At 42.1% G+C, this 144,179-nt stretch overlaps 1 protein-coding gene and 1 non-coding gene across 2 annotated transcripts; one reads left to right on the top strand and one right to left on the bottom strand.

Annotated features, from left to right (window-relative positions):
- Window positions 1-25,341: 25,341 nt before the first annotated feature.
- MAOB (monoamine oxidase B) lies at window positions 25,342-143,505 on the top strand. Its single transcript, NM_001002970.2, is given in 15 exon segments — window positions 25,342-25,436; window positions 66,432-66,526; window positions 67,883-68,020; window positions 107,542-107,646; window positions 108,375-108,466; window positions 114,582-114,723; window positions 120,498-120,647; window positions 121,743-121,902; window positions 128,199-128,295; window positions 129,232-129,285; window positions 130,618-130,675; window positions 133,759-133,856; window positions 140,281-140,392; window positions 140,958-141,020; window positions 142,514-143,505. Coding segments are annotated over 15 exon segments (1,563 nt in total). The 5' UTR covers window positions 25,342-25,390; the 3' UTR covers window positions 142,667-143,505.
- LOC119868614 lies at window positions 58,366-58,472 on the bottom strand. Its single transcript, XR_005386603.1, has one exon. It is a non-coding gene; the product is annotated as a U6 spliceosomal RNA (small nuclear RNA).
- Window positions 143,506-144,179: the final 674 nt, after the last annotated feature.

Here is a 144,179-nt window from a genome sequence, read left to right as displayed (position 1 = left end):
TGATTTGTGAATATTGAATCACCCTTGCAATCCAGGAATAAATCCCACTTGATCATGGTGAATGATTTTTTTAAATGTATTATTGGATTTGGTTTGCTAGTATTCTATTGAAACTTTGTGCATCTGTGTTCACCAGAGATATTGGCATGTAGTTCTCTTTTTTAGTGGTGTCTTTATCTGCTTTTGGGTAATACTGGCCTCACAGAATGAATTGACAAGTTTTCTTTCCATTTCTATGTTTTGGAATTGTTTGAGAAGAATAGGTATTAACTCCTCTTTAAAGGTTTGTTAGAATTTGCCTCTGAAGCCATCTGGATCTGGACTTTTGTTTGTTGACAGTCTTTTGATTATTGACTTAATTTCTTTGCTGGTTATGTCTGTTCAGGTTTTCTATCTCTTCCTGTTTCAGTTTTGGTAATTTACATGTTTCTAGGAATTTAGCCCTTTCTTCTATGTTGTCCAATTTGTTGCCGTATAGTTTTTCATAATATTCTTTTATAATTGTTTGTATTTCTGTGGTGTTGGTTGTGATCTCCTCTCTCATTTGTGATTTTATTTATTTGAATCCTTCCTCTTTTCTTTTTGATAAGTCTGGCTAGAGGTTTATCGATTTTATTAATTTTTTCAAAAACCAGCTCCCAGTTTCATTGAGGTTTTTTTGTTTGTTTGTTTCTATATCATTTATTTCTGCTCTACTTTTTATTATGTCCTTCCTTCTATGGGCTTTAGGCTTCATTTGTTGTCCTTTTTATAGCTCCTTTGGGTGTAAAGTAAGGGGATTTTGGAGACTTTTCTTGCTTCTTGAGGTAGGCCTGTATTGGTATATACACTTCCCTCTTAGAACACCTTTTGTTGCATCTCAAAGGTCTTAGTCTGTTATGTTTTTATTTTCATTTGTTTCCATGCATTTTTAAATTTCTTCTTCGATTTCCTGGTTGACCCATTCGTTGTTTGATAGCATGTTGTTTAACCTCTATGTATTTGTGGTCTTTCCAGATGTTTTTCTTGTGGTTAACTTCTAGTTTCATAGTGTGGTGGTCTGAGAAGGTGCATAGTATGACTTCAATCTTTTTTATTTGTTGAGGCCTGATTTGTGACTTAATATGTGATCTATTCTGGAGAATGTCCCATGTGCACTTGTAAAGAATGTGTATTCTGCTGTCTTAGGATGGAATGTTTTGAATATGTTAAGTCTATCTGGTCCAGTGTGTCATTCAAAACCATTGTTTCCTTGTTGATTTTCTGTTTTGATGATCTGTCCATTGATATAAGTGGGGTGTTAAAGTTCTTGACTATTGTACTATTATCGATTAGTTCCTTTGTGTTTGTTATTGTTTTATATATTTGGGTGTTCCCATGTTGGGTGCATAATATTTACAATTGCTACACCTTCTTGTTGGATTGTCCCCTTCATTATGATATAGTACCCTTCTTTGTCTCTTGTTACAGTCTTTGTTTTAAAGTCTAGCTTGTGTAAGTTTTGCTACTCCAGCTTTCTTTTGACATCCATTTGCATGATGAATGTTTCTCTATCCCCTCACTTTCAATCTGCAACAGTCTTTAGGTCTGAAATGACTCTCTCGTATAGGCAGCATATAGATGGGTCTTGTTTTTTTTTTTTTATTCATTCTGACACCCTATGTCTTTTGACTGGAGCATTTAGTCCATTTACATTCAAAGCAACTATCAATAGATGTGTACATATTGTCATTTTATTACTTGTTTTGTGGTTGTTTCTGGAGATTTTCTCTGGTCCTTTCTTCTCTTTCTCTCTTTCATGTTTTGCTGATTTTCTTTAGTGATATATTTGGATTTCTTTCTCTTTATCCTTTGTATGTTTATTAGTGGTTTTTGATATATGGCTACCATTAGGTTTGTATGTAATCTCTTCTGCAAATAGGAGTCTATATTAAGTTGATGATCATTCAGTTTTGAACCCATTCTTCTCTCCTGTCCTTCCCCATATTTTAGGTATATGTTATTATATTTTATATCCTTTGTGTGTGTGTGAGCTCTCTGACTGATTTTTACAGAAATATTCTTTTTTTATTGCTTTTGTGTTTCCTGTCTTTATACTATCACTTTGAGTCTATCCTTTCCACCCAGAGTGTCCCCTTTAATATTTCTTGCAGGACTGGTTTAGTGGTCATGAACTCCTTTAGTTTTTGTTTGTTTAGGAAACTCTTTATCTATTGTGTTCTGAATGATTGCCTTGCTAGATAGAGTATGCTTGGCTGCAGATTCTCCCAATCAGGATGTTGAATATATCATGCCACTTCCTTCTGGCTTGCCAAATCTGTTGAGAAATTTCTAGCTAACCTTATGGGCCTTTCCTTGTATGTTAAGGACTTCTTTGTCTTGCTGCCTTTAAGATTTTTTTCTTTATTACTCTATTTTGCAAATTTATTTACAATATATCTCAATGTTGGCCTGCTTTTGTTGATTTTTATGGGAGTTCTCTGTGTCTTCTGGATCTGGATGTCTCCTTCCTTCCTCAGGTTTGGGGTGTTTTAAGCTCTTATTTCTGCAAATAAATTTCTACCCCCTTTTCTCTCTCTTTTTCTGGGACTCCTGTAATAATTATTATGTTTGATGGGGCACTGAGTTCCCTAAATCTATTCTCACGTTGCATAATTCTTCTTTTTCTTTTTGTTCAGCTTCATTATTTTCCATTATTTTGTCTTCTAGGTCAGTAAATTATTCCTCTGCTTCTTCCATCCTGTTGTTCATTTCATTAAGCCTGTTTCCAATCTCATTTATTGCACTCTTTTCTTTTTTTAAAGATTTTATTTATTTATTAATGAGAGACACAGAGAGGCATAGGCAGAGGGAGAAGCAGACTCCCTGCAGGGAGCCTGATGTGGGACTCTATCCTGGGAACATGGGCTCACGACCTGAGCCAAAGGCTGAGCCACTCATGTGCCCTCATTTATTGCACTCTTAATCTCTGATTCTTTTAAATCTCTTTTATCTCTGTGATAAGGGTCTTATTGATGTCTTCTGCTCTTTTCTAAAGCCCAGTGAGTATCCTTATAATCATTGCTTTGAATTCTCCATCAGGCATGTTACTTTTATTTGTTTCACTTAGATTTCTAGCTGTGGCCTTATCTTGTTCTTTCATTTGGGATAAATTTCTCAGTCTTCAGATTTGATTAAGTCTGCCTTCTTCTCTGTGTTAGAGAAGCCAGTTATGTCTCCTACTCCTGAAAGTAATGGCCTTATGAAGAAGAAGTCATATAGAACCCAGGGCCTGGAGCTTCAGGGGGTCTCCAGTGTATGCTGCGTGTGCTCTACTCTTGTGTTTTTGCTGCTCTCTCCTTCAGGCCAGTCATCTGTAAAGGCTTTCCTTGCCTGCTGTGGACACTGTTTGGTCTGTGGCCTGCGTGTAGTGAGTTTTAACCAGATATGCTCTGGTCCTCTTGTGAAATGAGACCTGTCACCACCTCCACTGGATCTGAGACCCTGCAAAAAAGAAAAAAAAAAAACTGGTTGGAAGATGTGGTGTGAGCAGGGGTTTGTGCTGGTCCTCTTGGGGGGAGAGGTTGCCACACTGGGACTAAGGCAAGTTTGACTGAAAAGGGCAGTTCCACCAGGTGGTAAGACTTGGTGTAAGCAACTTAGACATCTAGTGCCCGCGCTGCACTGTTTCCCATGGATGGCTTAGTGTTTTGCTGAGATGAAGAGAGGGAAACAGTGTTGGTCAGCTCCTTTGCTCCTAGAGAGATGTCTCCATGAATGCTGCCTTTCAGAGATAAGCTCTGAAAAGAGTAAATAATCCCCCTACTGTGTGCCCCCAGGTGCTCTTCTGGTGACTGTTTCCATGCCATCTGCCCCTGGTTTATTTGCCTGCTTTCTCTCCAGGAGCAGGGCAGTGCTCTCTGGGCTCCATCCCACCCAAGCCTGATGACGTTTAAAACTCTAGGCTCAAAAAACAAACAAACAAACAAAAAAACCTCTAGGCTTTAAGCTCCGCTGGTTGCAAAAACTCATGAAAATCAGCCCCTCTCATTTTCTAGGCCAATGGCTCTGGGTGAACATTGTCCTTGTACATTCCCCTGTGTATTCCTCTCATTTACTAGCCCTTCCCTATGACCATGGCTCCTTCCCCTCCACAGCAGCTGAGATCTGTTTCTCCCCTAAACTATATGTCTGTATTTCCTATCTTATTTATTATGTCCTCTTCTTTCCCTTTAGCTGTTGAGTTTGTTCTGTCAGTCTTCCCGTCAATTTCTGGGGTATTTAGGATGATTTGATAGATACCTATCAAAATGTGTTTGTGGGATGAGGTGAGCCTAACGTCCTATTCTATAGCCATCTTCCAAAGTTTCTCTTGGATATCCAGTCTCTTCACAATCTAGGGGATCTCAGATTTCTTTAGGTTGCTTAAGTCATCATGATCAGTCTGAAATACAAATTCATTTTCCAGCTTAAAATTATTCGGTGACTTCTCTCAATTTTTAGGATACGTTTCAAATTCCTTATTCTTAATATGCAAAGTACATGATCATGCTCCATCTCTCTCTCCACCTTATCCTCTATCACACCCTCAGGTTCTTTTCCTTTTGAGAACATTGAGACATCCTGGATGTTGTGCTGCATTCACTGAGCTATTATACCTTCCAAGAATACTGAGTTTCCCAAAAACACTCCTTATTCATCTCATAAACTTCTATTTATACAAAATAAATTTTTGTCTGTAACGTCCTCCAGAAAACTTTCCTAGCTGGGACCTAATTTTCAAGTAATTTTCAAGATATGGCTTAGAGCTTGGTTAAGGGGGGGCAGTTTATGAGGGTCCAGAAAGGGACTTCAAATAGGAACTAAGAGGCGATTAACACCTCTAGGAGTCCTAGCATCTTCTCATCTTTCATTTTTACTCTTTCCATTTTTTTTTAGTCACCAGGAAACATGAAATATAATCTCTAAGACTCAGTTTCTCAGCTGTAAAATGGGAGATAATAGTTAACTCAAAGCAATGCTGCAAAACTTTAAGGAAATGATGTTTGTAAAGGGCTTTGTTCATTCATTGTCATGCAATAAATAGTTATTCTCTTACCAGACAAATGGTTTATTAGAATACTAAGGGCCTGGATACATTCCAATCAATTCCAAAGACATTGGAAGAACTCAGTACTGAATTAAGTAATCCACGAAAGTAAAATGAGCAATGTATTTTATCATATGCTCTGGGAACAAAATATAAAGGTAAATGAACCTATTTTGAAGCCAGAGTGATGTTTCCATTTTCTAAATGGGAAGACAAGTGGGTTCTGGAACCTGTGGAAGATTGTGCTTAATGAAACTGCTGAGCAAAATTCTCAAACAGATATGAGAGAGATGGTTTGGGGCACACACGTGGAAGTCAGGGCCATAAGGCTGGAATGAATCCCCCAACAAACCAGCCAAATTTTGTTTCTTTGTTAATAGTGTTAATGAAACTGTTAGGTAAGTCACTGTGTAGGCCTAGTGAATCTTAAATTCAACAAGGTATTTGACAAGGCATTTCATTATGTATTTGCAGACAAAATTATTGGATTAGTAGCTATTTGAACAGTTTTACCCAAAGGATGATGAATTGCTATCAACCAGGTGTGTCCAGGAGAGAGCACAAGAGCTCTGTACTTAGCCTAGCTTTATTCGTTTAACCCTCACAACAACCCTGTAAAGTAGATAGTATTTTTAAAATGAGGAATAGAAGCAGAGCAAGGCAAGAACCTCACGCAAAGCCTCACAGCTAGTAAATCAGAAGACCTTCCTGGATAGATCCAGCTCTATCAGACAATACTCTGAAATCTTGGATAAATTACTTGACTGCTATGAAAATCAATTTCGTCATTGGTGAAATGGGGATAATAATGCTTACTACAGGTTTGTTAGGACGATGAGGTTGCTTTTATTCATTCATTTAACAAATACCAAGCATTGTACAAGATGTTGGGGATACACTATGGGGGGGGATGGAGAAAGACATCCAAGGGAGACGTATAATTGCATGTAAACAAATAAATATCAATTGCAAACTGTTATCAGTACAATGAGGCAAAAGTACTGGTATTGTGCCAAAGAAAAGTAGGTGGAAATGAATGATTTAAATTATAAAAGTTTGGGAACCATGTTTTAGTCAGCGAGTCCTCATAGGAGAGAGATTTTAAGCTAAACTTTTAAGAACACGGAAGATTTGTATGCTTAGAGGAGAAGCAGGTATTCTTAGGCAAGTGAGGAAGGTTCAGACAAAAGTATCAGAAGAAAAACTTCTTATGCCAGACTATAAACAAGATAGGCTTAATATTTATTCTGTTCCCCAATATTACAGCTTCTGAGTAGATATTCATGCTTACCCTCGTTAAGTATAGGCATCATGTACCTTTAAATATTATTAGGTAAACTTACAAGGAAATGTCTCTAAGAAGATAAGCTTGTGTTATTACAGAGTAATTAGAGATTTTATAGATTAAAAATAAGGACAATACATAGGACGGAGCTGAGAAAGAGATTAAGTAAAATGGATATTGAAAATTTAGTGGGAATTGGCTAAGAAGGAACTCTAGACTTATCTTCCTTGAAATTTAATACACTTTGCCCTGGATAAGATTTATGGCCTGCTTGCTTGTGATTTTGTATTCTTAATAAAAAATACATCTAAGGCAGAGCATAATGATAGCAAGGAGAATGCGTTTAAGCAAAGTTTTTGACAAGGAAGCCCTTTAAGCTGTAAGGCACATGAGATATTAACGCTTAGTTACAGGGCAGAGGTCTTGGGATCGCAGCAAGCTTTCTAGTGGTAGCAGTAAAACCATGTCATGATTTGAAGTGGATGGCATTATCATGAGTCAGTAATTAAAAGTCATTTTCTGGGGCAACCTGGGTGGCTCAGCGGTTCAGCACTGCCTTCAGCCCAGAACGTGATCCTGGAGACCCGGGATCGAGTCCCATGTCAGGTTCCCTGCATGGACCCTGCTTCTCCCTCTGCCTCTCTCATGAATAAATAAGTTTTTAAAAATCTTTTAAAAAATAAATAAATGTCATTTTCTGCACCCTTTTTTCCTCTGAAAGGAATGCAATCATCAAATGTATAGGGTTGCATGAAAATGCACAGAAAGAAAATGTTTTTTGTTTATTCTCAAATTGGGCATGTCCATACTAAAACATCATATCCATTCTCTGCTCTCCCGTGGAGGATCTGAAGACCTATAATAATAGGTCAAAGGAGGGTCACTTTGCCCAGGAGAACAAATTCCAGTAGAAAACTTCTTATTTTTATATGGGAATGAGACAAGTGAAGGGTCAACTGAATAGTGTTTTAAATATACAAAGCCAATAAAAAGGGGCAAAAAAATTTTAAAAATAAATATACAAAGCATAGGTTGATGAGCATAAGGCTTATTTTTTTCCTTTTCATTGAAAGAAGAACCAAAGGGAAGACTTCAACACGATGAAGAAGTTAGATAAGATGGAAGGAAAGAAGGAATTTTTCATTATCAAGATCTAATGCACACTTGAATGGATTACTCGATGGTCTTGGAGATCTTCTATTACAAGAGTGCTGGACTGGGGGTCAGAAGACCTTTAAGCTTGGTTACTAATTAGTTCCATGGCCTTGGGCTAGTTACTTAGTCTCTCTGGGTCCTAATTTCTTTATCTGTAAAATGACAGCTTTGGACTGATAGAAGACACTTTGGATTCTTAGCTAGATTTTCATCTTGCTGGGATGATTCCCATATCAAGCCAAGGAAATGGGCTAGATTTCCCTGCAAAGCTATTTTGTGGTTTACAGTAACGCTTTTCTCTTAAAGCACCAATTCCTTCACATTTTCTCAGCACTCCAGCAGTACTCTGAGATAGAAAAATGCAAAATATCTGTTTTCTAACCTTTCTTATCAAACATGTATTTGCACTGAAAGGTCAAACTTCTACGTTGTTTGGACTTTGCTGCTTTGCAAAGAGTACTATATGCTTTCTTGGAGCTTTTACAACTGCCCTTTACATTCACTCAGTGCCAGGGATGAGATGTGGGCTCAGCTATCAAAGTCTTGCATTTCTTTTATTACCCAAGAAACAGAGCGGGTAATGACAATCTTTTCTTTTTAGCCTCTTTGGGCTGGTATGTTTGGGGTGTTTATTTGCAAGGCTACGGATCTACTCCTATAGATCTTAATTAATGACAACCAACATCTCTTGCACAGGCTTCATGCTGCAAATACAAAGTTCCATCACGACCTGGGAAAACTTAGAAGCTAGTGAAAGACCACACCGCCTTTAAAGATAATTGCAAAAATGTGCGATATTCTGTGATGAAGGCACACACGTGGGCCCACGAGGGTTTCAGAGGTTTTCAGGCCAACCCAGCATTTCAGGGAAGGTTTCCTGGAGGACAGGACACTTGAGATGTGTCCCAGAGAATGAGTAGGAAAGCATTCCAGTTAGGATACCAGATACAATACGGGACACACAGTTCGATTTGAATTTCACATAATAGCTTGTTTTTAGCATAGTTTTTAGTATAAATAAGTCCCAAATAATGTATGGGACACAATTACACTTAAAAAAAGTATTCGGGGGATCCCTGGGTGGCTCAGTGATTGAGCATCTGCTGTTGGCCCAGGGCGTGATACTGGAGTCCCAGGATCGAGTCCCACATCGGGCTCCCTGCATGGAGCCTGCGTCTCCCTCTGCCTGTCTCTGCCCGCCCCTCTCTCTCTCTCTGTGTCTCTCATGAATAAATAAATAAAATCTTTTTTTAAAAAAAGTATTTGTTGTTCTTTTTTAAAATACTTTATTTATTTATTCATGAGAGACACATAGAGAGAAGCAGAGACACAGGCAGAGGGAGACGCAGGCTCCCCACGGGGAGCCTGAAGCGAGACCTGATCCCAGGACCCCAGGATCACAACCTGAGACAAAGGCAGACAGATGCTCAACCACTGAGCCACCCATGCGCCCACCAAAAAGTATTTGTTGTTCATCTGAGGTTCAAATGTAACTGGGCATCTTGCATTTTGATTTGTTAAATCTGGCAGCTCTAGTTCCAGACTCAGCTCTATCTGCTTTTTTATGCTCCTGACATACGACAGTAGTCATCTCTCCCCAGGGCAGATACTGGGCTGCCTCACCTCTCCCTTCTATAGCTTCTTCCCAGAATGGGCATTGCTGACTAGCGTGCCCGACCCACATTAAAGTTACTCTCTCCTTCATGCCAACACCATCCCTTAACATCAATTTCTGCATAAAGATGAATCATACTGCACTGCAATTATTTATGTCGTGTCTAACTTACTATCTGGAAGATTATGTCTTGAGCACCTGCGTGGCTCAGTTGGTTAAGCATCTGCCTTCAGCTCAGGTCATGATCCCGGGGTCCTGGGATTGAGTCATACATGGGGCTCCCTGCTCAGCAGAATGGGGAGTTGCTTCTCCCTTTCTCTCTGCCCCCCCTCTGGCTTGTGCTCTCTCTCGCTCACTCTCTCAAATAAATAAATAGGGGATCCCGGGGTGGCTCAGCGGTTTAGCGCCTGCCTTTGGCCCAGGGCATGATCCTGGAGACCCGAGATCGAGTCCCGCATCGGGCTTCCAGCATGGAGCCTGTTTCTCCCTCTGCCTTGTGTCTCTGCCTGTGCCTCTTCCTGTCTCTCTTTCATAAATGAATAAATAAAAAAAATCTTTAAAAGAAAAAGAATAAATAAAATAAATAAAATCTTTATTAAAAAAAGATCATGCCTTATTCATCTTGGTTTGTTCAGAGTACCTGGAAGCAGATAGATCTCTGTGAACATTTGTTGCATAGATGAATATATGGATACAGATATGCATGAATGGTACATGTATCATGAATCATGATTTCCACACTAATCAGAGGACAAATAAGAATGATACTTTGAACAGGACTGTTGATATATTTTTTCTATTTTCCTTTGCAAGTTGAGTGCATTGGACATTTATCAGGTAGTGAACATTTGTCTCCCTTTTGACTACCCAGGATCTAAACTCCCTTCTTGCACTGGGGGAATCCGCCATTGAATCCACACAATGACATGGTGAGAGACCACACAGTGGCATCTACGGCACGGTCATGTGACCCAAATGCAGTTAATTCATGTGGACTTTGAATTCAAGATGCCTTTAGGCCTTGAAACCAGAATGGATGATCAGGGCAGTTTACTCTTTATTTTGGCAGTACTAGTGGTGGCCAACAGTACCCAAAGGTGACACTCTAACTCTTTGGGGTACGTGGTGCAATTTCATAATTGTATAAATTATGAGTGCAGCCATATGACCTGTTCCAGCTGACAAACAGGGCTGGAAGTAGTGAGTGTTAGCTCAGGGCTGAGAATTTAATTGGTCGAGTGAGATCCTCCAGGGTTCTCTTTCCCTTCTGGCATGGCCACTGGTCAGGTCTGAGATGGTGGCTTGGCTTTATCAGCTTGGGATCCCAAGCGACTATGTTGAGCAAAGACACTCAGTCAACCCAAGATGGATCTGTGGATTGAGAAAGAAATAAGCCTTTATTGGTTTAAGTCGCTTATACAACCCAGCCAATTTTGTAAATTTGGCTTTTGTTTGTTTATTAATCTCACTCTTTTGTAATCCCACTGATTGGGAACCAACCTGCTCTTCAACAAGTTCTTTCTTTCTTAAAATAAGTGGACTTGATACAGTTCTTTATCACCAAGAATATCAAGTGGCCCATTAGGGATACACTGACAACTATGCCAGAAGCTGCTCCTTGCAACGTCCCAGCTTTCATTTGTAAGAAGACAGTCACTTGGGTCAAAGAGCTGTTTTCAAGTTATTGTGGACAAGAGGTAGAATATCCAGGAGGAAAGAACATTGCTAGAAGTACATTCTATGCTACCTCTGGAAGGTAGCTGCCATTCTGCCATTTGAAACCTCTCCTTTTTGAGATTGGTATGAAGGCCAAATAAGAAACGTCGTGTGAAAATGTCATGTAACTTTATTTAGCAGGGCTGTGCAAACGTGGCAGTTCATCTCTGACCCAGGCTGGGACTGAGCCAGTCTAAGTCAGGGAGAATTTAAGGAGTCCCATCACTGTAACACTTGACACTGAATTAGTAAGTAATTATATAAAAAGCATATCACTGCAGCCCCTGTGTAAATGTGAGAGGGGATTAGGACCCTGGGAAGGGACGGACCCTAACACATCAGCTGTGGTTTCAGCTGGGCTTAGGTGCATAGCGTATTAGGACACCTGCCTTCCCACTCAAGCTGTCCCTGGAATGAACCCAGAATGCCTCTAGGTTAGTGGGAAGGGCATCCCATCCAACTAGAGCTTCACCTGAAAATTTGTTTCTTATGATGAGGCAACTGCTTCCAGATTCTTCTTCTACTTGACAAAAGCATTGCATCAGACTCTTCTGGTGCATGACCTCACACCCTCCCGGCACATCTTTTGCTTCAGTCTTTGAAGTGCAACCAGTTCTGCCCAAGTATAAGCTCACAGCACCTCAACTCAACTATAACTTGTACTTCTCCCTTACTGTCCTGGGGTTAGTGCGATATCACTGTAGGAGATACCCGCAGAAGTCTTGTTGGCGCTGGTATAGGCATAGACTGCAAGTGTGGGAGAACTAGCCCATGAGCAGCTCTTGACCAGAGCACAATGTGAGTCAGCGGCTAAATGCCCCCACTCTCCTGTACCACTGGCAGATGATTGTGAGACTCATTCTTTTTTTTTTAAATATTCTATTTATTTATTCATGAGAGACACACACAGAGAGGCAGAGACATAGGCAGAGGGAGAAACAGGCTTCTTGCGGGGAACCTGACGCAGGACTCCATCCCAGGATCCCGGGATCACGATCTGAGCTGAAGGCAGACACTCAACTGCTGAGCCACCCAGGCGCCCTGTGAGTCTCATTCTATGCAGTTCCCCAGCAGGTCCCAGTGAGATTGAACCCAGGGGCCCACATTGTGTCCTCTCCTTACTTGTTTCCCTCTTCCCAATCCACAGTACCATTCTTTGGAGACAATCCCCCCAAATAGGCTATCTGCATGAACTCCCTTGTCCCAAGCTCTGCTTTCCAGAGCTTATCTTTTTTTTTTAAGATTTTATTTATTTATTCATGAGAGACAGAGAGACAAAGAGGCAGAGACACAGGGAGAGGGAGAAGCAGGCTCCATGCAGGGACCCCAATGTGGGACTCGATCCCGGGACCCCAGGATCACACCCTGAGCTGAAGGCAGACGCCCAACCCCTGAGCCACCCAGGTGTCCCTCCAGAGCTTTTCCAGGCTAAGGAAAGCACCGTATTTATGCAGAGCCGAGACAAGATCTTAATGCTCTCCAGGCTCAAGTGTCCTAGTCTCTCCCCTCCTCATTCCCAGAATTCCTCTCTAAAACTCACATGTTCCACACTGGCCTTCTGTGTTTCTCTCTTTTTCTTGTCCTGTGTCTTTGTCTTTCTTTTTCCCGGCACATTCACACATACACACTGCAGCTGCTGGCACACTATTAAGATCTGCCATTTAAGGGGGTGCCTGGGTGGTTCAGTGGTTGAGCCTTTGTCTTCAGCTCAGGTCATGATCCCAGGGTCCTGGGATCGAGTCCCACATCAGGTTCTCCGTGGGGAGCCTGCTTTTCCCTCAGCCTATGTCTCTGCCTCTCTCTGTGTCTCTCATGAATAAATAAATAAAATCTTTAAAAAAAATCTGTCATTTTTTTTTGTCTCACAAATGCAAGATAATCAGACTTGGCCATTTCAGGGACCAATACAAGTGACCTAATTACAATAGCAATAATAAATCGGTTGGCTGGTGTAAGGTTGTTACATTTTAATTGTGCCAAGTAAAGGTATTCTAGGAGCTATCTACTTCTGTCATCATTTTATAAAAGAAAGGACACGATAACACCAAAAAAAAAAAAAAAAAAAAAAAGCAGGTAGGGTATAATCTCCCATTAGCTCATGGTCTCCACATTAGCAAAATCTTAGCTTTCTGAATAATTTACCACAGCGTTCTTGGCTTTCCCATTTGGGGGAGGGTAGATAATAAGAGGTGAGCACGGACATCATCTGTTCCCTCTGGGCCCCCACGTGCACTCTGCTGCTCCCCTCTCAAACCCTTTGGTCCCTGTGTCTCCTTTTGCTTTGGTCTTTATGTCCCCGCCTCAGATCCTGATACCCCCCGGTCCTGTCACCCAGCTCTGTTTCCTGCACTATGTGCAGAAGGATTTGTATCTGTCTTATTCAATCCTTCCCTCTAACAAGACAATATTTCTGAGATTCCAAAGCCAAGACAAGAAGTCCAGAACAAAAACAAAACAACAGCAAAGACGTTTTGTGCTTACTTGCATCACTGCTTTTTGTTTTCCTTCAGTTTTTTGGGCTGTTTTATTTTATTCTTTTAAGATGAGAATTTGGGAAGATGACAAAAATCTGTGTTCTTGGTTAGAAGACCTGATGTGAAGTAACAGCTCTGTCACTCATCAGTTGTGCAATGTGAGGAAACCCTTCCTCCCTGGTAATCACAGCGTCCTTACACTGTCACATGTCCTGACATGTGTGTTTCTACTAGAGGGGTAACTGGAGTTTCAAGTGATCTTGTAAATAACCAAAGGGTAGGTCCAGAACCTCTGGAATTTGGACTTTGCCACTCTTGCTTCTGCCATAGATAGCCTCTGCCCAGGCCTCACCCTGGGGTACGGCCACTCCTGTTAGAAATTGTTACCAACTCTCTTTTGAGTCCCGTGGCTGTTCTTTTGTCCCCACGCTGGTCAGCTACACATTGACTTCACTTGAAAATTCATAGTTTGGCATTTCTGTGTTGGTTTTGTACGTTCTTCCTCTGTTTAGCCTGCTTTGCATTACTCTCCTATGAATTATTACTCTTTCTTCTTTTCTATTCTTGGGTTTTCTAGGATTTGTGCTTTGAAACACTCTCCCCTTTGATGATCTCTAAATTTTGTATGACCTATTATTTTTTAAATCACCTTCAGACGTTTTCATTCTTTTCTGTTTTACATCCAATGCACTAACAAACTCTTTTGATTTCAACTCCTTACCTTTTTACCCTGCAGTTGAATTTAACTTAAGAGTCTAATATGATAAATGTCCCTTTTCAATTTCAAGTCTTTAGCTAATGCCTTTCCCTGTCACTTCTTCCATTCATTGTAACCTGCTGCTATAGTGGGTTAGGAAGAAACTGCTATTGTATTTTATTTTTTCTTCACAGCAGATCCTAAGCTGAGCTTTTTTCTTCTTTCTTTCAAGGAGGTGGCTTGTGTCCAGTGAGCCTTTTTACTGACTCATTCCTTTTACTGTTTGGGCTTCATTCGGGGTTCTCAGCTCTGACATTGCAAGCAGCATGAGCCGAAAGCACCGCCTCCTGTCCTGTGCTGCCCTTAAAGTTCAATTCCTTGGGCTAAAAAAAGAAATCATCAAAAGCCCCAGGATAGCTGTAGTTTCAGATGATCACTTGTATTTCCATCTGCCTCCTAAATTTTGGTTCCTCATGATTTCTATCACTTTCTTCTTAACTTGGAGGTACATTGAAAACAATGTTCGGTATGCCTCCCTACATTGTTTATTGAGATGACATTCACATAACATGATATTAACCATTTTGAAGTGTACAATTCAGGGGCGCCTGTGCAGCTCAGTCGGTTAAGCCACCAACTTTTGATTTCAGCTCGGGTCATGATCTTCAGGGTCAGGAGATCGGGCTCCACACTAGGATGTGGAGCCTGCCTAAGAGTCTCTCGCTCCCTCTCCTTCTGCCCCTCCTCCTGCACACGAGTGCACTCTCTCTCTCTCAAAAAAAAAAAAATGAAGTGTACAATTCAGTGACATTTATCATATTCACAGTGTTGTGCAACCACCACCTCTAGTTACCTCCAAAACATTTTCATCACCCCAAAGGGAAACCCTGTACCCACTGGGCAGTTAACTCCCTCCCCCACCCCATCCCCAGGCCCTGGCAACCACCATTCTGCTTTATGTCTTTTAAAAATATTTTATTTATTTATTTATTTGAGAGAGAGAGTGAGAGAGAGCGAGAGAGCGAGAGAGACAGCACGAGTAGGGGTGAGGAGAGAGAGAAGCACACTCCCGGCTCAGCAGGGAGTCGGATGTGGGCCTGGATCCCAGAACCCAGGATCATGACCTGAGCTGAAGGCAGACACTCAACAGACTGAGCCACCCAAGCACCCCTGCTTTATGTCTTTATGAATTTACCTATTCTGGATATTTCATATAAAGAGTATCATACAATACGCAAGCTTTTGTGTCTGGTTTCTTTTATTTAACATATTGTGATATTTATTATATTTTATCTAATTTTTTTAGCGGTTTTATATTGGGGGAATTTTTAGGACATCTAGTATATATGTCATGTTGCTGGAAATAAAACTCCTATATCTGATTATTACTTAATGTTACCATGAGTAGGAAATTAAGAGACCTTATTGAAAAATCCCCTTTGATATTTATCTTTCAACGTGTCAAAACTTTCACTCAATGCTTTACATTAGAAAAAGGTAAGAGAATTTTCTCTAATATTTGGTCAATGATTCCCTACAACAGTGGAGATTCAAAATATAAATTCATTTTAGCTTCATTTTGAATCCCATACTAAATTTTACTTAATAAATTACCAGAAAGATGATTTTTTTTCTAACTTCACCACAGGTAAAAATTATTTTTTAAATCAGGGAAAATGCATTGTAAATATATCTGGCAGCTTTTCTTTCCCATAGGGATCAACTCTTTTTTTTTCTTTTCCATAAGGATCAATTATTAATGAGCTTCTGAATGGTAGTTGGAAGTAGTAATTGTTTCTCAAAGTGATGAAATAATGTCTCCAGGATAGGATAGCCAGAGGCAAACAATATGGGATCTACCTGCTTTGGTAGGGTGATTTTGTTTTGTTTTGTTTTTTAAAGATTTTATTTATTTATTTATTCATGAGAGACGCAGAGAGAGGCAGAGACATAGGCAGAGGCTCCCTGTAGGAGTCCCATGTGGCACTCCATCTAGGGACTCCCGGATCACCACCTGAGCCAAAGGCAGATGCTCAACCACTGAGCCTCCCAGGCGTCTCTGGTAGGATGCTTTTGAATGCACAAATTTCCCAAGTGTTTTTGAACTGAGAGAACACAGTCTTTATCAACTAAGAATAGTTGCTTCCTGGGAGGGACTCCAGATTTTCAACGGTCTTTTTTCTTTTATCACGGGCAATTTTTCTTCTGCCCGAAAATGTAGAAGTAGAAACATTTATTAAAGGTAATCATCTCTGCGATTAGCCGGCAATGATTTGTCTTTCATTGTCAGATGCACTTATTTCAACCAGCAAACCTGACTGAGGTTGACCCAGGACCACTGAAGTCAGGATCTTTGAAGTGAACATGTGTGATCTCAATGGATGTAGTTCATCATTTGCCTTTTCATCATCTAGTACTACTGTCTGGCAGCACTTTTATTCATCTTAGAGACAAATTTCTCAAATGCATAGGCTTTATTTGCTCAAATTATCCCTTATTTGTCTCAGTTGGATAGGGGGAAATTACATTAGAGACTTCTTAAACATCCAATTCACCTAGTATGGCATGCTTTCATCTAAGACTAATGGTTCTCAACAAAGGGGCAATTTTTCTCTCCCAGGAGACATGTGACAATGTTTGCAGACATTTTTTGTTTGTCACAAATAAATGGTGGAGGGAGGAGGGGAAGGGCAGTGGTGATGCTACTGGTATCCAATGTGCAGAAGGCTGGTGTATTACTTAGGGTTCTACAAGAGAAACAACCAGTACAATGGAGAGACAGAGATAGAGGCAGAGACAAAGACAGAGATAGAATAGAGAGATATATAATGAAGGATTGGCTTACATACCTGTGGAGGCTGAGAAGTTCCATAATCTGCCATCTGCAAACTGGAGACCCAGGAAAGCCAGTGGTGTAATTCCATCCAAATCCAAAAGCCTGAGAACCAGGGGAGCCAATGGTTTAAAGTCTAGTCCAAGGGTCAGAGAAGATGAGACAAGATGTCCCAAGTCAAGCAGGCGGGCAGGAAGAGAGAGGGGCAAAATCTTCCTTTCCGCATTTTTGTTCTATTTCATCAATCTATTTCATCCAACCCATGGATTGGATGATGCCAACCATGTTGGGGAGAGCAATCTGCTTTCATAAATCCTGATTTGAATGCTAATCTCATTAGGAAACACTCTCATAGATACACTCAGAGATGTTTAACCTGGGCACTCTGTGGCCAGTCAAGTTGGCACACAAAATTGACCATCACACCAGGCATGGTGGTAAGCATCCTCAAGTGCACAGGACGGCCACCATAACAAAGAATTCTTCTGTCCAAAAAAGTCAACTGTGCAGAACTTGAGAAACTCTGATCTAGCCTGAAGAAATTCTAGAGTTTAAATCATTCCTTCTTGGTCTCTGATGACTTCAAATGACTTTTATTTATTTATTTTTTAATTTTTATTTATTTATGATAGTCACAGAGAGAGAGAGAGAGAGAGAGAGAGAGAGAGGCAGAGACATAGGCAGAGGGAGAAACAGGCTCCATGCACCGAGAGCCCAATGTGGGATTCGATCCCGGGTCTCCAGGATCGCACCCTGGGCCAAAGGCAGGCGCTAAACCACTGCGCCACCCAGGGATCCCTCAAATGACTTTTAAAGGCGCATTTGAAGTCGGCCAGGCCAGAGGATGTACTCTTGATATGAACATTTTCGCATCAAAATGTTAAAAATCTAAGATTTAGTCTCTTACTTTTCATTTTTTCAGTACAAGAAACTTCACACCTATATTCTAGTTGAACAATTCTCAAAATACAGTCCTTGAGGCACTAATAGGTGACAAGAATTCCCTTGGATAATTGTAGAAAGACCTCCAAATGTGTTTCTAAAAGCATCACATGCAATTCTGTAGACTTTAACTTTGTTTCCCTAGTTCTTTTTCTGCTGGAAAGTGCAAAGAGTAGGATGAGCCTCTGTGGAATATTTGGCCCTGCCTAAATCATTCTCAGTCACTCTTCTTTGTAACAGCTCCCTCTGCCCAGCCTCCCGTCAAGATGGATATGTTCCATTCCTTCTCATAGCTACTCTGTATCTACGGATCTTGGTCTTCCTTCAAGACCCCCTTTAAGTTCCCCTCACACTGGTTAATGTATTCATTTATTTGTTTATTCATTACCCACATTGGGAATTTACTAAACATCACTACCACAAGGCTAAGGGCTGAGGAAATAGGAAACGCCCCAAAGATGGAGTTCCTTAAGTAGCACAATGTTGGAGGAATCTGACCTCTGTTAACTCTGCTCTTTCCCTGTACCCCACAATTTAATACTTGCTTATAACCTACTATTTATTACTCTCAAATTGACTTCATGTTGATGTCTCCTCCTGAACCAGAAACATAGTATCCTTTCTGGCTAGGGTTGTCAGATAAAGTATGGGACACACAGTTAAATTTGAATTTCAGATAAACAATGAATCATTTTTTTTTTTTAGTATGAGTATGTTGTAAATGCTGCATGGGACACATTTATGTGAAAAAAAGATTATTCGTTGAAATTCAAATGTCAATTGGGCATCCTATATTTTTATTTGTGAAATTTGGCAACCTTGTTTAGGGCAAGGATTCTCTAATATTTTCCCTACATCTCCAAGGACACATGAGAGAGGCCTGGATGTACAGTCAGTCCTCAAATAAGCACTCATCTGAGCAGCTGTCTCATTACTTTGAAGTAGACAGAAAGTTAAAATATTAATCCTCCAAAGGTAGGGACAATGAGTGATTTCTTCTAGCTCATATTCCCAGCATAGTTAAATCGGTTGTGATCTAAAGCAGGAGCAGGCTTCCAGGAAATGGTGGAGTTTAGGACAGAACTAAAATACCAAATCAGGACAGGAGATAATCTAGGCCGCAGGGGATATTTTCCCTCAGGAGGATTGGGTGGGTGAATTTGTCTTTTAGTCCTGAACATTCCAAAACTGAATTTCATATGGGGCATTGGTGCATTGATAATGCCAGGAAATAACTTGTTTCCGTCTCAGTTATTTGGATAATTAACCATGGAAATTTAACCCTCAACAGTATTACTTTTTCATCTAGCATTTTGTTATCAATGAACATTTCGCTGTTGTTGCAGTTTGCAGGGTTCTTGTCTCAGAGTCCAAGAATGAATCCCATGAATGATAGGGTGAAGTAAAGTGAAAGTTTATTAAGAGAAGATGAAAACAGAAAGGAAATCTTTCTAGAGTGAGAGAGAGGCCCTGAATGGGTTGCCATTGAGGGCTTTTACGGTCAGCCTTTTAGAGCAAACTGATCAGGGAACTTGGTAAATATCTTGTCTATAACATTCATGATAAACAAGGCGGATTTGTAAATATTATGAGAACATCTCACCTATATTTTGAACAAACAAGGTAGATTTGTTATGCTTCCTTCTCTCTGGCTGATTATCTTCTTGTCTATAACATTTCTCCATGTCTGGTGGGATTTCTTTCTTTCTTTCTTTCTTTCTTTCTTTCTTTCTTTCTTTCTTTCTTTCTTTCTGGCTTTTAAAAATTTTCATTTATTCATGAAAGACACAGAGACATAGGCAGAGGGAGAAGCAGGTGGGACTTGATCCCAGGACCCTGGGATCACAACCTGAGCCAAAGGCAGATGCTCAACCACTGAGCCACCCAGGTGCTCACACATCTGAGATTTCTGTGAGCCTGGTTATGTAGCCCCCTACCTGTCTCTCCCTACCTAGCCTCCCTTGTCCCTTACTATTTTTATAGTAAACATTGTGAGGGAATATACCTGGAGCTGCTGCCAACCAGCACTAATGAGGTGCCCGGACTTAAATGCCCAGAAAGCATACATAGCCGTTGCCAGATAGCATCCATTCTGTTCCCAGTGGGTCAGAGTTTCTATTTAAACACGAACTCTAAGTATTGCTTTTAAGAGCCTGAAAATGCCCTGTTTTATGGAATTCATCAGTTACACGCACAGTAGAATATTCTGTGAACAAGAACTACAGTCACACAGAATGCCATGGCAACTTCAAAACATTTGAGCTTTTTCATACTTGTTTTTCATAACCAGAAGTCCTGTGTTCTAACTTCGGCTATAAAAAAAAGTGGGTGCTGTTGGTTGCAGAAGGAAGGGGTTTCCTATGCATGTGTAATATATATTTGAATTATTATATTCAATATTTTTTTCAGAGATCTGCTCCGGTTTTCGTTTGTGCAGTACATTGGTCACTTTTTACTTCACTTATTTTTTAACAGTATTTATTTATTCATTTCTCTACACCCAACGTGGGGCTCAAACTCATGACCCTGAGATCAAGTGTCTCACACTCCTCTTACTGAGCCAGCCAAGTGCCCCTACTTTACTTACTTTTATAGTTGTCCATAGTTGAAACCCTTCAAAAGTCGCAACATCCATCGTGAAGAATACATTTTTTTCTTAAACATCTTCATTTCAATCATGTCTATAAACTGGATTTCTGTTACTCAGAAGAACTTCAAGTCATTTCAAGCTTAGTTGTTAGCATCATTTTGTAATGTGTAACCATCCTCACTGGGAAAGTGTCTTGTGTGGCAGCCATTTGTAAGGGGATCCCTCTTCTCATCTGATTCCCAGAGTCACCACACTCTCTATTGTGATCATCATCTCTAATCTATGTGACACAAATATCTCTTTACAAGAAAACATGGAGGGGTGATTTCACTCAGGACTACGTAAAGATAACCAAGGGATCGATTCTGCATCAGTGACCTCACACTATGAAATTAGAATTATATATGCAAGAGTAGTTAATTGAAAATAGTGCCGTTCAACAATCCATAATTAGTATCCAGTGAGGCTCTAATAGTAATTTCTAATTCCCTCTTCTCCAAAGAATTCGTGAAAACCTTCACCCCAGTGTTCTTGGGAAATGTCTGGTCTGATTGTCTCATCTTCCTGAGCTGAATATTTTGCTGTTTTCCCTTCCTCTGTATGTCCCATACAGTCCTCCCCACATTATCTGTTCTGATATGTCAACCCTGATATAATAAAGGGTTTAGGAGCCCTTATTATGATTTGTAGAGATATTCTTAGTCTCAGCATCAATCATTGTAAAAATGACTTTGAGGGATGCCTGGGTGGCTCAGTCGGTTAAGTGTCTGTGTTCGGCTCAGGTCATGATCCTGCAGTCCCGGGATTGAGCTCCATGTTGGACTCCCTGCTCAGCAGGGAGTCTGTGTCTCCCTCTCCCTCTGCCTCTGCTCTTTCTCTCTTTCTCTCAAATAAATAAAATCTTTAAAAAATCATTTTGGGGTGCAGTTGGCTTAGCACTTATGTTGCAAATAAGGTTTGGTCTTTTTCAACATGCTATACAACACGTATAGAGGTATGACCTCTATCTTCCTGAAGTCTTGGAGCTTGGTGTCTCTGCCAAGATGTCTTTGTCCCTACCCTGCCTGTGCTACAAAAATTAGGTCACAGGAGAAAGAGCTCTACTCTGGTTCTTTGGGCAGGAAGATTCATTTCTCTTCCATCTCAATCTTGTCTCTGCAAGCCAGCTCAGCACATCCTCATAGCTGTTGGCCTGTTAAGGCAAGTCATGAGCACCCACCTAGCTCCCGACTTGTTCCCTTCCAACTCTACTCAAGCCAGTTCCTGACCGGTCCCCTGGCCCTGGGACAGGTTTTCCCTTTGGCATCTTAAACTAGCCTCTATACCTTGAGTTGGACCTTTAGCTTCTAGGCAAACGTCCAGTGAAGGGCTTTGACTTTGATTGAAGCTGGGTACTCCCTAACTATCAGGCTGCTTGGGAATGCCATTCTCCTCCAAACAAATCCTTGAGGCTGAAAGCAAGGTCTTGGCCTGTCAAAAGGCTGCCTCTTGCCTTCTTGTCTCCAAGGAAGGGATTGGGACACTCTCAGGTTAGGATCCAGGCTGATGATGGCTACCTCACTGGGCAGAACTGGAGGCCCTAACATGAATTGTTAAAATTGCAATTTAGCATTGCCAAAGAACTGTCCTGGCAGCCATCATTTGATCCCTCGGTGAATGTTTGTAAAAGGAGTGATAAAGAACTTGAGGGGAAAAAAACCAGTAAGCTCTAGATCTCATTTTAAAACATATTTTCTAACCCCTGTCAAACTTCCAGCATTCAAAACCAGTGAAATGTACAACTTAGATAATATCTGCTGAACTCTGTTCTTCACAGCCTGCTTCTTTATTGAAACCTCCTGTGGCATCACAAGAGACTCACCGAAATATCCGCTAATGAAAGGCTGGACAGCAAGAAAGAAGTAATAAGGACATGTTATCTCTTTGGCGGTCTTCTAATAAAAAAAAATGAAAGGAAAGTAAGTTCCTTTTAATTGATGAGACATAGATATCATCAAGTTGGAAAGGCAAATAAACACTGCTTGGGGCAAGCAGCATTCCTGTGGGCTTCTTGGGTAGAGGTGTTGAACACGACTCCGTTGCAATATGAATTGGGTTCATTAAATTTGTCCATTTTCATGTTTGTCTTTTCGAGGATTAGCATCATTTGTTATGTATAAGGGCGTACTTCTGGTGATGAAACCAGCACAACACAGCGTTGATGATCAGTAAATCATTCTGGGGTGGATGAATAAAGGAGAATGCAAAATCACCCTTTCTGCAGGAATTTATTACCTACTTGGGAAGAGAAGACACAAAGACTCACAAAATTAGATGATGCTTCCTAACATTGTATTCATTATTAATTGTTCACTGTTCCTTTCTCATTATTCATGATTAGTTCTGTGGTATGTGTAATAAGTCCTAAAGGTGGTCAAAGATGTTCTTCATACACTGAGCTGTGTCCAGTCCTCCAATGCTCTGGCCTCGACTCTACCTAGTGTGCGTGTTCTCAACAGTTGTTTAATCCCTGTTCATCCTTCAAGTCTCAGCAGAGAAGTCGTTTCCCCCTGGAAGTCCTTCTTGATTGCCTGGGTTAGGTTATCTAGCCCTGTTACGTGTTCCAGAGCCACGTTCAGAATTATACTTGTGATTCCTCTCCCTGGATGTCTTCACTGAAGGAGTGTGAACCCGAACAGGGCAGAGGGCAGGGGCAGTTCTGGCCTTTGTTCATCTCTTCCCCAGGCCTCAGCATTGCAGGGATTCCATAAATGTTTGTCTAATGACCAGACACCCTCTCATTTGGAACCCCTTGAGATAGGTCAGGGACTCTGGAGCATGGAGCCGGTTCTGGAACCACTGGAAAGTAGAGGCCTGGAGTGGAGGAGAATGTGTCCAAGGCTTGTGGTCTGTGGCCCAGAAGCCCTGACTTTCATTACCTGTGGTTTTTTAGAAATGCAGCTTTTCAGGTCCCACCCTAGAGCTGAGTGATTTGTACCCACATTCAAGTTTGAGAAGCACTGCTTTTAGAGGTTTCATCTGGCCTTACGATGCAGAGAGAGGAGATGAACCCTGGGAGTTCGCATACGGAGGAGACCAAGGGCCCCGAGCAGGCCTGACGACTGCCTGGATATAGGATATAAGGTGGCCTCCGAGAGCCTCTGAAGGCTCCTGAGTTCTCATCAACCCATTTTGCACCTCATGGGGCACAAGGTAAACTGATCACCTTTGCTTGTGGAAAATGCTGTTTGCCAGTCAGTTTTCTCCACAGACACCACGGAACAACACTTCCTCTCGTGGCGTCCTCACCAGCTGGGACATCCAGAAAGGATAGGGGGTCCCTGGGAGGCTCAGGCAGTTAAATGTCTGCCTTTGGTTCGGGTCACGATCTCAGGGTCCTGGAAACGAGTCCCGCATCAGGCTCCCTGTTCAGTGGGGAGCCTGCTTCTCCCTCTTCCCCTGCTCTCTCGCGCTCTGTCAAATAAATAAATACAAATACAATCTTTAAAAAGAAGAAAAGAAAGGAAGGAAGAGAGAGAGAGAGAGAGAGAGAGAGAGAGAGAGAGATGGAAAAGATAGCCTGCATTGAACTCAAAGCTGCAGATGCCCTGGAGCCTGGCTGACTTTGTCTTTTTGGAGCCATGCCAAAGAGATCCCAAGCAGACCCTATAAGTATCCTCTTCAGCCATCTCACCTCACCCCCACTGCACAGGAGGTTCACAGGCAGGCTAGTGAGGGAACTGAGTGTTCACAGCTAAAAATTCAGAAGCTTCAGGGCCCAGTGGATGGAGGTGGACAGGTAGGGCTTGGCAAGAGAAGGCCAGCGTAGGCTGTGTTCAGGGTGGGGCAGTGGGGATCCAGGTTCAGCCCAGCGGCTGTTTTATACCAAAGCAGGAGAGACGAAAGTTTCTAGAAACCGGATCAGAGCAGTATCAAGACTTCTGCCACAGGTCACTTCTCAGTCACAGACGTGCCCAAACCGTCTTCTAGTGTGAGGGCAGCAGAAGCTCAGGATGCTTTAGTAGCAAGTGGATACACAGACGGGGGTGGGATGAGGTGGAGATTCGCTTCAAACAATTCTCCAGCCCTGGAGCCAACCCGCCCCTTCCCCAGTCCCACAGCTCCCTTACCCTAAACGGAAGCACTTCGCACAATTATGTCTTGAAAAGCCACCCTACATGGCTTCTTTTCACTTTCGGAAAGGTGGCTTTCCATGTCCCCTGAAGAAGTACCCCTCTGTTTTACTTGGGCCACCTCAGCTTAAACACCTGTAATATTGTTGAATCGCCCCTATGTTGGGCAAAGCCAGGGTCCCCAGACCCACATACCGGGGCCACAAATAACTCTGCTCGCTCCTTCAGTCTTCCCGAGTTGGCTGTGGACATAGGGCGGAGCGGGGGGGGGGGGGGGGGGGTATCTGGAAGGAGGATGAGAGGGGCTGGGAATCCCTCCCCAGTATATCCCAAGGTAGCGGCAATACTGCGCGGTGGATCAAAGTGGCTCTCAGAACCTTCCTGCTTTCTTTTTGTTTAAATCTTGCCTTCGCAAGATCTCGCTTTCCTCATCCGCAAAATGGGTCGGAAGGCTTCACCGGAATCTGGCACGCAGAGCGCTTCCTGCGGTGCCCGGGATGGGGAAAGCGCTCCCTGAACGCTCGCTGTTACTGGGATTGCTCCATTCTGGGGAGTAATGGGGGGCTGCAGGAAGCCGTCCCAACACGCCACCCGCCCAGCACCCCCCACCGCCCGCACCAGGGAGGCTGATGGGGAAATAAAGACCGTGCAGGAGGCAGGCCCGGGGCTGCCGGCCTCTTCCTCGCCCCCCGCCCCGCGGCCCGTGCAGGCCCCAGGTGCTCTCCCCGCCCCGGCGCCCGCCCTCCCTCCCCAGGTCGGGGCGGCGGGGCTGCGGGCGGGGGCGGGGCCCGGCGGCGGGCCCGGGGCGGGCGATATAGCGGCGGGGCGGCGGCGCCAGCGCGCGGGGGCAGCGCGGCGGGCGGGGGCCGAGACCCAGACGGCCGAGCGGCGGGCACCGGGGCGGCCCGCAGCCAGGCGAGCGCCATGAGCGGCAAGTGCGACGTGGTCGTGGTGGGGGGCGGCATCTCAGGTCAGTGGCGGCTGCGGCCCGCCGTCCTCCTCCCAGCGCCCCGACAGGTGGTCGCCCCGGGGGAGGCGCGCGGGCGCTCGAGGGCCGGGGGCGGGGGCCCCGGGACCCCGGGCGCGCGGGCGGGGATCCGGCGGGTCCCGAGCGCCGCGCGCCGAGCCTCCCTCGCGGGCAGGATTGGGGCGGTCCTGGACGGAAGCGGGGGGCAGAACGTCTGTGCCGGGGCCGGGGCCGGGGCCGGGGCCAGGCCTTGAACTTCTCCCTCCGAAGGCTGCCAGGCCTGCGCTGGGGCGTTTTCGAGGCGGCGAGGAGCGAGGGGGCCGGGGGCGAGAGATCTCTCGCGGGGGTGACGCACTGGTCCGTCACTTGCTCCAGCCTGACCTGGACGCTCCGTGCCCCCGCGTGAAGCAGGCGGCACCCCAGCGTGCTGTGACCCTCGCTCGGAGCAGGGAAACGACCTTGAACAGCTCCCGGTTCCGAAAGCGGGGCTTGGACCTTGGGACAATGGATTGCCGGAGACCGCCCTGACCCTATGTTTCTGTGATTGTCACGGATCTCCTTGGGTCAGCAGGGACTTTGGGGGCAAAGAGCTCTTCTTCCCCCCCCCCCCCCTTAGAGCAGGATGAACAAGCTGCGTGTACAAGTGCAACAGGGCTGCAATGGAGAAGCTTGTCTCTCTGGCCTAGCCTATATGGGCAGGGTTGCGGGCAGAGACCACCCTCTGCCCACCACAGCGATGCTGTGTGCATGCCCACCGAGGCACAGAGACAGAAGCCAGAGGGAGGCATGGGGTCGGTGGGGAAACTACCCTCTGAGGACGGCAGGTCAGTGGGATGGGGTTAGTGGGACTAAACAATGCTCCCAGAACAGCTAAACAGACCCCTGGAGATGCTTTGATCAAAGTCCCAGGGCCTCCGGGTGCCTGAGAAGTAGATAGGACACCTCTCCAAACCATTGCATGTGTTGGCCAACACTTGCCCTAACCAGGTCTCAAGAGCAGGGTTAGTCCCTGCTCCCGGTGAGTGGACAGGACAGAGGTACCCGATTCTTGCTGGACCTGGTGAGTAAACCAAGGCCTTGGATATTGGGTGCTGATCCCGGTCCTGTGCTGCCCCCTCCACACCTTTGGCTCAGATCTCAGGCTACCACTTTTTTTTTTTTAAGATTTTACTTATTTATTCATGACAGACACACATAGAGAGAGGCAGAAACACAGGCAGAGGGAGAAGCAGGCTCCATGCAGGGACCCAGATGCGGGACTCGATCCCAGGACTCCAGGACCACACCCTGGGCCGAAGGCAGATGCTCAACTGCTGAGCCACCCAGGCGTCCCTCAGGCTACCATTTCTGTCTGCGGGACCCTCCGGAGCTCACTCTGCCAAGCTGTGTTGGGTGCTGCAGAGACACAGATACATAAGCACAATGGTGTGTTAAGGTGGGCCAAGGCTCAATCAATCCCCTTTTCCTGCACTATTTTTGACATTTTTTTCTTCCACAGGAACTTGGACTTAAAAGCATTTCTACCTAGGTGCTTTAGAAAATATTACTGAGTGCTTCTTGACACTGACTCACATAGCCTCCCATCTCACAGAAGCTGGAGGTTCTCTTGCCCGGCTCCCAAAGTCTGTTTTTGCCCAAAGTCTAATGGGTTCAGATTTTTCTCTTCCCTCCTCCCTTCTACTGGTCTTTCTGATTCATACTCCAAGCTTTCAGGGTCACTCCAGTTATTCATGTCAGGCTTGTTGGGGAAGAGTAGACAAGAGTTTTGGCTCTTCTTTTACAAGCAGCGGTGAACCTCTACACTCACCCCCAGACTCTCAAAACATGGGACAGGTGAACAGATCTGCCTTTTCGCAAGAACATTACCTGGAATAGGCATTGTTCTCAAAACCAAGAAAGTAAGGTTCCAAGGCCCTACCTCAGTGGTTTTATCTGCTGCATGAAGGTAAGGCCGGTGAGTCAGAGCTAGATGACAGGGTCATCGTGAAGGGCAAGTGAAACAATGTGTGTGACAGTAGCTTTGTGAAGTCTGACGTACGACACAAGGTCCTATAAGAAGTTTACTCATTTATTCAAACAATAGGCACTGGAGTAAGCTGCGATAGGGGGTGCAGGAACAGATCACATTGCTTTTTGCCCTGGAAGATTTGTCCACCCAGAAAGGGAGAGGAGATACCCGAGCAAAGACAATACAAGGTCGAGAGTGGGTACCTGCCACAAGAGGAGTCCGTTCATTAATTTTTTATTCATTTATGCGATGACCATTTGCTTCCTGTTCCACATCCTATCCCAAAGGGAATAAAAGATGAATTATACAGGGATGTTGCCCTGGGGGCATTCACAAGCTAAGGTGGAAGACAGTCCTGAACCATTAATACTCATGACCCCTGATAGATGCTTTAGCGGTGCATGCACAAAGTTCCAGAGAAGGCGATTGGAGGGAATGTCAAACTCTGCCTGAGAAAATCTGGGCAGACTTCACAGAGGAGGTGACATTTGAAGCAGGTCTTAAGGGATGGATAGGAGTTCATCAGGAGACTAGACGAAGAAGAAAGCATTTTGAGCTAAGAAACAGATGATGCCAAATCACAAACATGTGAAAGAATGCAGGAGCACGCTTAGGAAGCCTCAAGGACTTTAGTGTAGAGAGTTGTGTGTGTGCGTGTGTGTGTGGGGGGGTTCTGGTGGGATGAATTGTGGGGAGGCTTGTACATCATCCCCAACAGGTTTAGTTATTTGTGTGGTCAAAGAACGACCACAGAGGATTTTCATTCACAGAGTGACATGTGTCAAGTCATAAGAATATGGTGATGGTATTAGCAAAAAGAGGGACATCAAGTGGAGAAACAGGTGTGGAAGACGGATGGGACACAGAGAGTCGGAGGTGCTGGGAGGATGCCCGGGGACAGATGTCTAGCAGGTGGAAATGCAGAAGAGAAGTTAGGCTCACAGGTGCCTGCGATGGAGAAGTTTTAGCCAAAACCACTGAAGCAAATAAAATGAATGAAACCAAGAGAGAAGAGAGGAAGCCCAGGAGAGGCTGGAAGAGGGGGTAGAAAGGAGCAAGGTATCTTCCATCATCCTCTGTAGTTTGAGGCGGAAACAGATGCTGAAAGACACTTGGTTAACCTCACACCCTGGCTGAGATACCATTTCCCAGGACTGCCCTTAACCCCCCCACCCCCGGATTGGATGAGATGCCTCTGTTTTACTCTCCCCTGCCACCTGGTTCTTTTCTGCGAGTTGGTAAATTGTTCACTTTCCCCTCCACTGGGCTGAGCCTCCAGAGCCTGGGGAGGTGGACTTTAACTTTACACTGACACAGTAGCAATCGATTGGATCTGAAACTCATACCCACCTACTTACTACCAACCCTTTTGTGTTTTGTGCCAAATCACACGGAGGGTGGGAGAAGCGGTCCAATCGGAACTCTAGAATGAGGAGGTGACCCACACAATGATTTCCATTTAGAAGTGTCGGAATTTGACTCTGGTTTTTAAATGTTGTTAATTATTAAACTTGGGAAATTCTGCTAGTTCTCTGATAGTCTTTCAAGCCATCAGCAAATTTTAATCACCCCTTTTAGGATAAACACAGATGTACGGGAGGTACAGCTGGTTAATATACAACTTTCTTTTTTGAGATTTGAAAAATTCTAGGGTACTTGGCGAAAAGTCTTTTAAGAAACTGGTGCAGCATATAAATGCATACCTACTGAAATGTCTTCCACCCAAGGGCAGGTCACCTCTGGAGTTTGGACAAAGTAACAGCGTTTCCCACATGGAGCTGGAGAGAGGCATATTCTTTCTTGTCTTGTGTCTCGGTTTCAGTGTTTGGGTTGGTGAAGCCATGGAAACTATCTTTTGCAATTCTGGAATGGCTCTTGCTCAATCCTCAAAATAAAAGCTAAAAAAAATAGGGAAATTTGAAGCAGAAAGGAAGACATTTTTTGCCAGGCTTGAGAGAGTACATCCAGCCCGCTGAGGTTGGTTGAGATCCTGCAACAGTTGGAGCCAGCCTTCCAAATCATAACCCACACGTGGCAGGTGCCCCGTGCGGGCCAGGAAGGTGAGCCTGCTCCAGACCAGTGGGCCCGGCCTGGGCAGGGGCTGTCACGGGTGGCCCACGAGGGGTCATGAGTTGAAGGATGCGGTAGGCAGATGTGGCCTGCGTGTTTATGGCAAAACTTCATCTTCACGTTTGATGAGGAAAGATGGAGGACATCGCTGGGCTCCTAGAACCCACCTGAATGTTTGGAAAAATAATAATTATATAGAAGTGCTTGGAAATCTGGAGATCCCCTGTCAAAGAGAGGCTACAGAGAGGCAGTATGGCAGTGTTTAAAAAAAAATAGGTGCTCTGGTGTCAAACAGACTCATTATGGATCCCATTTCCTACATGTACCTACTGTGTCACCATAAAAGTTCCCTCACCTCCCTATTCTTCAGCGGCCTCACCTTCTAACGGAGACACCTGACGCCTTTATCGGCAAGAGGGGGTTGTTGCTAGGATTAGAAAGAATGTACATGCTGGTCATTACGGCTTCAGCTTAAACCTTTTGGAAAATACATCCTTGTTTAGCTGCTAGGATTTTTCGGCCTGTGGGAGGAGGAGCAGGCATTTCTGTGTAATCATTTCCTCCTCCTCAGCAACTAATAATTTTTCTTGCTGTGAGGCATTTTTAAGGTGGCACTAGTGCAGGCATCAGTAAGGACCTGGCCCGTCCCCGCCTCCTCCTGCCTCCTCCATCCCTTTGCTCCTTCCAGCGAGGGGCCTCCGGAGCTCAGGCTCACCTCCAGCTCCGGGACTCGCCACCGTGTTCGTTGTCAAGAGAAACGTTGGCAGCCCCAGATCTGGATGTCAGCAGCACCCTGGCCTGACTGCTTTCAGGTTCTGACCGGGGCTTCATTCCAGCCACCTGCCTCCTGTCTTCATTATAATGACAAATGTATTAATAATACATGCACATATTACTTATTCATTGGACAGGATTAATTGCTTATTAATAATAAATAATAACAAGAGTGAGCATTTCGAGTGCCGTCCACATGCCGGGCAAGGTGTTCGGAGCTTGACTTTTCCCAGGAGCTCTATGAGGGTTAAGGATGACAGAGCCTCATACCCTCTGGTTGATTCTAACACCTGGGGCACATCGGTGGGAGGGACCTGCCCGGTGGTCCATGCAGGCAGAGCCAGGCGCCACCAGAGTCATGATTTCTAAATCCTTCTATAGCCTCCAGGCTCCAGGCTCAGCTTGGCCATTATCCATGGCAGCATTTTTCGTTTCTGGCTGGAGATGTTGAGGGGTCCGGGCAACGATGGGGCCCTGTTGACAGCGTGGCATCTACCCTGGTTCCACCACTAACTAGCTGCGCCACCGTAAGAGAGATTGGTAACCTTCCCGTGTCTTGGTTTTCTTATCCAGAAGATAGGGATAATCACGGTATCCACTTTGAAAAGTGATGGAGAAAATTAAAAGAGAAAATGTGCGTGAAGGGCTTGGCATCTGGCAAGCACACAGTAGACACTGGCTATTATTGTTCAACAGGCTGACAAATGGCCACCAACCACAGATGGCTCCGAAGTGGCACTGGGCCAGCTGACTCCACTGTCAAACTTCAGGTCGAGGAAATGGTTAGTGGTGTGCATACAGTAACACACACACACACACACACACACACACATTCATAGACCATTATTCTGTAGAGGGATGCTGTCTCCCAGCCCTACTTTCTTGGCTTGTATATGATTTACTAACACAGATGATCTAAAAGCCCGCAGAGGGACACCCGGTGGCTTAGTGGTTGGGCGTCTGCCTTCAGCTCGGGGCGTGATCCTGGGATCCGGGATCGAGTCCCACGTCAGGCTCTCTGCAGAGAGACTGCTTCTCCCTCTGCTTGTGTCTCAATGTCTCTGTCTCTCAGTGTTTTTCAGGAATGAATGAATGAATGAATGAATGAATAAATAAATAAATAAATAAATAAATGCCAGCAGCAAAGTTTAAAGAAAAAGCTTAAACTCTAATTATATTGAAAATATATTTGAGAGAAATGCGTGAGAAATTCTGCCTGCCGAACACATTTCTGTTAATGAACACTTCTAATCCATTCGGTGCTGGGCGGACATTAATATTAGGATCACCCCACTGTTACTCAATTTGGCATTTGTTTCCTTGTTTGATTTCTTCTGCTCCCAGTGAAAATCTCATGGCAGGTTGTTCCAGTCTGTTAACCTTTGCCAATTATTGGAGCTGGCCACTTCCCCTGTAACACAAATGTGGAATGTGTTTTGACATCATTTGTTCACACTCCCATGGCTACAAAGACACACACATCAAGAGGATTTTAGTAATGTGGCCGATAATGTATGTCATCAAAATTTGTTTTAAAACACCACAGCTTGTAACTGAAAATCAGCTGCTTTAGTGATTCCTGCATTTTTGACAACAAATTACACAGGTGCCCCCTCTGGCCAGATTTAGCCTATGATCGGGAAGAGATCATTTAGTTTTAACTTACCTCTCTAACACGTTGGACCTGAGTAGCACTTCCATGTTCCTTTGACACAGTGAAGTCCATAAAATGTTTTGGTGCCAAGTATTACAGCTAGTATGTTACCATCAAATTCGAATATGCGTACATTTCTTTATTCCTGTGAAGATTCGCACTATATACACACATGCGCTTGACTGATGAATATTGTATTAGAACTTCTACAGTTTGAATGACATTTAAAATTAGTGATTATTGAGGTGCCTGGGTACCTCAGTGGATTAAGCGTCCAACTCTTGATTTCGGCTCAGGTCATGATATCAGGGTTGTGAGATCGAGGTCCCAAACTGGGCTCTGTGCTTGGCATGGAGCCTGCTTGAGATTCTCTCTCTCTCTCTCCCTCTGCCCAACCCCCTCCCCATCCTCACCACTACCCTCTCCGCTTGTGCTCTCTCTCTTTCTAAAAATAAAAAAGATTAATGACTATTAAATTATTACAGGTGAAGAGACCTGTAATATAGTATAGTATAATGGTGAATGTCAGTCAGCACCTGGGACAAATGAAATATGTACAGTCGCAGGTGACTCTGTATCAGAACTACCACTAACCGTTTTCATCTTTGGACTTGATGGCTATTTTACTTACAGTCTTAACCAATTTTAATTTAACTGACCCATTTAAGCATCTATGAACCCTTGTCTGACCTTAGGCTGCTCACAGTCTGGGCCTTCTTGTGGTTTATCCCCCCGTCTCTGGTGTTGAGCAAGGAACCCAGCCCACTCTAGCTCCCAGAAATAGAATTACTGTCAGTCGAATCTCTTGGTCACGATCATCCTGGGTCCTCCCAGGCTTTTGGACCCAGAGAAGGTACGCTCCACTGCTAGAAACCTATAGAAAACATGGAGCAAACCTTTCACCTTCTCGAGGAAGCAGGATAACAGAGCAGTGAAACACAAGGAAGGACTCTGTGGGCCTAGGGCTTAGGTTCAAGTCCTCCCTCTGTCCCTGACTGTGGCTTGGGTTATTTACCTACTTCCCCAGCCTCCAGATCCTTGTTTATAAAATGGAGGGAGGGCCCCAGAACTACCTCCTGGAATGTCAGTCAGTGTTAATTGTGCCATTTTTACAAGTCAACGGGCAGTATTTTTTTTTTTTTTTGAGAGAGAGAGTACAAGCAGGGGAGGAGCAGAGGGAGAGGGAGGGGCAAACAAGTCTCTGGCAGACTCTAGACTTGATGCTGAGCGCAGAGCCTGACATAGGGCTTGATCCCAGGACCCTGAGATTATGACCTGAGTTGAAACCAAGAGTCTGGATGCTCAACTGACTGGGCTACCCAGGTGCCCTGCCAATGGGTGGTATTAACTGAGGGGGATCCTGGAAATGTACAAGATCAAATACTCTCCTGAGTCCCAAACTGAGCCAAACTGAGAGGTTATGTTCAGAATGAGATTTGCTCAGGTTAAATGTGCAGCATTGCCAATCTGGAAGGGCCTCAAGTTTGTGAGGGTGAGCTTTTTCATAATGTCCCCGCATAAAAGTAATTATTTCCCTTAAGAGAGGGGTGTATTAATGGCATAAAATTCCTTCCTGATTAGGAACATCCAAGTCATATAAATTTCTCACCAGCTAAAAAATTGCTGGCTTTAACAGGATCATTGGTGACTGAAGATGCAAGCATTTTGGTAAAGTTTCACCTCCTAGGGAGAGCACCTCGTTTTCGGTCTCAGGAAAAGCAAACCAAGAGACGCCAAAGGGCCGATCCCAGGCCTTACAGCCCCTTCCTTTGAATAAAATTACAGTCCTGAGGAATAGAACTCCTCTCTTTATGAGCAAGTCCCATCTGTAGTTGGAAATAGGGAGCCATTGAAAATCTTTGCTGTAAAGATAAGGTGGGCGGTTACTTGCCTGACAGGTGGAAGAGGGCAACCCGTGGAGCCAGGGAAGCCAAAAAATGGATAGAAATTCTGGAACAGGTTGAGAGGTGACCAGAAAGGAAGTATCACAAAGATAATAATTCATGCTCTCCCTCTGAAGTTTTACAACTGAAATTGAAGGACGTGACTTTATTTAAAATTTCCTTTTTTTTTTTTTAAATAAAACCAAAGAGATTTTTCTGCCCGAGGGCTGTGACACAGCTTACTAAATGACAGACTCACATCTTGGGCAGTCTCCAACACAAAGTGAACAGCCCATCCTATTTGTTATGTCAAAGTTGTCACTGAAACCTACTGTTTCATGAGAGAGAAGGCACAATCAGGAAGCACTTCCAGGTAGGGATGACCTTTCAAATGTTAGTAATACCATAGTCCCTGTTCAGCGCTATCTTATGTGGCAGGTTCTAGTTAATTTCCGCTTTGTGTCGAAAGCTTAAACCCTTGATCTGATGTTCGTCATCTCTTCCGTAGGACATTTTTACTCTGGCCACATCCTCCTCCTCCACATTTATCAGCATTGCACAATGAGGAAGGTGTCCTGCTAGGTCCTTAGCTTTGTTTGCTCTCCTTCCAGCCTGAACAACCACTCCCCTTTTGGTTTACCTCTCAAACATTTCCAGTGATTCTTTCATATTGAATTTGGGATCCTGACCTCGTGTTTTGGAGTTGGAGCAACTTTTTATTCCCATGATTCCAGCTGTGTTTCTGTCTTTAATCATGTCTTCATAATGATGTCTTTAATTCCATCTTGCTTCTTTGGGTTATTTTCCAGTTTCCTACATTAAAGCAACGAGCTCTTTGGAAAGGCTTTGTTATTCGACAAGGCCCCCTTTTCAGATGATTTGGGATAAAGTAAAGAATTAATAGGCAAATTATTTGATAACCAACATTCCCTCTAAATTTTTTTAAGAAGAAAGGCTACTGACATAAATGAAAGATGAAACCACAGGGGAACCTGGGTGGTTCAGTTGGTTAAGCGTCCAACTCTTGATTTTGACTCACGTCATGAGATTGAGCCCCACTCAGCAGGGAGTCTGCTTGTCTCCCTCTCCTTTTGACTCTCCTCCTGCTCATGTGCATGCTCTCTCTCTCTCTCAAATTAATAAATCTTTTTTAAAAAAAGAAGATTCTATCTCTCCCCCTTCCTCTGCCCCTCTCCGCATTCAAGCACACATACACACTCCCTATCTATCCCTAAAAAAAAAAAAAAAGGAAATCATAAAAAAGGGTGTATGAAATTGCATTTTTCCCTGATGATTTATAGTTTAAGGAAATTTTTTGGAGACATGGGAACATTTTTTTAATAACACGAATTGTAGAAATAATACATATTTATTATGAAAATCTGTAAATTGCAGAAAAGGACAAAAAGAGAATGAAAATCATCTATAATTGATCCCCACCAAAAGGAAAAACAATGTTACTAATGTCACTTATATTTTTTTCTTGCACATCACCTTTGGATCTATTTGGTGTTTTTTTTTAAATAAATAATAACACATCATGTCTTAAATGCACTTGTCCCATAAGATCTCCATAACTATATTTCTTCATAGGATTGTATTTATTTAAGCAATGTCTATTGCTGAAGATTTGTATTTCCAACCTCTGCTATTTTAAACAAAGCTATTATGAACATCCTTATGCCTAAACCATTGGGCATAATTCTGATGATTTCTTTAGGAATTTTCTAGAAATAAGTGTTGGGAATCCTTTGAAGGCATTTAATAATTAATGCAAAATTGTCATTCCCAAGATAATTTTGCCAGTCTCCTTTAGGGTAGATTTGCAATAATGGGCTTCTTAGTTACTTCAACAGGCAACCAATGTTCCCCCCCCCACACTCTGGCACGATACAGAGAAAGTTATGCTCCTTCATCCAGTTTGTAGTTGTCACTTAATGAAGTTGCAGCAACTAGAAATTACGAATGTCTTCAGCTTTGTAAAATTTCTGTAGTGGCAAGTAAATTTTGCTCTCTGCAACTGGTTTTGGCAATGAGTGCTTTATGTCCACTGTTATAATTTTTTATCATACTTCTAAATTTTTTGGACACCATTTATCCTGTGCATCTAGAATTTGACATAATTAGAAAATTCTGTTGTGAACTTTGACATAATTAGATAATTCTGTTGTGTTTCAGTGCAGAAAAGAAAATAGCTCTGTAACAAATAATTTTCTGTGATTATTTTTACCCATCTAGATAAGAAATGGACATAGCCTTTGTCCACAGTCTTTTGTAACAGAGGATCAAACAGCTGTTTCATGTTTTGCATTTTAATTTCCTCTCTAGTTTGCATTCCAATCTGTGCTAGATTTTAGTTTATTTGGGAGTCCTGTAAGATAACAGTTGACAGTTTCTGAATAGCCCTTTCATGCTATGCCGGTTGGTCAAAATCAAACAGCCCTTGATAAGCCCAGACCAAGGTTTACACTCAGATGAGCTCCTCATTTCATCAAGTGTGTTTTCTCATCCTGTTGTTTCCACAGGGGAGAAAAAGAAGTCAAGTTTGCTCATTTCTTGATGGATTTGTTCATTCAATAAATGCTTATCAGATGCCCTGTTTACCAAGCATTGGGCTGGTGTGGGAAGAGACAGATGGGTGATACATGTTTTTCCATCTTTGAGGGATACGTCAGGCCGAGGGAGACACATACAGCTCCGCACAGGTGAATGTGCAACATGAAACAAGTGAATGCTGGGTGGCAGATGCTGAGAAAGGTATGTTCATCTGCTTCAGACGCCACAGAGGAGAGGAAGATGAGAGTGTCACCTTGGGGCCTCAAAGAACATTTAGCAATAGGATTTATCAGAGACCTAATTGGCCAATTCAACTATATTTCCTTCAAACATCGCTCTAAATGGTTGAAATTTGAATCTACGCTCTAAAAAAAAAAATCTGCGCTCTAATATACACAGGCCATTGAGATTTCAGCTTCTCTCTTCTTATCATTGGCCCTAAAATGGCAGCGTGGTTGGCTGTCAGAGCCCCCCCTTCAGGGCACTTCTTCCCCCACCTGCTGAGAGTTTTGACGATCTGCTTGTTCTTTGCGGAGTCCCTCTCTGGAAATTGCCTTTGACTAAGGGGATCTGACTCACCCAAGAGCACGCCCCTTGCTTTGCGGGCACCCTGCAACAGCCTGCAGCAGTTGGAGGAGTATAGAGGCCTGGCCCCCTTGCCTCACTTCAACACAACTCTGACGTGCACTCTCAGCTCTGGGGCTCCCTGTGGGATTGACTGAGGCTTCTGTTGTGTATCTCAGTTCAACTCCTCTCTCTGACCAGTCCTGCTTCCTTACTTCCCTACACCTGTTGAACCCTGATGAAGCACCTACATGCAAATCTGTCTCAGAGGCTGCTGGCCCTGGACCCTCATCTTGATAGACAGTAGTTGAACGGTATTTTTGCCCTGTACATCACAAGAGGTTCTAACCATGAGGTTTTCTTCTGTTGGAGGTAGAGGCCTGGGAAGAGTGCTGAACTTCATCAGTTCTGGATCTTTTAGGTGGCCCGAGCACCCAGAACAGGGCGGAGGGTGGAGGCTGACCTCTATAGTGGCCCAAACAAGCTGCAGGAAATCTAATTCTCTTACCACTCTGTGGGCTGATTTAGAGCTGAGATCCATAGCCTCTTATCTGGAATTCCTACAAATGTAGATTTCTTCCTTTATTGGAAACATTTGTGGCAATGTAGCCAAGGGATAAATTCTGAAACAAAGGACTATAATCTGTGAAGACTAGACACAGAAGGTCACAGACTGGCCATCTATCCCAGGCTATCATTTTGGGTCCACCTCAGATTCTGGGTTCTTGGCAAAATAGTACTGTTGGTGCAAACCTCTCTTCTTCCCATAATCCTGCTACTATTTTATGCAGCTTCCTGTAGGATTTCTCCAAGGGAATTGAAGATACTAAAAGTGATTGTAAAAATAGGCAACAGGGAGAAAGTGAGGGAGGGGGTTGGCAGTGTTTGAGTGGAGAGGGCAGCAGGTTGGCGGTCTTTGGTCAAAGGACATTCATATAGAGGGATTTGACAAATGAACGAGGAAGATAGATCATGAATGTAAAGGAGTGTGTTGTAGAGTTTTGACAGGTAACTTTTGGCTGTACTTTTGGAAACGATCATTGATAGCATTTAAATGAATTACAACATTCTGAATTGGCATGTCCAGAGATACGATCCTCTGCAGTCAACAAATGATTTAAGAAGAGAGAGAGAGAGAGAGAGAGAGAGATCCTGTTCTTCCCAAGCCCCACCAAGCCAAACCTTACAGAGCCAGACTATTAGTAACGCAATGACATTAACACTTTGAGGATTCTGTTCTCTGCTTGAAAAAGACAAAGCTCGTTACTTACAAAAATATCTGTAAAAGGCAATTGTTGGCTAGTTTCTAATCCGGTGGATTCCGCCCCTTGTGTTTACCATCTACCCCAACTCTTGGCTGGCAGCCCGAGTTGCCATCACCCTGCTGATGATAGTCTCTCATTTAGAAAACATGAAGTGCGCGCCTTCTACATGCTGGATGCCAGGAATGAGTATCAAGAAACAGTTCAAGCTTAACACACACACACAAGCAGGAAATGAAGTGAGGTTATATTTCCTGTGCCCATTAATTGTTGGCTTGTGCATACAAAAATAAATGTACTTGTTAAATAAAGGAAGCCTCTGTATACCTTTACAGAGCTCACCTTTGGGCCAAGTCAGAATGGATGTGGCGATGACTCTGGTTTTGATTGTCAGGTGTTGTGTCATCTGCTAGTTTTTTCACTCATAGGTGGTATGATCTTTCAGGCCTTCGGAGGGGTGAAATACCATACATACCTTTTATGTCATTGGAAATCGGGCTGCACGCAGGAGTGGTCAGAGTCTGAAAGGAAATCACATGGTCCTCGTTGATAAAAGGCAGACCATCCAAAACACACTGCCTGTGATCTGCTTTTCTCCCCTAGTTCCTTTCTCTCTGATATCGTGGAGAATGTGTCCAAGGGGAAAATGAGTTTTCTGTAGATAAATCAGTCTGCTGGTCCACAGTATTGAGCTTCCAGCAGACTGGTCTGAGAAATGGAAAAAAGCATAAAGAGATTAAAATGACTCTAAGGCGGTGGGTGGGGGTGGGGGGGAGAAGGAAGCAAAAACATTTTGTGTGCAGAAGAAAAATCATTTGGGACTTCGGCTTGCTTTATTCTTGGGTGTTTGTTGGCGAGCAAAAACTATGAAAAGCAGGTGAAACTGACAAAATATTTTTTTTCTCCTCCTGTGTTCTTTTAAAGGTACATTTCAGGAAAGCTGTCTTTTATTTTTATTTTTTTAATATTTTATTTATTTATTAATAAGAGACAGAGAGAGAGAGAGAGGCAGAGGCAGAGGCAGAGGGAGAAGCAGGCTCCATGCAGGGAGCCCGATGTGGGACTCGATCCCGGGTCTCCAGGATCACGCCCTGGGCTGAAGGCAGGCGCTCAACCCCTGAGCCACCCAGGCGTCCTGAAACCAATCTTTAAATTTAAAAGCATTAGTGAATTTTACGTTTCCGATGAAGATCTATACGTGTGTGCTGTTTGAATCCCTTTTCTTTGAAAACAGGGATTGAAAAAAAATGGGAGGACTTAGAATTTAAACCCATCTTCAGACCATGCGTTCTACATACAAACTCTTGGCATCCGTTTTCAAACGTTGTCAAATACAGTGAAGACTTCAGTGATGAAGAGGGACATCTGCAAATGATTTGCAAAGTGAGAGCTTATTCAATCTCACTGCTAACATAATTGCAGCAAGGGGTGAGGAAGAAACACAAAATACATATGCAAAATGTAGCACTAACACCTGCCGGGCATTTCTCAAGGACCTTGGTTCCTGTAATTCTTGCACACCTGAGAAAGGCAATGTCAGGTTTTTCGTTCTCAACAAATCCATCCTTCCTATAAGGTGGCACGTGCAGTATATTGATCTGCATAATTTTACATTAAGTGGAAGGTCAGAATGAGATGAGGAACGGAAACACAGGTTGAGAGCTGCTCTGGTGCTCACATTATTTGTCTGCTTGAATATTGTTTGCTCCATCTTTGGCATCTGAGCTTTGTGGCACAGAGTGGGACAGGGTAGGCGGCCCCTGTAAGCTCTTATTCAACTAAAGTGTTTTCCAGAGTAGTTCCCGCCATCTAAGGGAGGATTTTGCAGCTTCTTGTGCTGTGTATTCACCGGGCGTTTGAAGACATCACTTCTTTTTATCCCCTCCACTCCGGTGTCCTGCTTCCCTGCCACCTGTCTGGCTTCTCCTTCGGTCTCCTTGGCCCACTGCTCCCTGCTTTGCTTCCAGTGTTCCCTGCTTGGGGGAAACAGAACCACCTTCAGACCAGTTTTCAAGCCAAGACCCTTGACTTTTGTGGCAGACACTGTAGTGATCCCACCACCGCCCCTCAGCACCCCTTCCCATATACAGGGACCTGTGGCTTCTGACTGCTGCGAATCTTTGCCTGAGGCCTTTCTCTAGCTACTGGAGAGCCCCCCCCCCCAACCCCCACTGGCTCCCACTCAGAGCAGGCCAGCAGTGTGCTGGGGTTAGTGACCTAAAATGCACCATTTGAACATCCACACTGTCGTACAACCATCACCACCGTCCATCTCCAGGATTTTGCCATCATCCTAAACTGACACTCTGTCCCCACTAAACCTGATTTCCCCATTCCCTGCTCTCCTCAGCCCCAGGCACCCCCCATCCTGCTTTCTGCCCCCACGGATTTGACTACCTGGGGACCTTCATATGAATGGAATCAGACAGTATTTGTCCTTTTATGTCTGGATTATTCCACTTAGCATAATGGCTTATCTACCCACTCCATTCCTACACAAAAGGAAGAATAATTCGGTTTTAATGAGGAAAAAATTTTCAACTTCCGATATCTTTAAGCCACAAAAAAAAAAAAAAGAAATGTTTGTTGCCAGAAGTGAACCCAATGAAGTCAGTCAAAGATGAAGTTAATTATCTGCTGGCCTTCACCCTATCCTTTTTTTTTGTGTATTTTTTTATTGGAGTTCGATTTGCCAACATATATCACTCAATGCTCATCCTGTCTCGTGTCCCCCTCAGTGCCCATCACCCAGTCACCCCATCCCCCCACCCACCTCCCCTTCCACTGCCCCTTGTTCGTCTCCCAGAGTTAGGAGTCTCTCATGTTCTCTCACCCTCTCTGATATTTCCCACTCATTTTCTCTCCTTTCCCCTATGATCCCTTTCACTATTTTTTATATTCCCCAGATGAATGAGACCATATAATGTTTGTCCTTCTCTGATTGACTTATTTCACGCAGCATAATACCCTCCAGTTCCATCCACGTTGAAGCAAGTGGTGAGTATTCGTCGTGTCTAATGGCTGAGTAATATTCCATTGTATACATAAACCACATCTTCTTTATCCATTCATCTTTCGACGGACACCGAGGCTCCTTCCACAGTTTGGCTATTGTGGACATTGCTGCTAGAAACATCGGGGTGCAGGTGTCCGGGTGTTTCACTGCATCTGTATCTTTGGGGTAAATACCGAGCAGTGCAATTGCGGGGTCATAGGGCAGGTCTATTTTTAACTCTTTGAGGAACCTCCACACAGTTGTCCAGAGTGGCTGCACCAGTTCACATTCCCACCAACAGTACAAGAGGGTCCCCCTTTCTCCGCATCCTCTCCAACATTTGTGGTTTCCTGCCTTGTTAATTTTCCCCATTCTCGCTGGTGTGAGGTGGTATCTCATTGTGGTTTTGATTTGTATTTCCCTGATGGCAAGTGATGCGGAGCATTTTCTCATGTGCTTGTTGGCCATGTCGATGTCTTCCACTGGCCTTCACCCTATCCTAACCTTCCCGAAGTGACCCCTATTAATAGCCTGGCATGCATCCTTCCAGACAGTTCTCCTGGCAGGGCAATCTTCCTAAAACATAAGTCTCATGAGGTGACTCCTCTGCTCCAGACCCTTCAGTAACTTCCATTAACCCCAGGGTTGAGTCCAGGATGTTGACTGTGGCCCAGACACACTGGAGGCCTGACCCCTGCCTACTTCAGAAACGCCATCGGCCAGCAGTCTCGGCTCTGCAGTCACACTGGCCTACGGTCAAGTCCTTGAATAATCTACCCCAGGCTCTGGCCTTTATACTTGCTCTTCTCCATGTGGAATCTCTTTGCAGTTCTTCTTCCTCTGCCCCCCAACACCTGCCACTTTGGTGACTCCTGACCATCTTTCAGAACTTACTTTAAAACTCATTTTTTGGGGGTGCCGGTGGCTCAATTGGTTAGGCATCTGTCTTCAGCTCAGGTCATGATCTCATGGTCCTGAGCTTGAGCCCCGCGTGGGGCTCCCTGCTCAGTGGGGAGTCTGCTTCTCCATCTTCCCCCACCCCCGCCATTCTTGTGCACACACTCTCTCTCAAATAAATAAATAAAATATTAAAAAATAAATAAGTCTTTTTTTTCAATCTCCATATCTGACAGCCCTGTGCAAACTACATTTCTCTCCCAGTTCTACTTTCCCGTGGCACCTGGTTTTGCACCTTTTCTGTACTCCCTACTGTAAGCCCCTGGGCCCTCTGTCTTCTTCACCACCTGTGCCTGTACCTCACAGATTCACAGTCAATATTAATCGGTTTATCGAATCCTTCTTTAAGAACTACATTAACAACTTTGGTTTTAAACTGCATTTGTACCTTTCTGCATTGTCCCCCAGCTTCTGAGTTACTCTAATACTCAGGATGGGATTAGGATGGGTTTCTACCAAACCCACCATCAAATTATTAAACCATCTAGTTGTAGGAAATTTTATCTTCCATGAAAGGAGTGTCCTCACTTGCCCTGAGTTTTCCTGTCCCATTTTCGACACCAGGGTCCTCAGCACTTATCTGATGGCAGCTGTCTCTAATCCACTGTGCTTCAGACCACAGTTCATTATCTGCGCTGCCCAAATGCCCACCCAGAACTCTGAAAATTGAAACTGTTTTCTAGAACTTTCAGCAAAACCTGATCAGAACTGATGTGTGGGGGTTGCTGTTAGTCATGTGTTTTACTGCAGTCATAATAATGCCAGTGATTTCAAGGCGGCTGTCCCAGCTGTCACTAGAGCTGTCTCATAATATGTGCCTCTGTACTCTAAAATCTGAAAAGAATTGAAGTTCTGAAATGCATTTGCCTCCAAGGGTTTCACATCAGGGAAGCCCTTTAAAATAGAACGTAGAAGTGTGGCATACAGTGAAAAATATAATACCGAAAATGAGACGATGTAGGAAAATAGCTCAGTTTCGTCTTTTGCATGCAGCTTTCCAGTTTTCCCAACACCATTTGTTCATTTGTTGAAGAGACTGTCTTCTCCCCATTGTATATTCTTCCTTCTTTTGTGGAAGATTAATTGACCGTATAATTGTGGGTTTGCTTCTGGGCTCTCTATTCTGCTCCACTGATCTATGTGTCTATTTTTGTGCCAGTACCATGCTGTTTGATGACTACAGCTTTGTAATATAACTTAAAATCTGGAATTGTGACACCTCCAGCATTGTTTTCCTTTTTCAAGAGTGTTTGGCTATTTGGGGTCTTTTGTGGTTCCATACACATTTCAGGATTATTTGTTCTAGTTCTGTGAACAATGCTTTGGGTTTTTCGATAGGGATTACATTAAATGGGTAAATTGCTTTGTGTAGTATGGACTTTTTAACAATATTTGTCCTTCCAATACACGAGCATGGGATATCCTTCCATGTGTTTGCATCATCTTCAATTTCTTTCATCAGTGTTTTATTGTTTTCAAATTTTAGGTCCTTCACTTCTTTGGTTATGTTTATTCTTAGATATTTCATTATTTTTGGTGCAATTGTAAATGAAATTGCTTTCTTAATTTCTCTTTCTGTTGCTTCATTATTTGTGTATCACCTTAAATTTTTTTAGTAATGGCTTTATTTAGATGAACGTATACATGTATACACACACACACAAACACACACACACATATATAAGTCACATACCATATGATTCATTCATTTAAATTATACAGTTTAATGATTTTTAACATATTCACAGGATTGTGTTATCACAACCCCAATGCAACCTTTAAACATTCTCATGTCTCCAAAATAAAACCCCATACTCATTAGCAGTTATTCACTATTTCCCAACACCATACCACCACCACTAAAACCCCACTGCCCCAAACCCTGACAGTTACTAATATACTTTCTGTCTCTAGATATTTGCTTGTTCTGGACATTTCATATAAATTGAATCATACCATACATGAGCTTTTGTGTCTGGCTTCTTTTCAATCAGCATAATGTTTTCTTTCTTTTTATAATATCTTATTTTATTTAAATTCAAAATTAGTTTCAGATGTAGAGTTCAGTTATTCATCAGTTGCATATAACACCCAGTGCTCATCACAACACGTGCCCTTCTTCATGCCCATCACCCAATTGCCCCATCCCCCCACCCTCTCCCCTCCAGCGACCCTCAGTTTGTTTCCTAAGCTAAGAGTCTCTTATGGTTTGTCTCCCTCTCTGATTTTGTCTTGTTTTATTTTTCCCTCCTTTCCCCATGATCCTGTTTTGTTTCTTAAATTCCACACGTGAGTGAAACTGTACAATAACTGGTTTTCTCTGAGTGACTTATTTTGTTTAGCATAATACCCTCTAGTTTCATCCACATTGTTGCAAATGGTAAGATTTCATCCTTTTTGATGGCTGAGTAATAATCCATTTTGTGTGTGTGTGTGTGTGTCACATCTTTATCATTCATCTCAATTAGCATAATGTTTTCAAGGTTCATTCTTGTCGTAGCAGGTATCAGTATTTCGTTCTTTTTATCACAAAATAATTTTCCATTGTATGGATAGAGCACATTTTGTTTATCTGTTCATTAGTTGATGGGCATTTGGGTTGTTTCTACCTTCTGGCTTTTGTGAATTAGGCTACTGTGAACATTCATGTGCAAGTTTTCATGTGGACGTATGTTTTCATTTCTCTTGAGTATATGCCTAGGAGTGGAACTGCTTGGGTCATATGGTAACTCTATGTTTAACCTTTTGAGAATCATCTTAAAATTTTAAAATGTGATCTGTAGTGATTTTTTTCTGGATACTACATAGTGTGGGCACTCCTAAAAAGTAGTTATTTTGTATTGATCAAGGAGACTGGAAGGAGACAGGAGGGGCCTCTAGTTGTAGTAAAGGGATGTGTGTGGAGGTGCCTGACCAGCTGAGCTGCCTGTTTCTCACACAGGCTTTTCCCAGATGGTTGGGACTGGAACAGATCCTTTGGGCAAAATGCCCCCATATCGACACGAAAACCTCTACCAAAGAAAATACATATGTGTATATTTAAGTATATACTTCTATATATATAAAATGTATGTATTTACATGAATATGTGTGTGTGTGTGCATTTAGGTATTACATTTAATATATACTAAGTATTTTCCTTTCTGCAGCTTTCCTATGAATTTTAGGGCATTTTACATGGCCCATGAGCCTGAAGTTATAGATCATGATGCCAAATTCAATCCCTTAATTGGTGAACAATAATTACATTATATTCATCAGTTTAGAAAGCATAATATAAACAATATTATTAAATTCCAAATTTCACAAGATAATCTAATAAAGATACATTGGTGGTGTTGAAAGAAAAAGCAATTAAGGGAAACAGCGCCTAAGCTTTGAAATAATAATGTACATCCTTCTCTCCCTTCCCCGATCTGGTCATTGGGTTGTAAAGTAAGTAAATTTCATAAAATATCACATAGTTGATTTTATTTTTATTTGGTTTGATATACAGTTGAACATTGGGAAAGCACTTCTGTCAATGTGCTCACATAGAATTTTTTTTCTGAAATCCGGAGGGTCAGTAGGAATATGAAAAAAGATACACTGTTATTTATAGAGTTTATGGAATTATGTGACTCTGCTTTATTTTTGTTCTCTAAAGATTATAAATTTATAACAAAGTCAATAATTTATATTTCTAGCAAATCCTGGAAACAGTCTAGTAAATAAAACTACTTGCATGATATCATGACTAAATAAGTTATTTTTACACTAATGAATTATCTTTATAATTTCATATTTAAGTCCTACCACCCAAAACAACCACTCTTGGGGCACCTGGGTGGCTCAGTCAGTTGAGTGTCTGACTCTTGATTTCAGCTCAGGTCTTGATCTCAGAGTTGTGAATTCAAACCCTTTGTTGGGCTCCCTACTGGGCTTGGAGTCTACTGAAATTAAGACCAAACAAAACTGGGTGACGGGCACTGAGGAGGGCACTTGACGGGATGAGCCCTGGATGTTATGCTATATGTTAGCAAATCGAACTCCAATAAAAAAATATACAACAAAACAAAACAAAACAAAACAACCACTCTTAGTATTTGAGTATATTTTCTTCCAGCCTTTTTGTGCATTTGTTTTCTCTGACTGTGTGTGTGTGTGTGCATGCACATCTGTGCCACACGTTTATGTTTACAGCCATATTCCAGACCCAATTTTGTATCTTTGACCTGATATTAAAACATAAACATTTTTCATAATATTGCAATCTTTCTGAACATAATTTAATTAATATCAAATAGAAGTGCCATAGCTTACTTAACTAATACCAGATTATTGGACATTATGTATTCTGTGTGTGCTATTGTAAATGATGCTGCACTCAAGATCTTGAAGAATACTAATTATTCTATATGTGGTATTATCTCTTAGAATTGAATCATAGAGTAATCGTTTTGGATTTAAAGAAATGGGCAGTTTCAAAAATATGCCAGATTATCACCAAATTGTTTTTCTTTCCTTTTTATTTTTAATTCATGAGAGACACAGAACGAGAGGCAGAGACACAGGCAGAGGGAGGAGAAGCAGGCTCCATGCAGGAGCCCGATGTGGGACTCGATCCCGGGACTCCGGGATCACACCCTGGGCCGAAGGCAGACGCTCAACCGCTGAGCCACCCAGGCGTCCCCAAGTTGTTTTTCTCAACTGTTTTAACCAATGACAATTTCAGCCAGAATTGTTTCATCACATTGTTGGCAGTATTTTATATCATCTCTTTTTTTTTTCGGTCTTTCTCAAATCGAGAGCAAAAATGGTATTTCTCAGTTTCTCAAACTGAGAGGTGAAAATGGTTTTCATTTTTAATTACTAGCCAAGTTGATCATTCTTCTTTGGTCTATTATTTAATTATATTTGCTGGGAGGGCTATTTTTAGTTCAATTTTTTCTTGACTTGTAGTTAGAATACGGGGTAGAATCCATTCTTTTTGAATGAGCTGGTGTTCATGTTTCTGAACTAATAGGCAACTATTACTAGAAACATTTTATCCAAGATGTTGAAATGCTCTGTCAGGAGGACTGTGATGCCCTTCTAATGCACATAGTCCTCTGTGAGCCTCTCAACCACTTTTCGTGCATGGATTTCACACCCAGGTGTATGGCCAGTAGCCACAGGACGATTCTGATACTATAATTAAAATAGCCTAATCCAATAAGGAAACTTCCTTGAACATGTTTTCCTCGTGGTATTATTCTATGTGAGGTTTGTATTGGGATTCTACTACTTTCACAAAACTCTAGGGGAGTTCAGTGGTTTCAAAACTCACCTGTGCTAAGATGACATCCAAATCTCTGAACCTGCATGGTTTTGGCCAAGTCAACATATGGGAAAATAAATAAATATTGGCTTTGTGTTTGGGTTGGTTAGGAGAGGCAAAAGGAATTGGGGGGCTATGGTACAGATGGACATAGTAAGATGCAGAGCTAAGAATGAGCATGGAGACCATCACAAAGATACAGAGAGAAAAAAAGAGCCCCAGAAGTAAAGACTCACTGAATCAAACAGAAATCCAGAAGGACAAAGGGGTACAGAAGAACATGATGTGACAGCATAATTTTCCAGATTTAAAATGCTGCTACTAAAGGCTTTCATTTTTTTTTTTTAAGATTTTATTTGTGTATTCATGAGGGACACACAGAGAGAAGCAAAGACCTAGGCAGAGGGAGAACCAGGCTCCATGCAGGAGCCACATGTAGGACTCGATCCCAGGACCCTGGGATCACGACCTGAGCCAAAGGCAGACACTCAACCACTGAGCCACCCAGGTGCCTCCTACTAAAGGCTTTTAAAGATATATATATTTTTTGCTACCATGAGTGTAAGTGGTGACTCTGGCTTTTTCAATTCTACTGGCTCCTTTGTTTAAGAGGAATTTGTCTAGGATTGCAGTATTTCTGGGTCCGGATTACACCTGCTTTCCACAAGACAGCATTGGCCTCTTCCATTAGAGGTGGTTTCACCTTTCAAGTTGGAATGCTGACTGATATTACAATTTTAGTCTATGCCCAAAGCTAGAGTACAGAGAGTTTGTTTAACGTTCAGAAGCACACGCACATGTACATGCGTGCACACACAAATATTTCAGCTACAGTATAATATCAAAACTTATTTAATATATAAGAAATTTCTGTAAGTAACTAGTACAATATAGACCAGGTATCTTTCTCTTCCACTATATAATGGTGCAGGCATGGGATGTAAATGCTCCAGAGGATTATAATTAACATTAATAATTAACAAAAGCCTTAAATATATCTCTTTAAAATATCAGATGCTCAATTGATCTTCGGCAGAGGAAACAGTTGGATTTTCCAACCAATGCCCAGATGGCGTTATTGATTAAAGGAAACTCTATAGACTTTAAATGTGGGACAGACAGGTTGTGGGGTGGACACTGTATTGTCATTTGGGGACCTGTTTGAATCCTTGTCCAAGTAGAAGATTCCATTTCCATATTGGCATTTTTCCCCTTGCAAAAATTTTGTATTAGATATGTAATTCAAAAGCTATTTGGAACAGAAATTTTGGGGTTGAAAATTTAATTTTATTTTTTTTTAATTTTTATTTATTTATGATAGTCACACAGAGAGAGAGGGGGGGGGGGGCAGAGACACAGGCAAAGGGAGAAGCAGGCTCCATGCACCGGGAGCCCGATGTGGGATTCGATCCTGGGTCTCCAGGATCGCGCCCTGGGCCAAAGGCAGGCGCCAAACCGCTGCGCCACCCAGGGATCCCGGGGTTGAAAATTTTAATGTAGGACACTAAGGATCAAATGGTCACATTGGCGTTAAAATAAGATTTGCGGGCAGCCTGGGTGGTTCAGCGGTTTAGTGCCGCCTTTGGCCCAGTGCGTGATCCTGGAGACTCAGGATCGAGTCCTACGTCGGGCTCCCTGCGTGGAGCCTGCTTCTCCCTCTGCCTCTCTCTCATTCATATTCTCTCTCTCTCTCTCTCTCTCTGTTTCTCATGAATAAATAAATAAAATCTTTTTAAAAAATAAAAATAAATTAAGTTTTGCAATACATAGTGGTTTTTTTAAAAGATGAGAGAGAGAGAGAGAGAGAGAGAGAGAGAGAGAGAGAACAAGCCAGGGGTGGGGGGAGAGGCAGAGGGAGAAGCAGACTCCCCGTGGAGCAGGGAGCCGGACGCAGGGACTCGATACCAGGACCCAGAGTTCATGACCTGAGCTGAAGGTAGATGCTTAACCAACTGAGACACCCAGGTGGTGCCCCTGTGATTACATCAGTTTTTGTGTAGAAATGCATTCAGATGAAGCCACCAGGGTAAGCTCTTTGCAGAATGAGCTGCTCTTCATCCTCCGCAGATGAACTAATCTACTTGTCTGCATTCTTTCCGGCTAGCAACAATGATTCATTGAGGATACTTACATGCCAGGTCTTCTCTCAGGTGCTGGGGATAAAACAGGAAACAAAAGAAGTAAGATCCCTGCCCTCACATAGCTCATAATCTAGTGAAGATGATTACACAATAAATAACCAATGAATTAAGCAAATACCTACCTACCTACCTACATACATACATACAAAATACTGCCAGTGGTGAGTTGTCCATGGAAAATAAAATAGAGGGAGGTGATGGAGAAGAGTCAAGGAATGCCTCTTCCTTAGAGATGAGGTATCAGCTGAGACACGAGATATTGAACATGTAAATATTAGGGAGAAAAGTATTATAGGAGATGGGAACAGGTGATGCCAAGCCTCTATGTTAGGAACGAGTTTGGGGATCCCTGTGTGGCTCAGCAATTTAGCACCTGCCTTTGGCCTGGGGTGTGATCCTGGAGTCCCGGGATCAAGTCCCACATCGGGCTCCCTGCATGGAGCCTGCTTCTCCCTCTGCCTCTGTCTCTGCCTCTCTCTCTCTCTCTCTCTCTCTCTGTCTCTCATGAATAAATAAATAAAATCTTTTTTTTAAAAAAAGGAACGAGTTTGACATGTTCAAAAAACAGAAAGTCAATATGGCTGGAGTGAAATGAGCAAGGGCTAGTAAGACAAGATAGGTAGGCGAGGATGAGGTCCTATGGGGCCTTGTAAGTGAAACAATGGTGGGATCACCTCTCTGCAGTGTAACTCACTGGGGGATTTGAAACAGGCAGGTGCCATGAATTTGATTTTGTTTTAAAAGCTATTCTGTGCTTTGTAAATTGGAAAATCAAAGAAGCAAGAGTGGAAGCAGTTGCAAGGCTATCGCAATAGTCCAAATGAGAAATGGTGTCATCTTACACCAAGGTGGTGGTAGGAGAGGTGCTAACAATTGTATTCAGGTAGAATTGACCCACCAATGTAGTGATCAGAGGATGAGGTGGTCGGGGAAAAAAGAGAATCGAGCATGATTCTTGAATTTTGTCCTGAACAACTGGGTGCATTGTGGTGCCAGTGATGAAATGGAAAAGACTGGAAATGAACAGATTTGGGGGAGGAGACTCAAGAGATCTGTTTGAGATATGTTAAGTTTGAGATGATTATTAAATAGCTAGAGGCACTGTTTTTTTAATAATAAATTTATTTTTTATTGGTGTTCAATTTACCAACATACAGAACAACACCCAGTGCTCATCCCGTCAAGTGCCCCCCTCAGTGCCCGTCACCCATTCTCCCCCACCCCCAGCCCTTCTCCCCTTCCATCACCCCTAGTTCGTTTCCCAGAGTTAGGAGTCTTTATGTTCTGTCTCCCTTTCTGATATTTCCTACCCATTTCTTCTCCCTTCCCTTCTATTCCCTTTCACTATTATTTATATTCCCCAAATGAATGAGAACATATAATGTTTGTCCTTCTCCGATTGACTTATTTCACTCAGCATAATACCCTCCAGTTCCATCCACGTTGAAGCAAATGGTGGGTATTTGTCATTTCTAATGGCTGAGGAATATTCCATTGTATACATAGACCACATCTTCTTTATCCATTCATCTTTCGATGGACACCGAGGCTCCTTCCACAGTTTGGCTATTGTGGACATTGCTGCTATAAACATCGGGGTGCAGGTGACCCCGCGTTTCACTGCATCTGTATCTTTGGGGTAAATCCCCAACAGTGCAATTGCTGGGTCGTAGGGCAGGTCTATTTTTAACTCTTCGAGGAACCTCCACACAGTTTTCCAGAGTGGCTGCACCAGTTCACATTCCCACCAACAGTGTAAGAGGGTTCCCTTTTCTCCGCATCCTCTCCAACATTTGTGGTTTCCTGCCTTGTTAATTTTCCCCATTCTCACTGGTGTGAGGTGGTATCTCATTGTGGTTTTGATTTGTATTTCCCTGATGGCAAGTGATGCGGAGCATTTTCTCATGTGCATGTTGGCCATGTCTATGTCTTCCTCTGTGAGATTTCTCTTCATGTCTTTTGCCCATTTCATGATTGGATTGTTTGTTTCTTTGGTGTTCAGTTTAAGAAGTTCTTTATAGATCTTGGAAACTAGCCCTTTATCTGATACGTCATTTGCAACAATCTTCTTTCTCCCATTCTGTAGTGGAGGCACTGTTAAGTAGGCAATTTATATATCAAGCTTGAAGTTTCAAGGCTATGGGATTAAGTGAGATCGCCTGGGAATGCTTTAAAAAAATTAAACAAAAAGGGGTGCCTCGGTGGCTCAGTCAGTTAAGTGTCTGCCTTTGGCTCGGGTCATGATCTCAGGGTCCTGGGATCGAGCCCCGCATCAGGCTCTCTGCTCAGTGGAGCGTCTGCTTCTCCCTCCCCCTCTGCCTGCAGCTCCCCCTGCTTGTGCTCTCTCTCTTTCTCTGTCAAATAAATAAATAAAATCCTTAACAAACAAATAAAGAAACAAAAAAGAGGTTCAAGAACTGAGTCCTGGGGCTCTCCAACATTTAGAGATTGGAAAGAAGAGAAGGATCCAGCAAAGCATCTGAGAAGGAGCAATGAGTCAGGGAGAGGAAGAAACCCGAGGAAGTTAGTTATGTGGCCCAGAAACAAAGTGAAGACAGTGAAGTCAGGGAAGACAAGACCAAAAGTTGCTAAGAGAACAAGTAATTTAAGGACAGAGACTTGACTGATTGGATTTGGCAACATGAAAATCACTGGTGATCTTGACAAGAGCAGTCTAGGAGGAATGGTAGGGATGAAGGCCTGACTGGAGTCAGGTGGGGAAATAGAGGCAAGGAATGTAGATAATTCTTTGAAGAAGTGCAATGAAGGGATGCAGAGGGGAGGAGTTAGAGGCAGAAGGAGATGTTGGGTCCCAGTGAAGGGTTTTTGAAGATGGGAGATGCCAAAGCGTGTTTGTGCACTGATGACCATGATCCAGGAGAGAGGGAGCAATTGACAATGTGGGAGAGAAGTACAGGTATCAGGGGACCAAACCTTGGAAGGAATGGGGTCCAAACAGAGTGGGGGAATGTTGGCTTCTTTAAAGAAGCTGCATCACTTAGGTCATAAGCAGTAAAGCAGTGTATATAGGCACAGGTGAAGGTGTCTGTGCATTTATTGGGAAAAGATGAATGAGTTCAATAAAAAATGAAGCAGAGTCATCAGCTGCAAAGGGCTGGGTGGGTGGTGTCATGTAAGGAAGTTTAAGAAAAAGTACGAAGTAGCCATTTTCGACAGTGAGAAAGTACATCCTAAAGTTCAAAAGCATCATTCATTTAATTGCATGAAGGTACCTGTCAAATACAATGGTCTTAATATTAGCAAGGAGATATTCAAATATTTCTGGTGATGAGTAATCAAAAGATACTGCTTAGATTGCACTAAGTCTGACAAAAATGCTATCAACAGAGGAAAAAAACTGCTTTACTTCTTCTCTGCTGTGGTCAGTGGGCATTCATCCAGGTCCTGATATAATTTATCCAATTACTTTGTCACAGGTTGAAAAGAAGATAGTTTAAGACTGGGCCATTTTTTGTGTGTGTGATGCACAATCTGAAAGAAATATTAAAACCTAGGAAGGTATGCTAATATTGTAAGACATGGCCTATAGATAAATCATCTATACTGAATCAAAAGTTGATGAGATGCTATGAAAAGCTTTTAGTTGTCAGTCAGTGTTTGTAAGGAGAGGAAGTGAAGGAGAAGTAGAGGCATAATTAAATTCCAAGCCCAGCCTGCCTATCACCAGATAGCAACAGCAGGCCCAGGATATGCAAATAATTTTGCACACATAATCTTTGCATTAACTCAGAAGTTCCTTGCCCAAGATTATACAGTACCTAAGAGACCAGGGGGTTGGGACTTAATTCTTCTAATTTCAAAGCCAAATACTTCCCAAAGATGTTGGACTCATGTATTCACCAAACAGATATTGTTGGGTATTTGCCATGCAACAGGTGATGCACCGAGTACCTTGCAACCCAGGACTTCTCAGTGAGATTTAGAGTATAATTTTCCCTAAAAAGAATTGAATCTAATAACCATGTAAGTAATTTCATCTAAATTCCATTTGAGGCCTTATCTTCATAAACACTGCCAGCTCACCAGCTTATTTTGGCTTTCCGTTAAGTCTTTTCTTAAGCCACAAGCTGGGTTTTGTCCAGAACTGGAGAGGTTTCAACCAATCTCTGATATATTTGTCTGAAATAACAGGAAAAACCTCTTGTAGGGCATTGATGGGATGAGGTACTAGGAAAACTCAAGGATGAATCCGCGGCTTTAGAGTTGACTCCTAGGTAGGTGACTGGACCCAAGTCATAAGGCAGAAAAAAAAAAAGAAAGACAGAAACCCTGGGGAAAATGGATAGGATTTGATCATTCATTAGTTTCAGGTTTGTCAATTAGCTTTACATTGTAACTCTGATGAAAACTAGGGATTAGTGGTTTGGTGAAGAGCCCTGCTATGGATCAGGGAAAGCCATTTGTGAAGCCATACTAAGAGCTGAGGTATCAGGGAGGATCCAGGAAAACTTTGCCATCTATTGAAGCCACATCCTTGTTAATGAGACGAAGCCCAGAAAGTAGCTTATAACAGAGGTTCTATACTGGTAGCTCTCAGGCCACGTCTATTATAATTTGGGAATGGCTCTCCAGTGTTTTGAAAGTTGATTTAAGTGCTTTTGTTCAAGGCACACAATACAGTCTTCATATCTCCACAGCCCTTGGCCCTGGCTGTTGTTTACATCTGCCCGCTTCACACATTACCTACTGCCCTGCTCCCCACTGTTTTTAGATTTTCAATCCCTGACTTAGAACGAAAAGTAAAGGCAAGATCTTGCCAGAACCTCAATATCTGTTACTAACTGAGAAATAAACCCAGGCAATGTAACTTCCAGGGGTAGAAGTAGTTTATCTTAGAGCACTTAGGAATGTGCAAGAAAAGAAGCTGTGGTCTATGTATACAATGGAATATTCCTCAGCCATTAGACATGATGAATACCCACCATTTGCTTCGACGTGGAGGGAACTGGAGGGTATTATGCTGAGTGAAATAAGTCAATCGGAGGAGGACAAACATTATATGGTCCCATTCATGGGGAATATAAAAAATAGTGAAAGGGATTAACGGGGAAAGGAGAGAAAATGAGTGGGAAATATCAGAGAGGGTGAGAGAACACGAGAGACTCCTAACTCTGGGAAACGAACAAGGGGTAGTGGAAGGGGAGGTGGCCGGGGGGTGGGGGTGACTGGGTGACGGGCACTGAGGGGGGCACTTGACGGGATGAGCACTGGGTGTTAAACTATATGTTGGCAAATCGAACTCCAATAAAAAATACACACACAAAAAAAGGAATGTGCAAGAAAATATTTGTAGCCACATCAGCAAGTACTTTTTCTTAGGAAGGCAGAGGCCATGGGACCCCTGGGTGGCTCAGTGTTTGAGCATCTTCCTTTGGTCCAGGGCCTGATCCTGGAGACCCGGGATCAAGTCCCACATCAGGCTTCCTGCGAGGAGCCTGCTTCTCCCTCTGCCTGTGTCTCTCGTGAATAAATAAAATCTTAAAAAAATATATCCTATAGGATCTTGTCTTTCTTTCTTCTTCTTTTTTTTTTTTTGAGGGCAAATTCCTGAACCCTAGAGATTACTGACTCTCCCTGGTGATGGAAGATGTATTATGTCTCTTCAGCTCTATGCTGGAGAAACCGACCTTGGGCTGGGATGATAAAGCAGGGAAAGTTAGCTCCAAGGCTAAGGTGTTAAAACGGCTTCTAAGAAAACATACCTTTGCCCTAATCCCCTCCCAGCAGCACAGGTCACCTCACACTCCCCACAGGACTCTGATCTTGATGGTGTGTGCCAGCAGAGCCATACCTTTCGCTTTTTTTTCTTTCCTTTTTTAAGATTTTTATTTATTTACTAGAGAGAGAGAGAGAGAGAAGTGGTGGGGAGGGGCAGAGGGAGAAAGAGAAGCAGACTCCTAACTAAGCAGAGATCCCGATATGGGGCTCAATCCCAGGACCTTGAGATCATGAGCCCAAGGCAGATGGTTAACCGACTGAACCACCCAGGGACCCTCCTTTTCTTTTTCTTTCTTTCTTTCTTTCTTTCTTTCTTTCTTTCTTTCTTTCTTTCTTTCTTTCTTCTTTTTCTTTTCTTTCTTTCTTTCTTTCTTTCTTTTTCTTTCTTCTTTTTAAAGATTTTATTTATTTATCCATAAGAGACAGAGAGAGAGAGAGGTAGAGACACAGGCAGAGGGAGAAGCAGGCTTGCTGCAAGGGGCCCGATGTGGAACTCTATCCCAGTACTCCGGGATCACGACCTGAGCTGAAGGCAGACGCTCAACCACTGAGCCACCCAGGTGCCCCCCCCTTTTCTTTATTACTCCTTACTTACCTATTTGGAATTCTGCACACAAGATCTGTTCCAGTTGAGCCAATAAAAAAAATATGCATGAGGATGGTAGCTGTATGTTGTCTCCCTATTTTGGCAAGAAGAGTGACACTCAATCCCCAGTGACCATTACAGGAGCAGTGTCAGCTTGCACACTGCTACCTCCATGTCACCCTCAAACCACAGATGATACTTCTGGTCATGTGTACTGTGCAGTTTAGCATGCATGTACACATCTGCACACTCCTATGTGGGTCTAGGTCTACACAATCTCGGGATGGGACTTATAGCCTTAACATGAGTCAGGTTGGATTTAAAACAAAACAACAACAAAAAAAAAACAGAATGGGAATCTGGGTGGCTCACTTGGGTCTACCTCCAGCTCAGGTCATGATCCTGGAGTCCTGGGATCTAGCCCTGCATCAGGCTGCCTGCTCAGTGAGGAGTCTGCTGTTCCCTCTCCCTCAGCCTGCAGGGCTGCAGCTATCCCTACTGTGCACTCTCTCTCTCTCTCTCTCTCTCTCAAATAAATAAATAAATAAATAAATAAATAAATACAAGCTTAAAAAAAAGAACAAAAACCCATACTTGGCCTGTAACATTGAGGTCAATGTTTTAATTCCAGAACTGCTTCCTCCATGCCTTTGACTTCTATTTGAAAGTGATTGTTAAGATCTAAATGGACACATTTTCCTACCACTCATTTCTGAGTGGCCCATTTCTGGTTGAGTTCACACTCTTGCCTTGCTACCATGTTTCCTTCCCTCCTGGCCTGAGTGCCCAGAGACCAGGAGCACCTGAGCTGGCAGGATGAAACTTCTCATATCTGGGTGTGCCATGGCTTTTTTTTAAAAAAGATTTTATTTATTTATTCATGAGAGACACAGACAGAGAGACAGAGACATAGGCAAAGGGAGAAGGAGAAGCAGGCTCCCTGTGGGGAGCCTGATGGGGGACTCAATTCCAGGACCCCAGGATCATGCCCTGAGCCAAAGGCAATAACTCAGCCACTGAGCCACCCAGGCATCCCTGTGCTGTGGCTTTTCCTTGGCACTGAGAGAGGCAATGAGATTCCAAAGGCAGAATTTTTCTCAGGAAGTTGAGTAGTTTCATAAATGGCGTTGACAGTCGTTTAAATTTGAGTAGAGTTCAATGAGAGATTTAATGTTAGACATTCTAAAAATAGTATGGAATTTATACAAAGCATGGAAATTGTCTAACATTGGCAAAGCTAACTTCTTAACTCATATCTCAGAAAGTTTCATTCATCACCTCGGTTCTAGGTGACTGATGCACCTTGATTATTATTTACTGCTCTGTGTTGAATGCAGCAAGGATTGCTCTCTATTATGCTTCTTACAGCTCAAAGGCTGAAACTTAGATCCTTAAGCTCTCTTATCATGACACTCACCCAACTGCTCACGTAACACCTGTTTGGACTAGTGCCCCATTTCTCAGGTCCCCAAATAGCACCGCTTCTCTCCTCTCCACTTTACCCCTGCCAACATGCCAGAGCTCCTTGGCACATAAATGCCAGACTGGCCTGGTCATCTAGGGCTTTTATCCCCATGTTATCCCAAAGTAAGTTCAATTAACAGTGATATTACCTTACCATGGAAGATAAAATTTCTTGTGTGTATTAGTTTGCTGGCGCTGCTGTAACAAAATACCACAGGCCAGGTAGTTTAAAACAACAGAAATATATTGCCTGTAAGTGAGAACTCCCAAATCAAGGTGTCCACAGGGTGGTTCCTTTTGAGAACTAGGAGGGAAAATGTGTCCCGTGCCTTTCTCTTAGCTTCTGGTTGGTCGTTGCAGTCTTTGTCATTTCCTTGGCCTTCGGAGGCTTCACCCTGACCTCTGCCTTCATTATCACATGGTCTTCTCTGCGTGTGCATGCCTATCACCAGATTTTCCCTTTTTATAAGGGATGCCAGTCATACTGGATTAGGTCTCAACCTAATGACCTCATTTTAACTCTATTACCTCCCTTATAACCCTATCTCCAAAATGATTGCCACAAGTCTAGTTAACATCCACCATATATAGTTACAAAAACTTTTTTCTTATGATGAGAATTTTTAAGATCTACTCTTAGCAAGTTCCAATATCAATATGATGTTATTAATTATGGTCACCATGTTGTATATTACATCCTCGTGACTTATTTATTTTAAAACTGGAGGTTTGTACCTTCTGACCACTTGGTTTAACTTTTTTTCCAGAATTTTCTTATTATGAAAATTTTCAGAGAACTATACAGTCAACACTCACGTACCAACCAACTAGATTCTATAGTTAACAGTTTTGCTGAATTTGATTTTTTCCATTGTAACCATCTATCCATCTCTCTCTTTATCAATCCCTCATTTTTTGATGCATTTCAGAGTAAGTCACAGACATCAGGACCTTTTGCCCAAAACTACCTGAGCACACCTATCCTTAACCAGCTTTGTTTACAAATTTGTGTCATCCTTGTGCAGGGGCCATGCTAATGTTCTCTGTATTGGTCCAATATTAGTATATCTGCTACCCAAGTGAGCACTAACCAGCTTTGTTTAAATCAGTGTTTCTTTGTTCCCCATAAGCACAAAAGACACGTTTTTGTTTGATTTTATTTATTTATTAGAGAGAGAGAGCATGAGCATCATGGCATCCTATGATTACCTTCTATACTTAAAAAACAGGTTTTTTTTTAAGTATTTAATTTCTATCCTAATGATTGGATATATCTCAGGAAAATTGTTCTTACCAGTCTAACATTGCTAGTAGTAATTATTGATTCCATAGCAGTAATCTTTTAAATTTTTGAAGATAAGTAAATATAAATCCTTGTTTTCTGTTACTATTTTCTGATATAAATTAGTATTAAAACATTTCTGGGGCACTTGGCTGGCTCAGTTGGCAGAGCACGTGATTCTTGATCTCAGAGTCATGAGTTCAAGCCCCATGTTGGGCTTAGAGATCACTTAAAATTTTTTTAAATTTAATCTGAGAATTATGCTTGATAATAATGATTGTTGAGATCCCAATTATAACTTATTAAAGATTCTATAATTATTCATCACTATTGATTAGTTGGTTGGTTGATTGACTGATTTGAGTTCCAGTATAATTAATGTATGGTATTCCGCTAGTTTCAGGAGTGTAATATAGTGATTCAATAATTCTGTGCATTTTTACACAGTGCTTGTCATAAGTGTACTCTTAATCCCCTTATTTATATGTATTCCATGGAATTTCCCAAAAGGATTTGAGGCAGGTGAATTAAAAGTTTAGTTTTCTATAATAAAGTTTGTGCATTATAATCTTCATTTAAAAAACTGAGAAAACAAACCTGTAATTTCTGGGTTTGCATTTATTTTTCATGGGCTTCCATGTTGAGGTAAAGTAAAAACAAAGTTTGTCCACCTCTGTTACAATATACAGAAGCTATCCCACTCCTTTTCAACAAAAAAGGGTAAAGACAAAGGCTTGATTATGAAATAAGATTTATGAAGATTGCTGACATTTTAAGAAAATGTAACCATTTACATATAAAGGCATGATGAAGAAACAATTTTTATGGCTTTAGACATATTCTGAAAGGCCTTGGAAGCAATGTTATTCTAGTGTCATCCGGAGAAAGGTTTCTATGGAAACTCACAAACGCTTGATGTTTTTTATTCTTTTCAATAGCATAAATCATCCCATGGCCTGAGGCTTTCGTAAAGGTCTCCTTTACTTTAGAAGCAATTGTCATTTGTTTTTTCTGTTATATGTTTTGTCTATCTTAGAGAAAACAAAGCAAAGAGCTTCCAAGAAGGCTTGGAATCTATCTTTTTCATATTTGTGAGCAAGATGTGAGTAGTCCAATTCTAGACTTTGCTTCTCAGTGATCCAAATGGCAGTACTCGTTGGTATGCTTGGTTTATGTCATGTTGCCTCTATTTTCCAAAAAGTTGTGATTGGTGTGTTCTCAGGAAAGAAAAGTCGGTCTGTACCTAAGGAGAAAGAACTGTTCGGCCAAAGCACTTAAGCAATAATTCAGGAGAGCTGACCTTGAGGGCACTGCATTTTTCCAGAAGCTTTCAGATCATCCTGTAACGATATGGTTTCAGGACTTTGGGCACTGACAGGCTGCAGGTGATTTTTATCCATGTATTCTTTCCAAGAGAAGGAATAAAGATATATTTTAATTTTAAAATTTGGTATGCTTGGAGAATTTTATTTAACATAGGCCATTGTATATTATAGGAAGTTATGTGACTGATGAAAAACACATAGCACATAGAAATAGAACTGGATTTTAGATCTAGCCCAGCCATAGCTGGTTGTATAATGCTGAGTGAGCCTTTGAATCTCTCTCAGCCTCCAGTTTTTAATCTAAAAAACAGGAATAATAATGCCAGCCTCAGAGGTCATGTTAAGGACTGAATGTTTGTGAATATAGGAAACTACAGTGCTGTACAAATGTAAAATGATTAATATTATCAGTTGGCTCTTTCTTTCCAGTTCTTTCTCTTTGAAAACGCCAAAGTATCCTTTACCTTTTTTTTTTTTTTGAGATTTATCTGTTTATTTGAGAGAGAGAGAGTGCAAGCAGGGAGGGAGAGAGAGAGACAGAGAGCAGACTCCATGCTGAGCATGAAGTCCGACGCGGGGCATGATCTCCTGACCCTGCGTCATCACCTGAGCCAAAACCAAGAGTCAGATGTTCAACCGACTAAGCCACCCAGATGCACCTCTTTATCATTTCTGGTATGACCAGAGGAAATCAGTTTCAGTGTGTGCAAATATTTTAGTTTCTTATACTATATTAAATATACTATGTTTACATAGACACCATTGCAGCCATTTATTTATTTATTGACTAATTAAGTGTCATCTTTGTTGAGGGTGTTAAATGAATCCATTCCATAATCGCACAAGTGCCAACTGTGTCCTAGCTTTGAGGAGACAAAGAACAGATAATTAAATTCTTATCATTCAGGAAAGAAGTTTTCTGAGTTTCAAGGCCACAGCATAATCTGTTCAGGCAATGCCCTGCACGATGTTGCTGGCCTGATGCAGGGACAGAGAGTGCGATCCAGCCCACTTTCTGCCAACCAAGCCATTTGCACCGAGGTGCCCTGGCTTCACCTAAAGGAAAGATGCCATTTTGAAACTTACCTGCAGGGTGTGTGCCTCTTCCTGTAATTTACACAAAGGCCCTGATGCTTGTACGGTCGGTGATGTTTAATGCAAGGCTCTCAGTGTTTCACCCTTTAGTACGAGGATGGCTGCTGGGATGTTCGTTATCTGGAGTCAGAGTGCCTGGATTTGAATACTGCTCTGCCACTTGTTAGCTGTGTGACCTTGGGCACATTACTTGGCCTCTCTGCACTTCATGTTCTATATCTACCCACTTCGTAGAGTTGTTGAAAGGATAAATTCTTTTTTTTAAAGATTTTATTTATTTATTCATGAGAGACACACAGAGAGAGGCAGAGACACAGGCAGAGGGAGAAGCAGGCTCCCTGTGGGGAGCCCAATGCGGGACTTGATCCCAGGACCCCAGGGATCACACCCTGAGCCAAAGGCAGATGCCCAACCACTGAGCCACCCAGGTACCCCAAAAGGATAAATTCTTATATGTAAAACACTTGGAATAGAACTGGCATACAGTCAGTGCTCAAAGTGTTAGCTGTTTTGTGCTGTCTTACCTGCCTCTCCTCTCTGTGCTGAAAAGTTCAGCAATTAACAACTGAATTCCATCTACAAATACCACTTTCCTGTAATGGATTCATTTCACAAAGGGAATATTTTCATCTTACCCCAGGCCCTTTGTGGTGTGTGTGTGTGTGTGTGCGTGTGTGTGTATTTGTGTTAAATAACTAAAAGGCATTCTCTTTAGTGACATCAAAGAATCCCAGTTCTTTGATCAGAAGGTCACTTGGTTGTTTCTAGAATTTTCTTATAAAACCATTCCTTTGTCAGAAGTGACAGAGGTATCGAGGGCTATCTACATATTTTTGGCTTTCATCCTTCCTGGGGGAATGCTTATATCTCTTACCAGGGTTATAAGGTTAGAGATGCTTTGAGGTACAGCGACTTTCTTTGTCAATTTTGGTTAACATGATACTTTTTTGGAGGGTGGGTAGCTTTAGACTGAGAAAAAAAATCCTTCCATGGTATTGAAGTACCGATGTTTCATAATGTTTTTTTTCTTTTTTTAAAAAAAGATTTTATTTATTTATTCATGAGAGACACAGACACAGAGAGAGAGAGAGGCAGAGACACAGGCAGAGGGAGAAGCAGGCTCCATGCAGGGAGCCTGATGTGGGACTCGATCCCGGGTCTCCAGGATCACACCCTGAGCTGAAGGCAGGCGCTAAACCACTGAGCCACCCAGGGATCCCAGTAATGTTTTCAAAACAATTAGCTTTGCATTTAAAAACTCTGAAAAAAGTTTTGTTAAATATTGGGTTTTGACATGGAGGGCATGAGCCAGATTCACAAAGAAAAGCATGAGGCAAGTGGTGATTATGATTTTTCTCTTCCCTCCCCATCCTAAACCCTCCAATGCTTCTAAGACACCTTGAAGAAACCCCTTTTGTTACCAGTACTTTCTAGTCTCCTGCATCATCTAACTCTTGGGTCTTTTTCTGTGACACAAAAACTTGGAAGCATCAAATGCTAATAATGCAGTGCGCCACTGATTTTTAGATATTTAAAATAAGTTCCATGTCTAATCCAAACTGAGGGCTCCAGATAATCGAGCTAGTCATCATTTTAATGAAACTTTCTTCCAAATAAACTGCCTGAGAAGAAGGATGCCGTATTTTTATGATTTCATGGCATTAGGCATTAGTCCATTATTACTCGGGTGTGCCGTGCTATTCATCATTCATCCAAGGAAGACTCTTTGAGCCAAAATACCACGGACACTGCACCATCTGGAGTCAACAAATGAGCTGATCTTATCAGGGGCCTGTCAGGGGCTCAGAGGGGCTGCTTCTGAATGTGCCAATGATGATTCGTTTGTAAAATATTAATTGATCCTGCATGTTAATCTCCGGTTTAATTAACTTTTTAAAAGTACAAAGCGATTATAAGCTCGCTCCTAAATTAGTCTGCAAAGTTAAATAACCATTTAAAGAAAAACTGACACTTTAAGGGTCTTGTATTTAGATGGAGAGCAAAACGCTTTTGGATACTTTGCATCAATCAGTGTAATAGGGTCACTGTATTTTTAATTTTTCCTCTTTGGTCCAAGGGTGGCGGCTAAGAGTTCGGGTTTGGGGCTGAACTCTGACCCGGCCATTTACCGAGTGTGTAATCAATGGCAAGTCAGTGAATGTCTCCAAACCTCCATTTCTTTTCTTTTTAAAATGAGAATAATAATACCTCTTCTCATTGTGAAGACCAGACAAGCTTTGCTTGCAAAATGCTTCGCACAGAGCAAAACAAGTGCCCGATGCTTTACGACGGCAGCCGTTACTACTGTGAATATTTTCTTTTTAAAAAACTGCTATTGTTTTTTAACTTGTGTCCGGAAATGGTTGTGTAAGTGTTTAAACAGTTCCAGTCACGTTGTCTAGTGTTTTTCGGGCAAATGTATGTCTGCTGCTTTCTGATTTGGGGTGTTTTTTTTTTCTTTTTTTTCACCATGGTATTGCATTTTAAGATTCCCAGACTTCCCAAAATGGATCATCCCTCCTATTTTTGTTCTATGGCAAAATGCGTTAAAAGTTTCCAACAACTGGCAGGCGAGTGAACTCTTGAGAAATGACCTTGTTGTAAGCTGGGGTGGCTTTGCTTATTCTTCCATCAGTGAAACCATCATCCTTCCCCTAGTCACCAGTGAGGAACCTCTGGAGAGCTACTGCTTAATTTATTTTTTAAAGATTTTATTTATTTGAGAGAGAGAGAGAGAGAGAGAGAGCAAGTGCACAAGCAGGGGGAGGGGCAAAGGGAGAGGGAGAAGCAGACTCCCCTCAGGGCAGGGAGCCTGATGCGGGACTTGATCCCAGGACCCCTAGATCATGACCTGAGCCGAAGGCAGACGCCCAACCACTGAGCCACCCAGGCGCCCCCTTAATCACCTCCTGACCAGATTCCCAAGTCCTCAGCTTCTTAGGTCCCTTGAAATTCCCTCCTCCTAAACTGCAGTGACTTCCTTAAGCCCCCCAAACTTGGACCAATCATTTTTCAAATCAGTTTTTGCCAATTGATACCCAAGAAGCAATTGAAAACTGCCCCCCCACCCCTGTGACTGTTAGACCAGTTATAAAGTATTTCCAGCCACATATTTTCATGTTGCCCTATTTAAAGATATTTTTATAATTTTCTGTATATGACTTTTTAAGGCACATGGGCACGGAGAAGTCTCTATTGTATGGTCTGATAAGACCTTGCTTGTTTTAATAACTGCTCATGTTTAGCATCAGATACTACTGAGTAACTGCGCGGACCAAAAGACAGTGCCTTTTGTAGAATAGAAAATGCTAGTGTGCATGGGCAATGTTGTAATTCATTCTGAATCCCTTTGTTTAAGCCTCAGCACGCTTAGCGGGTCCGTCTGAATTCCCTGATAACAGCGGTTACTATGGCTGCATGTTATTTCATATTTCATTTGTCGAACTGATGCTGATAAGAGAAATGGCATTGAATTGTCTGCAGTTTTGAATCTAAATAGAAATGTTTAAAAAATAAATAGAAATATTTTCCTTTTTTTTTCCTGGTGAAGGTAAAACTAGCACTGGAGTTAAAAAAAAAAATCCAAACGGTATCTTTCCAAATGATCCGATTGTGCAGTGCTGTGCACACTGTGTGTGGGTGGCCGAGGACTTTGGGACCCTTACCCTGCCGCCAGCTAAAAGCCCTGCCCCGCCTCCAAGGACAGGGCTTGGAGAGACAGATGAACTCAAATAATGAAATGTCAGATCGGCCTCTTTTAAAAAATGAGTTTCCTCTTTTAGGATAGCTGATAGACAGTGAACGAAGCCTCAGCTTCTTGCTATGGCTTTGGCGGTGGGCTAGTATTTTATGTTATACGGATTCTTATCAAACCACAAGATACAAGTGTGTTTTAAAAACAAGTTGAGCCAAATAAAGTGAACTATCTTTTGAAATGTAATTTCCCCCTGGAGCAGAAATTGAAAGATGTGATCTCTGAAGATGATGGCTCTGAGTCCCCGTGAAATGCAGTACGTGTGGTTACAAACTCTGACCCTAGAGTGAAGCTGCCTGGCTCTGCCTGCTGGCTTCTTGTGGGATCTTGCGTGTTTAAGTGTCCTCGGCCCTAAAACGAGATCAATAGTACCTCTTCTGAATGGGTTGTTGTTGTGACAGTTCACTGAATTAGTATAACACTTAGAACGGTGTCTCAAATGGTAGTGAGCATCCAATGAATATTAGTTCTTTTTATAGGAATCTCTCTCTCTCTCTTTTTGCACTGGGGGGGGGGGGTGTGTGTCTAAAAATCCCAGAACTCTTATCTTTAAAAGACAAGATGGAAGCTGTTTTCATTTGTCTGTAAGGCCCAGTGTCTTGGCGTTTTCTTGATTTTGTTTGATCTCATAAGGCAAATGATGAAGGTGATTAGAACTGAGGAACTTCAGTCATCATGGTAAGAGCTCCAGAGTTCTCCAGTCTGAGAACAATCTTACTGGACTCTGTAAGCCTGGTTTTGAAGATGCAAGATTTTAAGATCTCTGTTGTCAAAAACTACACCTAGAATGTACTTATGCCAAAAGCAAAATATATGGACTCTATAGTAAGCTTTGTACTTCGTCAAAACTCATTGAAGTCGTTGAATAAAGTTTATCGTATGTAAGTTTTCCTCAATAAAATGAGGATAGAGGTTGAGTTAAATTCATGGTGGTGAGAATGTGTAGGCATTTTTTTACTACATTAATAATTAAATGAATGAATGCATGGGATCATTGCATTCTTTGGTGATGGGTCACGTGCGGAACTAGGACACATAGGAGATTGAATTTTATGTCCTTGGTTTTGAAACTTTACATCACCTTCCAGAAGTTTGCATTAATACAGAATTTAACAGTAAATTCTAGGTCCTCTCAGATGCTTTGAAAGCCTGCTTTTCTCCTGACTTACCAGTTTTTCAGATTTACCTTGAGGATGAAGTCAATGGCTACATTTGGTCCAGTGCCTACTGGGGCTTATCCATTTCTCTGAAGTGTGGCCTTGTGTTTTTTCATTTGTGTTGTCAGATATGTAGTCATGCAACTTAGTCCTTAGAGATAAGACATGTTGGTATAGTGACCAAAGATTTTTTTTATGATTTGAGACATTCCCAAAAATTAAGTCTCTTTTGTTCTTACTTGAAATAGCACTTGGTTTCTCAGCCTTGGAATCTGGGCCTCTACTGAGAAACCCTAGCCACCTGTAAGGTGTAGTAACAGTAAGCCATGTGTGTGAGCCAACAGGGACTTTTCTCATCGGCATCAACGTGAGGCGCTTACCTGGAGTCACTGTGCAGTGTTTGACTGTGATTTCTTATTGTATTTTCCCCCAGGCATGGCAGCAGCCAAACTTCTGCATGATTTTGGCCTGAACGTGGTTGTTCTGGAGGCCCGGGACCGAGTGGGAGGCAGGACTTACACCATCAGGGTAAGACATTAAGGATGAGGATGAAGAAATGTGGGACTGAAGCTGGGTATTTTTTTTCTTTTCTAAAAGTCTTGAATTTCATTAGACTCTTGTTAAGAGAGTGGAAATTACTTTGAAACATTCTCCACAGCCTCTCTCTCTTTTTAAAGATTTTATTTATTTATTTATTTATTTATTTATTTATTTATTCATGAGTGACACACAGAGAGAGGCAGAGACACAGGCAAAAGGAGAAGCAGGCTCCCTGTGGAGAGCCTGATGCAGGACTCGATCCCAGGACCCCAGGATCATGCCCTGAGCCAAGGCAGACACTCAACCACTGAGCCACCCAGGCGTCCCACAGCCTCTCTCTCAATTTTTTACTGTTTCCAATATTTTCTTCTGTCTCTCTCTCTTTAAAAAAAAAAGATTTTATTTGTTTATTCATGAGAGACACAGAGAAAGGCAGAGACATAGGCAGAGGGAGAAGCAGTCTCCCTGTGAGAAGCCTGATGTGGGACTCAGTCCCAGGACCCCAGGATCACGACCTGAGCCAAAGGCAGACACTCAACCACTGAGCCACCCAGGCGTCCCTTCTGTCTCTTTTCTAACTTCATGATGCTTGGCACTTGCCCAGTGGCACCAGTAAGGAGGTGCTTGGAATACATCAGTGAATAAAATAAAGATTCCCATCTTTGTGAAACTTCTGTTATCTTTGGGAGCGTGGTGGAGTGGTGGAGCTAGATGACAAATGGACAAACAACAGGAGAGGAGGGCCTTCTACCTAATAGGTATTTGATTATGCTTGGACACCTTCAGACATAGGGAGGTTTTCTAGTTCCTTCTTCAAGGATCGGTCCTTAGTCATTGGAAGTGAAGCTGATAGATGTGTAACCATATAGAAAACTTGCCTATAAACATATAAGAGCAATATCTAAGGTTCAATTTATGGCCAAATGTTCCCTCATGCTATCTTTCAAATGTCTGGATTAACCACATAAGAAGTGATTGTTTGGTTTTCTCTAGCATTTAAGTGTCTCAAAATTTGCCTGAACTACTAAATAAAGAGAAATTTAACCACTAATTCATAGCTCACAAATTCAAGGCACTAAAAACCAAACCATGATATGGTATATATTGTGAGTGATGGGGTTCAGAAGTCTGTTGCCTATTTAAAGTTCAATCCAGTTTGTTTTAAGGTAAAGAATGGTTTAATAACTAAGTCATGTGAATGAAAACAAAATCCCATTTTCCATGGATACACCTCAAGGTGTGTCTATAACATGTGAAATGCCAATTTGCTTATTTGCTCTTTTTTTCTGTCTTAGGAAAAAGATTTTCACAACTATTTTTATTTTTTTTTCTGTGGGAAAACAGAACCAAAAGGTTAAATATTTGGACCTTGGAGGATCTTATGTTGGGCCAACTCAGAATTGTATCTTAAGGTTAGCCAAGGAGCTAGGATTGGAGACCTACAAAGTGAATGAAGTAGAGCGTCTCATCCATCATGTAAAGGTAAGCCTGGGCCAGCCTTTGAAGGGTTTGAAGACTTCTCTATGGGTCTTTCCATATGTGAATTGCAGATCTTTCACTCAGAGAATCTACTGCATTCCTGAATGATGCACATGTATTTTATACATGTATTTCAACCATTCTGAGAATGTTTTCACTGTCATCAAAGGGTAATTGGGTGGGAATTCTAACCTGTTTAGGAAGGCTACTGACAAAGTGGTATTGCCCATTTGGCACAAAGTTTGACAAAACTAATAAGGAAAAAATGTTTGTAATTGATTTATTAATGCCACTATTTAAATACCTGGGCTCTTTCATGTGTCATAAAAACTTGTGTACAGCTTTATAAATGCTGCCCTAGACTTCATATTATGAAAAGTGTAATATGCCTAATGTAATATTTTGAAATTTTGTCATTGTATCCTATATATCATCTAAGATTACTGTTCTTTGGAGATTCACATAAAAGTGGCCCAAGTCCCAAATTCCATCTTTGGATTGATGGAGAAGTTCCATTGACCTCCCCAAAATTTCTGAGGTTACTGGGTCTGTCCTTCCCATGATCATTTGTGGCTCACGGTTCCTGCTTCCATGACACCTAAGCTCATTCATGTCTTATAGCCTGTGTCTCTTGTCTTCCCTTTGCTCCATGCCAACCTGTGTTCAAATTCACCTCTTTTTTTTTAAGGATTTTATTTATTTATTCATGTGAGACAGAGAGAGAGGCAGAGACATAGGCAGAGGGAGAAGCAGGCTCGCTGCAAGGATCCCAGGACCCCGGGATCACAACCTGAGACAAAGGCAGACATTCAACCACTGAGCCACCCACGTGGCCCCAAATTCACCACTTTATCTTTATTTTCTTCAGAACAACCCAAGCATATGTGGGCAACAAACTTGACTGACATGTCGAGCAATGGGAGTGGAGGGTTTCACTGCAGAAACACAAATAGCTTAGAATTGAATATGAGACATTCTTACTCTAATGAGCTCTTAGACCAGTGAGCCCCCTGGGGACTTCTCACTGGCCGCACTTTGTGCATCCAAGTCACTCACCGCGTTGCTGTCTTCAGGGTCTTCTCATATCTTCCTGATCCTTATTTTCCCAGCATCTTCGTCTTGGTCCAAAAAGTCACTATTGTTCTCTGACAAACAGAGAGTCACCTACTCTGGGTCCCTCCCCGGAGTCCCGTGGGGAACTGGCAGAGGTTTTAAACTTCAGCTTTCCCTCTTTTCCATACTTGCCTTTGCAGGTGGAAGTGAGCAGTACAGAGACATACTTCTCACCTGTAGAAATCATCCCTTTAGTAGACAGAAGAAACCAGGAGTAGTCCATTTTAATTTACACTAACAATGTAGACTCCCTTATATTATTTGTGAATGATAATATCAAGAAGGACAAATAGCAGATTGTACATTATGAATCATTTAATAAAACAGGAAATAAAAATCATCTAACTTGGTACAATGAGGTAAAAGGTTTCCTTCATTTATACATAAATGTTTTGGTTGACCTTCAGATTTTGTTTTATAAGCCTTTTCACCTTGCTTCCATCTGTGTCTAGCAGAAAAAGAGGCACATGAATTAGAAATGAAAATGTAGCATTGTGATAGCGCAATTTGTTGAACATCAATCAACAAGCTTCGTAAACATCCTTCATTGGATTCCTTGCTTTTAAATGTAGGTCACGTTGACCAATTTCTTTGTCCTCCTTGTCCTAATATGGAAGACGCAGAGACTGACTTCCCGGAACACTAGGATCGCTTTTAGATTTTTCCAGACAAAGGAGATGACTAGAGATTATATTCCTTTCTATGTCTTTGTGTGTGCCGGGTTTCTTGGCAGTCAGAAGCTATGCCCAGGATGCTGTGTTCTTCTGGTTATCTTACGGCTGACGTTAAGTTCCTTATTTGAAAGAGATTGCTCACAGTCATCAATTGCGGAAATGATGTTACACTGAAATAATTTTTCAGAGTGATGGCCACATGTGCTGCTTTCCTAGACGATTTCAAATAATCTATGTGCGGCTAAGGAAAAAAAATTAAAATAATTAAGCAGTATCTCTGACCCGATATCGGGTAAATACGTATGCCCGTATAAAATATAATGCTCCTTATAAAATTTCAGATAAATGTTGTTGCTTTTTAATTATTACAAAAGGAAAAATATAATTAGAAAAGATGAGTAAAGAAAAGCAATTTAAAGACCCTTCCATAATCCTAGCTAGAGAAAGTCACCGGAAAATATTCTCTTGGTTCATAGTTTTTCATATTCCTGTACTGCTATTTCCTGACCTCTACTGGAGGAAATGAGAAACATCAGTATGCTTAAAAATATCGGATACATATGCATATATGTATATATATTTGGTACACTGACTTACTCTGGAATTAATTCTCACTACCAAGACCACTGAAACACTAATGAGGCTATGAAATAAAGGTCTTTTTCAGTCTCGATAGAGGCGCTCATTTGACCTCCTGTGGCCAATTCCAGATAATAAATAATGATAAAGACCTGATGCCTAATAAGTTCTCCCAAAACTAAGCATTTGTCCTCCACTCTCATCACCTCTATGAGTCTGCTCACATGTCATTTTTCTTCTTTTTAACCGGTGAAAAGCATTCTGGATGGCTGTGTCTGTTTCTGGAATTAATGATAACAACTCTGGTGTTCTATTTCCTTCTACCTACCAAAGAATGTAGTTCAGAAATTTGTCTCTGTCATGGTAGGCAGTGCTGTAGGCATTTGGACACTACTCTCTATTGCCTATTTCAGTAACTACTGCCTGGTGCAAACTACAGTTCGTGCAAATATATAATATATTAGTGTCTTTTTTCATCAGCCGCCCCATGTGTATTTCCTTTTTTTTTTTTTTTTAAGATTTTGTTGATTTTTTCATAAGAGACACACAGAGAGAGGCAGAGACATAGGCAGAAGGAGAAGCATGCTCCCCGTCGGGAACCCAATGTGGGACTTGATCCCAGGACCCCGAGACCATGACCTGAGCCAAAGGTAGATGCTCAACCACGGAGCCACCCAAGCGCCCCCCCCCCCCCACATGTATTTCTTTTTCTTTTTTATGATAGTCACAGAGAGAGAGAGAGAGAGGCAGAGACATAGGCAGAGGGAGAAGCAGGCTCCATGCACCGGGAGCCCAATGTGGGATTCGATCCCGGGTCTCCAGGATCGCGCCCTGGGCCAAAGGCAGGCGCCAAACCGCTGCGCCACCCAGGGATCCCCCCCCACACATGTATTTCTTAACCCCAAAACTGAGAATATCACTAATGCCACTTACCATATTGTCAGATTCTTCTATTCAAATCAGTCTGTTCAAGGAATCTGCTTTTTAAATTTTTTACCTGGTCGTTCATGGAAGACAGTTTTATGGGCAGATTTAATAACATAAGGCTGAGGAACTTGAACTTGCTGGTCAGAAGTGAAACTAATGGAATGGAGCTACTCATAAGGGGGGGAAGGTCCGGTAGCTCCTGATGGACTAGCTCTCTGAAGGAAGGGTGTCTTTCTTAAGAAATGATGACTCCCTTGGGGCACCTGGGTGGCTCAGTCGGTTAAGCATCCCAGTGTCCTGGGATCGAGCCTTGCATCAGGCTCCCTGTTCAGCTCCCTTCTCCCTCTGCCTGCTGCTCCCCTTGCTTGTGCGTGCACGCGCTCTCTCTCTCTCTCTCTCAAATGAATAAATACAAAATCTTAAAAAGAGAGAGAGAAAGAAGAGAAATGATGATTCCCAGTATCACCAGTTCCCTGGTAGTTGTAGAAGGAATAGTCTTCTGATAGAGGGGGTGTGTTTGTGCCAGCCCCGTAACAAGCATCCATAACCCCCTGATGTGCTGTGATATACGGGCCTCTTTCCTGTCTGCCTCCAATCTGCCAGAAATGCCTGTAATTACTGAGTGGCGTTCATTTTTAGTACTCCCATAGATCTGTCTTCTGTTGCTAACATGTGGTTTTCCAAAGCCTTGTTCGTGAATAAAAGATGTGATACCAAGCTATATTGGGATTTAATTATCGGTGGGAAAAGTGATCACTTCAGCTCAACTCTTTATAATTTAGAAGGTGTTTTCCTCACTTCTGAAATCCGTGATGCAGCCGTTAGAGCTTAACAGTACGGAAAGTTTTAATCTGTTTCGCAAATAGTCATGCCAATTCTTGCTAGTACAGTTTAGAAGGCAGCTGTTCAGATGTCTTGGAAGTGACTTGTAAAAATTGTTCTCTTTTAGGGACTGTCTCATAATTAAAAAGAAAAAGACGAAAAGTAAAAACTTCTTAAGGAACGTCACTGTATTTTGATTTACACCTCTTTCTCTTTCACCTAGTGTGTTTGTGTCTCCGTGCGTGCATGTGGTTTTTCTCTTGTTGATTTTTTTTATTCTGTTGGGTTCTTGTCTTGAAGACAGTGGAGAAAATTCTGAAGTTTGGGACAATATAGGCTATTGGCAAATACAGTTTCTCTGTTTTGGAAGCTTGTATCAGTCTGAACTTTGGAACTAGAGACTACTAAAATGTGAAAGGGCTTTAGCCCAACCGCACACTGCTGATCATTTCCAAACTTTAGCTCTCTGGAGAGACTGAAAAAGAAGAAAAAAAAAAAGATACTCTGGTCTTAGCTTCCTGGCAGTCAGAAGCCGAGCTCATTGTTCAAGTCTCTTGTGTGTATGTATGTGGTCAGCCAGCCTCAATGCTCAAAGAGGCATATGAATGAGGTGACATCTCTCAAATATATTGCCTAGCTGTTGCTGTTGCAACTGCCATTGCTCATGCAACCTCGTGGAGGAGGTACCGTTTGGCTCACCACATTGGTTTGTTGAGAACGCTGAAATCCAGTTGAAAAATGCAGTACACCAAAAGCACATAAAAGACAGAGGGTGGTGACTAGATCTCTATCAGCAAGACTCGTTCTGTGAATTTCTCAAAAAGAGATCACAGATGCTCAATGCTCTCTCCGTATTAGGGAACAGCAACAGAATGAAGCCTCAGATATTGGGAAATAAAATATTCAGAATACAATCACATTTGCCACCCAGGACCTCAGCATCTACCAGAAATCAGCAAATCAGAAGTGTCTGGTCTTCAGGCTGTCAATGTTCCCTTCTCCACAGCTCCGTCTCCAGTCCTATTATTGCAGGGAAGCCCGGATCAAAGTCCAGCTTCACTTGCTTCTCTTGTGCTGACGCAAGTCCCCAGGAACAGGTTAGACAAACTCTTGTACTTGGCCCGGGAACAGCTGCCCATTTCCCATGAACTTCACACATGCCATACACAGCTCACTGGATCCGAGAGTCTGCTCTAGCTCAGGTGGGCTTCCTGAACCTTCTCTTCCCCTCCCACCCTCACTCCACAACATTTCTTATTTGTTGGAAACAAATATCTATCATCATGAGAGATGTTTTTAAAATGTGGAGAATAGTAATTTCCTCTTCAGCAAATGAAACCCATTTGTCTAGTGATCATTCTGAAGCTTATGTTAAATTATTCTAGAAACCGAAGTGCTCTTTTGTGTTCTTCAGAAAATACAGGCAGCTTTTTGGCATGTAATAATTTGCTGAAAATTATGCCTTCAACGGCTGGATTTGGAGCAATATTTTGGGATAGGAGATGAATTTATTCTAGGCCTTCAAGGTTTCCACTGGGAACTTAGTTTATGAGAAAATCGGTAAGCCTATTCTCTATGTGTGAACACACATATGCACATCTGGAGAAACTTAATAGTGGCTAGAGTGGCAGGCAGCACAGAGTTAGTTTTAAATCATGTTGAAGGGGGCACCTGGGTGTCTCAGTGGTTGAGTGTCTGCCTTTGGCTCAGGGCATGATCCCAGGGTCCAGGGATCGAGTCCTGCATCGGGGTCCCCATAAGAAGCCTGCTTCTCCCTCTGCCTGTGTCTCTGCCTCTCTCTGTGTGTCTCTCATGAATAAATAAATAAAATCTTCAATCAATAAATTAATTATACTGGAGGCAGAGGGCAGAGAATGTATAGAATTCAGTTATGATGGTGAAATTCACTAAAGGAAGTAGGCCCTTAGCTTCAGTCTTGGGCCAGATTTGACAGCCCCTGAGCCACATCATCATTAGATGCTGCCAAGTAGTCCAAAGAAGATGCAGTGAAAGGGGGCGCCTGTGGGTCTCAGTTGGTTAAGCATCTGCCTTCGGCTCAGGTCATGATCTCAGGGTCCTGGGATCGAATCTTGCATCAGGCTCCCTGCTCAGCAGAGCGTCTGCTTCTCCTCTCCCTCTGACCCTCCTCTTTGCTTGTGCACTCTCTCTCTCTCTCTCTGTCTCTCTCACTCTCTTTCAAAATAAGTAAATAAAATCTTAAAGAAGCAGCAGCAGCAGCAGCAGCAGTGAAACGGTCCCAGTTCACCAAAGCATGGTGGCTGATAAGGGCAACCAGGTAACAGGTTAAAGAGCTTTGGCAGCCTGCAGTTACTGAGGGATTGACGGGAAGTACAAGATCGTGTAAAATGTGTTGGCCCACCTTGCCACCCCCTCAGCAGCCCACAGAAAGGCTTACACGTGAATTTGGAGTCTGTTGCTCACAGAGCCCTTGTCTTTCTCTTGGCCTTTGCTATAATCAACAAATAATAGTAACACTACTGTGGTTTGGACAGCCGGACCCTTCCAAGTAAGGGCTTTTATGTGTGATGTCTTATTTGTGAGTCATTTGGTTGTGAACTAGTTTTAACCCCATTTCACAGGTAAGAACATAAAGGCTAAAGAGATTAATTGCACAGGGCAGGAAACGATGGGGTCAGAGTGTGAACCAAGTTCTTTGGGTGCCAAGAGTACACTGACACCCTGCTGTCCTCTGGATGAGAGGCTTTCCATCATCGCCTTCTGAACCCCAGTGCCTGGCTTGCCCACCTTTCTTCCTTCCAGGCATATGTGCTTGTATCTTGGAAAAATCTAGTTCAAGATTTTCCTTTCCTTAAAATGTTCTGCAGTTGACGACATTTATCCCACTGGCTCTTTCTCTCTCTCTCTCTCTCTCTCTCTCTCTCTCTTTAAGATTTTATTTATTTATTCATGAGAGACACAGAGAGGCAGAGACACAGGCAGAGGGAGAAGCAGGCTCCCTGCAGGGACCTTGATGCGGGACTCCATCCTAGGACCCCGGGGTTAACGACCTGAGCCAAAGGCAGACGCTCAACCTCTTAGCCACCCAGGTGCCCCCGACTGGCTCCTTCTCAAACCCTGTATCCTCCTCACATTCTTGATTATACTTTGTCAAACCCTATTTGAAAATAGGATGAATAGTGTTCCATTATGTGTACTTCAGTATTGCACACACACACACAAACGACATATTTTTTGTTTATATTTAACATTCCTGAATAGTCCTATTTTTATGCTTTCACCTTAAACAATTATTTTTAGGTCTGCTTTTTCACTCATGAATATTTCACAGCTCCTCTCCAGGGTCATTAAAAGTTCTCTGCTTAAAAAAAAGTTCTTTATAGATCCCATTTTAAACAGATGCATAATATTGCGTTATAAGAACACTCTGTAATATAGTGGTTTGCCAATCAGTTACTTTCAGTGAGGCATCTATACTCTATTCAAATCCTCCAACATTTAGTGAGCATCTAACACAGGTCACTAGTCTGCAAGTGCTGGGCTAAAAAATAGAATTTGAGAGAATTTGGGCTACAGTCAGCATGAGATTTGTGAGACCAAAGATTCAATATTGAAAGGAAATTAGCTCCCAAAATAGAAAAAAATGACTAAATAAAATACAGTATAAAAGAAAAAAAGATTCCCATGCCACAATTAAACCAGAAAAGACAGCAGCTCAGGTCATAAAATTTGAGAATTTGAAGGCAAGGAAAACTAAGTTTCTAATCCTGGCTGCTCGATCCCGGAGCTCAACTATTGCTGAAAGCAAAGGAATTACAAGTAAAAGCCAGTGATCATGAACTCTTCAACAATTTCCCTTAGAGTGCCAAAGCTAGTAAGTACTTGGTGTGCCTTCCAAATTATCCAGACGACAGTTTTGCCAATGTGTTACCACTTTCACTACCTCTTAATCCTGTGACGTCTCTTTTCTGGCCACCTTCGTGCTGTCCACTAAGCCAATGGCACCCTATTTATTTATTTATTTTTAAGTTTTTATTTTCATTTCAGTTAACATACAGCGTTACGTTAGTTTCAAATGTACAATATAGTGATTCAGCACTTCCATACATCACCCAGTGTTCATCACAAGTGCCCTCCTTAATCCCCATCACCTATTTCACCTAGTGGCACCCAATTAAAATTTAACCATAACAGTATTCCACTTCGAGGTGTCAGCAGATGGGGACTTAACTCAGGGATGGATAAGCTTTGGTGAAACTGTTTTTAAACAATAAATACATTTAAATAATGATTTAAATATAAAGAATTGGAAGAATTATGATTGTAGTACAGAATATACTACAGACTGTATTTTATTTTTATTTATTAATTAGAGAGAGAGAGAGAGTGAGCACATGCCACTGGGGAGAGGGTTAGAGACAGAGAATCTCAAGCAGACTCTACACTGAGCACCGAGCCCCATGTGGGGCTCAATCTCACGACCCTGAGATCATGACCTGAGCCCAAACCAAGAGTCAGACGCTTAACCAACTTTGCCACTCAGGCGCCCCCAGACTATATTTTTAAACCAATCTTCATATGGTAAAAAAAAAAAAGATATAATAATCTATAAAATCAGGATGTGAGGATGGTGAGAAGGGAAGAAGTATAAGCAAATTGAACGCTAGTGACATCTTCTTTCATAGCATGGAATCAATCTATACCAAAAGTAAACTTGTGGCCCATAAAAAACACAGACTCAAATCACTTACTGGTTTTTATGACCTTTTCACTTTCTGCTACAGGGCTCTTTTAGGAACTAATATTTCTTGGGGTTATGCAACATTCATTTGAAATTTAGTACTTCCTTCAGTTCAGTTTGTGTTTGTTCCATTAAATTTGAATACATTTAGGTCATTAAACATAACAAATATGGTATGATTTGATTCTTAGATACTTAACATTTCTTTCTTTTTCCCTTCCTCCTGCCCTACCTCTCTATTTCCTTCCTTTCTGCCTTCCTTTTTTGTTTCCTTTCTCTCTCTGTCAGTCATCCATTTGTGCATTTATTTATCCATCCATCCATCCACCCACCCATCCATCTTTCTGTCTTGTAGGTGCTTATAAAGGGGTCTGGAATGTCAGGCACCAAAAGTTATAGCTGTTTTTAACCTGGATAGTATGATTTGAGATCATTTGCTTCCTTCTTTTTTGATTTTTTTAATACTGCTGAAACTTTTTTTTTATAAAGAACTCCTCTCATTTTTATTTTTAAAAATGTAATTAGACACAGACTACTTTTGAGAGCTCATGGACTATGAGAAGAGGTTAGACTCTGTAACTCGCATCTGCCCAGCAGCAATCTCCCGGGGTTAAATATCTATTAACAATGACCAAACTGCTTCCAGCTGGGCTTAGTGACTGAGCTTCAACCCTTTGAGTTTAGACAAGTCTAGATCCCAAAGCAGCTGTTTGAATGCAGAATGTCAAAGGTTCTTACCCTGTTATTACTGGGCTGCAGGATTTTCCCAGTGTCACACACACACACAACACACACACACACACACACACACACACACACGTGCGCGCGCGCTTCATTGTTGACCTTTTGTGCCACCTTGGCCACGTTCTTTGTGCTTTTGTACCTTGGTTTCTCCATTTTCAAAAGAAAGGTGTTTGTACCTGTGCTGCTTAGTGCTTTGAGCTTAAATTAAAGAGAAAAGATGCTAACAGAAGATACGATTAATCTTAATTCTCACCAACAAGGCTGCTATGATACACTGAAATTACTAAGGATGTTTTGATAAGAAAGCTAGAGTCTGTTTACCTTTCTTTTGAAAAACTTTTCTAATGATTGTGTGGATTCTTACTACCAAGTTAAGAATTTGAATGGCAAGCACCAGGTAGGATGAGGCTGTACAAATTCTTATCAGAAGAGAAGAGGGCCAATAAACTCATCCTGAAAATATTTTTATGATCCTTATACACTGAACTATAACTCTTCCTTCTTTTAAATCCAGGCTTCTGTCCTTTATATGTGTCCCATATTATTAATAGGCTTAGCCATCAGCCTTTGGTTGCAACTAAACTCACATGCTCAGACACATAAGAGTAAATAGATAATAGAAGAGAGAACAAAATCTCCTTTCCTGGTTGCATTCATCTTCTATGTTTCCTTCAGCTCTCTTCTGGTTTCTTTAGGCCCTGACATATGGGACAGTTATTATTAGACCCAGTTGAGGTCCTTCCTTTCAAGCAATTTTGGTTTTCTTCTAGAACTGTCAGGAGACACCACATGTCAAAGTTTACTAATCCCTAAATAACCTAAGTTCAGAGAATCAAAATACATTATTATTTTTTTCTTTTTTTGACATCTACGTGAAATCTGGGAACATTCACCAAAACAGTTTAAAGCAGCATTGTACAATAGAAATAGATGTGCCACATATGCCATTTAAATCTTCTAGTAACCCTATTTTTTAAAGATTTTATTCATTCATTTGACAGAGAGCACAAGCAGCAGAAGCAGCAGGCAGAGGGAGAGGGAGCAGCAGGCTCCCCGCTGAGCAGGGAGCCTCATGCAGGGCTCGATCCCAGGACCCTGGGATCATGACCTGAGCCAAAGGCAAACACTTAACCAACTGAGCCACCAGACGTCCCTCTGATAACCATATTGAAAAGTAACAAGAAAGAGGTGAAATTGATTTTAATAGTATATTTTATTTAACCTAATATATTCATAATAGTATAGTTTCAACATGTAGTCAACATAGAACATGATTAATATGGTATTTTACATTCTTCTTCTTTTTTTTTTTTAACTAAGCCTCTGATATCTGGTGTGTCTTTTATACATCTAGCACGTGTCAATTTGGACTAGCCACATACCAAATGCTCAATAGCCATGTATGGCTTGTGGCTACTGTAGTGGACAGCACAGACCTCAAAGGTTGTATTTTTGCAAACATTTTGCATACATCTTCAATTTTTTAAACACCTGTACAAAACATATACCTAGATCCTTACAACATAAATCCTACATCATGGCACAGATTAACTTCACTTCAAATATCTGACATCACAAAAAACTTGGAAAGCAAATAGAATGATATTCCTCCTATGTATTTTGCTTCCTTGTGGCAAACCAGCTTTGAATCACATTTTAAAAACTCTCCGAGGGGCACAAGGAGGTGCCACATGTCTGGTATGTTTAGTCATGAGACCATGACCATGAGGTTAAAGTGGTCAGAGGTGCAGCCAAAGAGAATGCTTTGAACACTTCTCAAAAGCTTGAGGGACATCGCTGAATAAATTTAAAGGGATAATTTTATGGAGAGCATAAAAACTTTTTGTAGAGCGCCATTATTTTATTAAAATTGTCAAATTGTCCCTGACTCTGACTAACTCAGGAGAACCCATAGAACTGGCCCAAAGTACTAGAAATGATTATTATAACATACATTGAGAGAAGATACCCACAAGTACTGAGTTGTAGAGAAAATAAGCCTGTAGCTTGGTGGAAAAATGTATTCATTTACTCATTTCATCTTTCAGCACACATGCTCCACGCAAAACTCGGAGCAAAAGGGCTGCAGAGTGGCCTGGAGTCTTTTACTGCTGACATTTACTGTTTCCCCTTTTTTCATTTGGCAAATGTTAAGGGCAGCTGCCACAGACAGTGTCTGGTCACGTGCAAACCAGGAAAAAGAAATCATAATTCACAGTCACCGGCCGTTTGGGCTCTCACGTTGCACCAAACACACCCAGGCCTTATGGCCCCTGGTGATTCAGTTCAAAACTGAAATTATTTATTTTTGTTTTTTTAAAAATATTTTATTTATTTATTTATTCACGAGAGACACACAGAGAGAGGCAGAGACAGAGGCAGAGGAAGGAGCAGGCTCCCTGTGGGGAGCCTGATGTGGGACTCGATCCCGGGACCCCAGGATCACACCCTGAGCCAAAGGCAGATGCTCAACCACTGAGCCACCAAAGCGTCCCTCAAAACCGAATTTAATAATGACAATAGCCAACATCTTTTGAGATTTACATCTATATCACGCACCGTTCTAAGCATGTGATATACGTCATCTCCCTAATACTCAGAAAAGCCTGGTGGTTACTATTATCCCTTATTTACAAATGAAGACATGGAAGCACAAAGCATCTGGGTGATTTGCTCAAGATCCCCCAGTTGGTAAGTGATGAGGTGGGATCGACCACCCTGATTCATCTCCCTCTGAAGTCTGGGAACTTGGCTCCACAGCCAAGGTACTGATGTCCACGAAAATCCTACAAAAGAGTGGGGAAGTCTCGAGAAAGAAGAGACAAGGGTAAGGGTGCAGAGAACTGAACCCTCCTCTTTGTTGTAATCAGGTTCTTGCTACCTCCTGCTGATTTTTGTTTAATTCTCGTTTGACCTCCTGGGACCTAGCTGATCTCCTAGTGGCGTTAGGAGCTCGCGGAGGCCTTACTGACATAAACAGTCCATTTGGTTACATCAAGAGCCATCGGGAGACATTGAGTCATCCTATTTCATTCTTTTTTTTTTAAAGATTTTATTTATTTATTCATGAGAGACACAGAGAGGAGGCAGAGACACAGGCAGAGGGAGAAGCAGGCTCCCTGCAGGGAAGCCCAATATGGGACTCGATCCCGGGACCCCAGGATCATGCCCTGGGCTGAAGGCAGGCGCTAAACCACTGAGCCACCCAGGAATCCCCCTATTTTCATTCTTAATCCAAAAATCTTGAGGAGTATTAAAGGTGCTCATTCTGGGGAGACAGCTGGAACTCTGCACCACACACAACAAACATGAGAGTTGACAGCCATATGCATGTCTCGGGTTCATTTGACTTTTCCATTGCAAGGTGTGATCATAATAAGGTTATAAGAGGCATTGCTTTATAGACGGCATCGACCTTAGGCACAAAAGAGAGGATGCAGAAAAAAAAGAGAGAGAGAGAAGATGCAACTATATATTTAAGGGTGACCTACATAGAGGAGCTGTTGGGCGGTCGAGGAGTATTGTTAACAATACCTAATGATATTGATCCTTTGGATTAAAAAGGATGAGAGTCCATCTAAAAACAACAGGTTGTATTAAGCTACTACTGTTCTTTCTGAGGCCAGGATAGTTGCACCACTGCTCTTTTAGGGGCCTCATATTTCTCCCGTATTGGTCGCAGGCATTTCTCCCAGATTGCTGTTGACATCTTGTCTATATATCTAGGCTGGAGCCAAGGATTCTTGACTATAAAACCCTAGGACCAAAAAAAAAAAAAAAAAAGGCAATAGGAAATAATTCAAAGAAGGAATAAAATTGAATTTTTATCTTGGCCTACAAGTACCTATATGATATATCCCTAGCCCCCTCCTGACTTAGCACACTCTAGTTCAGCCACTCTGGATTCTGGAATGTCAAGGATATTCCTACCCCACTGCTTCTGTATGTCCAGACAGGTTAAAGCTGGCCACAAATTCTCTGACACTCCTCCCATGGTGGGGCAGAGGTGGGTTCTATGCACCCTCCCTTTGAACCTAAGAGGGCCCTATCATTGCTTTGAGTTATATCCTGCCTTGAGTTATATCCTGCAAGAAGTCCAGATATCCTGAGATACCCTGAGAACCCAGATACCAGAGACCACCATGCCTGAGGGGACACATGTAAGCTTACTGGTCACCTGTCCCAGCTGAATCCAACCTTCCAGCCATCTCTCCCAAAGCACTAGACTTGAGAGTAGAGATATCTTGGATGTTCAGTATAGTGGAGCTTTCAAATAGCTCCAACCCCAGGCGCTCTCCAATGCAGCCACACTGGTGACCTCGAGCAAGGACTGCCCAGCTGAGTCTAGTCAATCCATAGGCCTGTAAGAGATAATATTAGATTAATGTTTTAAGCCATGAAGTTGTGGAGTTATTTTATGCAGCTATAGATAACCAAAACACATTTGTTGGGGCACCTGGGTGGCTCAGTGGTTGAGCGTCTACCTTTGGCTCAGGGCATGATCCTGGGTCCTGAGATCGAGTCTCACATTGGGCTCCCCACATGGAGCCTACTGCTCCCTCTGCTTATGTCTCTGCCTCTGTCTTTGTGTCTCTCATGAATAAATAAATAGAATCTTTAAACACACACACATTTGCTATTTCCTCCACTTGGAATGCTCTTTCTCTGTTCTCAATGCAAACACCTCCTCCTTGGGGAGGCCTTCCCTGATTGCTCTATCTTAAGGAGTAGCCTCTCCCCGCTGCCCCTATCTGGTATTCTCTATCCCAAATTTGTCCCTTCCCTGCTGCTTTGTTTTCTCACAGCACTCACAAATGCCTACCATCACATGGATGTATATGTTTTTTATCTGCTTTCTCCAGCTAAGTCGTAAGCTCCCTAGGGGCAGAAATGGTTTTTTCTCTTTTGTTCACTGCTGTATCTCCAGTGCTTGGATTGAGACCTAACACATAGTAAGCTGTAGATAAATGTTTCCTGCATGCACGACTAGAAGAATTGGTCTTTGCCCCTATGCAAGCCTATTCCTTTTACAGCACAATTGAGCAGACCTTGATTTAGTATTGCTCTCAGGGAAAAACTGAAATATTTAAGACACAAGTAATCTTGTCCTATAGAAAATTAAGTGCCTACCTCAGATGATGTTAAGACACCAAGAGTGCCTCCCATCTTAACACATCCATCACCAGCTCCCACCAAAATTCCACAGCTGACGATTACTTTCTTTGTCCACATGGTTAAGTCACAAGTAAACTTACAAATACAGAGGCAAACAACACAGAAAAACCCTCGTCCTCTTGGAGCTTACATGTTAGCCGGGAGGACAGGCGATAAACAAACAAAGAAAATACAAAGAAAAAAACGATCTATATAACTAAAATAGAATTGGGATTAGCTGTGTTTGGTTTTATATTGTTTTTCACTTGCAGTAACAGGCATACTGAAGAAATATGGTAAAATGCAAAATAAAAAATGGATTTGCTTAAAATGAAGCTAATTCAGCTGTCCCCAAAATTCACATGTTGCTTTGTCTGAAACTTTTTTAAATGTTAGTTTTGTTTCATTCTCTCAACGCTAATAGGTATATGAGTTGGTTTTCGAATATATTTTAGAGTTACAGTTAAGCAGACTTATGCAAAAGGTTTTGGGTTTTAAAATCTGTTCGTTTTCCCATGTCACAATTTAATAGTATCTACAAAGGGTTCTGAGACTTTTTAGCCAGATCTGTTAAATCTCTCATATACATGAAAAGCAATGTGTAATAAAGTATCCAGTCAGTCACATTTGAAAAAAATATATACAGTTGACCCTTGAGCAACAGGGGCTTGAACCACGTGAATCCACTTATATGTGGATTTTTTTTACACTACAGTACTGCAAATATATTTCTTTTCCTTATGATTTTCTCTTTCCTCCTCCCCCTCCTTCTTCTTTTTCTTTTCTTCTTCTTCTTCTTCTTCTTCTTCTTCTTCTTCTTCTTCTTCTTCTTCTTCTTCTTCTGAGAGAGAATATGTGTGCAAAGGTGAGAGTAGAGAATCTTAAACAGTCTCCGTGCCATAGCAAGGCTCGATCTCATGACCCTTAGATCATGACCTGAGTCAAAATCAAGAGTCAGATGCTTAACTGACTGAGCCACCCAGACGCCCCCCTTATGATTTTCTTAATAACATTTTCTTTTCCCTGGCTTATTTTATTGCAAGAATATAGTACATGATACATAGAACATGCAAAATATGTGTTAATTGACTGTTTAGATAATCTGTAAGGCTTCCAGTTGACGGTAGGCCGTTAGTAGTTAAGTTTTTGGAGTTAAAAGTTATATGTAGATTTTCAACTGCATGGTGGTTGGCACCCTAACCCCGTGTGTGTGTGTGTGTGTGTGTATATTCAGAAAGTCATACATGCTATGGAGAATGGAGGGCTTGGGTAGTGGTGTGAGAGAGTGGGATCCTGTTTCAAATAGAGTAGTCAGGGAGGAAGTGAGATCTCAACTTTTGTTGCATCTCATCTGTAGGGTTTGCATGGCATACATACCAACTTATTGTCACTGAATGAAGAGCTGAGAGATGAGCTCTATCAGTTCTCCCGAACCAGTATGCACAGGCCCCAACACAACCCAGAAGGTCAGAGAGGTAGCATCCAACAGTAAATGGCAAAGGATGTATAGACGGTTATGAGAACACTGGCTTATACTCTGGGTGATATGAGAAGCCATTGGCAGGTATTAAGTTTGCTCAGAAGCAAATAAATACGATGTGTGTGTGTGTGTGTATGCATGCACATGAACACGTGAATATGTATGTATTTCTTCTTCATAGATATCAATTCACTCCAGCCACCATTCTGCTCTTTTTGGGGGGGCAGACACAAAAGAAAAATATACATCCTTCCCTGTGAAGAGCTGATTCTCTTTCTTCATTCACGCCCTTAACCAAGAACCCAATAAAATAAAAATGTCATGTATTATCATGATTTTTAAGAATACATGGCTTATTCAACCCAGAGCTTCTCATAAAAGTGAAGTTCAGCACATGTTGGGAAGGCTTAAGTTGTCATCACAATTAGTTATAATACTTCATCACCTTAGTTGGTGATGACAGTATTCTTAGGATCCTGCTCTAAAGCTCATAACATTCCATTCAAACTGATGTATGCACATCTGGGAAACTTAAGGGTTTTCATCAGACATTCAGTAATTTTGGAGAGGAACATTTTGAATCTACACTTAGACCACCCTGCCTTTCTCATTGCCATGGCCATCATTTAAACCAACTGTAGGTCAGCATAAGATAGCTTAGCACCCTGTGGCCTGCCCTGGAAGTTGGAGCAATCATATGATACAGTATCCCTGAACAGCATTTTAAAATTGAAGTTACACATAAGTATGGTGTTGGGGTTATTTTAAGAACCTTCTAAGTTCATAGCTTAATTTTGAGGGAGTCTAAATGATGCAGATCGAAGAAGGACAAAATACTTGTACAGTGGGGCGCCTGGGTGGCTCAGTAGTTGATCATCTGCCTTTGGCTCAGGGCATGATCCTGGGGTCCTGGGATCGAGTCCTGCATCAGGCTCCCCAGGGGGGGAGCCTGCTTCTCCCTCTGCCTGTGTCTCTGCCTCTGTGTGTGTGTGTGTGTCTCAGGAATAAATAAAATCCTAAAAAAGAATACATCTACAGTGACAGACTTCCTAAGCATAAATACATAGGCTTACACATGGAAAAGGAAAGATAATTGAAAAGAATGTCAGGAAGGAGAAAGAGGTAAGCGCTCACAAATTTAACAGAAGCCATGAATTATAATACATCTTAAAGAGCATCTCTCCCAGCTATGAAAGAGAAAGCCTTTGTTCCAGTAATTTTCGCTATCTTCCAGCAGCTCCAAGATATGTTGGAATGATCATATCAAAGCTCCTCATAGCCTTAAAATATATATATATATATATATATATATATATATATATATATATATATATATATTATCAAGTGTATTTGGGGGGAAAGTCAAAAAATAAAACAACTAGTCCATCTGTAATAACATAGAGATTGAGATCACAGGCTTAGAACCCGGAGACCTGGATTCAAATTTCTGACTCACTGTTTATTAGCTGTGTGATTGGAGGCAAGTTTCTCAACCTCTCTGTACCTTTTTGTTTCTTAGTCTAAAAAAATGAAGATAATAATAGCATCTTCTTCATAGGGTTGCTGAAAGAGAGAAATGAATTAGCTTTGTAAAATCTTGAAAGTGTCCATGGTACAATGCAAGTGTTCAGAAAGTATTAGCCATGATGATGGTGGTGGTGATGGTGGTGATAATTATGGTGCTTGCCTATCACGATCCTTATTTCTCTTACCCACTTTCTTCTAGCTCATGACTTGTCCTTTGCAGTGTTCTTTTTTAAGAATAGAAAATAGAAAATAAATATATATTTTTAAAAAGAATATGGACACCAACTCAAAAGTACCACTTAAGTGATTTCCTTTGAAAACATTTTCTTCCTGAAAATAATTGTCTCAAATAAGCAGATGCCTCTGGGATAATCCTTTCATCTCAGTGCAGTTTATAAAGTTTGAATTCCTTAAAGTGTCTCCAGGGTGTCTTCCATGAACAATTCACAGGTTGCCTTTTTGCCAGTCTCACCTCTTCATTTATCTGAATCTCACTCCAGATTTCTCCTGCCACATGATCTCTCCACGAGACCCCAAATTTTCCTCTAACTGGGATTTGCCCAGCATCCCTCTCACTGTCTCACCAAGGGACTCTCCCTTAAATCAACACAGTTTCAATGCAAGGGATTAATGTTCATAGCAGCAAAGCTCCTTTGGAGGCCAAGGAAACCCTTCTATCTATGTGTGAAGTCCCTTTTGATTTATTTCAAAGTGGAGTTCTTCTTTCAAAGCATTAAATTTCTTTTGGGGGTGGGAATTTTCTGGCTCATCTGAACCGATTGTTGTTTTGGCTTATATCCTTAGAGAAAGTAGGCATTTTCCTCAAACAGTTTATGGAGTGAAAGGTTGGTGTCTGTGCCAGTATTGATCAGAGGCTGACTTTGGAACTGCGTGAGTTACTCAAAGGAGAGTACAGAGCAAGTTGTGGGGACAGTTAAGGATCTGAATTTCCATCTTGTGAGAACCTCTCTGTAGAGAAATACAGACTAAGTCTGGAATCACAGACCTCTGTCAGAGTCCTGAGCTTTTAGCAAATTCACCATGGCCCCTGGCCATGTGTAGTTTACTGCTTCCTAGGAACCTCAATTCCTAGTTTATAATGTGGAACTATTAGTTTCTACCTTCCAGTGTGGTCATGAAAAGTGAATATGATAATACATAAAATGAATACACACACACACACACACACATATATGTCTTATGCGGTAGAGAAACTCTTTAGGAGGGAATTATTTTTGATAATTTGCCTTTTTAAGACACATTTGTTCCAGACTTAGACCATCACATATCCTAAGATTTCAAAACGGTAGTCTTTTAACCCAAAGATAATAATTTTGAGAAATAGTCTATTTTGAGAAAAATCAAAAGAATTTAGAAGTCCTAATTTCTTTCTTTCTTCTTCTTTCCCTTCCCTCTCTCCTTCCCTACCTACCTACCTTCCTTTTCTCTCTCTTTCTTTCTCTCTCGCTCTCGCTCTCCCAACCCTTCTCTTCCTCCCTCCCTCCCTCTCTTTCTCTCCTCTTTTATATTGTACCGTGTCTGTGTACCCAGGTTACAAAGAGCTTTCTCATCTTCTCATTACTCTATACAGTTTAGGAACATCAAAAGCATTTGGATAATATCTTTGAAAGATCAGGGATGCACCTGTCGTCTGGCACCTGTGACCCCAGGGAGGCTGCAGTTGGGCTAGGAAAGTGGTGCAGTTGTTGGGGATTAGCAGAGCTGCTCTCTGAGGCTGGCATTCAGGATCCAGTCCCTGGAGGTTCAGAGAGGGCTTGACAGAGAAGGGGACTGGATGAGCACCTTCCCTGATGGGAGGGTGCTAGGGTAAGCAGTCAGAAACGGATTTTTCTGCCGGTAAATCCCAAAATGCTGAGTGATGCCGTTAAGGGCAGGAAGCTTTGTGCCTCCTGCTACAAAGTCACCAGTCGCTTATATAGTGGGATTCCCACAGAGAGTCCAGAGAGCCTCCCATCATGGGAGGCCCAAGATATGATAGGCAGCAATACTTTTCGTGGAAGGAAACATGTAGGGACAGTAGCGATGATATTCTTCAGTATTTACACATTTACTATGTGCAAGATACTCTGTTATGAGATGCGTATGCATCATCTCACTCACTGCTAGCAATCACACCATGATGTTGGTTCTGTTTACACCCACATTATAGAAAAGTGTGTCGAGGAGGAAGAATTTTCTTTGCCTTTCAAGAGCTTTCTAGCTGGATTAAGAATCACATTGACATGAGACAGATTAACAGGAGAAAATAAAATTTAATGGCATGTGTACTTATGGGGAATCCACACAGACGTGAAAATTCCAAGCACAGCTAGGCAACATGAAGCTTACATGAGCTAAGGAGAAGGGTAGGGGCTGGAGGATACAAATGAGAGAAAGACTATTAATAGGAAGGTGAAAGGAGTTGTTTGAGAAAAGACTGCTCTATGATGCCCTAAACTTAGGTAAAAGGGAATCTCTGTCAATAGCTCTCTTCCTGGTACAGGCAGGCATTTGAGGGAGAGGTCAAGGGCTTTTCCTGAATCTGTGGGTTTGGATTGCTTTTAACTCAAAATAATGTTCATGCCAAAGTGGCTCATCTCAGGGAGGCCGGCTCTGGGCCCTTACAGGTGCATACAATTGAGTTCACTTGCCTGAGTTCCTGTGGTTACCTAGCGCATGTTGAACATCACAGGCTATGCTCTTACCTCTAATCACACGTATGTGGGGACAAAAATTGATCTTTTTCAAGTGATGTCTGGTGTCTGAATATCCTAAAATAAGGCTTTGCAATGATTGTGGTTAAGCCAAATATCCCTTTTTTGCTAAGGCTATTGTATTTGGTTTTAGTTCCTTACTGCCCTATAATTCAATTACTGAAAAATCATGTTACCTCTTACTGGGAACTATTTTTTTGCTCATGACACTTCTGACACCAAATATGTGAGGTTTTTTTTTTTTTTTTCCACACACCCACCAATTATTTAACTCTCCAGATACCAACTGGGTGACCTACAATTCAATTTAATTCTAACACGAATGACCCAGAGTTCGCATAGACCCCACAAATTGAGGGCTCAGTCCTACAAAATTGCCCCCACTTCAGAGGCCAGTTGCAAGTCCAGGGCCCTCTGTATTTCTGACTGACAAGCTGTAAATCGGAGGTTCCCACAACTCCCTCCTCAAGTATGATAATTTGCTAGAATGGCTCACAGAACTCAGAGAAAACAGTTTGCTTACTAGTACTGGTTTGTAATAAAGGATACAGATGAACAGGCAGATGAATGGGTATATCGGGCAAGGTCCAGCAGTGTCGTGAGTAGTGGAGCTTCCATTCCCTTGGAGTTTAGAGGGGGGCACCCTCCCAGTATATGGATGGATCCTTCCTTGTTCACCACCCCGGAAGCTCTCTGAACTCCCTTGTTTAGGACTTTTGGTGGAGACTTTATTAGCTAGGCAGGATTGATTAAATCATTGACCGTTGGTGATTAGATCAAACTCCAGACTCTCTCCCCTGCCCAGAGGTCTAGGAACACAAAGGTCCAAGCTTCTAATCACGTGGTTGGTTCCTCTGGAAACCAGCTACCCTCCTAAAGCTTTTGGGGGCCACCAAGAGTCACCTCCTTAGCATAACCTTAGTTATGGTTTAAAAGGGACTTTTATGAATAACAAATGATGCTCTTTTCACCCATATCACTCAGGAAATTCCAAAGGTCTCACAGACCAGGAATTGAGGACAAAGACTGAATATATATTATCACAACATCAGACTTTGGTAGCAAATTTTCCAAACCATAGCATGTCTATACAGGCATGAAACTTTACAACTCTTTAATAATGGCTATTTTAATGAGCACTTTACATTTTTTGTCTGTGAAAAACCGCAAATGCATAGAAGAGACGATCTCAATATTAAGACTTGTTCAAGAGCCGTTGGAATTTGGAGATCATGTGGATTTTTACTCCAAGGTTCTTTTCTAAGTAACTCAAAACATGTCATAGGAGTTTTCTTATTTTTTTTTCAAGTCCTTGCAAACATTTGTAAGATGGCAAATTAACTCTTGTTCCTGGGACAAACCTTCATGTGAACACTGATGGGATTTTTAAACTATGACCTATGATGTCAAAAGGAGCTTTGGCTTGTTACAAACTTTCTGCTCTCAGTTTCCGGAACCCTTTTGGTCTGTACACCTGACTACGTTTGTGGCAGTTATGGCTGTATTTCCCATTTCCAACAGCAAGTCTCTGGTGAGGATCATGGAGAAGAAGATTAGGACCTCCCCGCTAAGCCTACTTCCAGAAAATTCCTCTCCTCAGATGAGGTTCCACTGTGCTTGGCTCTACAAGTTTTTCATGAGATTAGCATGCAGGAAGTAATAGTATTAGGGAGTGCATTGGAATTCAACAGCTTGGATAGGAGGGAAAGCCAGTAGAAGTCAAACTGTAATATAGTTTCATTGGAAGCCTCAGCCAACCTTGCAAGGAACTCTGGAGATGGGACAGCCCTTCAGAGCTGTCCTGAGTGGGACGGAAGGACAAGAGCTTTATGCCATATGTCACAGTCATTGGAAGTGAGCTCCCCAGAGAAGGTCTAACCTTGGACAAAGTGGGTTGTTTTTCTGTTTTGTTTTTTGCTTTTGTTTTTTGTTTTTTTTGCAGCTGTGGTAATCTCTTCAGGGGGCTAAGAACCAAGGGCTGCCTGCCAGGAATAATGCTAGCAGCTGAAGAAATAACCCTCTTGGCTCTGACTGGAGAGATGGGCATGTTTATCATAGCCTCCACCACATGGACCACTGGGTAGACCACTCTTCTCTTCAGTAATTCTAGGCCAAGCTTTACTTATGGGGCATCTGTAGACCTTGCCATCTTGCTAACAGGATGGCTCTGGGCAGAGATGCATAGGGGGTGTCTGGAATAGGATAGATGCAGTCGTGAACCCTGCTAACTGTGCTGTTTATGAAATACCTCCCTTTCCCCAAAAAACTCAGGGTTCCATCAAGGGGCTTTGCAATACGCAGCCATGTAGCCAGCCATGTGCCACTGAACTTTTGGAACTCCTTGAGCCCGGGACTGTGTCTTATTTCATTTCTGTCTCTTCAGAGCACTACATGGTAGCTGTTTCATACCTTGTAGTTAATACATTTTTACTGAATGAAAGAACAAATTGCCCCAGTGTCAGTAGCACTTAAAATTAAGATGCTGAGAGATTTTTCTTGGGCCCATACAAGCCTATCAGTAAGATGATTTTGATTCTCTTCATCATTTGGCTAGATATAGTGTTAGTTCTAATTTGGTAGCTATCCTTTGCTTTGTCTCTCTGCCTAGGGTTTTTTTTTAAAAAAAGATTTTATTTATTTATTCATGAAAGACAGAGAGAAGCAGAGACATAGGCAGAGGGAGAAGCAGGCTCCCTGCAGGGAGCCTGATGTGGGGTTCAATCCCAGGACCCTGGGATCATGACCTTAGCTGAAGGCAGATGCTCAGCCATTAAGCCACCCAGGCGTCCCTGCCTAGGGCTTCTAAAGTCACAATTACAGGGACACCTGGGTGGCTCAGTAGGTTGAGCATCTGATTCTTGATTTCAGAACTGGTCATGATCTCGAGGTGATGAGATCAAGCCCTGTTTCGGGCTCCATGCTCAGCGTAGAATCTGATTAAGATTCTCTCTCTGCCCCTCCTCTCTCTGCCCCTCCCCACTCCGCTCACATGCACATGCTCTGTCTCTCATAAATAATAAATAAATAAATAAATAAATAAATAAAATAAAAACAAAACCTACCCCACAAAATATTTGTAAGGGTTAAGAATGATATATGTGAAGTACCATGCACATGGTGAGTACTTACCAAAAGGTAGTTGTTACTAGGCATGGCCTAATTAAACCAAGCAGTTGCTTTATGCAAAGGAGCCCATAATTGTAAAAGGTGCTGATGTTTAAGGAGTGGGGTGTATAGCTCTTTCCCTGGAAGGTCTTTCTCTACAGTTATGCTTCTCCACTGTACCTCCCCTACCCTAACAGAACAGGAGCACCTGGTGTACAGCTGACCTTTCCCTCTCACTACCCTGAACCTCCCTGTGGTCAATGGTGATCGCTGTCAAGACAGACTCGGTGGTAATCACCATGGGGCAGTGACCTGACATCTTAAATGAAGAATTCACAAACACCTTCCAGACACATAATCAAGGCACAGCTGCCCTCTTGGCATCATTACTATTTGCTGTGTATCTCCTCTAGCCTCTAACCATGGCTTCAAATAAACATAGTATCAGATCTTTATTTGTTCATCAAATATTCATTGAATGAATACCATTATAGGTAGCAGGAATACAACCATGAAAAAGACAAAATTTCTACCTTTGTGGGGTCTGCATTCCAGAGGGAAGAGGCATTAAACACACATATGAATAATTATATCACATAATCTCATTTGCTAGTTAGAATAATAAAGGTTGCCAGGAAAAACATCTCTGAGGAAGTAACAGTTGAGTAGTGATTTGAACACAATGAGGGAGTAGACACGTGAGTATCCGGTAAAAGCTTTGTGTGTTTACAGAACAGGAAAGAGGCTAATGTGACCTGAATAAAGGGAGGAGGATGGGAGATGAGGAAAGAGAAGTATGTAAGTATTACTGACCATGGTAAGGGCCTTGGATTTCTGATGAGTGTGATGAAACGCCATTAGAAGAATTTGGTCAGGAGAGTGACATGCTCTAGTTATATGTTATCAAAAACTCATTCTGGCTGCTGGGAGATTCTGGGAGCCCAAAGTGGAAAATAGAGAATTTAGGAAGTTCATGCAGTAATAAAGGCAAGGGCTGGTAGTGGCTTGGACCAAGGAAGTAACAGTGAAGAAGATGAGAAGGGGTTTGATTCTAGATACATTTTGATGTAGAACTGGCAGTGTTTGATGACTGAATGAATTATGTATGGTTGGGAGAAAAAAGAGGAATCAAGGGTGATTTTTTACCCTAAGCAACCGATTTTAAGCAGTCTGTGGATTCAGAGATGAATGAATTATTGGTTTCTTTTTTTAAATTTATTTTTGAGAGACACAGATTGAGAGAGAGAGGCAGAGACACAGGCAGAGGGAGAAGCAGGCTCCATGCAGGGAGCTCGACGTGGGACTCGATCCCAGGTCTCCAGGATCAGGCCCTGGGCTGAAGGCGGCGCTAAACCGCTGAGCCACCCGGGCTGCCCGAATTATTGGTTTCTGACCAGTAAGAGTGATGGGGGGGGGGGCAGGTAGAGAAAAGAATAGAATGGAGCGGTGAAATTTTCTGGACTCCCTGAAGGGCCATTTCAGTCAGTAGTTAAAACACAGAGATGTAACAACAACAACAAAAAAGATATTATACGAGAGGGGAAGTAGAGCTATCCTGTTGACAGACAAGGCTCTTGTTGAAGACCACTGGAGATGACGTGGGGTGCTCCTAAAGCCCATCTGCTAAAGAAGGAATGGATCTTCATTTTTAAAAAAAGTATCTTCTGTTGGGAGACATCAACAGCCATTGGGATCAGCCATTCTGCACTCTGACAACTGTGAATCTCCATCTTCAGGGAAGACTAGCCACTGCCAGCCTGACACAGACATCAGCAATGTCTAGGTTGCCAGTGATGATGACTACTCTAAATACAACTGGAATCCAAAAAGAACTCACTGTTTAAACTACCTCCTCTTTTATCTCTCCCAAAGAAGTCAGTTGCCTACAGTCAATGTGGATATTGAACACTTCTTTCCAGGGAAGGGACCTTAGTTTGGGAGATGGATGCCATCCCAGTGCATCAGCTTGGGCAGGAAGCTTTTCTCCATAACAGTAGATTGGTGCTGGCTGGGCCATGTTGAAAACCCTAAGTTCCCATCTACTCAAGTAGTCCATGGATCTACGTTTTTAAAGAAATTCCGGGGCTCTTTTTCTGGCTGTTAACCTTCCTCACCCTGCATTCAGAAGTTACATCAACCATCGATTTTTTTTTAATACTTTCATTTTATTGTTTGTTTACTTATTTTTGTGTGTAGAGGGATTAGGTATATATTTTTAAAGGTTTTATTTATTTATTAGAGAGAGAGAGAGAGAGAGAGAGAGCATGAGTGGGGGGAAGAGCAGAGGAAGAGGGAGAAGCAGACTTCCCGTTGAGCAGGGAACCCCCAACGCGGGGCTCAATCCCAGGACCTCAAGATCATGACCTGAGCCAAAGGCAAATGCTTAACCGACTGAGCCACCCAGGTGTCCCTCAACCATTCATCTTTTAAAAACAGCTTCATTGAGATATGTCACATATGATACAATTCTCTCAGTTCAAGTGTACAGTTCAGTGGTTTTTCGTCTATTCAGAGTATGTACGTTTGTATTGATGTACGACATACCTACAGAAAAGGAGACAAAACATAAATGTACAGCTTGACATATTTCCACAAAGTGAACGCAGCCATGAAGTGGGCACCCAGACCAAGACATAGAACATGGTTGGCCCCCCGAGGCCTCCTCATGCTCCCTTACTGACACTGTCCCCAAGGATAACTGGTGTCCTGACTTCTTTACTTCTGTAGATTAATTTTGCCCATTATAGAACTTTATATAAATGGGATCATACAGCCTGTCATCTTTGGGTCTGGCTTCTTTTGTAAATTTGTGTTGCGAAGTTCATGTATTTCATAATGGGTAATTGCAGACCACTCATCGCTATGTGGTGCTCCACTGTGGGAATATAATTCACTTTATTCATCTGCACGACAGTGAATGGACATTTAACATTCTTGTGTATTATTTAGAAAACATCCTCTTGGGCATCATGAAGTGGATCAAAAGCTACGCAAGATACACAGCTTTGAGTAAATATGGCCAGTTTGGCAGAGTGGTTTGACTATGTTACACTTCCACCAGCTGAGGGTGAGGGTTCCGGTTGCCCCTTCATCTTGCCGACTCTTGGCTTTCTCATCATCCTTTTTTTAATCCCAAATTCCTGCACTCTTGGGGAAGGGCCCACGGGTAAGTTTCAAGCCCACTCGGTGTTTTCAGCAGAATTGTCTGTATGTGTGCACTTGCCTGGAGAGAGTCCATGGTTTTCAACAGATTTTCAGAGGGGCCCTTGTCCCAGAGAAGGCTGACAACTTCTGCTTCAAGTTTTTGGCTTTCATATAATCCCTAGCATTGTGATAGCACAGCCTTTTATGTGAGCCAACATTTCTCCTAGAGGAGCTAAAGCCGCTGGGTAGCTGTCTTGATTTTTGAAAAGCACATTATTCAAGGCCAGAGGACTCTGGAACTTTGCTAGCGCTGGTACATGTTGGGTAATACATTGTTCAGAAATTATATGCCCTAAATAAAGGGATAGTATCTATTGACTTATCTTATTTTATTTATTTTTTTTAGATTTTATTTACTTATTCATGAGACACACACACACACACACACACACACACACACACAGAGGCAGAGACACAGGCAGAGGGAGAAGCAGGCTCCACGCAGGGAGCCCGACGTGGGAATCGACCCCAGGACTCCAGGATCACGCCCTGGGCCAAATGCAGGCGCTTAACCGCTGAGCCACCCAGGTGTCCCAAAGAACCAAGTATTTTTTTAAAATTTATTTATTTATTCATGAGACACACACACACACACACACACACACACACACACAGAGGCAGAGACACAGGCAGAGGGAGAAGCAGGCTCCATGCAGGGAGCCTGATGTGGGACTCGATCCCAGGACCCCAGGATCACGCCCTGGGCCGAAGGCGATGCTAAACCGCTGAGCCACCCGGGCTGCCCTGTATTGGGTTATTTTATTTATTTATTTATTTATTTATTTATTTATTTATTTATTTTTTAAGATTTTTTAAAATTTATTTATTCATGATAGTCACACACACAGAGAGGCAGAGACATAGGCAGAGGGAGAAGCAGGCTCCATGCAGGGAGCCCGATGCGGGATTCGATCCCGGGTCTCCAGGATCGTGCCCCGGGCCAAAGGCAGGCGCCAAACCGCTGCGCCGCCCAGGGATCCCTGTATTGGGTTATTTTAGATGCTTGTGTTATTTGATCAAATGAACACTTATGTGTCTCCTAATTCGCAGACTGAAAAAAATTGGCACAGGGAAACAGATTTTAGCTGCGGACATTTTTCTGCTTTGGAAACAACCCTTGGCATCAACGGTGTGTCCTGATGGTTTGCAATGTGATATGGCTGGAAATGGCTGATACAAGTGGCACAGGATTAGAGCCACGAAACTTCATGTCTTTCTAAGGCGTGCCTTACTGGCTCAGGCGTTGGAGCATGCGACTCTTGATCTCAGGGTTGTGAGTTTGAGCCCCACGTTAGATGTAGAGATTACTTAAAAATAAAATCTTAAAACAACAATGACAATAACAACAAAAACCTGGGCGTCTTTCTCAACACACTTTCTTTTTGAGGTAAATGGGTGAGCTATTTTTGGAGACTCTCCTCTGTGGCACTCAGGGTCTGTCTCCATTGGCAGGTGTATTTACAAATGATTATGAAGGTAAAGAAGACAAAGACATTGATTAGGTCTTTGGGGGTGGCGGGAGGGAGAGAGTTACAATCTTCTGCTTCCTACTTGGAGCACTTTAATTTTTTTCAGAAAAAAGTAATTTGGATTCTGTTTAGAAAACATTCAGTCAGATTTCTGTCTCAGACCCTAAAGAATTCCTCTTCTTGTTTTTTTACACTATTTGCCTTAGTTCAGGCTGCTGTAACAGAATATCAGAGACTGGGTGGCTCGTAAACAACAGAAACTTCTTTCTTTTTTTAAAAAAGATTTTATTATTCATGAGAGAGACACAGAGAGAGGCAGGGACACAGGCAGAGGGAGAAGCAGGGTCTCCTGTGGGGAGCCCGATATGGGACTCGATCCCAGGACCCCGGGATCACAACCTTGAGCCAAGGCAGAGGCTCAACCACTGAGCCACCCAGGCGCCCCAAAACTTATTTTTAGAGGCCGAGAAGTCCAAGATCAAGGCGCCGGCAGATTTGCTATCGCCGTTTTCTCCCTGCGTCCTCACGTGGCCGAAGTCCCCTAGGGTCTCTTGCATAAGAGCCCCGATGTCATCTGTGAGGGCAGGACCCACGTGACCCCATGACTTCCCAAAGGCCTCATCTCCTAACACCATCACACTGGGAGGCTAAGTTTCAACATATGAATTTTGGGGGGGTGGGGGGGTCTGGACACACATACATTCCATCTACAGCTCTCTTGAGCCAATCACCCACCCATCTGTCCGTTCATCCATCCAATCATCCAAAGGTTGTCAAACACCGATGGCATCTGCAACACTCTTAAACGTTATGGGAGGGTGCAAATGATTGATCCCTCCCCGAAGGAGCTGGAAAGAGAAGAGATGCCCATGTGGAACACGTAGACAATACTCTCGAGGTGACGTGGGCAGGTACAAGCTTATATGGTAGGGGCTCAAAATGGAGTGCACTTTCTAGTTAGTGCCCTGAGTGGGGGTGGGGTGGGGTGAATCTCGGAAGGCTCCTTGAAGGAAGTGTCCCAAGCTGCGCACAGATGGAGATCTGAAGGCAAAGAACCTTGGAGGAAAGAAGCTGCAACCACGCACTGGTGACCATGGGCCGCTAAGATCAGAGACACTCGCCTCCCTGGCCAGAGCACAGAGGCCATCTCCTTGGCGGCCGCCTTGAGAAACTGGCTCGGGAGCCCGGATTGTTCCAGTGAGCGAGGGCACATCCCTGTAGAAGGGAGAAGACATTGCTGGCCTCCTTCCTGCTCCTTATGAAGTTCGTTCATATGCCCACCCCAGGACACTTGCGGGGGCCTCCATCTGAAAAGCTGTCACCCTCACCCCCACCCCACTCTCAGACAGTCGTGTGCTTCCCTCTCTGTCCTCTTTCTCATCCTTCCCCTCAAATGTCACCTCCTCAGCGAGGCCTTTCTTGACTGCCTTACTTAGAATCACAATCCACCCCAAACCTCCACCATGCCCTCTCTGTCTCTCCCGCTCCCTTTCTCTTCATAGTTCTCATCACCTTTTAATGTACTTCGTGATTTTCTTTCTTTGTTTTTTAAAATTTATTTATTCATGAGAGACACGGAGAGAGAAGCAGAGACACAAGCTGAGGGAGAAGCGGGCTCCCTGCAGGGAGCCCGATGGGGGACTCGATCCCAGGAACCTGGGATCATGCCCTGGGCTGAAGGCAGACGCTCAACCACTGAGCCACCCAGGCGTCCCACGTGATTTTCTTTTTATTTTGCTTAGCACCTATTTTCGCCTATGAGAATGTAAGCTCCCAGGAGAGCAGAGACTCGTGTCTGCTGTGGCTCACTGCTCCGCCCCAGAGCTGGAACGGGCACAGGCACCGGGAGGTGCTCAGGAAATACTTGTTGAATCAGTAAGGGAATGAGCGCTCATGGCAACTGTTTGAGGATGGGCCAGCCTGGTCCCTGCCTGGGAACAGGAGGGGCAGCCACGTAAAAGATCCCACTGGCCCTTGAACACACCATTAGCTTCTGTCTGGTTTGAGAATCTCAAGTGGTTGCCAGATCTAAACGACCTTCCACAGACCTTCTCTAAGTCAACTGAGCAGTGGCTTGAAGAGCAGTGACCTAAGTAAGACCTTGAGCCCCAAATACATGAACCCAAGGTTAAATTCTATTTCCACCACATATAGGCTGTGTGACCTTGAACAAGTTACTCGACCTCTCTGTGCTTCAGAACTCATCTATAAAATGAAATCTACAATTAGCAGTTTACTCGCTGGGTTGTTATGAGAATTAAATAATTTTTAAAAATATTTTATGTATTTATTTGATAGAGCACAAGCAGGGGAAGGCACAGGCAAGGAATTGGGAGATGCAGATTCCCTCTGAGCAGGGAGCCAGACGCAGGACTGGATCTCAGGACCCTGAGATCATGACCCAAGCCAAAGGCAGACGCTCAACTGGCTGAGCCACCCAGGCACCCCTAAATTAAATAATTTAATGAAAACTGTTAGCCCCATAATGTTTCATAGTTACAATTAAGAGGCTGGGAAGCTTCGTGATCAAGAGTATTGGCCTTTGAGTGTCTGAATTTAAATCCTGCTGCTGCTTATTAGTTATGAGACCCAGAGCAAATGATCATTATTTCATCTCCCTCAGTTTCTCCATCTGAAAGGGTCATTGCGCAGATTAATGAATCAACACATGTAAAGAGCACAGAAAAGGGCTTGAACAGAGTACACACTCTGTGTTAGCTGTTGTCATTGTTGTTTGTTATTATTATTCTCGTAGGGCTTTGCTGAATACCTTCACCATCTCCACCCCCATCTTCCCCATTTCTCCCTACTTGGACAATTCCAGGCCTTTCGTGTGCTCCTGAGCTTCTGGCTGGCTGCAAAAACCTAGCCACTGTCTGCCCCTTGTTCCGGCTTCACCATGTGGTGATGCAGGCAGAAGACCGTGTCCAGGGGCACCTGGGTGGCTCAGCGGTTGAGCATCTGCCTTCGGCACAAGACACGATCCCAGGATGGCGGGATCAAGGCCCATGTCGGGCTCCCTGCTCAGCGGGGAGCCTGATTCTCCCTAGGCCTCTACCCCACCCGACCCCCCCACTCATGCTCTTTATCTGGCCCTCTCTCTCTCAAATAAATCTTTTTTTAAAAGCCAAACATATGTGGCCTACAAGAGACTCGCTTTAGACCTAAAGACACCTGCAGATCGAGAGTGGGGGAGTGAAGAAATATTTATCAAGCAGTACTTGTATTGGACAAACTAGACTTTCTTGTCCTTGTATTGTTTTTATCTTACTTTGGTATCAGGGTAATACTGGCCTCCCAGAATGATTCTGAATGAGTGCCCTCTATTCCATTATTTGTAAGATTTTGATAAAGATTGTCATTATTTTTTTTTAAGTGTTTGGTAGAAGTCACCAATGACACCGTGTGGTCTTGGGCTTTTCTGTGCTGCAAAAGTCTTGATTCCTCATTCAACTTTCATTCCTGTTACTGGTCTAAGAGTTCCTATTTCTTGGATTCGAGATTGAAGATTCCATCTTGGTAACTTGTGCAGTTTTAGAAGTGTTCTGGCTCTTTTTCTAAGTGATCCCACTCCTTAGTATATAACTGTCTCTAGTACTCTGTTATCACACTCTGGATTTCTGTGGTTATCTGGTGTCCTGTGTTCCATTTCTCAGTTTGGTTTTTAAGGTTTCTCTCTTTTTTTTGGTTGGTAAAGCACTGCCAACTTTCTTCACTTATTTATTTTTTTGGAAAAACTGGCCATGGTTTTCAATGTTATGCTGTTTATTCTGGTCTCTCTTTTATTTATTTCTGATTTTTCAGCTAAGTTTCTTCTTTTTCTAGTTCCTTGTGGTGTCACGGTAAGGTGTTAATTTGGACTTTTTTTCCCAATTCAAGAATTTATAGCATCGATTTCACTCAAACTCCTGCTTTTGCTGCATCCCATAGGTTTTGGAATATCATGTTTCCTTTTTCTTTTGCTTTGAGACATATTTTTATTTGCCATTTGATTTCTTATTTGACCCTTTGCTTGTGCAGTAGTGTACTGTTTAATGTTTACATATTAAATATTTAATATTTGCATTGTAGCTTTTCCAGTTCTGTTTTAATGTTGGTCTTTATTTTGTACCATTGTGGTTGGAAAATACACTTGGTAGGATTTCAGTCTTCTTAAATTTGTAATATTTTTCTTGTCTCTTTTTACTTGATTTAACCAGGGGATTCTTTTGTGCATACTTGAGGATAATGTGTATTCTATTGTTCTTGGATAGAATGTTATATATATATATATATATATATATATATATATATATATATCTTTTGGAACCATGAAAAAATATTTTAATTCATAAAAATGTTTTAAAAATTAAAAGTCAAACATAAATCTTCATGCCAAGAATTTAGATGTAAGAATTTATCCAAGGGAGATTAATAAAAAACGTGGATGTGGATTTATAGGTAAGAAGTGGTTGTATAAATGACAGGACGTTTATCATGCTCACAAAACCATCAGCAACATCTGTTTAGTGGGAGTCCTGTTTGCTATGTATAAACTTGCCTAATTCGTACAATGCCCCTGTAAAATGGGTACCATCATTCCAAACTCACAGTTAAAACAGCACAAATGTCAAGCAACTTGCCTACAGTCACACATCGATCAAGTTTCAGAGTGCATTTGAATCAGTTCTGTTGACCTCTTAAAGACCATCCTGTATCACTTCTCCTGAGATTCTATTCCAATGCTTTTCACACTTTTACGTTCTTAAAAGTTATTGAGAACCTCAAGGAGCTTTTGCTCATGTGGTTCTATCTAAATTTATCATATTGGAAATTAAAACTGATAAATTTTTTTAGATATTAATTCACCTGAAATAACAGTAATAACCTGATGACAATTTAACATATGTGTATGAAAATGTAGTTTCTTTTTTTAAAAGACTCTATTTATTTATTCATGAGACACACATGCAGAGAGAAGCAGAGACATAGGCAGAGGGAGAATTAGGCTCCCTATGGGGAGCCTGATGTGGGACTCGATCCCAGGAACCTGAAGGCAGACACTCAACCACTGAGCCACCCAGGCATCCCGGAAAAAAAATAGTTTCTAAAACAAAAAAAAAAAAAAAAATGAGTGAGTGGCATTGCTATACATTTCAACCAAAACAACATACTGCAACAGATTGAATGCTAATGCAGAAATGAGAATCCAGCTCTCTGCCATCAAGCCAGATGTGAAAAAGATATGCAAAAGTGTATATCTTCCTGCAGGTGTGCTTGGAAAAGGGAGACCCTCACAGACTCCCTGAATATACTTTAGGGACCCTGAGGGGGTTCTGGGATCACAGTTTGAGAAATTGCCAGTGTCTGCATATATGGAATATCATGTAATAGTCAAGGGAAGTATGCTTATCAAGAAAACAAATGACATGGGAAATATTTAGGACACAATATTGACTGGAAACTAGCCAGGCAATAATTGTATGTAAAATAGGCCCTCAAGTGTAGAATGGATAAAATATAGGGGAAAAAATGAAAGAAACATAGCTGAAATATTAATACCCACAATAGATTTCTGCTTGGTGGGATTATGAATACTTACTGTTTCTTTATAGTTTGTCATCTAAAATTTCTATATTGGATAAAACACACACACACACACACACGACATGTCACATCGAGCATGACTCCTGGGCTTCACATTCTCCCCACCAGCAGGAACATATGCCCTTCAGCCCTGTCTTACCTCTTCACAAGCACCCAACCTCCCTGAAGTGACCAAAGAGTCCAAAGAGCTTGGACTCCTCTATATCATGTTTGTCCCCTGACTTCCTTCCACTGTTTCTTCCAGAAAGCCCATAGGACAATGTGCTTTGGTCTCAAATCCCAGAATCTCTGTGGTAGTGTCTCTTCCTCATGGTGCTTTCTACGATGCTCACTCAATTTGTATCACAAGGATTTTGATATTAGGCACCAGCATGTACTTGTTGGCCGGTGGATGGTTCATGAGGATTTGCCAGACACTTCCGTCTCCCTCCCCACACACTCGTGTCCTTGACAGAAAGAGAAAAGCACAAGCAGGTTGAGGGATGCCTGGGTGGCTCAGTCTGTGAAGTGTCTGCCTTTGGCTCAGGTCATGATCTTGGGGTCCTGGGATCGAGCCCCGCATTGTGCTTGCACTCAGCTGGGGAGTCTGGTTCTCCCTCCCCTTACTCTTGTGCTCTCATTCGTTCTCTGTCTCTTCCTCTCAAATAAACAAATAAAATCTTAAAAAAAAACCCACACAAGCAGACTGAATAGTCACCCCTTACATGGGAAGAAGAAAAACCCCTTAGGACCAAGATGGAGGGGAAGAAAACTGTACTTAGCCAAACAATTCAGTTATTCAGGCGTTTTGCGTTTGTTTGGTCTCACAAACACTTTGGTTCTGCCACAAATCCCCAGCCACGACTTGAAGAAGGGTGCGAGTCCGGCAGATGTGGTTAGATGGTGTCTGCCTTGACACTGGCAGGGTCTGTGCCAACAGCCATGGCCACTCCTGGGAACGTGAAGACAGTTGTTTCAAAAACTGAGAATTCCAGTCTGACTCCTGGTGCTGGCTCTGGGAAAAGGTGAAGAACGCCTTGGAGGGGAGGGCAGAGTTTCTGATCCCTTCGGCCACCCTAAGGAATCCAGCGAGATGTCTTTGTATGGCCGTCTTGGATGCACTCTGCCCCTGGTAGGTAGGCTGGCTTGCTTCTTCACTATTGAAGTTCCATCCCTCACCCCCTTTTGTCTAAGTACCTTGGTGTGTATGAGGGGAAGGGGATCAGAGGTTGGCAGTACTCTGCTGGTGGGGATCTGCAAAGGCCCGAGCAAGTCTGGGCTCAATGGCAGACTGCAAAAGAAGGAAGTTAACAGTAGAGTAACACACCTGCTCTACACTGAGCGTGGCCCCCCTCAAGTTCATATGTTGAAATCCTAACCTGCAGTGTGATGGTATGGGGAGCTGGGGCCTTTGGGAGGTGACTGGATCATGAGGTTGGAGCCTTCTCGTGAGTGAGCTCAGTGCTCTTATAAAAGAGATCCCAGGGAGACCCTTTGTCTCATCTGCCATAAGAAGACCCAGGAGGAAGATGGCCGTCTCTGAACTACGAAGCCACCCCCACCAGAAACCAAATCCGCCAGCACCTTGATCTTGGACTTGCCAGCCTCCAGAACTGTGAGAAATAAATCCCTGTGGTTTAAGCACCCCAGTCTATGGTACTTTGTCATAGCAGCCCAAAAGGACTAAGACAAAGCATAAGTACCAAAGGTCATTTTGGAATTTAGGACATTCCAAATTTTGGAATTTAGGACATTTGCTTTGTCAAGCAAATAACAAGTTCAAGGTCACACTGCTAAAATGAAATCAAACATCTATTGCGAACTTACTAGGTGCCAGCATTCTATGCCAACAGGTCCTAGGCCTGCAAAGGTTATGATAACAACTGTAACGACTACAGCCATAACTCATTTATCGAGAACTTACCACCTGCCTGCCACTGTTCAAAGTGATTTATGTGGGTCCACTCAATTTTTCCAGCCCATCTATGAGGTAGTTACTGTTGTTCCATTTTACACACAAGTAAACTGAAGCACAGATAGGTTAAGCAACTTAACACAGCTAGTGAGTGGCAGAGCTGTGACTTGACCCAGGTAGGCTAGCTCCAGAGCCCATGCTCTCAGCTTAGATCCTGGTGAGTGACACAGAACGATAAAATGCAGGAAGCTGGTGCCCTGGAGTTAGTGGCAGATGGAAGGCTCTGGGACTCTGAGAAGTCAGAGTCACCCAGCTGCTACCATAATCCAGGCATACTTCTGTATGTACAATAATCTGTATTGTAACTCATCGGTTTACAATAATCTGGGCATACTTCCTGGAGGAAGATGATGGGGCTCAGAGATATTGACTTGGAAGCACTGATATCTGGGGCCCCAAGAATATTAAGCAACTCACTTTTTCTTTGTCAATGAACTTAAGAAGAGGCAGAGCTAGAACAGAGACCCACATGTCCTTTGTGGAGAGTGAGCCCATAGATCCGCAAATTTCCACTAAGTTCTATGTGCTGAACTCTGATATAGGCATGAGCACGGGGTTTTAAAAAGTCAGCATGCAGGAGCTCCTGGGTGACTCGGTTGGTATCTGACTCTTGATTTTGGCTCAGGTCATGATCTCAGGGTCATGAGATTGAATCTTGGATTGGTCACGGTGCTCAGCAGGGAGTCTGCTTGAGATTCTCTCCCTCTCCCTCTGCCCCTACCTTCACTCTCTCTCTAAAGTAAATAAATACAAAACTTCTTTTAAAAAAGTCAACTTGCGGGTAGCCCTGGTGGCTCAGCGGTTTAGCGCCTGCCTTCAGCCCAGGGTGTGATCCTAGAAACTTGGGATCGAGTCTCACATCAGGCTCCCTGCATGGAGCCTGCTTCTCCCTCTGCCTGTGTTCTCTGCCTCTCTCTCATTCTCTCTCTCTCTCTTTCTGTGTGTGTCTCTCATGAATAAATAAATAAAATCTTTAAAAAAATAAAAATGGGTAGGAAATATCAGAAAGGGAGACAGAACATGAGAGACTCCTAACTCTGGAAACGAACTAGGGGTGGTGGAAGGGGAGGAGGGTGGAGGGTGGGGGTGAATCGGTGACGAGCACTGAGGGGGGCACTTGACGGGATGAGCCCTGGGTGTTATTCTGTATGTTGGCAAATTGAACACCAATAAAATATAAATTTATTATTAAAAAAATTCTTGAAAACAAAAAAAATAAAAATAAAATAAAAATAAAAATAAAAAATAAAGTCAGCTTGCAAATTGAATGATATGGTATGTGAATTATATCTCAATAAAGCATTTTTTAAAAGCCACGTAGTTATATAGTACATTTTAAACTTACACAGAGCTATATGTCAATCATATCTCAATAAAACTGAAAGAAGAGGAGCAAACTTAACAAACGAGAAGTAACACTTGTGTGACCACAGATCAAAGTTATTATTTTGAGGCACCTGGGTGGCTCAGTCATTTAGATGTCTTCTTTCAGTTCAGGTCATGGTCCTGGGGTACTGGGATCGAGCCTTGTGCCACATCCCCTGTTCAGCAGGGAGTCTGCTTCTCCCTCTCCCTCTGCCTCTCTCTCTGCTTATGCTCTCTCTCTCTCAAATAAATAAATAAATAAAATCTTTTAAAAATAAAGTTACTGTTTTTTTTTTTTTTTTTGCATGACTATAAAAAAAGAGGGGGCAGGAATTGGCAGGGTAGAGGCAAGGGAGAACTTTCTGGAGTGATGGGAGTGTTTCATATCTTGATCCTGGTAGGTGCATATATGTGTCAAAACTTCCAAAATTGTGCATTAAAATGGTTACATTGTTTTTTTAAAGATTTTATTTATTTATTCATGAGAGACACAGAGAGAGAGAGGCAGAGACACAGGCAGAGGGAGAAGCAGGCTCCATGCAGGGAGCCTGATGTGGGACTGGAACCCTGGTCTCCAGGATCACGCCCTGGGCCGAAGGCAGTGCTAAACCGCTGAGCCACCTGGGCTGCCCTAAAATGGTTACATTGTATGTAAATTATACCTTAATAAAGTTGATTAAAAAGAATGATGGTTATTTGTCAATTTGCCTGGGCCACAATACCCAGAAAAATTGATCGAACACTATCCTAGATGATTCTGTGAAGGTATTTTTTAGATGTGATTAACACTGGAATCAGTAGACTGAGTAGAGTAGATGACCTTCTGTAACGTGGGTGAGCCGCATCCAATCAGTTGAAGGCCTTGACTAGGAAGAGGGAATTCTGCCCACAGATGGCCTTTGGACTCGAACTGCAGTTTTCTTCTCTGGGTCCCCAGCCTGCTGGCCTACCTTGCAGCTTTTGGACTTGCTCAACCTCCACAGTTGTGTGAGCCAATTTTGTAAAATGAATCCCCTTCACACTCTGCTCCCCCCCACACACAGACACACATGCATACAGTTGTGCACACGCACATCCTGTTGGTTCTGTTTCCCTGGAGAACCCTACCCAGTACAAGAAGAAAAGTAAGCCTGCATCTTAAAACTTCCCTGAGGACCTTACGGCTTTGTTGGCAAGCGAAGACCAACGTGGCCACAGGATGAATACACAGATGAACTTGAATCTCTTCTCATTTCACAACACGTTTGTCAGCCTACAAGATCAATAGGAGTTGAATCTTTGCTGAATGAGTCAGAGTTATGGGGACATTTTGGTTGACCATGGACTTGAGTTATTCCAAGTTGGGTGAAAGATGATGTCGGATTGCACAGCCTGACTTCTGAATCGGTTTTCAGGTTGACCCAAAGTGGGTTTTGTGCATGTCCTTAACTGGCATTGAGTTAAACCCCCAGAAACGATTCACAGGTGGTCTTATTATCAGTCTTTGGAGAAATGTGTGCCCTTTATCTCTGTGGTGAGGTCACTCTACCCTGCCCGAAGAACCAGGGAGTGCAAATATGTCCCCAGAAGAGGCTTTAAACTGTCTCTTCTTTCTGCTTCTTTCTGCTTTAAGCTTGTGCTTCCTCTGGGAATTCCCGTGTTGATGTAGCACCTCTGATTCCTTGGGAAAGCTTGCTGGGCTCTGTTTCGTGGCTCTTCCTACGGATGTTTGCATTCCTACGATTGGTTATTCATCCTCTTCTAACTCGTATAACATTTAGAGTTGTATTTTTCTGATGCTCCTGATACATAGGGTCCCCTCACTCTGAGGCATTTGCAAGTATCACTGGAAAATGGGATTGCTTTAGGTAACCTAACTTCTGCACTGGCATTTCAGTCTTACATGGTAAGGGTTCTGATTGCTGAGAGAAACTCTTTTATTGTCTGTGGGGGATTTTTTAGCACCAAATTTATTTAGGTAACAGAGAGTTGAGATGGAAATCTCTATGCTAAAAAGTTAAGCAGGGTTCTCTGAGGACACAAGTGTGTGTGATACTCCCTTAAGTGTATATCATATATTAGGTGTATATCTGCTTTTGCTTGCAGACATTTAACTATTTTTACATTGTAGTAAATGCTTCCTATTAAAAATAGCTTGATTGGGGGCACCTGTGTGGCTCAGTTAGTCCAACTCTTAGTTTTGGCTCAGGTCATGGTCTCGGGGTTACGGGATCGAGTCCCGGTTGGGCTCCATGCTCAGCAGGAAGTCTGCTTGAGATTCTCTCTCTCATCTGTCCTTCCCTCCCCACCCCACTCGCATTCTTTCTCTCTCTCTAAAGTAATAAAATCTTAATAAATAAATAAATAAATAAATGACTAAATAAATAAAAATACTTTGTATCCCACAGGGCAAATCGTACCCCTTCAGGGGCCCCTTCCCACCTGTATGGAACCCAATTGCATACCTAGATCATAACAACCTCTGGAGGACGATGGACGACATGGGGCGAGAGGTAAAGCTTACTAAAGCTTCTTTGACTGAATTTGTATTTTTCATAATAAGTTTAGTCCTTCAAAGAAAGCAGGGACAGTGTATGAGCAATGCCTCTCGTGTTGTTTAGCACACAAAATCTCTCAGTAAAGGTTTAGGGAGTGAGCAAATGAACTGGCTTTTAACCGCTAAAAGAATGAGATGCCCACCAGACTGCTGGTTGTATCCACCAGTGAGAGGGGAGATCATACATCACTCAGGCTTCCTAGGATGATGTTTCTAATTCAGACAGTCCTTAGAACAGAGCAGAATAAGACTCCTGAGGTCTTTGCATCACCACCATGCGCAGCCCCGCAGCGCCTAAGTAAGGACACACAGGGCTTGACCTGAAACTCCAGTTTAGGCATGATTTGGTGCAGCCGTCTGACCCTTGTCAAAGAGCTGAACTTATGAATGTTCTCTCCACATGAGTGACTTAGCCATCAATATCTGGAAACAGCCCAACTTCAGCATAGCCTCCATTTATTGTGCAGGAAGTGTTACCATTAATTAAGTATGGATCCAGAGGCATAGATCTATAACAGGAAAGCTACAGAGACATTGGTTGTGCCATGAAAGTCATTAATGGGGGAACTTGGGAAGCCTACATTTTCCTTCTTCAAGGGAGAGTTTTTAGTACTCTTGAAACAGTTATTTGAAATGGAAAATTACATTGGTTTTCCCCCCCTCTGAATCCTTATCTGAGTGTAGATTCCCAGTGATGCCCCATGGAAGGCACCTCTTGCGGAGGAGTGGGACCACATGACAATGAAGGAGCTTCTGGACAAGATCTGCTGGACAGAGTAAGACTCACTATTAGGCACAGGCATTTACAGTAACCATCTCTCAGGTTTATTTAGCGGTACCATTCAGTGGGTGTGGAACCCTTTGTGTCTAAAACCACACCATTTGGCAAGATGGAATGCTAAAAAAAATGTTGAAACTGGATCCCAGGGGTACCTGGGTGGCTCAGTTGGTTAAACATCTGCCTTCTACTCAGGTAATGATCCCAGGGTCCTGGGATCAAGCCCCACATTGGACTCTCCATTTAGCAGGGAGTCTGCTTCTGCCTCTCCCTCTCCCTACCCTACTTGCTCTCTCTCTCTCACTCTGTCTCTCTCATTCTCTGTCAAATAAGTAAAATCAATTGAAAAAAAAGAAAGAAACTGGGTTCTGTCCCAAGGATGTCTATACATCTTCAGAATAGTGATGCATCACGAAGGTGATATTACCCTGTAAAGTCCTTAGAACAGACCAGAACGTGCCACCATCTTTATGTAGAACAACTTAAAGATCTCCAGCTCGAAGATCTCATTTATCAAGTTGTTTATATAGGAAAACTTTTGTAGCCCTCATTCGTGGTCAAGTGTAGAGATGGTGCATTAGCTTATGCCTCTCAAACACGTTATGGGATGGGGTGCCACCCTTCAAGGGTTTGAAGAGGAACTTCTAGAGAAATTCTCTGGATAATTCACAGTTGTAGAGTAAACCCGCACAACTGGACTAACCACTCCCCTTGATTGAAAAACATGCAACTTTGAGAGTCCAGCATTAAATTCTGGTTGGTAGAGCTGGGAACAGGCTACAAATTGTGAGACGATATAGACAGACAACATGAAGAGGCTTCCCTGATCTTGGACAGCAGAAAGAAAGGAAAGGATTGTAAGGGTCCAAGCACATAGTGAACTTCTGGTAAACAGAGTAAGAGAAATGGAAGCCAAGTTCAAGGCGACTGTCCTATCATGCTAAACAGCATTCGTTGAGAATGTGTCTGGGTCTGGGGTTGATGTATTCATTCTTCAGGCATTAGGGAGGGAAGGTGGACACTGAGAACTAAAAATAAGAACAAGTTTCTAGGAATCTCTCAATTTAAGACGTGGAAACAGTAAGAAAAACAATATTTACAGGGTGCCTGGGTAGTACAGTCAGTTAAGCATCTGACTCTTGGTTTTGGGTCAGGTCATGATCTCAGGATTGTGAGATCAAGCCCCAAGTCAGACTCCAGCATGGAATCTACTTGAGATTCTCACCCTCTCCCACTGCCCCTCCTCCTGCTTCTGCATGCTCTCTCTCTAAAATAAATAAATATATCTTTTAAAAAGACATAAAATGTATATACTTCTTGATAATACAAATTCAACTTTTTAGAACTCAGCTTAAAGGAGAGAGAAAAGATGAGAAAGAGAGAAAAGCATCAAGGAAGAGTGAAGGAGGGAGAAGGAAAGAAGGATATTCAAAGCATTATTTTTATTCTTTTTAGATTTTATTTATATATTCATGAGAGACACACACAGAGAGGCTGAGACAGGCAGAAGGAGAAGCAGGCTCCCTGTGGGGAGCCTGATGCAGGACTCGATCTCAGGACCCCAGGATCATGACCTGAGCCAAAGGCAGATGCTCAACCAATAAGCCACCCAGCTGCCCCTCAAAGCATTATTTTTAAAAGGAAAGTCTAAATGTCCAAAAATAAAAAATAGGATAAGTTAATAATGAGGTGTCCAAACATGGAATAATAGTCTATGATCTTTTAAAATCATGTTGTAGAGGGCACTTGGGTGGCTAAGCCATTTAACCATCTGCCTTTGGCTCAGATCATGATCCCGGGGTCCTGGGATTGAGTCCCGAGTCAGACTCCCTGATCTGTGGGGAGCCTCGTTCCCTTTCTCCTTCTGCCCTTCCCCCCAGTCATATGCTCTCTCTCTCTCAAATAAATAAATAAAATATTTTAAAAAATCATGTTGTAGAAAAATAATGGCTCTAAAAACTTATAATATTAAACACATAGAAATGCAGGCTGTCATTGAGTATGTACAGTGTGATATATGATCTCATTTTTAAAAAGGAAACTATATGCAATGCAGAAGCAATGGACATCCATCACAATGTTTTTATCACTTAATATTACAGTGCAAACATTTATCCATGTCATTGAAAATGCATCATTAAATATCATATTTTATGGTTGCAAAATATTTCATGGAAAGTGACTACCATAATGTATTTATCCATCATCATCCTGTTGGACACTTTGGTTACTTCCAGTTTTACATAATAATTATTATTATTATATAATACTCTATGATAAACATCTTTGTCCTTCTCCTGTGACTTCAACCTTCAAAAGCAACTAATTCTGGAATAGTAAAAATCCTTTTATTTTCATGAAATCAATGTCTATTATTAATTATATCTTTTTAAACACTTAGGCTATTTGCCACTTTTTTTGAGAGTGTTGTTTGCAATGTAACTTATTTTTATTGTAATACAGTTTCAATATTTTAAGTTCTATCCATTATATTTTTTAAAACATAGTAATTATCTGCATTAGTTTTATAACTTCCATTATGAAAAGCTTTTCATAAATTCAGGAAAATCTTTTCAGAGAGCTTTGAAACCCCTTGAGGATAGGACTAATTATATTCCTTTGGGATTATAGAGCTCTGACTTTCTACCGTAGTCCTTGGCCTGGGCCCAACCCTCTTAGGTAATATTTTAGGTTTTTGGCTGACAAAATAAAACATTCTGAGATATTAAGATTGTATGAACACAAGCTAATTGTTAACTTTTTGTAAGCAAAATCTACATGCTATCATTTTCTGGTTTTAAAGGAAGTAATCCCAAAAACATCCAACCTATTGTTACTCAAACTAAAGCACAATCATATATTCAAAGAATAATGGTGATCAGTCTTTCAGTTATTATCACTTAAAAAGTGTATTTCAAGATAAAATAAAACAAGTAAAAAGTAAAACGTGTTTCTCAGAAACAAGTTAAATTTACAATGTGGTCAAGACTATGTAAATACACTTTTCAAAACCTAGAACTAAAAAAAGTCTCAAAAGGAAACCAGTGATTATCTTTTGGGGAGCAGAAATATGGAAGACTCTCATCCTCTCACCTTTTTATTTTATGAATTTTCCAAATTTTATATATTGTGTATGTATTTTTCATGTAGAAAAAGATAATAACATTTATCTTTTAAAAAGTCAACAGGGCAAAGAACATGAAAATATTATTGCACTAGCTTCCTTGACCTTCCATCCATCAGATGTTTTTCTTATTTCTTTTCTCACTAAAGCTCCCAGAGTAAATCAAATAAAGGATTAGGAAGGGCCTGGCCCTTCAGAGAGAATTGCTTTGAGAGCTCCCTGTATTTCAAGCCAGGATTATTTCTTTCCCACCCAGTTGGCAACAATAACAACTAGAATCACAGCAGTATTTTTGTCTTTAATCTTGGCTGTCTTTGCTGGGCCAATGTTAAATTTTAGTTGTTTATTACTCCCTTGACCTTATGCCCCCTAAATTCCCTTACAAATTAAGGAACAAACGGAATAAGACATTGGGAAACAGCAAAGGGATGTTTTCACTTTGAAGTAATATTTTAAACTCATGTCTGGGAGTTTGCTTTAGATAGATGCCACAAATGGCCTTTGCTAAGAAAGCATGAGTCAGCAATTTCCCTCTCTTCAGGTATGAGGAATCTTATGAAACTTATTTAAGTCACTTCAACTTATTAATACTAGTTTCAGGTATGATCTGATTTGAAGTTGTACCATTTAGTATGCATACCAATACTGCATACAACGTATTACTAACCTCTCTGAGACGCAGTCTTCAGACTGTGAACTGGGGAGAATTTGCTGTTTTATAGAATTGTTAAGACATATCAGTACAAGAGGTTTAAAACCCATGGAGTATGAAAGAGTTCAGTAATGGAAGGCAGTATTATTTATTCCACCCACGGAATAAATGGGTGGCAAACTCTGTCTCAGATATAAGCAGGTTAATACTATTCAAACTTAATTTCAAAGTCAAAAGTGGGGATTGGTTCTTACTAAAGACGTCCCAGAGTATTTGTTAGTACTAGTGAATTTTAGAAATGTTAGATAGGGGCACCTGGCTGGCTCAGTCGGTAGAGCATGCAGCTCTTGATCTCAGGGTTTTGAGCTCAAACTTCACATTGGGTGGGAGAGTAATTTAAAATAATTTTTAAAATATTTTATTTATTTATATATGAGATACAGGCAGAGACATAGGCAGAGGGAGAAGCAGGCTCCTCATGGGGAGCCCGATGTGGGACTCCATCCCAGGACTCCGGGATCATGACCTGAGCCGAAGGCAGATGCTCAACCGCTGAGACACCGAGCCCTCCCCAAAATGAAATCTTTTTAAAGAAAGTGTTAGATACAACTGAGTTGTTGGAATTGCAAGAGATCATTCACTCTCTGGTATGCCTCAAAATAGGATATAACCTTTCATTATTGTTGGCCTGCCAACCCCAAGCAAAAGTTCGCCTATCTGTGTTCTATTAATTGCTTTCCCCCTTATCCATCCTTTGAGCTTGTCTTCCATTAGACAGTGAAATAACTGAGTAAATAATTGGGAGTAGGATCACCTAGGTGGCTCAGTCAGTTGAGTGTCTGATTTTTTATTTCAGCTCAGGTCATGATCCCAGAGTCATGGGATCAAGCCCCATGTCTGGCTCTGTGCTCAGCACAGTCTGCTTGCCTGTTATATCTTCTCTCTCTGCTTCTCCCTCACTCTCCCTTCCCAATAAATAAAATCTTTAAAAAAAATAAATGAGATTAATTCTGTGTTTGGGACATGATCTAGTATATCCTTTGCATATTATAGATAATTTAAAAATAATGTTTAACTGATAACCATTAATGCAGTCAGTGATCCAGCAAGTAATTATTGGGTGCTTATTATGTGCCAGACACTACTTTATTAACAGGGACACTGCTGAGCATGAAAGTTAAGATTCCTATTATCATTGGTTGATATTATAGTAGGGGAGATAGCAATAGAAAATAGTGAACTGGGCGGCCCGGGTGGCTCAGCGGTTTAGCGCTGCCTTCAGCCCAGGGCATGATCCTGGGATCGAGTCCCACATCAGGCTCCTTGCATGGAGCCTGCTTCTCCTTCTGCCTGTGTCTCTGTCTCTCTCTCTCCTCTCTGTGTATTCTCATGAATTAATAAATAAAAGCTTTAAAACAAAGAGAAAAAGGAAAATAGTGAACCAATAATAAAGATAATTTAAGACAGAGAAGAAAAAAGTTCTAAAGACATTATACTGTGGTAAAATGACAGAGAATGCCAGGGTACTGGGGATATTGGAAGCTCATGTTCATTTTCATAAATGTAGAAGAGTTCGTCTTTCTAAGGAGATGTTAGAAGAAGTAGAGAGGGTACAGAATGACATAGAAAAAGTAGGCCTGGTCTAGATCACTTAGGGCTTTGCAGGCAAAGGTGAAAGATCCATCCAAATCCTATTTTGGTTTTGATAGGATGCCACTGGAGGGTTTTAAGCAAGAGAATGACATGACTGGATTTATACTATAGAAAGAGCACCACAGTGGGGAGGGGGTAAAAAGCTTCTGGCTTTGAGTGTGGTGAATGGATACCAGGTATGATGAGTGGAGGCAGAGAGACCAGTCTGGAAGAAATAATTGCAATACTCATAACAAAAGATGATGCTACATTTTTGGTAGTGATGGTGAGGTGATTGCTGAAAGACAGTAGGACTTCCTGATGGACTGGGCTGGTGGAAAGAGTGAGGGAAAGAGAGAAATTAGGTTGATTTCTAGAGTGTTGGCCTTAGCAGTCAGGTGATGCCTTTTACTGAGATGGGGATCACAGGAAGAGGAGCAGGTGTATGGAGAGAAATCATGGTAACACAGAATATGGAATACGAACTGATTCTGAGTAAGCTGTTTTGGTGAAGGGGAAAATAAATCTCATTCCCAAAAGCTCTGAAGTCATGTATTATAATGCTGGATTCTAGTGACAGTTTTCTGCCACTTGCCAAAGTGTGCTAAAGTTAGTCAAGTGAATTTATTGCTTGAATAACTTCCAGAGTATGAAGAAGGTGCCCTCCTGCATTTTCTAATTGTGCTCTTGTTTCTTCCTGGGCAGATCTGCCAAGCAACTTGCTACTCTCTTTGTGAATCTGTGTGTCACTGCAGAGACCCATGAGGTCTCTGCTCTCTGGTTCCTGTGGTATGTGAAGCAGTGTGGAGGCACGACCAGGATCATCTCAACAACCAATGGAGGGCAGGTACTCATCCATCCCCCCCAACACTGTTCCAACAGAAAACCACCATGCCTAAATAGAAGATTGGCATCATCCTTCAATCATGAACAGATGAAGAGGGAGGTAGGCTTGTGGATTTTAGAACTTTATGATGGCAATTCAAGGTGGCTTTTGTGAGGGACAGTCTGTTGTTAGGTACCCAGTGTGAGAATCTAGCACCAATGTGGTTTTAAGATCACCTCTCTGCTTTGCTATATATTTTTGCAATTTTCCATTTGGATATGCATCTGATTGTTCCTTGGTAAGTTTGTAGGGGACCATCTGATGAACATAGCTTAAGCACTTCTTGGAAAGCTCGAAAAGGAAAGTCAGAAATGCATTTTCAATTTCAAACACACACGCAGCACACAAAATTCATTCACTCGTGCCTTCTTTCATTCTTTCATTCTTTCATACCCTGCTTCCTGAGCCCCCGCATTGTATAAAGCTCTGTGCTAAAAAATAAAAAATAAAAAATAAAAATAAAAAAATAAAGCTCTGTGCTAGGCCCAATAGGAAGTGGAGATCTTAAATAACCTGCTTGGTGGTCATTTCCCTTCCTTCTCCTTCCTCGTTCTCTCTCCTGCTCCTCCTCCTTCCCCTCCTTCTTCTCCTCATCCTTCTCTTTTTTTGTTTCCAAGTACACAAGAGTCAGTTTATTGTAACTTTTCAAGAAGAGTTTCCACAAGGATCAAAGTTAGCATGTGTTCCAGGATTAATTTAAAAGGTAAAAATTTTTAAAAAAAATAAAAAAATAAAAGGTAAAAATTATCAGAAGTCACCTTATTCCCATTCTTGGTTGAAAAAAAAGAAAGTGTATGAATTCCATCAGACTTACTGTTAGAAATATTTTTACTCATTAGACCCAGGGCCTATTTTAGAGTTTAAGCATAAAAAGAAAAGCACTACGTTTAGGAAGATGATGCAAATAATTCCTCTAAATAGTAAGAACTTGCAAATCTAAATATACCTAAAATGTTAAAAAGAAAAGAAACCCAGTTTATAAATTTCATTTTTCACCTTAACATGGAGAAATGAAAAAAAAAAAACACATAATTTTATCTTATTTCTTTCCAGTTTTTTTAAAGATTTTATTTATTTATTCATTAGAGACACAGAGAGAGAGAGAGGCAGAGACACAGGCAGAAGGAGAAGCAGGCTCCACGCAGGGAAACCAATGCGGGACTTGATCCCGAGTCTCCAGGATCATGCCCTGGCCTGAAGGCGGTGCTAAACCGCCGAGCCACCCGAGCTGCCCTCCAGTTTTTAAATGTCCTTCATTTCCTTGGAGTTGGTAGGAACAAAAGTTTCATATAGTTTCGTTTTCATTCCATATGTAGAAATTATCTAAGTGGTATTTTTCTATATTTTTTATTGGAGTTTGATTTGTCCACATATATATAGTATAACACCCAGTGCTCATCCCGTCAAGTGCCCACCTCAGTGCCCATCACTCAGTCCCCCATACCCCCTGCCCACCTCCCTTTCCACCACCCCTTGTTCGTTTCCCAGAGTTAGGAGTCTCTCATGTTCTGTCTCTCTCTCTGATATTTCCCACTAATTTTCTCTCCTTTCCCCTTTATTCCCTTTCACTATTTTTTATATTCCCCAGATGAATGAGACCATATAATGTTTGTCCTTCTCTGATTGACTTACTTCACTCAGCATAATACCCTCCAGTTCCATCCACGTTGAAGCAAATGGTGGGTATTGGTCATTTCTAATGGCTGAGGAATATTCCATTGAATACCTAGACTACATCTTCTTTATCCATTCATCTGTCAATGGACACTGAGGCTCCTTCCACAGTTTGGCTATTGTGGACATTGCTCCTATAAACATTGGGGTGCAGGTATCCCGGTGTTTCATTGCATCTGTATCTTTGGGGTAAATCCCCAGCAGTGCAATTGCTGGGTCATAGGGCAGGTCTATTTTTAACACTTTGAGGAAACTCCACACACTTGTCCAGAGTGGCTGCACCAGTTCACATTCCCACCAACAGTGCAAGAGGGTTCCCCTTTCTCCACATCCTCTCCAACATTTGTGGTTTCCTGCCTTGTTAATGTTCACCATTCTCGCTGGTGTGAGGTGGTATCTCATTGTGGTTTTGATTTGTATTTCCCTGATGGCCAGTGATGCGGAGCATTTTCTCATGTGCATGTTGGCCATGTCTATGTCTTCCTCTGTGAGATTTCTCTTCATGTCCTTTGCCCATTTCATGATTGGATTGTTTATTTCTTGGATGTTGAATTTAATAAGTTCTCTATAGATCTTGGATACCAGCCCTTTATCTGATACATCATTTGCAAATATCTTCTCCTATTCTGTAGGTTGTCTTTTAGTTTTGTTCACTGTTTCTTTTGCTGTGCAGAAGCTTCTTATCTTGATTAAGTCCCAATAATTCATTTTTGCTTTCGTTTCCCTTGCCTTCATGGATGTATCTTGCAAGAAGTTGCTGTGGTCAAGTTCAAAAAGTTGTTGCCTGTGTTCTCCTCTAGGATTTTGATGGATTCTTGTCTCATATTTAGATCTTTCATCCATTTTGAGTTTATCTTTGTGTCTGGTGTAAGAGAATGGTCTAGTTTCATTCTTCTGAACGTGGTTGTCCAATTTTCCCAGCACCATTTATTGAAGAGACTGTCCTTTTTCCAGTGGATAGTCTTTCCTGCTTTATTGAATATTAGTTGACCATAGAGTTGAGGGCCCATTTCTGGATTCTCTCTTCTGTTCCATTGATCTATGTGTCTGTTTTGGTGCCAGTACCACACTGTCTTGATGACCACAGCTTTGTAGTACAACCTGAAATCTGGCATTGTGATGCTCCCGGCTCTGGTTTTCTTTTTTAATATTCCCCTGGCTATTCGGAGTCTTTTCTGATTCCACACAAATCTTAAGAATATTTGTTCCAACTCTGTGAAGAAAGTCCATGGTATTTTGATAGGGATTGTATAAAATGTGTAAATTGCCCTGGGTAGCATTGACATTTTCACAAAATTAATTCTTCCAATCCATGAGCATGGAATATTTTTCCATCTCTTTGTGTCTTCCTCAATTTCTTTCAGAAGTGTTCTATAGTTTTTAGGGTATAGATCCTTTACCTCTTTGGTTAGGTTTATTCCTAGGTACCTTATGCTTTTCAGTGCAATTGTAAATGGGATTGACTCCTTAATTTCTCTTTCTTCAGTCTGATTGTTACTGTATAGAAAAGCCACTGATTTCTGGGCATTGATTTTGTATCCTGCCACACTGCCGAATTGCTGTATGAGTTCTAGCAATCTTGGGGTGGAGTCTTTTGGGTTTTCTATGTACAGTATCATGTCATCTGTGAAGAGGGAGAGTTTGACTTCTTCTTTGCCTATATGAATGCCTTTTATTTCTTTTTGTTGTCTGATTGCTGAGGCTAGGACTTCTAGTTCTATGTTGAAAGCAGTGGTGAGAGTGGACATCCCTGTCATGTTCCGGATCTTAGGGGAAAGGCTCCCAGTGCTTCCCCATTGAGAATGATATTTGCTGTGAGCTTTTCCTAGATGGCTTTTAAGATGTTGAGGAATGTTCCCTCTATCCCTACACTCTGAAGAGTTTTGATCAGGAATGGACGCTGTATTTTGTCAAATGCTTTCTCTGCATCTATTGAGAGGATCATATGGTTCTTGTTTTTTATCTTGTTGAAATAATCTATCATGTGGATTGTTGTACGAGTGTTGAACCAGCCTTGCATCCCGGGGATAAATCCCACTTGGTCATGGTGAATGATCTTCTTAATGTATTGTTGGATCCTATTGGCTAGTATCTTGTTGAGAATTTTTGCATCTGTGTTCATCAGGGATATTGGTCTATAATTCTCCTTTTTGATGGGGTCTTTGTCTGGTTTCAGAATTAAGGTGATGCTGGCCTCATAAACTGGGTTTGAAAGTATTCCATCCCTTTCTATCCTTCGGAACAGCTTTAGTAGAATAGGTATTGTTTCTTCTTTAAACGTTTGATAGAATTCCCCTGGGAAGCCATCTGGCCCTGAACTTTTGTGTCTCGGTAGGTTTTTGATGACTGCTTCAATTTCCTCCCTGGTTATTGGCCTGTTCAGGTTTTCTATTTCTTCCTGTTCCAGTTTTGGTAATTTGTTGCTTTCCAGAAGTGCGTCCATTTCTTCTAGATTGCCTAATTTATTGGCGTATAGCTGCTCATAATACGTTTTTAAAATCATTTGTACCTTGGTATTGGTGGTGATCTCTCCTTTTTCATTCGTGATTTTATTAATTTGAGTCTTTTCTCTTTTGTTTTTAATAAGGCTGGCTAATGGTTTATCTATCTTATTTATTCTTTCAAAGAACCAACTCCTGGTTCTGTTGATTTGTTCTACAGTTCTTCTGGCCTCTATTTCATTGAGTTCTACTCGAATCTTTATTCTCTCTCTTCTTCTGCTTGGTGTAGGTTTTATTTGCTGTTCTTTCTCCAGTTCCTTTAGGTGCGAGGTTAGCTTATGTAGTTGAGTTTTTTCCAATTTTTTGAGGGATACTTGTATTGCGATGTATTTCCCTCTTAGGACTGCTTTTGCTGTATCCCAAGGATTTTGAACAGTTTTATCTTCATTTTCATTAATTGCCATGAATCTTTTTTTAATTTTATTTATTTATGATAGTCACTCAGAGAGAGAGAGAGAGAGAGAGGCAGAGACATAGGCAGAGGGAGAAGCAGGCTCCATGCACCGGGAGCCCGACGTGGGATTCTACCCTGGGTCTCCAGGATCGCGCCCTGGGCCAAAGGCAGGTGCTAAACTGCTGCACCACCCAGGGATCCCTCCATGAATCTTTTTAATTCTTCTCTAGTTTCCTGGTTGACTCATTCATCTTAGCAGGATGCTCTTTAACCTCCACGTGTTTGAATTTCTTCCAAATTTCTTCTTGTGATTGAGTTCTAGTTTCAACGCATTGTGGTCTGAAAATATGCAGGGCACAATTCCAATCTTTAGGTATTGGTTGAGACCTGATTTGTGACCCAGTATGTGGTCTATTCTGGAGAAAGTTCCATGTGCACTGAGAAGAATGTATTCAGTTGCGGTCAGATGCAAAGTTCTGTATATATCTGTGAAATCCATCTGATCCAGTGTATCCATCCTTCTCCTCTTCATCTCTCTTTCCTTTCTCCCTAGATCTATTGGAAATAAACTTTTACAGAAATTTTTTTAAACTTTTACAAAATTATCTGAACTGGATATTTAGAAGAAGGCAGCTCAACCGTGTGCATAGCTATGCAGAGCCTTTGGAAGCAACTGGCACCTGACCCAGGATGAGTCGGGCAGCCTACAGTGGAGAGTAGGGTGGCCTAGGGTGGCCAGGGAGGTTCTCAGCCTGAGTAACAGGAAAGGCAAAACCTGGCTTAGGTACACTCAGGCAAACAGTGGCCCAGCTGTGGGTGGTATTTCACCAGACCTAGTGACCCAACAGAAGGATGTAGATGGAACACAAAGCAGGAGTAGTAGCCAGGTAGGTGGGACATGGGGGCCAGGCTGAGGATGGCCAGCCGAGGGTGGAGCCTGGGAATTCATAAGAGAATGGGCCAACAGTCACCTTGTTAGAAAGGCTGTGATCTTTCAAAAGCCAGCAATCACAAGTTGGAAAACAATGGTCAAATACACTATTCCCAACAGCAAAAATGCAATTTCTACATTTCACATAGAGATATGTGAGAAAAACTAGCCACTTAATAAATGAAACTCATTCCTGTATATCCTACCCACCTCTTGAGTCTTCTTTTCTTTCCAGGAGAGAAAATTTGTGGGCGGATCTGGTCAAGTGAGTGAACGGATAATGGACCTCCTTGGAGACCAAGTGAAGCTGGAGAGGCCTGTGACCCACATTGACCAGACAGGAGAAAATGTCCTTGTGGAGACCCTAAACCATGAGGTGTATGAGGTAACCAAGAGCCTTAAACTAGGGCATGTGGCCAGAATCCCATAGAAAACCAAAGCTGATATAAAGCCAAGAATAGTCCAGACTTCATAGACAATCCCTTTGCCAAAAGTAAAAAAGATACCTCTGTCTAAAAGAAGGGAAAACAGAACCGAAATATTTGGAGAGAGGACAGATTTACAAAAATCATATATTATCACAGCTCTATATAGGACTCCCTTGTAATTTGATACAAAAGAAAATATTTATTTATGCCTCCTATGTGTCTGGCAGTATTCTAGGAGTTGGGAACACAGCAGGGGACCAAACAGATAAAATTCTTTGCCCTCATGTGGCTTACATTCTAGCGAAGGAGAAAGGCCATAGTCAAATATGTAGTTAAGATATAAAGTATACCAGATGGTGGTAAGTACTATGGAAAAAAACCAATCAGGGAAGGAGGAGAAGGTGTGCCAAAAGGTGGGGTGCGGGGACTGGTCATGCAATTTTAAATAAGGTCGTCAGGGAAGGACTTGCTCAGAAGGCAATACTTTAGCACAGAACCAAAAAAGATGAGGGATTGAGCCATGCAGTTCTTTGAGGGAAGAGCATTCCAAGTAGAACAGCCAATGCAAAGGTCCTGAGGTAGAAGCAAGACTGGCATGATGAAGAAACAGCAAGGTGGTCATGTGGCAGAAGTAAAGGAGTGAGGGGAAGAGTAACAGAAGATGAGATCAGAGCTGTAACAGGGATCCATTTCATGTATGGCCTTGGAGGTGAGTGTAAGGAACCTGGCCTTGACTCCAAGCGTGATGGAAAGTCATGGGAGGAATTAAACTAGGGAACAAGAGCTGGTTTTGGTTTCAACATGATTTTCCCAGTTCTTCCATTTAAAAGACACTCGAGGGGCACCTGGCTAGCTCAGTCATTGAAGCATGCAACTCTTAATGTCGGGGCTGTGGGTTTGAGCCCCACGTTGGCTGTAGAGATTACTTACAAATAAAATCTTTGACAAAAAAAGAAAAGATATTTGAAGGGGGCCAAGGGTAAAATGAAGGAGAAGCATTAGGAAAAAAAAAACCCCAGGAACAATGTTTAAGCACATTGTTTTTCTTCCAGGCTAAGTATGTGATTAGTGCCATTCCTCCTACTCTGGGCATGAAGATTCATTTCAACCCCCCTCTGCCAATGATGAGAAACCAGCTGATCACTCGTGTGCCTTTGGGCTCAGTCATCAAGTGCATAGTTTATTATAAAGAGCCCTTCTGGAGGAAAAAGGGTGAGTATTATCAGAAGCTCCGAGAAACGAGGTGCAAAGACCTGTATTTGCATATAACTGGTTTTATTAGAAAGCTGGGCAGAAAACATTAGTCTGGGTTCTGAGTAAGGTTCTTTTTTTTTTAGGATTTTATTTATTTACTTATTTGAGACAGAGAAAAAGAAAGAGAGAGCACAAGCAGGGGTGGAGGCAGAGGGATCATGACAAGATCACTTGTTCAACCAACCGAGTCACCCAGGTGCCCCGAGGTTCTGAGTATAGTTCTATCAAATAAAATACACTGGCACAAACTCATGGAAATCAGCTTCCCTTGGACTATGACTGACTCTACGTAATTTAACATCAAGCTTTGTTTTTATCCCTGCCACAAAATCTTGTGAAAACAGTTATGGTCACTTTCTAATACAGTTTTTTAAAGTGTGAGTTTATAGAGCCATTAGTGAATGTAGGGATTCTGAAAACTTCCAGGCAATCTCTCATTCGTGTTGAGATTCTACTATATTATAGAGTTAAGGTGATTCATTCATTCATATATATTCAACAGGCGTGCTGCTGTACCGGGTAGAACATTATAGGGACGCCAGCAAAAGTGCTAGAATGGAAATGTTCTAGAGAGTCTCTGTCCAGTACGGCAGCCGCTAACCGCATGTGGGTATTGAACACTTGAATTGTGGCTAGTGAGACTGAGGAACCACATTTTTTTTAACTTTATTTCATTTTAATTGCTTTCATTTCAGAGGTAAAAAGCCACATGTGGCAAGGTTGCTACTGCATGGGACAGCACCGTGCTAGAGCATTATCCTATTTACTCCCATCACATCGACTTCTCTTCTGAGAGGAGGTCACATAAGAACAGTCGGTATCTGGGACTGAGGGCTGAGGGAAGGGTGGATTGAAATGAGGATCAAGACTGCAGAAAGGAGGTCATGCTGGAGGCCAAGGGGAAGAGTTCGGTTTCCCTCAAGGCGATTCGTCTCATATCTGCCCCTTTTCAGCCGCAATGCAAGCTCGTAATCCTCTACCTTTGCAGGAAGTCTGATTTCAGACTACTGCTGGATCGGTACATCAGTTGAGCAAGTGATCTACCCTTTGGGGAGAACAGCACAGTGACAAATTGTGAAGAGCTTGCTCGTACTGAGCTGCTTCCTCTCACGACCCAGGCCCCCACGTTAGATAGCTGGCTGGTGGCAAATAGATAGGGTTTAGGGCCGTGGAATAGAGATTAGTTTTTTCCCTTTAATGGCTCAGAATGTCTTTATTTGTATAGAGAATCTGTTACTTTCCATTAATATCTACAGACCTTTATCTTAAGCCTGCTATGTGCTAGGAACGTTTAGCGTTAGGTACTAATATCAAAAGAATACCCAAGTTGTCCATCCTCAAGAAGAGGCTGGGTCTGACTCAGTCCTTGTTGGTAATGAGCCTTGAGGAACAGTTTTAAACAATGATTGTAGAGGGTCCCCTGGCTGGCTCAGTCAGCTAAGCATCTGCTTTCAGCTCAGGTCATGATCCCGGGATCCTGGGATTGAGCCCCGCTTCAGGCTTCCCACTCAGCAGAGAGTCTGCTTCTTCTTCTCCAGACTCTGTGTTCTCTTGCTTTCTCTCAAATAAGATTAAAAAAATGATTGTAGACACTAAAAGCTCTCCAAAGCATTTTCAAATTTCAAAAATTTTTTCAACCCCTGAACCACCCAGGCGTCCCTTGAGTTACTATATTAATGTATTCCTTCAACTGACCAACATTGAGCACCTACTGTATGAACAAGGGCTGTGGTTGGCATTGGGAATTCAAAAGCATGTTTCCATAACCTAGAAACTCCAGGAAGACAATCTTGTAAACTGATAATTGCATGACAATGCATTGAGTTCAGTGTTGACCTTACTTAGGCTAGTGTAGAAACACAGGGGAGGGTGGGAAAACTTGCATCCAATATTATTTCTGTTACATTGATGAATGGTTCAATAACAATTTTTGAGGGATGCTATAAGGGAAATGAAATGAAAATGCCATAATTAATGAGTAACACAAAAGCTCAAGGAATATAAGCTAGTGAGATAAAAGGGGCTGAATTTCGTAGCCCCAACAGCCTAGTATAGTGAAGGACATTCAGCCACCAACCATTCAAGAGTTTTGCTGGTTTCTTTCTTTGCTTCGTTTTGTTTTATCAGTGCAGTATGGTCTGGGTTATTAAAGAGAACATAATTTTTTGCATTTTGATACAAGCAGCCCTAGTTAGTGTTTGGTTGCTTGTAGATTGGTTATCCTAGGAAATGCTTCCCAACCTCTTGTTGTATAAAATCTTGGTGAAATTTGCTGGCCTCCCAGCAAAATCACCCCAAATCCAGTCATCTTCATCACCGCCCTCCCCACACACCTGCGAGGACCATCACAGCAACCTTGGCCCTTCCTCCCACCTCCACTTACCTGGAGAGAGCAGGTCATTACTAGTACCTGAAGCCTTCAATCTCCCTTGCGTTTGCTCATCTACACCATTTACACTTTCCCTTAAATCTACTTCATATCAATTTCTGTTGAGAATGACAGAAGCAATACCAGCTTTTAAAAAACTTCCAGAAGTCAAGGTGTTCCCTATAAAACTTACAAAAAAATAAAAGTGAAAAATGCCCCTCTCTATGGTGTGTGTCCTGGCATGTCCTAAAGGGAACAACTAGTAAAAACTTAAGTCGTTTATCTTTAGGAATTTATCGTATATGGGGCTCCCAGGTGGATAAGTCCCTTACACGTCTTATTCTTGGTTTTGGCTCAGGTCCCAATCTCAGGGTCATGGAATCAAGCCCCATGTTGGGCTCCAAGCTCAGACACAGTCTGCTTGGGGGATCCTCTCTCCCTCTCCTTTAGCCCCTCCCCCTGCTCATAGGCTCTCTCTCAAATAAAGAAATCTTAAAAAAAAAAGAAATTTATCATATGCATAGGTAATACTTTAAATATATGTATACATATATATTAAAATATATATACACTTTAAATATATATAAAAGAATGTGGAGATCCTTGGGTGGCTCACTGGTTTAGTGCCTGCCTTCAGCCCAGGGTGTGATCCTGGAGTCCCGGGATGAGTCCCACATCAGGCTCCCTACATGGAGCCTGCTTCTCCCTCTGCCTGTGTCTCTGCCTCTCTCTCTCTCTCCCTCTCTCTCTCTCTCTCTCTCATCTCTCATGAATAAATAAATAAAATCTTAAAAAAAAGAATGTGTGTAACAGTCATATGCAAATATAATTCAAAGTAAATATGTTACATATTTTTCAAAAAGCATTTAAAAAAAAAAACAAGATACATGCCATCCTGACATTTGTTTTTTTGGTTAACAATGCACCATAGACATGTCTCTCCATGTCAGCGCATTTAAATCTACCTCATTTCACCAACTGAATAAACAGTATTTCATCGTATGGCTCCATCAAATAGGACTGCTGTTGATACCCATTTCGATTGTTTCCAAGTTTTTGCTATTACACACTATGCTGCAGTAAACTACATTCTTCATATAGCTCTGCAGATCTGTATAGAAGGATTTCCTTTTGATATATTTGTAAAAGTGGAATTCTGAAGTCAACTGACATGGGTAGACATTTGAAATTTTTGTTAGAGTTCCTGTCCTCCTACGTCCTTGCCAACTAATAATATTTTACTAATAATATTTTAAACTTTTTGCCAATCAGCACAAGAACATATCTCATTTATCTAGAATTTGTAAATTTTAATCACTAAGAAGGCTTGAGACTATATTAAATTGTCTTGTAAATTACATACTTATCCTTTGCTTGTTAATGTTTTTCTATATATGTTGCAAATATTTCACAAGTATTTTCTGCATGAGTTGCACAATATCTTTAAAATTTGTTTATGATGGTTTCAGCCTACTGAATTTACTACATATACATGGGACTTTTCTGGATTAGCAATTCCATTCCATTGTTCTTTGACATAGGGATCCAGATATCTTTTGTAACACTATACATTAAAAATAATGTAAACATTAATTACCAATGTGTATGTTTATTCCTAAATTATGTACATGAATCTCTGAAAAATGCATTGTTCTAATTATAAAATATACACCAGCACTGAGGAGGGCACTTGATAGGATGAGCACTGGGTGTTATACTATATGTTGACAAATTGAATTTAAATTTTTAAAATTGTAAAAAAAAAATATGAAAAAATACAAAAGTAGACTTTTTGAAAAGGTAGATTAAAAAATAAGAATTTCTGGGGTGCCTGGGTGGCTCAGTCAGTTAAGCATCTGCTTTTGGTCAGTTCATGATCTCAGAGTCCAGGGATCAAGCCCTACTTTGGGCTCCCTGCTCAGCAAGGAGTCTGCTTCTCCCTCTCCCTCTGTGCTCTCTTTCTCTCTCAAATAAATAAAAAGTCTTTAAAAAGAATAAAAATAGAAAATAAGAGTTTTTAACATCTTCCTCTACTATCTAGATGTGCAATCTACGTGTGCACACCCCAAGTTGGAGAGCACACATTTATTTATATTACCTAGTTCAGTGACAGTGCTGCAGTGTTTTAATCACTGTGGCTTTATAGTATGTTTGATATCTGATAGGACATTCTTCATTATTTTTCCTTTAATTTCATCCTTGGTAAACTTCAGTTATTCTTCCAGATGAGCATAATCATTTTTTTAGCATAATCATTTTTTTTCAAACCTTCACCCTCCACACCCCCACACTCAAAAAGCTTCTATTAAATTATTTCATCCTAAATTTTCCTCTTTATCACTTCCCATAACTGCAATACCTTCTCTTTTCTCTCTGGGAATGTTACTTACCACTTTCAGGGAAATTTCTCCTACTCCCTGAATCATTGTCTTGTTTTCCCCAAGAGTTCCTTCTTTGTTGTTAGTTTATTTCTGCTTTTGAGGCTGCTTCTCTCATTAAAGGACTTCCTTAAATGTCCATATGTCCTTGACTGTCCCTTCCTTTTTAGGAGCGAGGCCTGACCAAGCTGACCGGAAGTCCGGTGTGCATGGGCAGGGCTTCTGAGCAATCTACCTACAAGAGATAGAAATGTCACCCAAGGCCACATAATTTGTCCCGGCATGAACGTAACTTTCCTCTCTGCCCCTTTTTTCTTCACTTCTGCCCAGTGTGCCTGCATGGCTCAGAGGCCAGCTTTGCTCTGGGAAGGAAGTGTCTAAGGAGCCCCTCCATCCATTTGGGGCAGCCTGGTGTCCTATGCTACCTCTCTGTCCAGTCTAGCTGACCCCGCCATCATCCGTGTGCACTCTCTCTCTTCATCTCTTCTTTCTTTTCTTCTTATAACAGATGATTTATTCCTTGGCTATTTCTCTTGTATCCTTAAGTCTTCTTGATTTTTTGGATGGACTTAAGACAATTCTTCTTCCCATACTTCAATTTTTCTCAACATCTTTCCTGTCCCTGCACACTTGAGGGGCATGCAAGCACCCCTTAATGCAGTGGCTGACCAGGACTTGGATTCTCACGTGTGTGCAGTGGAGGGGATATGGAAGGAGAGAGAGAAAGAGAGAGGCAAGTGCAGGTAAAACAAACAAACCTTCAGGTGTAGTCTGCTCACACACAGGTTGAAGGTGGTGCATATCCTCAAAGTTCTCTGTTCTTTCTTCCTTCTTTTTTGATTCCTCTCATTGGATTTTCTAGACAACATTTGCTTCAGGGTTCTCCACCATAATTTTGCTCAAATAACCTCAAATTTGCAAGGAAATACTGGAGGGAATGAGAGAAGCACTTTTGACCAGAATGAGCTGATGTTGTTGCCCGAGTTGTTTTGGAAATCATTTAACAGATGAGGGGTTGGGACTCTGTGGAGGTTAGTTATCATGTGCTCTCTGCTCTGTCTCCAGAAAACCAGGAACTAGTTGGCTTAGTCTAAGTGGTTCCTCATAAAATGTGAACTTTCAGTCCCTGCTGTTTCACGATAACAGACTAATATATTTTTTTTTACACATCTTTGGTTTTATCTGATTTCTTATGAAAGAGGAAGTGGGAAGAGACATGAGTCTTACTGACGGGGAAAACAAGATTGTATTGAATTGTGGCCTGGATTCCTTCATAAATCACATTGCTTTATTCTGTGCAGAGAGGCGTCTACAGTTTGGTCCTTCACAAAATGTTGGCTACTCACCCTTCCTTTTGACATCGGTTTGGTTTGCCTTCATTATTTAGAGTATAACATCTTATATTTGGACTCTGGGCTTCTTAAATTGAAAATGTGTGCTTCACAGTAACTATTATGGATAGTTTTATAGGGTGATGAATATCTTTCTCCATTTGGCTGTTTTCCAAGATTACTGTGGAACCATGATTATCGAAGGAGAGGAAGCTCCAATTGCTTACACGTTGGATGATACCAAACCTGATGGCAACTATGCCGCCATAATGGGGTAAGGCACGCTTCTGGGGAGTTGGTTGCTATTCGGTGTTGACAAAAATCTTCCCATGCTATTAATAGATGTGCCCCAAATCTGGCAGTAGAAAAGTTATTAATGCCTTTAAAAAATAATGTATTCCAATGGATAAATATTTAGAGTGGAAGTAGAATACCACTACCATTTTAAAATTTGTTGTATCAGTTTTCTGCTTCATATTTGGTGCTAGAGGTAGATATATTTTGGTGAGCTGTCTTTTGTGGAAAAGCATAACATAAAGATGATTTAGGGTGTTTTACCAAAAGGGCTTCTTGTGGATCCTGTGTGGGCATCAATAGTAATTATGTGGGATGCTGAGATTTTCTGAGTCCTGCCAGAGAGGAGCCAAGGCCGGCCCCATTCTCAGCTTGGCAGGGAAAACCAGCACAGATCGGGGATGTCTTGGGGGTCAGAACCTGGCCCAGACTGGTGGTTACCTGAAACAACCAAAATTGAGATGGGCCCTAAGATATATACAAACTGATTTCTGAGAGAGCCATCTGTGGAGATAAAAGCCAGGTATTAAGTTGAAGGCAATCATAGAGCTAGAAATGCAGGCATATTTTAGAAGACCAGACACTAACAAGACACCATCGTGGAGACAGAACCAAAGAGCAAGGGCTGGATGACCCCCTTAGGTGAGCATTTGAGACCAAGGACTCATTCTTGTTGGCCATCAGCCATAGGGGGGTGGGGGAAGGTGGATCAACCATAGTATGATCTTAGTATCTTCGTATTATCAAGAATGTAGCAGATAAAGAGTAAAACACTGAACGAAATAAACTAGCATTTGATTTGTTTCTTCTGGTTGACTTTTAATTTGTACTCCAGGCACATGTTGTAGCTGTAGACAAGGGGGCCAGGATGAAAGCAGCTGTTAATTTCCCCCTTTTTCTGATTTGTATGTTTTAGATTTATCCTTGCCCACAAAGCCAGAAAACTGGCACGTCTTACCAAAGATGAAAGGTATGGAGAAAAGTGCCTCTTCTTTCTTCTTTCCTGCTTTTCTGCCTCCTTGCCCACCTTTCCATTTTACTTAACTTTTTAACTTGAAGACTGCCTAATAACCTGTGTACTGCCAATGCTACGTGTCTGCTATGTTAAATATAAGGGTCTTTTATAAAGGCACAGTGCCAATAATTTAAGAACCGAGTGTTCAAATTAATATTTATTGCGCTTATTGTACATAGGATACCATGCAAGGAGCTATATTGAATACAAAAATAGACATAGCCCAGGGGCTGAAAATGTACTTAGGAAAGAGATAACCAGGTAGAAAGATGACTGCATGGCAGGGCAGTCTGCAACTATCCTGCATGAGTGAAGCATAACAATTAACAGGTGATAGGTACAGAGGGACGAGCTTCTCTGGAGGTGGCAATTTCTTCCAGAAGTCAGCATTCACCACTCCCAGCTACTTATTCCCACACCACCACAGATGCATATTTACCAACTCAGAGCCTCTTAATCACATTATGGCACATTCCTTCCTCTCCATTACCATGCTTCTCTGTGACCATCGCCACTGCTGTGCTTGGCCAGAGGTTATGGAGGTCTAGATGGGGCCACTCACCTAAAAAAAAAATTGCCACTGGACTATTAAGATCCATGAAGGTAGGAGGTTTTTGTCTGGTTGGTTCTCAGACTTGAGAATCACCTGGAAGCTTTGGGAAAACACATCTCTCTGCCACTGCTCTTTCTGAATCAGCAGGTCTGGGGCGGGGCCCGAGAATTTGCATTTCTCACAAGTTCCCAGGTTGATGTTGCTGCTGCCTGATGGTGGTCTGAGGACTACACTGTTTTACGTCACGAAAGAAAAAAAAAAAAAAACATACCACTTGGTTGATAAAACTAAGGCTCAGAGAGCTTAAGTAACCTGCTCAAGATCTCATAGTACTTAGGAGGCAGAAGCAGAATTCAAAGCTTTTCCTGCCCTTTTCTCTTTCCACTCCATCCATTGTCTGGGGTGGTGGGAGGCAGAGGGGAAGCAAGGATCACATCCGGATGCCCCCCGAATCTCTAGCCCTTAGCGGACTGACACAATGTTTTCTTAAATGAATGAACAAATTGCCGAGTGAGCCCAGTGATGCCCACCATGTGTCACTTTCTCTTCCTTAATACTGTTGGTGACCACATAGACTTAAGACATTCAAAATAGAACATAGTGCCCTGTTTTTGAAAAATTAAAATGAAATGGCAAGTAGAAGCAGTAGCTCACAGGGTCTTTGAATGAAGGGATGGGAGCCTCTTTTACTTCTCTTCTTTCTTCATTTGCCCTTTTGTCTTTCTCTTCTGTAGGATGAAGAAACTTTGTGAGCTCTATGCAAAAGTCCTGGGTTCCCAAGAAGCTTTGCAGGTAAGACTGCATTTCATCTCTTTCCCAAGAGAGAGACCCCTGGTTTTGTCCTCAAGGGGGTCCCAGGGATAGGCTCATGCAAGTAGGGTTCTAGAGCTCATGTTTTCTCTGACATATTCTCAGAGGGGCCTACAGAGGGCTGGTCAACTTACAAGCTATCCCAAAGAACATAGGTCTTGATTGCAGCTGTGGCAGCTCAAGAATCCCACAACATCGGAGCACCTGGGAGGCTTGGTCGGTTAGGTGTCTGCCTACCACTCAGGTCATGATCCCGGGGTCCTGGGATCAAGTCCTACATTGGGTCCCTGATTAACAGGGTGTCTGCTTCTCCCTCTCTCCCTGCCCCTTCCCCCTGCTTGCTCTTGCACTCTCTCTCTCTCTCTCAAAATAAATAAATAAATAAATAATTAAAAAAAAGGAATCCTGTAACACTCTTGTGTTGCTGGCGATGCTACACTTGTCCCTGAGTTCAGAGCTTTTCCTGGAGTGGAACATTAGGCCACTCCACTCCCACCTCTGTCAGAGGGCAAAAGAGTAAAGCTTCTGCTACCCCTGGTGAGACCCCGGATCCTAGCAGCCAGTATGGGAAGGCAAAGAGTTTTCTCTCACCAATCTTATAAAATGATGAGATTTGCATGTTTACATTGTTGATGTAACATATAAGCATTCCCTAACACCCACCCCACTGTCCACCCTCTCAGAGGTAAAAATCGGGTGGCCTGTCCCTCTCCTGCACATCCCTTTTTCCTTTGTTTTACCCTTGAGCATTAGGGGTGTGACTGGCTCAGGTTGAGCCCTGCCACCTGAGTTTCACAGATACCTTCAGAAGTAGCCTGAGGATGAGGACACTGTGATTTGCCAGTTACACGAGTAGTAGCCCCCACCCCACCCAGGTGGTTAAAGGCAGGATGGGGTGGGATCGACCAGGGGGGGGGCGGGGGGGGGAGGGACATTGGCGACCTTCAGAGAGCCCAGTGCACCCTTCATCAGCAGACATAATCACCCCACCTCGTCCATATTTAAAGCAATGAATTCGTGTTCTTGTTACATGCACCAGACTGCTGGGGTTTCAACATTTGAACATGGATTAAATCACCTTTTGAAAGCGATTATTAAATCCTGTTATCCATGAAGCATTTTGAAGACAAGGGAGACCCACGGACAAGTGAGCGGTTAAAGCATGAGAAAAATCTAATGAGGGAGCTAAGAGTGTTTAACTTGTTAAGCCTCTTAAATCCAAATCGTTGCAGTGCCCATCACGACCTAGTTGAGCAGCTACATGGCTTAATCTTATTACTCCCACACTTAGCTTGCTCAGCTTCACAGTAGCTTAGTCCCTCCCATTCAGATCGTTGTAGCTTTTCAGTGTGTCATCTAGGCTCATTCTTTTAAAGCAAGATACCCTGCCCCACAGACCCGTCCCCCCCACTGCACATGATGTAGGTGAACTTGAGGATTTTCGGAGTTCCTTTTCAGCAAATGAATGAGAGTGACTGATTGCTCTGGAGAGAAGCATAAGAATAACGAAGAATGTGTTTTGTTTCATTTTTCTGTGTGTGCTTTTATAGACCCTTCAGCAAGTTTAAATATAAGCATAGCCTAGATCTCGGCTCGAGGGTAGTGCAAGTGGAATAGCAAAACTATAAATATACACACACCAAAATAAAATCAGTTCACATCTGTTAAAAATGACTGTTTTTTCTGTTTTTTTTTTTTTTCCCAAAGATTTTATTGGTTTATTAGAGAGAGAGTGTGTGAGCACAAGCAGGGGGAGGGGCAGGGAAAGGGAGAGGGAGAAGCAGACTCCCGGCTGAGCAGAGAGCCAGATCCTGGACTGGATCGCAGGACCTCAGGAACAGGACCTGAGCCAAAGGCAGGTGCTTAACCTACTCAGCCACCCAGGCGCCCCTGGTTTTCTGTTTTAAAATGCTGTTCTGGATACTTCACCCTGGGAAATACTCAAGCTTTCTTGTTCTGTTCTGAGACGTTCTCAGGCTGAAGCAGGGTGTCACTGAGATCCCTCCAGCAACCTGTAAGATGGTTGTTTGGGGAACCCCAGTTGGAGGGGAAAGAGGTTGCTCTAAAATTCCAAAACAGCTGAGCATTTTTAATGTGGGAAAATCTCTTTTTCAAAGAAGGATGTGGATGATTCACTGAGGTTGATAAAAATTATCTGTTGCTTTCCTTGTTTGCTCCTGGCACTAAGAGAAGCACTTGTTTTATTCTTGCTTCAGCGTTTATCATGTGGAAAGAAGCAAGCCCAGGGAGCAGGGAAAGGGGAAAGATGAAGTCCATCCTCTCTCCTGAGTGGCTGGAAACAGCCAGGGACAAGGGCTCCCAAAGTGGTTGTTGCCCTCAGATGCAGAGGGAAGAGGGCTTCACATGAGATGTGGCAAGACCACCAGTGACCGGGACCCACTGACACCCCTCAAGTAGGGCCTTGTGCTTTGAAAATAGGATGCATTTCACACAACTGTCCAACATGCCTTATGTGACTACATGCTTTTTAGACAAAACATTTTTTCAATATCTGTTTTTAAGTTGACATTTTTCTCTTAAAACTTGCCATGTTGATTTTTGTTTCAATATAAAACTAAATGATAAAGCTTATTTTAGTTACCTTTTTAAAGATTATTTATTTTTTTGACAGAGAGAGAGAGAGAACACAAGCAGGGGGAGTGGCAGGCAGAGGGAGAGGGAGAAGCAGGCTTCTCCCCTGTGGGGAGCCTGCTTCTCCCTCTGCCTATGTCTCTGCCTCTCTCTGTGTGTCTCTTATGAATAAATAAAATAATCCTTAAAAAACGGTAATACCAGTTAAAAAGTGGAATGAGACAACTGCAGTTCATCAACGGTTCCTGAGACATGAATGAACCAAGTGAGAGAACTTTCTCCAGTTAAAAGTTCTTTGAAGTTTCTTACCAAGGACATTTACTTGCCTAAAGTAATATCCAGCTAATAATAAGGGTCTATTTAAGACGTATATTGGTTCTTTAATATGAAGCCCACCAGGCTGTGTTTGATTTATTTTATACTGGATACCTTCATTTGCATCTTTTTTGAGTTTTTGTCATTCTCTCTTGTAGCCCGTACACTACGAAGAGAAGAACTGGTGCGAGGAGCAGTACTCCGGGGGCTGCTACACCACCTACTTTCCCCCTGGGATCATGACTCAATATGGAAGGTAGAGTAAAATCATGTAAAGCTCTTATTGAAATTCCCTGAACCTGAATCCAAACTCTAAATGAATTCATTGAGCTCTTCTCCCTCTTTTTTATATATTTTTTGTATATACAAGAAAGAAAGAAAGAAAAAAAAAGAAAGAAAGAAAGAAAGAAGGAAGGAAGGAAGGAAGGAAGGAAGGAAGGAAGGAAGGAAGGAAGGAAGAGAAAGGGAGGGAGGAAAGAAAGAAAGAAGTCCCCAATTTCCTTTATATCTTATGAATTTCCAGAGTGAAGTCTTTATAATTCTGCACCATGATGGGTGCCTTGCACTCTGAATTCTTCTGAAGGAACAATCCTAATCAATATAACCCACAAAGGTTGCCACATAAGAATAGGAATTTAGGTAGTCAGAGGGTTTCCTTATATTGTCAGAAGAATGATCTTTATAGTGAGTTCAGAGCTTAGTAAAATTTCCTTAAAATGAAATTGTAGGGGCACTGGGTGGCTCAGTGGGTTAAGCGTCCAACTCTTGGTTTTAGCTCAGGTTGTGATCTCATGGGTTGTGAGATTGAGTCCCATGTTGGGCTCTGCACTCAGTGTAGAGTCTGCTTGAGACTCTCTCTCTCCCCCCTCTCCCTCTACCCCTTCCCTCACTCTCATGCGTGCTCTCTATCAAATACATAAATATTAAAAAAAAAAAAGAACTGTACAGGAGCCTGGATGGCTCAGTCAGGTAAGTGTCTGCCTTCTGCTCAGGTCAAGATCTTAGAGTTCTGTGTAACAGAGATTCTGCTTTTCCCTCTCCTTTGCCCATTCCCCATGCTTGTGCATGCTCTCATAAATAAATAAATAAATAAAATAAATAAATAAATAAATAAATAAATAAATAAATAAATAATAACTGTAGAAGTGTCAACATGGGTATAGTATTAAAAAGCAATCCTCAGGGCACCTGGGTGGCTCAGTGGTTGAGTGTCTGTCTTTAGGTCAGGGCATGATCCGGGGGTCCTGGGATCAAGTCTCATATCAGACTCCCCACAGGGAGCCTTCTTCTCCCTCTGCCTATGTCTCTGCCTCTCTCTGTGTGTCTCTCATGAGTAAATAATTGAAATCTCTTTTTAAAAAAGCAATCCTCAAGTCAGAATTTCTTAGAAATTTATTACTAAAGACACTGACCTCCCAAACACGTATCTTTGAAAATATCAGGATAGTAAGGCTCTATTTCAGACATATAGTGGTTCTTCAATATGAATTCTAGACTGGGAGTGCAGGGACTTGGGTACAGTCCTGATTCTACCAATAACCAACTTTGTCATCCTGGACAGGTTGCTTCTCTCTGGACTTCATTTTCTTTAGCAAATGTATGAGAAAACACAAGATGGCATACAAAGGATAATAACCAGTATGTTAATGACAACATGAGGGTTTTTATTTTTATTTATTTATTTATTTATTTTTAAAGATTTTATTTATTTATTCATGAGAGACACACGAGAGAGAGAGAGAGAGAGAGAGAGGCAGAGACACAGGCAGAGGGAGAAGCAGGCTCCATGCAGGGAGCCTGACGTGGGACTCGATCCTGGGTCTCCAGGATCATGCCCTGGGCTGAAGGCAGGCACCAAACTGCTGAGCCATCCAGCGATCCCCAACATGAGGGTTTTTAAATAAAGATTTTATTTATTTATTTATTTATTTATTTATTTATTTATTTATTTAGAACATGAGCATGGGGAGGAGCAGAGGGAGTGGGAGAAACCTCAAGCTGACTCCGTGCTGAGCTCATGACCCTGAGATTACAACCTGAGCCAAAACCAAGAGTCAGATGCTTAACCGACTGAGCCACCGTGGTGCCTGAGGGTTTTTTTTTTGAAATGCTTTTCCTGAGATATAATTCACATACGATACAGTTCACCCAAAGTGCACAATTCAATGGCTTTTAGCATTAACAGCATTGTGCATCCAAGTAGGACTCATTGGTGTTTAGATAATTGTGTTTGATGACAACAAGGCATGGATTGATGATCTAGCTGTAATTGTTATGACCGTTATAGTAATACTAAGCCAAACAATAATTTAATGCCAACAGCTCAATCTAAATAAAATAGGAAATGTAGGGTAGTGAGGAAAAGTCTGTTGGGAGTATACAATAAAAAGAAAGTATGGGTGAATATAGGTGGATGATCAGTCTGTCCACAAAAATCAGTCATAAGAAGGATTAAAACCTGCTTGTCAGAAGATACACAATGATTTTGGTGAACACTTTCCTTATCTTCCTGAAGATGGCAAAATACCACGTAACAGAACATTCTGGGACTAAAGAGCACCACCCGATTAGCTCCTGGGTCATTAAGCTCATTTTGGGATATGCTGATTATAGAATACGTCCATAGTAATTGCTTCATTCGGGACTTATTGGCTAAGTGCCAACCCTTTGCCAAGCATTGTGCTGGAAACTTCCATACTGAGAAAATTCCTCCCTGCTACGAAGGAGCTAACACTGTGAAGATGCTGGGGTGGGGGTGGGAAGAGAGGCCAGCAAACATGGACTCTAATGTGCTCTGGTAAGTACACTAATAGATGGGCATACAGATGCCGTGGGGACCGGGGAGGGATGCTGGGCTAGCCTCACCAAGAGAAATCGAAGAAGGCTGCATAAGACACATACCACCTGAGGAGTGTAGAAGGCAGAGAAAGGTATTGGAGAATGCACCGTGGGCACATGGAACATTATGAACTTGAAATCCTTCAAGTTTATGGGATGTCTAGGGGAAAGTTCTGCATGACTGGGCTCTGGCTAATGTTGGGGATTGAATGGACAATCAGAAAGGTAAATAGGATACTTTGCCTAATGTAACACATTCAGGAATACAAAACTTACCCTTTCAACAAAGAAAAGCCAGTCGGAGCAATCCTTTTGGGTTTTGGCTTTGCAATGCGATTGGATTTCTGACCACGGAATAGCAAGTTTCATGCTCAGTTCCTTAAGGTTTTTCAAGAAAATGTCTATCAGGTACTGGGATGGTGGGGAGCAAAAAGGAGATTCCCCTGCATCAGCCTGACCCTGGCCACATGACAGAAGCAATATAAACCCTATCGTATGGGGCGTTGGTGGTGACATGGTAATGCCCTGGTTTCATCTTTATTTCTCCCCAAGGACATATGTCAGGCTTTGTATCACCAGCTTCAATTTGTAGGGTAGGAACTAAGCTCAGCATATCTTGGTGACATAACTCCTGGACTGAGCAAGGACCGGCTGCCACAGGGCTGCCCTTGACCCTTCAGGTTCATGACGTTTGAGGTACCGCAAAAAGTGTTACTTTCACGGCCCTGAAAATACAGAGAAAATGCTCTGTTTCCAGATGAAGACAAAGGACAGTATTGATGGTGCCTTAGTTAAGAAATAAACATACACTTCTTAAGGAATTTAACTTCTGTGTATACAGAAAAACTAATTGTAGTGATTAAGCAGTGAAACACATAAAGAAATATTTTACTCCATCAAGCCATGAGAAATATACATGGAAATCTCCTTTTTGCAAATATATACTGTCTGCTCACTTGCTTGCAAAAGAGGAGGCAGGGATTTTTCTTCTCTAGCTGTTGGACATTTTTCGCCCCAAGGGAAAATTTACATATGACAAGTCGTGGAAAAATATCTCTTTGTCTGAAACTGATTCTGAGTTTTTACATTTTTATGTTCCAATTGTTTGCGTAACTAGTTCTCTATACCTTTATTTTCTTATCTAATGTTTAATTCTAGGCTTTGGCCAGGCCTTCCAGAGGTTTCCATTTTGGTTTTAGTTCCCTCGATTTGCAGAAAGTGAACATGCACAGGCACCTGGGTGGCTCAGTGGGTTAAGCGCCTACTCTTGATTTTGGGCCAGCGTCATGCGGTCGAGCCCCGCGTGAGGGACTTAGGGCAGAGTCTGCTTGAGATTCTCTCTCTTCCTTTCCCTCTGCCCCCTGCCCCTGCTAGCACTCTCTTTCACTAGATAGATAGATAGATAGATAGATAGATAGATAGATAGATAGAATCTTATAAGAAAAGAAAAAAGCCCTCATTTGATGAAAGCAACATTTGATGAACTTGAAGAAAGCAAATTTACCTTCTTTTGCATGGCATCTTTCCTGAATATCCCTAGGCTCTCCAGGCAATGCTGACTATGGATCATTCCAGATTATTACATGTATTTTTGGCAGTATTTAATATTCTATAATATCTTCCCTTCTATTTTCCATCCCTTTTTAATTCTTAATGGCTACAGTGAGGCCCAGTAAAGGAGAAGCCACCAGTTGAAGCAAGCCCATTTGTTTTTCTGATGAAAAGTTTGGCGGTGTTCAGTGGTGACCAAGATAGAGCTTGGGTGTTCACTCCAGACATCCGCATCCCTTACTTGATATAAAGGAAACCTGAGATAAGATGAATAATGACATGGTAACAGTGTTTCCCTTATGGTATTTTTGTCAGAGCAACAACAAACCACCCCTCTTAGAAGCCAAGTGCAGTCCATTTCTGTCCCTTTATATAGCTTTTGAGCACTCTTTGCTAACTAGTGATGATGGTACATAAGGCAAAGCACAGAGGATAAAACAGACCTTGACATCTTCTAGACCTAGTTCAAATCCTAGCTCTGCTATTTTCTAGAAGTGGCTCTTGACAAGTCAGCACACATTTCTTTGAGCTGGTTTCCTCATGTGTAAAATGAGATAATGATAATAGTAGCTATGCCATGGAGCTCCTTAAAAAGATTAAATAATTTGATAGAGGGAGGAAGAGTAACTAACTGGTTAAGACTGTGGGTGCTTGGAGTGCCCTGGGGGGCTCAGTCAGTTAAGCATCCAACTCTTGACTTCGGCTCAGGTCATGATCTCATGGTTCGTGGGGTCGAGCCCCACGTTGGGCTCCACACTCAGCAGGGAGTCTGCTTGAAGATTCTCTCCCTCTGCCCCTTCCCAACTCATGATCTCTCTCTCTCTCTCTCTCTCTCTCTCTCTCTCTCTAATAAATAAATCTTAAAAAAACAAAGGACTGTGGGTGCTGGAGTCAAATGGCCTGGATTCAAATACCAGCTCTGCCACTTACTAGCCACGACCTAGAGTGAATGACTATCTTTGTTGCTGATTAGATTCCCCAGGAAGCAGAGTCCAAAACACAGATTAGCACACAGGATATGTACTCGAGACAACCCTTGGTGTGAATACTTGTGGAGGTGGGAGGAAGGAAGCAAGAGTGGGCAGAGGGAGGAATTAGACTGTGATGTACTTCCAGGGAAGGCCTCCACTGACCCCATAGGGAGTTCTGGAGCTAGGATGGCCCTTAAGGGTTGTTCCAAGTTGGAACATGGGGGTCTAAGCCTTTATCACCCCATGATGATTAGTCATTGAATTCTCCTGCCTCTGGAAGAAGGCATGACCTTGAGGTGAGGCCATTTTCTTCAGCAGAGACAATCTCCAGAGAGGACTGACATTGAGGGCATCTTCTGGCAGCACTCCCAGTAGCTGAGAATAAATCCTTCATTCTTGAAGGGGGGGTCTTGACAGTGCATCACAACATCATAGCCCCTGTAGCTCCATATTCTCATCTACAAAATGGGGTTAATACAGCACTGACCTCATAAGGTTGTGGTGAGGATTAATGCTCTTCGAAGAGTGCTCAGCATCCAACAAATGCTAACTGTTAATTTCATGCAGCAAAACTCTTAACAAGGATAGAGGTAAGCACTCAGTGAGTAGTAGTCTTTGTTTAAGATTTATTTATTTATTTGAGAGAGAGAGAGAGAGAAAGCACAGGGTGAGAAGCAGAGGACGACAAGCAGACTCCCTGCTGAGTGGGGAGCCCAACTCAGGGCTCAACTTCATGACTTTGAGATCATGACCTGAGCCGAAATCAAGGGTCAGATACATAACCCACTGGGCCACCCAGGCGCCCCCAATGAGGGGTAATTTTATAGGAGTCAGATCCACAGATTTGTTACCTGTCACTGATGGAAAAGTCCTTAGAAATCATTGCACCATGCCCTCTAAGAGATGGGGGATCCAGAGCTCAGTGAGAGGAATTGATTTGCCAAGTTCATTGGTGGAATAACCAGGTAGGGAACTGGGGCATGTATCACCGTGCTTAGAGCTGGTGAGCCATAAAAGGAACTAGACATGACCAGGCCCAAGTACTCCCTCATTTCACATAGTTGAAGCAAATACATACTCCACTAATGTCAGTCCCTATCTTGTAAGCACTTGGTGCAGAGACCGACTTCAGCTTTTATTCCTTGTCTGTGACAAGGATCATGCAAGAACTGGAGGAACCTATAAACACTATTCCAGAATTGCCAACATACTCCTGATAATTTAGTATCAGAGGAATCCGACCAGACTTGGTCTTTGTAGGAAGGCTCTTTTCTCACCCTCTGAGACTGACCACTTTTACCTCTTTGCTTTTGTTTCCAGGGTTCTACGACAGCCTGTGGGCAGGATTTATTTTGCAGGCACGGAGACTGCCACCCACTGGAGTGGCTACATGGAGGGCGCTGTGGAGGCTGGAGAGAGAGCGGCCCGAGAGGTAAGACCTCGGGTCATAGACTGTGGGGAAAAAGGCAACGCATGGGCCCTACAAGCAGGTCAAAGATGTCTGAGATCCTGGAGGCCAACTCCTGAAGACCTATGAAACACCATTTTAATAGTACTCTCAGGTGCAACAAACACTTTAACCCAAAAGTAATGATGAAAATACCTATCATGTCACCCAAGGTAAAAAGACCCCATGGGACAAAAGATTCCTGTAGATGTACTTGAGAGATAACCTAGGTCTAATATTATAGAACCAAACATGTTTTTATTATGATTCAGAATTCATTTATATGTTTCCTGACAATCCCTATGATCTCATTCCTATTGAGGCATGCTTACAACTACTAAAATCTTTGGCGAGCCTAATGGTTGGAGGCTCTTAAATGTCATGGATGAAAGACCTTTTACAGCCTTTTAAAGATTGAATGGACTACATTGGCTTTTCCCCTCATGTTTTTAATGGATATCCTAAGAGGTCATCAGTTAGTCCTTTATTTAAAGAGCAGATGAGCTGGAAATGGTGCCACTTTTGTTATTCACCAAAATACTCTTTTCAGATCCTGCATGCCATGGGGAAGATCCCAGAGGATGAAATCTGGCAGTCAGAACCAGAATCAGTGGTAGGTTATATTTTATTTCATGAATTTAAATCTCTTTTCTCTAAAAACAATTATTTGCAGAAAAAAACCACTTGTAATATTTACATACCTTTCTCTGAATGATTCAACCCATGCATGTTTAAAAAGATACCTGGGTATCTCACTCATTAAGCATCCCACTCTTGATTTCAGCTGAGGTCATGATCTCAGGGTCGTGAGATCGAGCCCTGCATCCGGCTCTCGCTGGGTGTGGAGCCTGCTCAAGATTTTCTCTCTCCTTCTCCGTCTGTCCCTCTACCTCTCTCTCTCCCTCTCTCTCTCTCTCAAAAAAAAAAAAAGGAAATTCTTTTTTTGTTAAATATCTTTTAAAATTAAAAGATACCATGAGTTAGGACAGAGGTGGGAGATTTAAAAGAAATTGATAAATCTATAGACTGCCATATTCCTTGCAGATTATTATGAAAATATACATTTTTTTATTCTGGTCAGAGAGTTCTAGAACATATGAAGAACTCAATAAATGCCTCCTGAATAAATCTCTAACCTGGTGATTACCAACAGGGGGTAGGAAATGAAAGGAAGCTATGTCAGCATCCCCTGTCTAGGGAACCAGGGGTGAAATGAAATGGAGCAGATTTAGATTAGAAAAGCATTTTCAATATACACACTATTATTTTTGTAATAAAACTCCAGGAAGCTTTCCTGATTGGAAGGAAGGACACACAGAGGATAGAGTGAAATGCATTGCAGAGGACAAGAGTCAAAAAGGTCAAAGTTATTCCTTTATCAATGTGAAGTCCATAAGAATAGCCCTGCCAGTCCAAGTCATTGTCTTGTGCTTCTGTCAGATGTGGGACTGAGGGATGAGTAGACCATGGATTCATTCAAGTCAACAAATATTTATTTATTTATTTATTTATTTATTTATTTATTTATTTATTTATAAGATTTTATTGATTTGAGAGAAAGAGAGAGAGAGCATGAGCATGAAGAGTGGGGAGAAACAGAGGGAGAGGGAGAAGCAGACACCCCACTGAGAGGGGAGTCTGATGCAGGACTCAATTCCAGAACCATGAGATCATGACCTGAACCAAAGGCAAGTGCTTAACTGACTGAGCCACCCAGGCGCCCCATCAACTCAACAAATATTTACTGTGCACCTACTCTGATCAGCCACCATGTTAAGGGCAGTGCTTTCACAGAGCAACAACATGTGAGGAGGACATATGATAACCAGAAAGTACAGGTGTCATGAAGAAGACTTGCCAAGGGTGTAAAAAGAAGAGGCCATGTTGGCCTGAGGGCAAAGGAAAGGCTCCCCCAGGAGTCACGATTAGCTAAGTCAAGGGCCTAGTGGGGAATGGGGATGAATGCCATGAGCAGCAGGTACACTCTATTTAATGGCCTTGACGTAGGCAAGAGTAGATCATGTTCAAAGAACTGGAGGAAACAAAGGATTTCTGGAGCAAAGTGGGTAAAGCCCTATACTGATACCGAATGTTCTCTGAACCCAGGATGTCCCTGCGCAGCCCATCACCACGACCTTCTTGGAGAGACATTTGCCCTCTGTGCCAGGCCTGCTGAGGCTGATCGGATTGACCGCCATCTTTTCTGCAACTGCTCTTGGCGTCCTGGCACACAAAAGGGGTCTGCTTGTGCGGGTCTAAAGAGAAAGCGTCTGTAACTACACCTTCTTCTTACTCTATCTGGTGTGTGGGTTTGGGGAAGGAATTGCAGTAAGGTTCCAAGAGGACATCGCGACTGTAGAATGAGGTGAGGAGCATGAAGATAAGTCAGACTTTCCACCACAGGAAACACAGTATGTCCTTTGCTGCTTGGCCCCTGCATATTGTCCCTTACCTAGCTTTGCGCTCTGTCTTGCCCATTTCCCAGAATCTTTACCATAGTTAAGCAAGCTCTCACTGTCCCACGACGCACCTTGCCCACGCACAAAAAAACTAGTTTTTTCCCCCACCTTTGTGGCTCTGTGCTTGTCCTTTCTCCTACATGTAACATCCTCTTTGTCCAAGTTCTCCCCACTTGTCCTTAGAATCCTGTATTGTGATAGCTGGGCCTTGAAGAACATCTAGTCTTCACCTTCTCTTGTAGTGTTGATCAAGCCAAGGCCAGGAGAGGTGGAACTTAATTGCCCAAGGTCCACAATAAGACACTGATATTTGGAGGACTAGAACACAGGTCACAGGTCCATTGCCTCTTCCGCCCCACAGGATGTATGCCTCAACCACCTTCTTCCACTCCCTGCCATGGTCACCGATGGTGTCCCTTTGTGTGGGTTTACTCTGCACTAGGTTGTTATGTGCTACTCAGTGCTACTCAGTATATATCTGTAAGTCTTATTGTCCTGTGAAATGTCAGCTGAAGCTGATTTTAATTTCTTTCAGGATAGCAATCTTGTCTTTTCTTCCTTTTGTATCCTCCCATTATGTCTGGATACAAAGGTCATTCATTACACACTAGCAAGTAAAAATAAAGTGGATTGACCAGATGTCTGTCGTCTTTTCTTTTTTGGGTAATGACTTTGAAGGTTTTCACAGATCAAATCAAGACCCAGGTTTATATTTATTTATTTATTTATTTATTTATTTATTTATTTATTTATTTATTTATTTTTAAGACCCAGTTTTAGGCATATAATTGTGGCTTTAAAGCATTCAGTCAGAATTTCCTCAAAGCCCAGATGATGCGTACATTTTGACTGTGTGATCCATCACAGCTGATGCATGTGTGAGCACTTGGTAAATGATTTATAATGATATGATAAAGATGCTAAAAGACAGAGTGTCTTCCTTTCGCCCCCCTCAAAAAACCTGTCAAAATAATTGACATATTAATAAGATGCTTTAACTATTAAGATAATTATAATATTTCAGTTGACTCTTCATATTCTTTATCAATACAAAGCTTTTTACTAGGTACACTCATTAATTTAAAATTACAGTTTCACGGTACATTAAATCCTATTTAAACTACTTTTTAAATGATATCATCATTTCAAAGTATTCATACCTCTCAACTCCCAAGGTCAGTTATTGTCAAAGTATATTTTAAATCCATAAATGCCCATTCTCATACTGTCCTTTAGAAAATGAAGCTTATTATTCTTAGCATAAATGAAATGTGAGAAATCTCCACAATTAATCAGTAACAGTGTAGAGTATC

The sequence above is a fragment of the Canis lupus genome, chromosome X (assembly GCF_011100685.1).
Source record: "Canis lupus familiaris isolate Mischka breed German Shepherd chromosome X, alternate assembly UU_Cfam_GSD_1.0, whole genome shotgun sequence".
NCBI lineage: Eukaryota > Metazoa > Chordata > Mammalia > Carnivora > Canidae > Canis > Canis lupus.
This window is presented reverse-complemented; position numbering and strand designations above follow the sequence as displayed.